Here is a 120,446-nt window from a genome sequence, read left to right as displayed (position 1 = left end):
ATAACTCACTTTAAAATTATATTATCAATAAAAGCATAGGACATTTTCTAGATAATATTCTTACCTTTAAATTTGATGATAGGTAAATTTAGTCTAATATAAAGCTAACATCATAATATGTGTTCTGCTGAACGCAAATTTGCTATGATCTACATTTGTAAGACAGAGGCAACATATGCGGGTATAACGTCCTCTTATGATGATGTACTTACGATATGCGGTTCGTCCGCAATAGTCTCTATATTATGTTCAGATTCACATATTATATTATTATTATTATTATTCACATATGTATTGTCAAATACATCAAAAAATAATTAATTAAAAACAATTTGTCAATAACAGTTTTTGTCAAAGTACATTTCATAAAATAATACAACATAATGTTATGTACTTAATTTCACAGTTTTTTTTAATTTTTTATTTATTGAAGTAAAATTTTAGTTATATTATTTATTACATTGTAATAAATATTTTTTATTAATTTAAATTTAATTGTTGGTTTTAGACGTTTAATTGTGGATTTGACAAATAGATATTTTTACGAATTGTCTTTTTTAACGATTATAATTCGTGTGTTTGTCATTTTCTAAACACTGTCCGGATATCTGCTGCATACAATATTAACTGAGTATCACAAAGCGGGTATTTTTTGTAGTTGAATATATCTAAGCATCCGTTCTTTAATAAGTGGACGGGTTTCACGGGATTTTATGTAGGAAACTATTCAGAAAAACTAAAATTTTAATCTCAAATAGGTATATATATTTAAATAATAATATAGTATAATGCATAAATGGTTTCGTGCCAAATATATTTTAGACGACATTATGTATAATAAAAAATAGTTTCGCGTGAAAAATAACCATCTAGGTTACACTCATAGTGTATAGTTTGTAAACCAAATTTATACATATATTATAAAATTATACTCTGTACTGCAGCATTCAAAATGTTTTCTCGGACAGAATTATAATTTTTTTTTTTGATTAAAGTGTCATCTTTATAAGAAAAGTTATTGAACTTTGAAAAAAATAAAACTAAAGGATTTTAAAACGGATAATAACTTCATTTTTGTATTTACAATATCAGAAAAATAATATCGTCACCACATAGAAGATATTGTGTTTTTGTATCTTGGATAAATTTCGAGCAGGGTTCTATTTCACACAAAACGGGTTTTTACGAACAATTTTAACGAGTGTGTGGCGTACTCTTACACACATCACGTCTCCAACCTTTTCCCGGTCCACACGACGGGCACCATCTCTGGACAGTGCACGCACATCGTCGTTCGCCGGCGCGCGTTTACAATGTTCGCGGACACATTATTATATCAACGCAGTCGTATTTTTATAACAACAAAAATATAATAAATCTCTTCTTCCGTCTCACGCGTTACCGTTATTCTCCTATTAACTTATATTATTATTATTATTCTACTCGCGCGTGATTCCCGTAACAACGCGGCGGCGACGAATTCGTGTTCGCAAGCCGCCGACAGCTCCTACAGCTAGTGCAATCTCGGCGACGGCGGCGGCGTAGTTATTTTCGTTGGCCGCCGTCCCTGTTATCGCCGTCCCCGCAGTCGCCTCCACTGCCACGTCTGGCGCGCGCGCGCGATCGCGTCTTGTCCCTTTCTCGTGCTCGTGTATGTGTGTGTATGTGTGTGTGCAAGTGACGGTGGCGGCCACGACAACGTGTCCCCGGCGCCGGCCGTTTAAATCGCTGTCGCGGACCTAACGCCACTGCACCAGACACAGCCACCGGCGTAGCGCGTTCGTTGCTCCCTCTCTCTCTCTCTCGATTTCTGGCTCGCGATCGGCACGGACCCTGTGCGCGCGATGCTCCCGATTTAGATGTACGGAAATCACGAAAACAACAATAATTATTATTAATAAATAATCATCGCGCACGACTCGACAGCAATTAGATTTAGGCTTACCGCACTCGACAATACGATATATATATATAGTATTATAAAGTCGTAGGTAGGTAGGTATATATCTCGTCGGACTCGCGCGCCCGCGCCGCGCACTCACCTATAAACAGTGGCAGCGGACGAGGTATTGATATTGTACGTCACGCGCGTTTATTTTGCCGGCCCCGTCGGGGCTGACCGACACGGTGGTGCAGGTCCCGCAGAGCGTGCCGCGATGCTGGTGACGCCGACGGACGCGGTGGATCGACCCGACGACGAGCAGCGGAAAATCGACGATGGCGGTGGAGGCTGTGAAGGCGGAGATGGCGGCGGCGGCGGTGTCGGCGGTGGTGGTGGCGGTAAGAAGCACCGCAAGCGGCGGAACCGTCGGAACCGTCAACGACAACAGGCCGAAGACGATCGCGCGGCACTGTCTCATACGTCTCCCGCAGGGTGAGTACCCAATACTCTGCTAATTTTATAATGTACGGTGTAGAAACTCGTGTGTATAGCATTGCCGTCGGGTATAGGTAACGCATTGATTATAACTGTACCTATACCTTCAGGCCGTTATGGATGCGACGGAATCGCAGATCTGTAGTCCATTTGCGTTGAAACTTATACGTAATTATAGGGTGTTTCATAAAGTACGCGGTTTTTGAAAATGCGATAAATCGGTTACTGAATCACTCAATGACAATTAAGTTCAATAAAAACCAATCACCTTCCAACCGGAGTGATAATAATAGACGAAAAAAATAATTAAAATATAGTTGACAAACTTCAAACGAAAAAATCCCACGCATTTTAAAAATTGCACACTTTATGTAACACCTTATATATATATATATATATATATATATATTACACATATGTTATATAACTACCTGCGTCATTTTTAACTATAAGTGCTAACTGTTTAACGTACAACTGTACAACCGGTGCTTGAATTGGAAAAATAAAAGTAGAGGGACACTTTAATGTTTAAAAAAATCGACCTTATCACTTATATTTACATAATTACATCTTAAACTATTTAACAGTTGTACCACGAAGACTACGCCCCCAGGCTACAGTCCCCTAAAAACACGTTTTAATTGTATAAACATACGTTTACAATTTTATGATACAAAACTTTATCGCTTAATCCAAACAGCTGATTAAGGCTGTTTTCGTGTTAATTTTATTCTAAAATACAAGTTATAACAAGTACCTCAAATTTTTTACATGTTATCGCGATTAGATACCATTTAAAAATTGTCATTCATATTTGCCTTTGTACACCTAATACTGTATGTATGTATTTTGTACCACCTTATAAACTATAACACATATTTTTAAATCTATTTATTTCGTTTAATTCGGACTTTTCATTAAAACGGACAGCCTAGAGTCCCAATTAGTCCGAATTAATGAGGTTCTACTGTACTTACAAACTCTTAGGTAATAATTAATTGTATTGTTTATTTAATTTTATTGAAATAAGTAACTGTCAAAAGACTTGAACTTAATTTTATTTGTTTTTTAAAATTATTATTATAAGATTTTTTATGGCAAACACCGTATAGACATCAACTTTAAGTAAAAAATAACTAATAAACCAACAAACAAACAACTATACATAAATTAAAAAATCAACCTTCACAGAAAAATGGTATAAGTGACATGTAAAACAAAAATAAAAACAACGATCAATAATTGGTAAAAGATGAGTTATTGATAAAACATACACAATATAATATTAATATTATTATATTTTTGTCTTAATAGTTGATTCATCGGTTAAATATATTATTATAAATAGAATACCCATCTATCGTAATTGTTTTTTCGGTGCAATACTAAAATATAGATAACTTACAGAAATACTATATAACCACAGTTGTAAGTATTATTACCAAGGATTAATAATCAGCTGTCTGTTGTCATATTTTTTGTATAAATCACAATAATTATATATTCATGATAAAATAACTAATAATATACGATGAATCATGATATCTGGTATCTTAAAATATGATAAAATAACACTTGAACAAAGTAGTTTAGAGGTACGAACAAAATTATTGAAAAATAAGTCAAGGTACTCAGTATTTTTCCTACTTCAATTCAAGCCCTGGGTAAAATACTAAAATGTAATCGCTAATAACTAAATATTACTCAATGCTTGCATTTTTTAGTTAGTAATAAATATTAGTATTCTCAGACATATTATTTTAATAATATACATTTTTGAATCTAAAACAAATAAAACTATAAACGAGAATTATACATTATAAACATAATGTGTATTGTTAAAATTATTATTAATTATTTCTTTATCAATTGCCTATTTTAAAAATTTATGTGATAACTTCTACATCGACTCATTACTGGGTATTAGAGTGGATAATAACCCTCATTTCTGCACAAAACAATCTATAAACCTATATCTATGGATCTCATTATTATATTGATATTAATTTAACGTTAACCGAATTGGTTGGAAATGACCTAATCTAATAATAAGAAATTATTGACGATAAGTATGATTCGGAAATCAAAAGTATTTATTTTTATTGTTGTCGCGTATACAGGATATTATAGATGATATAACAATCTAGAGATACCTAACAAGATAACTACAATATGACAAAAAGGCCAAGTGATGCTGTTTTTTCGCCAAGTTGTTGTGGGTTATAGTATTTTATCAATTTTCATCGTCAATATGAATTGAGATAGTAAAATATATCATTTATCAGTACCTATATGTAAATAAACTAATTGATAAGTTTAGATATTATATTAATCATGTGTACTGATATGATGGCATGTACGTAATAATGTAATATACTGAGCTAAAACCAACTTGGTGATTACTTGGCGTCGGCTGTTATTACCTGCAATTAACAATATAGTTTAAAGTTGTCAAGAAAATTATAAGAAAATAATACAAACACCGTCGATAACCCATATAATAACTGCTTTCAGAGATATTTAGAATTTTTGTACCCGGTGTTTAATTTTTTTAAATCCATCTCACAATTTAACAAATTTCAATATTGTTGAAAATAAAACTTAATTTTCTATTATTTAACAAGGAAAAAATTTCAACAAAGAATAATAATCACTTTTCTGTAAGACCAGTCTTTAAAAAAAATTTCATAAAGCATCCATTATCGACTTCTAACGTTCCGAAACGTGTATTTGATCCAAGCACGTATTCAGGATTAATTTTCGAGGGAGGGGTTAAAATATTAATAATACATGAATTAAAAATAAATTATAAAGTTTATAGTTAGTTTGTTTTTATTTTAAACATTTCTGGAGAGTTTGAACCCTTAAAATCCCTGCGGCCCCGCTGTATACGGGCTTGATTTGGTATCTATACATCAGGCATGTCAAACACGCGGCCCTCGGCTTATTTTTTTGTAGCCAACGGCTACCAATAATAATGGACAAAAAAAAAATTACAGTAAAATATTAATGTCGTGTCACAACTATCTTAGAACTTTTGAGCATTTTTAAATGTTAATGTTAATTTTTTTTTAACCTTTTTAATTTAGCTGTACCCGCTGTGTTTGTAAACGTAAAGAATAAAATTAAAAATTTTGTTTTTGTTCAATTTTTATGTGCTGCCCGCGTAGAAAACTATTCAATATGTTTGGCCCACTTGATGGGTACTTTGAGTTTGACATGTCTACTGTACATGATACTCACACGAGTTATTTATAATATTATGCTCCATTATACATTTATTATAATTCTGATTTTGAACTTTAAAGTTACAAGTTTTCTTAGCTCAAATTGACTGTGATATTAAGTTTGCCACCTCTACTGTGATCTGTGTTACACATCGTATGTATAACACGGTACACGCTTGCTAAGCTGTAATAACTCTGATAGGTATTTCCTATTTTTATCAATATAAAAAAAATACCATCCCGTATATTATATGTATATAAAAAAATAAAGTTGTTGGAACATTGATAATCTTGATGTTTAAAAAATAAAAATTACATACGCCCGCAGTAACCACTGTAACATACTAACATCTATCGTTACTAATAAAAATCTATTGATAATTATCAATCTTGATAACTAATATGGCAATATACTATATATTTATCATTTAAATCAATGCAATAAATAGGTGTTCGCACGCTTACAGCTGCGCGTATTTAAAATACCTACTTCATACTTAATATAAATAAGGCAGAAAAAATTATCTCGAGTTAGTTATGCTAAGTCTACGGTAACTACATTTGGTTATATTATGTTGATAGTTCAATAATATTATATTTTACTCTAAACTTTAAAATTTAATAAGAAAACAATTATAATATGCAAACACATAACGTAATTAAAAATAAGGTACCTGGATTCATTGCTTTTTAATTAGTACTTGGGTCACACTCAGTGATTGTGCAACTTTAAATTTTTTTTAAATTATACCTTACCATTGTTAACAATTCATCCTACTATTCCTGTTTATTGCATAATAGCTGTAGCGGTTTAGTTGAACGTATACTATATTAGCAAATAAAGAAATATTTATCTGTTTATTCTTATTTAAAACCATTGTATACTGAATAATTAACCCTATTATTAAATACCCATTACCATGCCTATTAAATCAATTTTTAGTTTTAATGACATTCATAGACATTAAAATAATATGACGTACAAAATATATGAATATTAAATAAATTTAAATTTTTACTCGATGCATTATTTTCTGAAAATTTACTCGATGGTGAATACTATAATATTTGTACTAAAAGTTAAAATATACCCATACTAGCTATACATAAACTAGCTATATCCCACCACTAGGAGACAGTTATTATAAATTATAATATACTCTTAAACTTTATAAATTTCGCTTTTTAGCAATAACAATTAGTTATATACATAATATATTTATATTATGTAATATAATTAAGTAGGAAAAACAAATTCAAAAATACAAACTAAACAGTTATTTACTAAATGTAGATTAGTAATTAATTTATAACTTAGAAAGTATAGAAATAATTACATATTAATAGCTATATGATATTGAATTATGTAGTAAGTAAGAATCGATTGTTAATAATTACTACTTTATATAATTTATTAATATTTATAGTTATAATAATAATATCATGAACGCAATTATGTGTAATAACTAATAGTGCTACTTCCGGAAATGGCCCCCCTCCTTGCAGCTTGTTACCCCTAAATACAAAACCGACTGTCGTGCGACATATGAGTAATTATTATAATAGGAATTAGGAGGTATACCGTAAGTTAACGGCGTGTACCTATTTCTTTATCCATACTTTCATAAAACTGCAGATTTATTACAATACTAGATAGCCGCCTTGGAGATAGTGCTGAACTTGTTCCTAGGAGCTTACTTTACCGACGTCCAGGCCACCAGCCGAGTACCAAAAAAAAAAAAAAAATAATAATAAAAATGGCACACAAAATGAATCAACATGGAGAAATATTTCGTGTACAGAATAATATTATTTATTTATTTTTTTTTTTTAAGGCTTTGATAGAAATAGACTTGCAAGAATATTATTATGAGGAGGTATATGTATAGCCGGTAAAAGTAATAACTTGGAAATTAATATTATGTTACTGTATATTGTTATAGGTATATAAAATGATAATGTGTATCAGAACCGTATTTTATAAATTTTTAAAAGCAGCTTTAATTAATATATTTTTATAAGGTCCCTTATTTAGTAGCCGCTTTGTGGCCCTGAGACCCTTAAGTTTGACACTGCTTGGAGATATTAGTGAAGCGTGAAGCCCACATAGTCTAGCCGTCTGGTTAGGTTTTTCTCATCTAAGAGGTGCATTTTTACATTTTATTTACACTGATAAAGATTAAAGGACGTTTAAAATTATTTATGATGAAAATAAAAAAAAAAATACTAGAACAGATGACGACGCACTATCTAATTTTATAAACATTAACCTCTTAAGTATGACATGATAAATTGTATAATGGCCACAGGTGATTTTAATCGCCTTCAATATTTTTAAATTATTTATAAATGATATTATGAAATAGTGAATCAGCTATCTAGTATTTTTTTTATACATCTACGTCCTACAACCTACCTGTCGGCTGTCGGCCGTTAGTGTTCCACCAAGACATGTTTATTGCCGCGTAATTTGTTACGATTAGAATATCAATAAATAAAATGCATAAAAAATACAAACTAATAATAATATACGCACAAACCGGTGCGCTGGTACCAATTTTAAGTTTCAATGTAGAATGTACACCGGCTAGATTTGTCGCCGGCAACATTCGAGTCTCCCGCGCACGCGTCTAATAATAGTTGACTGCGGCGACAAGCTACAGCCGCCGGACATCGTCGTTGTCGAAACATGAGATACCGCCGCTGCCGCCAGTTTATAATTAATCGCATTCGCGTCCTTCGTTAATATAGTTATTTTTTTATAATAACATTAATAACATATTATTTGGTAAATTATTTTAAACATCATTATTATATGCGCGTGTGGAGACAGATTTATGTAATCTGAGGACCGAAAAAAACTTAAAAAACTCAAAAAATAGGCTCTGCCTATAATTTTATGATTATTATACGAAAGATCTATTCTTTACTTAGTTTTCTTAATATTTCGTTTTTGTTCTTAATTATAGATTACAATGAATTTTAATGTATTATAGATACAGTAAGTTATTAATTACTACTTGGAATTATAGGCATTAAAAATGTACGAAATATGCATAAACTTATGAAATTATCAGTTATCACTATGAAATACGAGACACCACAAAGGTCTGTAATATAGGCTATGTAAGAACATTATAAAAATCTAGTCACAGTTTTTCTTATAAGTGTTTGGAGTTCAAATGTTGACAGCACTTATTTATTTTGTTGCATTTTTTTTTCTACTCCTAAATGCGATGATAGAATAAAAAAAAAAATTGTACCATTGTAAATTAACCAAAGCGGTTACAAACTCTTTTTTAATCGAATTCTGTTCAGAATAATTTTTCAAATGAAACGATTGAATTGCATTTTAATTTAATTTGAAAACAAGCAACTATAGGTTCAAAAGATATAGCTAAATAGGATGAGATGATAAAATTCGATTATTATAATTTATATCAATTGTATTAGAATCATGTTCTTTAAATACGTATTAAGATAAATAATTTTGGATTTAATGTAATTAAAATAGGTATATGCAATTGACAAAATTTACCCATCTTTATTCACAACAGTTTAAAATATGCTGAAAACATTAGACAACTTTTGAATTATAAAAAAATAACTAAAATAAATATTCTCTATTGAAATATCTATAATTTTGTCGATATTTTAAATTCAAATATCCAAAAAGAAATTGTGCTTATATATCTATATATTCTAGATCTGAGTGGAGTGGAGTGATTAATCATTAATATATTGATATTTTACAATTATTTTTTTTATTTTTTATCCACATCTGCATTTAATGATCAGTAAAAGTGCTTAGATTTTCAACTTTAATATGTTTTTTGGTAAATAGTTGAAAAATTAAACTGATTGATACTTTACTGGGACTGGGAGGGGGTAAAATAATTGTATTAAAATTATTAGTATATTATCTACACGTCATGATATAATTTTTAAAATATTTTAACTCACTATGAGCTATTTATATATTTTGAAATTTTTGATTTTTTTTTCTATAAATTACGATAAAAATGTATTTAATCTGAAAACAGCAAAAAAAAAAAATGTAATACTATACCCTATAGGTTTCTCATTAATTGTTATTTAATTAATGTTAGCATTATAATTAATTGATGGATTTTGACAAAATCACTAACATTTTAAAATTATTTTGCAATTAAAAACTATGTGAATATTAATCTTTAAAAATTCATCGTCATTTAAAATTATAAAACCATGTTAAGTAATTTATCATTTAAACGTTTTTTAATTATGATTATTAATTCGATATTTACGTATAATCATAGCGAGTATTATTATACCACATACAGTTAAATAATGTGCTATGTGCCTTACGCGAATAGGTTCATAGTACTTATATATCACTTAAAATTAGTCTTTGAAAATTACATTGCCTATTAGAAGTTAATAATAATATATGCAATAGTAAAAAGTTTCAAATCTCGTAAATGATATTTTTTAAATTATGAATAATATTGTTATCGTCATTTTGTCAACATTTGAATTTCAAATATTTATAAAAAGAAAACCGTCCATAAGTAATTTTGATATTTTTAGAATGCTGTTTAATAAACTATAAAGAACCTTGAATTAAAAGTAATATTACCTTGGCTAATAAAATTGAACATTTAATACATTTTAGCCTAATTTTTAAATTTTCGTGAATTTGATAAATGTTGTCAACATTTGAACATTAAAATATGAAATTGATAATTTTAAGTACCTAATTAAATATTCTACAATTTATCTAAAATTATAAAGATTAATATTATATTCTACAGAAAATAAATAATTCAGCAATAGTATAAATATAATTTTTTATGGTTAATATTTTTTGAATTATACATGAAGGTCAAAATTAATAATTTTGATGGTTTATCATACATTTTAATATCCAATGCCACCCAAAAGCTTATTTAAAATTATTGTGGTTTTTTTACTAACATTTTTTTTAAACTTCCGTAATATATCTGTCATCTGAGAAGGGATTTTTCATTAATTTAAAAGTTTGGGTACTAAAATTTAAAGTGCAACGATATTAATAATTTATTAGCTACAACAAAATTTAGAAACTCGTTATTTTTACGAATTTGAAATTAAAATTTTGATTTTAAACACTTAAAAAAATTAGGGAAAATGTATTTTTTATAAATCTATCAAATTTGAAAACTTTTTGGCTGATAAAAAAATAGATCAACATTTATCGATAAAAAAAAATGTTCAAATGTCTATAAATAACTCAAGAAATCAAAATAATTTTAAAACCAAACGATATGTAGAAAATTTAAATCTTAATAATTAGTATAATTTTTAAATGTTAGTGATTATTAGTTTTTGGATAACAACAAAATAAAAATAAAAACAATTCTTCTCAAAAATTGGGATATAGGTACCAGATAAATATTTCGTGTTTTTCTTAATTTCAATTTGATAGACGAGAATTATTTACTTTTGTCTATTTACTAATACTAGTTCATATTTTCTACTAGAAGTTATAATTTACGAGCTATCCTCAAAATTGAAGATTGATATAGGTTTTTTTTAATTTCGACCGCGTACAACAATCAAAATACTTATCAATTTTAATATGTAGATTATTTTAATTATTTATTCACAACAAATATTAAACCGAACTAGATTGAATTTTTGTTCACAAATAAAATTTTATTTTTAAATAAGGTTTATTTATATGACGTGTTTATACGTTTATTATTTCACATCAGAACTTTTTAAAACTGAATACGTCTCATTTAAGTATTTAATAATTAATTTTTTATGGGTATTAATAATCTGGAATTAAAAACCATATAATGCCAAATATAAATATACCTTTTTTTCTAACAATAGGCAATTAATAAAGAATGAACTTAAATAGAATAATTCTTAAATAAAACTTTTTATGTTGCCGTATTTTATTATATGCATAATGCATAATATAATAGGTCGGAGTAGTGTAGTCAAACAATAATAAACTTATCTATGTAAGTATAAACGTTAAAAAACATTGATTGTTAATTTTACGAGGTAGGTATTTATTATTAGGTTCTATTTTTAATATATTGATTGTTTATTATTATTAAATAACAGTATTAGTAATTAAAATTAACTGTAGTTTAAAAACTCGTTTTTTCTTGCGCTTTTACTTAAAACATGCCTTGTGAAAATTATGTTGATAATAATAATAAATCGATCACTAATAAATAGTTTTATTTTTATTTCTATAATATACTTGACTTAAATAAAAAAAACCATAAATAGAAGTATTTTCACAGTTATTTTTCAATATGATATAAACTTTCTTTAATTGTCAGTTGATAATTACCGAAGAGCTTTTTCGAGCAAAATTATATAGCTCGAAATGTTATCGTATAGTATAGTAGTAATTGTATTTATAATATAAACGAATTAGGAGTATTGTAATTATTTAAATAATATGATAAAAAATAAAGGATCTAATGATGATTATATTATTTTTATTCAAAATGTTGATTATTTATTTATTATATTTTGAATTGATATTTTTGATACTTTTTACAATATTTATTAAATAAAATAATATCTAGTAGTTTTTATTATAAATATTTTTTTTATGTATTGTTATACAATACCTATTGTGAATATAATTGAATCCTAATGTCTAATTGCAAAGGTGAGTATTCTATAGATTTGGAAAAGTTGCTTGCCTGAAAGTTAAAAGACACTCGGTGTTGTTTTTGTTTTAATCATCGGGGAAAAAACCGTATTAAAATAAAATCTCAAGCCTTAGGCAAAAATATTTCATTGTATATAATACTACGTTGCTGTATTATGATAAACTATCGATTGATTATTTTTATGATAAAAAGTATGTATTATAATAAGAATTGCAATATAATATATATAACGGTTATTAACGGTTTCTGTTATATAATATAATATTATAATTTTAAATAATAAGTAGGTACAATGTAAGATTTATTATTATTTAAATACTGCCAAAACGCCAAGTCATAAAATGTGTTTTGAACGGTTTTGGTGTGCTTAAATTTTTAGCGGGTGATAGACTTAAAATTTGATCACACATCCGTCTAGATTGAATTAAATAGCAATTATTTTCAGAGAATATGTTTGAATAGAGTCGTATTATTTTAGTATTTTGATCCTGAATGAAAATTGTATCAAAGTAAACCGACTAGCATTTAATGTAAGTTTAATGGGATGTTTCATAAACAAAAAGTTTTAATGTACATAATAATATGATGATAAGTATTTATCGTTTACTGAACCATTTGAGTTTATATTATAATTCTATACAGACACATTAGTCGTCATACACAACAAACGACGAGCGTCTCGATACGCAGCGATGATACATTGGTACTATGTAGTTCTGCTTTCGTTCGACATCGTGAATCGTAAGTTCTATACTCATAGATGGCAGCCGCCCAGTTTGTCCAGACAAACATGTTGGCAAGATATTGTAATTTCTCGCGGAGCCGATTAAACGTCATGCCCACGCGGTAAAGACTCCATACAATCGTCTTTTTTTGCTAATAAATTTCGAACTAGAATAGACCCGTTTGAATTACGCGCAGCTATTGTAATACATGCTTTGTATTGTCAGGGTTTTCGTGGACAGAGAATATCTAGCTGTAATCCGCTTGCGCTGTTTACAAATAAATCGTATAACGAAACCTTAATTAGAAAAGTTTCTAGTAACTTCGAGCTTTAATTGATCCAGAAATCCGATTGATTAAAATCAGACTGAGAATCAGCACTGTTAATTCGATACAGCGTTGAGTTATTTAATTTAAACAAAACAATAAAACAAATCATCGTCAAGATTCGACGATCTACGCTATTTTGTTGTACCTAATTAAATTATTTATAGCAGCACTCACTGTATTATGATATGTTCAAAAATAACTATCATATTTCAAAAGCAGAACACACCGTTTGTTTTTTAGCGGCATGTGTAAATATTTATTTTGTTTTTTGAGATTAAAGTCAAATTATTAACTATTGCGTCAACCTTCATACAAGTTGAACTCGAACGGTTTCATAACCCGACTGATCGTTATTATGTATAAGTATACAGGTGTACTATAATGACATGCGGTGTAAAATCAGTGATTATAAACTATACATCCATATGATAGTGTTATTATCATGACGTACATAATATTATATGTCGTGTAACGTGTATATTGTGTACAGTGTACGCATGCAGTATACATACAAATAGCGGCTTAAACACTTTAAATTCGACGACGATCGCCGAGACCGACGGCGGAGGCTTATAATATATGTATATATGTGTATATATACATACGGCTATAACCGCAAGTGTGTATATAATTAGAAAAACACTGCTCGTCCCTTTGCCCCTTCCGCTCTACACTCACCCGATGACCACCGAAACCGTCTTCCTTCTATCCGTTCACTACTGCAACAATACGCACACGCATATAATATAATACGTATATATATATATATATATATACACACACACGATACGAGAGTGTGCATTGTATAGCGATATACACTATGTACGCGTGTATAATACATTGTATATACGTATATTGCACTCGTGTATAAATTAGTTATTATTAGTAAAGTGCGGTGGCGGCGTATTGGCAGCCGGCGGCGGCGCGCCCGTCTTAGAACTTTGGCGCTCACTGCCGTTGACGTCGTCGGCATTGGATATATTATAATATTAGGTACCTACGCGGCGACACGAATTGATGCATCGTTTCGCAATCGGCGCACTGGTGTAATATTATTGTAAGTCCGTCACGTCGGCCGCGTATCGTCCGCCGATTATAATTTAACAGTTATAATAATATACACCTTTCTATACATACACAACACGATATCGTCACGTTATCATGTAGGTACGTATTATTGCTATTATTATTATTATTATTATTATTATATTGTTATTGTCATCAACTCCGGTCGAACGCCAATATTGCACACTGTTGATTCGATACGTTTTTTATTACGTAAAGTTTGACTATATTACTCGGTTGTAATATCGTCGTCTGCTATCAAAATATTGTATTGTTAATGATTGTTAATTAATAAACGTCGCTATACTCGTCCGCGTGCGCGCGTAATCAGGTTAATCGGTTTTAACGGATGACCGCGACGGCGACTTGTCAATTTATCGAGAAAACAAATTAAATTAAAAATGTTACGACACGAGTATCGAAACACAATAATGCTATTATTATATAATATGTACGTAGGTATTATTGATATGTTATTAATCTGTGCGTCACATGATTTACTTAACATAATTGAATATTAAAAAAACGGGTTAATTTTTTTTTTTAAATAAAATTGTAAACAGTATATTTAATTTGACGAATTAAAAAACAAAAGTAAAAAAATAATAATCAACTATTACTTTAACGAGACCAAAAAAAACTTGTTCATTTGCCCAGACTTCCCTTACCTAAGTGTCGCACGCGTTACACATCCACCTAATAAATTGTTTATTTTTATCTATTTTTTCTTCTTCGATATCTTACATATAATGTAGCTAAATTAAACAAAATTATATAATTTTTATAATCGTAATAAGAATTTTATAACGTTTAACACATTATGCAATCGTTTTATAAATACATATATAACATAACTGAACGAGAAAAAAATTATCATAAACATTATTATATGTTATAACTTTAAATGTATAATCGTACTACTTTGATATTCAAATACAATTGTATAGTATATCAATTAAATTATATTTTGTATATATTACTCAGTGGACGACTTTTGATTAAAACAATTATTTAAAATTTAAAATTTCTGATGTTTATAAAAAACTCGGAGTTAAAATTTTTTTTAAATGTAATCGTTTAATGAGAATAGTAATATAAACATTTGCTGAAAATTGCATGTATCCATTATTATTATATTTTAAATTATAATGAAACATCGAAAATTGTTTGAGAACAGATGGTATTATTTTACGGGTGAATATTGAATGTCGTAAACATTTAAACTTGAAATGCTTATAAAAAAATTGATTTGGCTTTCTGGAAATTTTTTTTCATGTATAGGTTAAAAAAATAATAAAAAACGTTGCATTAAATTTTTAAATCTATTAGGTATAAAAATGTTTTTATTTTATTTTTAATAATTTACTAGTTTTTGCGATTTTTATGAATTTTATCAAAATTCTAACTATAACGCTTACAGAAATATATTGTGAATATACATTTTCGATATTTTTTAATCAAGAAATCAACAACTTATTATGGTTATTTGTATTAAATGTTCAACCTTTTGTTTCTACTCAGCATATATTATTAATTGACATTAAAAAATTTTAAAAAAAAATTCTAAATTTTTATATCAATATAAACAGCTCAAAAACAATTAAAATATTTTGAACATTTTTTTGTAAATAAAAAGTATAATAATTGAATTTCAAGTACCTACAATTAATTGTTTTCAAGTTACATAAAAAACAAAATCGATTTTGTTGTAAATTGAATTCGCGTAAAAATTTCCATTTTCCTTAATTTTTTGTTTGTTATTACTAATTATAAAAATAATTACTAGGAATTTTTAAGTTTGACTTCTCAAAGTACAAACTATAGTTCCTATTTAATAACTTAAACTTCCACCATTTTTGAAATTCGAAACATTTTATCGACAAATTATATTTTACTCGTTAGTAAGAACACATCATAAAAAACCATTAAACATCCAACGCTTCACTCAACATATTTGCAGTAGGTATATTACACAATATTGAATTAATGACAATGGATTAGGTTTTTAGATCTTAGTAGTGCACAAAATGAATGATTTGTGTATAATTAAATTAATAATACGGTAAAACAATTCAGTCGTTTCTTTTTAATTTCAGTTAATATAAAATTAAGAAATAACTGAAAAACTCTGAAATGAACCTTTATGTACTATAGGTAAGATAAATGATCTGCTTAATAATTTAATTTATTATCTGAGTTAAATTTGTATAATATTATTAGAAGAGTTTTACGTCTTTAAAAAAATTATAGTTACATAATTTATAACATTTACTTTACCGTTTGAAGTTTAAAAGTTAAAAATAAAGCAATAATTTTATAAATAAAATGTATACACTATACATACATTGTTTAAGTAATAAAGGGTTGGCAGCAGTATTCAAAGAGCCTCGTCATCTCTTAATAAATTCCTGACAATATCGAGCAATAACTAATAAGTTGTATTGACGCTAGAATTTTTTATTTTATTTTAGTCTTACACGTGTAAAATATCAAAAACAAGTACATAGAAAGTAGTGAATAATAAAATTATGTTATGAATGATTGACAAGTGATTTGAGAGCCAAAAAATCCATCGTGACAAATAAAATAAATAGATGAAACAATATTTCCTAGTGAGCACAGCATTTTTGATATATGCCAAAATATTTAGATTTTTATTCCAATAGGGTATCTAGATTCAAAATGCGATAACTTTTTTTATTTATAAAAATATTCACAAAAAAACTTACGTTGCGCTTTGAGCAATTAAGTCAATTAAAAAATTATATAATTATATTCTCTGGTGAAACCGTTTATTATTGTAATTCAATACAAGTATAATTAAGAGAAAATGTTTTCCACATTATATCGACTGTTATTTTAATATAATATTTTGATTTTATACCCGCAGAGGCGACGACTGCGAGCAAACAACCATTACGGCTAAGGTCAACGACGGGCCCGCCGAAGCCACCACAGGTGGTGCTGTCGCGGAGGCGGCAACACCCCTGACGGCAGCGCAGCTGATCAAAAACGGCGGCAGTGTCGACGGCGTAACCGCCACAGAAACCACCGCCGCAGAGGACGTAAACAATATGGAAGTACAAATCGACGACGAGATCGACGAAGAAGACGGCGAACGGTACTCGTCGTATTCGATGTCGTCGGCGGAAGACGAAAACGGCGACGGCAGTGACGGTAGCCGTCAGGCCACTAAAGCCACGAAAGCGACGTGCGATGAAGACGACATAGACTGCAATAACGACATGTTCAAGACTCAGAACAAGGGCCACGGCGGTGCTGGGGCGGACGCGACCACCTCGCCTCCGCCGGATGTCATAATGCATCACAACAACCCCGACGCGATCAAGCGGAAAGGTTCGCGACGGGGCCGCCGAAAACGACGACCGCCCATCGCTGCCGCGGCCGTTACCGACCCGGACGTCCTGATGACGCCCGCGGTCAGCACGGTGGGCGAAGAGGAATCGCCGGCCGAGACGGACGCGACGAGTACCATCATCGACAGCAACACAACCGACGTGACAACCGACGGAGACGACGTGAAACGCGTCGACGACGACCACATCAGCGCCGAAATCGTTAGCAGCACTACTGTCGACGCCGGTACGACGGTCGTCGAAACTACCTCCACCAGAGACGACAGCGACCACCAATCCACGACGACGACTACATTGCAATCACAACAGGTAAAAAAGAGTAAATTATGGTCAGGCGCGGATCCGGACTAAATTTACGGTTGGGGGGGGGGAGGCGGCGAATACTATATGCGTATTGTATTTTATCTGTTGCCAAAAACAGACATCCTAAAATTTGCCCGTGTGGCAGAGTACGGTGGGGGAGGCATGGTCCTTTGCCCCCCCCTCCTTGGATTCGGGGCCTGATTATGATGTACATGACCTGACCGCGATCTAATCGTATCTCGTCGGTTTCCTGTCAATAATATATGATACGTTTCTTTTTTCTGTACACAGCAGCAACAGGAAACATCAACATTGATCCCGGGCACCGTGACGGGGCCAATGGTAAACATTGCGGCCACCGTAGCAGCTGTCCAGGACGTGGAGAGTAGGTTGTTGGAAGATTTCGAATGGAAACTCAGTGAGGTGCACCGGCAATGGAAACGCCGTCTGTCGGAAAACGAGCGCAAGCTGGCCGACGAGATGGCCAAGCGGCAGCGTGAGCTGAACGACGACATGGAACGGCGGGCGATAGAGCTCGCGGAAGAGGTGATGAAACGCGAGCAGAGGATGGCCGAGGAGATGGTGGAACACGAGCGGCACCTCAAGAGCGTGTTGGTGAAACGGGAACGGGATCTCGAGGAGCGGACGGCCGCGGAGGTGGCCGAGCGCAAGCGAGAGTTCGAAGCGTTGGCCAAGAGCCAGCTGGACGAACGGAAGCAAACGTTGATGGCCGAGGTGGAGGCGAAGGTGGCCAGGCGGGAGAAGGAGCTGAAGGCGGAGGCGGATGAGGCGATAGCGGCGGCGAAACGGGAGCGCCGGCTGGCCGCGGTGGAGGCTGCGAAGCGCGAACGGGACGCCGTGGCCGCCGCGTTGGCGGAGGCCGCGAAACGAGAGCAACAGATTTTGGCGGACGCTGACAAGCGGGAGCGGGACCTCGCGGCCGAAGCCGATCGCCGGCAATGGGAGATGGTCGAAATGGAGGCGGCCAAGGCGGCCAAGCGGGAACGGGAGTTGCGGTTGGAATGGGCAGCCCGGGAACGGCAGCTGGCCGCGGAGTCGGAGGAACGCGAACAGCGCGCGGTGGAGGCGGCCGAAAGGCAGGTGCGCCGTCAGTGGCGGCAGTGGGAGCGGGACGCAAAGGCCGAGAGCAGGAAAGCGATGGAGGAGCAACAGGAGCGGGCCGAGCGTGAGCTAGCCGACGCGCGTTTGGCCTGGGAACGCGACAGAACTGACCGGATCGCCGCACTGGAAACAAGAGTATGTACATATTTTGTGTTGTCACTTCGGTGCGTCGTACGATAATAATATTACGTAGTACTATGCAAGCCGCCGACTAATCGTAATAATTATTGTGGTCGGTGTGGCGGTGTTGATATCTCTACCTGTAACGCTAAAAATGCTTTGCACGTGACTATTTTTTTGTTTTTGTTTTATATATAACTTCGTTAACGTCATCACAAGTTGTTAAGAAAGCAAAACAAATGTATAATCGAAAATTTAGGACACACGTCATTCAGTGTTATCGTAAACAAGAATCGAAATTCTTCAATTACGTTATACTTAATATTATTATCGTTGGATTTATCTGAAAGAAATCTCGAAATATTTATTCATTTTACAATTTGTATTTTTTGCAAAAATATTGTTCGACAAAATACTCTTCAACATCGATTTATCATAGAAATATTATTTACGGTGAAGGGAAAATAATGCTAAACATGTCATGGTTAGAATAAAAAGTTGCAATAATTTATTTCGATAGCTAGGTAATGATTATGGAAATATCAAATTATAACAGCTATAAAATATTAAAACAGATATAATTTGATTTAATTGTCACAATATTGTCGTAATATGTTTTGAAAATAATATCGATAGCTTTACGGTTATGAAAACGTCCCGTTTATATAAAACCTGTCTCAAAATTTGGCTTTGTAATATTTTTAGTATGTATGTTTCTAAAATTAATATTATTATTTGTTTTGTCGAAACTAACATAAAAATATTTTACCAAATTCTGTACATAAAAATTAAATAGCACAGATCGGGTACAATATATAAAAATATAATATCATAATATTTTTAAAAAATTTCGTAAAATGTATTGCTTTTGAGTATTATTTATACGTTTTTGTATAATTTTTGATATTAAATTGATTTCGTTTCTTTTCGTAATTCCATTACTGAATATTGGTAAGGTATAAAAAAATGTGTTTTCTTTCGTGTAACTTTATTAAATTTATTTATAACTCATCTTAAGTATAGAGTTATTATAGTGCTTGCGTATATATTTCAATACTATTTGCAATTTGCTTCACCAAGCAATTTTCATATTAAAAATTGAATTGTGACAAATAAATTGAAAAATCAAAAACGTAATTATATTTAAAATAGTAAGTAGTAACGATGTGTTACCTACTTATTGTAGTGTACCTAATATCTATGTTGACTAGTGACTACTTATGTAGAATTACAACAAATTATAATCAAAAATATTGCTTTTTGTTATAATTTGACGTATTTAGTATTTAATAATATAATATGATTTCTAACTAATAAACTCATATATAATTTAGATAAAAAGCCAAAAAGGTTAGGTAGGTATATATATATATATACTTTACGTACATAAAACCTATATATATATATTTATTATTAACTATACAATGCTTTTTTATAATCATGACGTTACTACACCTGAAAAAAATAATGTCAAAACGGATTATAATTTTGTGCCCAACGAGTGTTGAAATAAAATACCCAAATGAGTTGTAGTGCTTTATATATATTGATATAATTTTAAAATTTGAAATCAAAATTATTATTAATTATTTACTAAATGGTAATTAATATCTTCAGAAAATGTACTTTATATTTTTTCATTTTAGTTAGTCTATTATAATTATCTAATTGATAATTGTTTTTATATGACAGTTATAAGTGCAGAAATTCTAAACATTTATATTATATATATTATATATAATAATTTACAAAAATAAAAAAAACTAATGTGATATTCAAATAATTAACAAGTTAAATAGGTATATAGTTATAAGTGTATTAAATTAAATGATTTCAAAAAAATATCAAGCACTATAGCATATATCTCTTAAATTTAAATGTTGTCATACAAAGTCTTAAAATATTATAGTAAGCACATTATATAAATAAATAGATAATACCATACATTTTTTTTTAAACGTTTCATCATTCTCTTGGCATCAATTCAATGCATAATATAATATAATATTATATATGTTATTAACTATTCGAGACAGTCTTAACTTATTCGCTAATAAATAATAATACGTATATTTGACAATTTAAAAATAATTTAGCTTAACTCATAACTCAATATTGTCAAATACTCAATATCATTGTAGCAACTAGCAATGAATACTAATTATGTTTCCCCTTGACATTAATAACTAGGGCCCGGATTTAAATGCACTTACTAAGCCAAACAAATATGCTCTAAAAATAGCCATAAACGCCCTTAAAAATGCATTTTCCACAAAAAAGACCTTAAAAAGTACATATTATATTTTTTTTTATACAATTTGGTATTTTAATTAGAAATGTATAAATAAGGTATAATTATTATTTTATTAAAAAAAAAACAACCGAAAATTTGAAAAAATTACCGACTAATGTTGACACGCATATGTTTTGGTGCAATGAATGTATAGAATGTAATATTCTACTCATTATATTCATTCTAAACATACAAAAATATACATTAAGATTTATATCAAATTCAAATTCAAAGTAAGCCTATTTTACTTACTAAATTTTGTGAATTGCATTGAACAATAATATATTGTTTAATATGTTCAAACATCTTCTATTGTCTGAAAGGTTAGGTTAGAATTTATAGAATAGCATATTGAATAAATATGCATTAAAAACGAACAATATGACCTAATAATGCTAAAAATGCAAGATAAATGTTTAGCTTTGAAACACAAACACTAAACTCTAGTTACATGATAATTAATTATGTACTTGGAAAGCATTGTCTAAAATCAACCAAAAAATATGTACTTTGTAATCGGGCCCTATTAGTAACATTGTACAGTGGAGGAAAAATTAAAATTAACCCCTATCATTATATTCGTTAAAAGTTACATTTGTATTTTCTTTAGAGGCTGGTGAAAACAAGTCGTTTTTTCGTGTGTTTAGACCAATAAGCGAAAGAAAAATTCACCCAGAACCAAAAGTCCGATTTTAATTTTGAATCATATTTGAATTTCTTATTCTCTTTTCTAGGTTATGTAGGAAATGGATTTAACTTTTTTAGTAACACTAAAGTAAGGTGAATTTTGAAAAACAAATTATATATAAATATAATTAATTTGTTACTACAGTAATTAAACAATACAAAAAATACGACACTTTATCGTACCTACAACACTAGAATCACATTTTGCGTTTATCGGATGATGATTACGTTCTGGTCGCGTTCTTATAGGTACCGAAAAACGATAGTCCACTAGTGTCCGACAGCACTCGCATTCATAACAGTCGAGATTTTTATCAAATACATCCGATTTTTAAATTTTGTTGAAAATATATTATAAATATACATATTTATATGTACTTCGGGTAACGAGAAAAAGACACGAAAAAAATGCGTGCAACATTCACAGTCCATCAGCACATTTGTGTGTCGTAGCTATCTGGGTCCCACGCAGACGAGCGCGCGTTAATCGTTCGAGCAACCGTCAATGCATTGTGTAGTTGTAGTATGTAATATATTATTAAGGCTGTTGAAAGCGAACCATTTTTAAGGGGCCGTATTTAGGCAATATTCGTTTTACTTCGTGAGTTATGCGTAACAGTGTGTGTTGTGACTGATCATTAGTGTACGCGAGGTCCCCGAACGCTTTATGTAATTAAAAATAAACTACATCTAAGATCATTGGAAATCAGTAACGTGCATACGCGCGGTCGCACATCACTAAATTTTGCGATAAAAAAAACGTTTTTACATGAAAATCCCAAAAAGCAGAAGAAAAATTTAACCATTACCAAAAGTCCGATTTCAATTTTAAAAACATATTTGAATTTCTTATTTTCTTTTCTAGATTATTATATGTAGGAAATTGATTTTCGATTTTTTTGTATTGTTTAATTACCATAATAACAAATTAATTATATGTATGTATATTTTTTTTTCAAAATTCACCTTACTTTAGTGTAACTAAAAAAAAATATTTTTAAATCCATTTCCTATATAATCTAGAAAAGAGAATAAAAAATTCAAATATGTTTTCAAAATTAATATTGGACTTTTTTAAATGAGTAAATTTTTCTTTCGCTTATTAGTCCAAATGCACGAAAAAACGACCCGCTTTCAACAGCCTTAAATACTAAAATACGCGTGAATATTTATTAAAACTGCATGTGCTTGATCTTCGTGTTGTGTGTTCTAAACACAATAGTAAAATTAAAAATTATAATAATAATTTTATAAGTGATAAAACTTTCGTGCACTATAAATAAACATTATAAACATTAAACAGTAAAATATAGTGATTGAGCATTAAATTCGATTTAATTATATATATTACTTTTAATAAACTTCAACTTTTTATTTTTGCTCTTAATATATATTTTTTGCAATTAAAATAATTTTGCCCTTTGAAAAAAAAAATATTAAATAAATACGATCTTCAAAAAAACAGTTAAGATATTTCGCAGTTTGCTAAATCACACAAAATCACATTGTACCATGCACGCAAATAAATTGCACGATGGACAAATACAGCGTATAATAATACGATTATTATTGCTCAGTGGACCGAGCGCATGCAGGACGCTGTTCAAGCGGAACGGGCTAGGGGAGCGGCCGCAGCGGATGAGTTGCGGCGCACCAGTCAGGACGAACAGAAGCGGGCTGTGGCCACTGCAGCTGCGGAGGCGGCCGCCGAGGCTTGTCGTAAAGCTCGGGCCGAAGCAGACACTGAGCTGGTCAAGTTGCGCCGAGCTGTAGACACGACGGCGCTGTGGTACGAGGACTTACTTGACGCGGCCCGCGCTGAACGAGACCGATGTATAGGTGAGTAGACGACGGTCGAATTATAGTAATAATATCGTAACAGCGGGAGACTGCTATAATCCTACGAACCGATTGTACATGGTGTTTTTGCGTATAGAAAAAGCTGACGAAGCGGAACGGAAACATTCGGATGCGGAACGGAAACATTCTGAAGCGGAACGAAAATTGTCGGAAGCGGAACGGAAATTGACGGATGCCGAAAGCGCCAAAACGAAAGCAGAGAAAGAGCTGGCGGAAGTGTCCCGATGGCTGGCGGAAATGGAGAAAAATCTTGCCACAGCTAAGAGCGATCTCGTCAACCTGGAGAATCTCTTAGTACAGTCAACCAATCGGCAGGTAGAAACTGAGAGCAGATTGTTATTGGCGGAACGTAAAGTGACTGAAATGGAAAAAATGTTGGCCGCCTCCGCGGCGGTGAAATCAGCTAATAACCGCCACAACGACAATGATGACGAGGACGAAGATGAGCAAAATAATAACGAGGATGACGAGGATGGTGACGGAGACGTTGAAAGTGCAGCTACAGGCTGTGGTATGGCTACAGACGAGGATGACATGAATGGCGAGACTGAGCCGAAGAGCTGCTGCGCCCGGGCCGTCAAGTAAGCATACTTGTTTACACAACTCAATACTAAATTCGATACATTCTAGTCATTTTGGCTGGGCTGGTCTCAATGTAACAATTTTTCTTGTTCTTTTTCTTTTACATTCGCTCTTAATTATATGGGGTTAGCCATCTTTTTACTAAGTAAAATTCCATAGTGTTCTGTACTTCGCCTCTTTTTTTTATTCAAACAAGTTTTTTTTTCTACCCATCTCTCGTCTTTGGGTTTTTTTCTCTATTTATTTCTAAATTAATTTCCATAATCATTGTTAGAGAAATAGCCAAGATCAAAATTCAGGACAAGTCCGGTCTATATTATACCTATAGACTACAATATAGGTACACAATTTTTTTTAGCGAAATTGTAATATATTTTTTCATGTTAGTACTTTGTACTACTATAGCTTGTAGTCGATCATAATATATAATTATAATAATGGCTATTTATAAACTATAATATTTAGTTAATAAATTTAATTCTTATATTTTTTATTTTGCTAAATCCGCCAATTATCTTTGTAAGATTTTACAATAGCTCTGAACTGGATTCCTTTTTTTTGTTTACTATTTGCACCACTCATACACTGTCTCTAATGAATTAATTTATTATTTTATCTTTCCTAGTTATTCTATATACCTATATTCATCTTAGCATTTACATCTCTGCTAGACTAACCCTATGTTTTGTTTTATTAATTATTGTCTTACATGTTGATCTATAAAACAAGACTAACGGCACCCTCTTGTCATGCACAACACCTGAGTGTAATGCTTCTCTTTATTTTATTCATCCACACATAATCATATTTTTCTTGTTCATATGAACCTCATGCTCCACACCATCCTTCATGTTGTCGTTTGTACTTCTTATTTCCAACACCAAAGCGCCAAATCATGGTTATAATAATACCAATAAAATGCACAAACAGTATTTACAATTTATCTTTATATTATTATAATACCTTGTTAATTTATTATCCAGATCACAAATAATGAATAAGACAGTATATAATTCGTTGATTTGGATTTTTTCGTTAAGATCCGACATAAAATCGTTACTACTTATTTTTGATTCTAGTTTACTAAATAGTTAACCGCACAACATAGGATATAGTTTGGTAATGATGTGCTCATTATAAAAATTAATTTAACATATAATAAAAAGGTAACCTAAATTAGTTCTGTGATAAAAATAAAAACGTCCTGATAAGTTTCTTATAGATCAGCTGTACATGTAAATGTTTTTATACCATGTATTAAATTTTGATATTGATATAATAATTGCACAGTGTACTAAAACTAAGATTTGATATTTTATTTAACAGGAGACGAGTGGCACAGCTGATTGTGTCACATGGTCAGCGGATGGAAGAGCAGCGTGAACGGCATGCGCGACAGATGCGTCGACAGCTGGAGATGTTAATGGACCAACGCCAACAGCAACAACAAAAGCATGAAAAACATCAGCAGCCCCAAAACAAACAACAGCAGGAGCAGGAGCAGCAACAACAACACCAGCTGCAGCAGAATGGTTTGAACGAGAGTCGTCAGCGAGAAGAACGTCAGCAGCAGCAGCATCAGCAGCAGAAACAGGATGAGCAGAACGAGGAATGGCAACTCCAGCAACGAAGACGTCGACCCCGTGGAGGTGGAGTCGTTGGAACCGAAAGAACGGAAACGGGTACTGACCGCAGACCGCAACAGCGTTCGTCACCGCCTCCTTGCAATGGTGGCAGCGGAAGTAGCAGCAGCAGTCGGAACAGCCGACGCCGGAACAAGCACCGGCAACAGCAACAGCAACAGAACCCGAACCCGAACCCGAATCAACGGGGACCTCCGCCACCACCCAGACCGTCCGGGAGACCAACCGCATGACAAACAACGAACGCCACTGAATTTTTATTATTTTTACTCATATGATAACTGTTTCTATTGCGTGGCATGAGCCCACTTTTGTTTATAATTATTTATTTACGGCTGTATTTATTTATATTTATTTATTTGGGGTTTTTTTTTATGACGCGCGTGTTTCAAAAATACTTATTTACTATTACTACTATTCTCATTATATCATATCAAATTTATTATATTATAATATGTATATCGTGGCCGCTGTCCAACTTGTGTAAACCGGCCACGATTGCGTCCCTCAGAGATGACGAGTTTCTCAACAATCACTTTCCCACCACCTTCCCTTTTCATAATAAAGAACTTTACGCACATCGAATACGATTGAACACTGTTCGTTAGTGATTTGTTTTGATCTATATGCGCCACGCGGCCTTTATTTTATTGAAACAGCGTCTAAACCTACGTACATTATACCTGTGACTCGTACGGGTAGTCATGTAACGGGTTATCACGTTAATATTTCACAAAACTATTATGTATAGGATAGCTATTAGGCTAACCGAAAAATAATTTCGTAAAACGATTGAGAAGAGAGTACGACTGATATAAAACGGTACAATAATATTGCTCCTTTAAAAAATCGGTCTAATATAATATTACACCAAGTACAGAGGATTTTGGCCATCTCAAAAATACGTTTTTGTTATGTTTTAAAACGATAGGTTGTTTAATTTTACAAATATAACTAATCGTTCTCGTGTTTGGTCAATACAAAAATATAGATTGGGTATCATCATTTGATTTTCAAAGCATCCGTTATCACACTTATGTATAACTGGCTGACGAATTGTGAAATTTAAGTTCAAAAACAACCGCTGTCGTCTAAAACAGACTCCGGAGAAGTTTTCATTGAGCAAGTGCTGTATAATATTTAGCCCAGAAAATCAGAAAAATAATTTATTCTCACGATTTTCCGATTAAACATTTAAAAATGTACAATGGTATAGTACGAATATAATACATAATAATTATTAATTATTATTGTTTTACTTTTGAGCACCCAACCTATAACGTAAAACACACGAATACGAGAGTATGAACATTAAGAAAGGCGTTGTGTATAGGCAATATTGCATTGAACCGACGTGTGAATAAAATGTAAATAATTATGATAATATTATACTCTATTTGAAATGTGTGAAATGTTAGCAAATGTGTTTAGGGAACGATTCACGTAAGTAAAACTACGTATGTAGTACGATTGTATTAAGTTATTTAAACATAATTTTGTTAGACGCGCACACATTTACAAGTGATTGGTAAAGTACATTTTTTACTTCACGTAATGGTCGTTGTGCACAACTCGATTTCATTATTACCTCTGTGTTGTTTTATTGTTTACAAACAATGTTTTTTAGGCACATATAAAAATATTTCATTAAATAGTTTTAAGAGTCATAAAAAAAATAATTCATATAGGTACCTACATGAAAACATTTTTTTATATTTTGTTTACACCGACAAAGTAAGACAATAGGTGCATAGTTATACCATCACAACTACACGAAGGTTTTGACTAAACTATTAAACCAATTGGTAATACGTATACAATTCACAATCGACAATTTATTGTGGTTCGCTATTCGGATTGCCAGTGTGACAGTGTTATATTATGTTCGTGTCCAAGTACAAAAAATAATTTAACAAATAGCGCAATTCTAACGTCTCGTACTACACTTTATTGCATAAGAGTACACAGGCTATATTATTAAGAGGATGTCAGCGTACTTTATTTTGTTTTCTTTCTCTGACCCACACGCGCAACGCGGCGATTTGCGTCCGGTAGAAGCAATTTTAAACCTTGTGCCGTGAGATTTAGTGTCGGTTTCGCACTACCAAATCGAAGCTAAGAAGATTATCCGTGGTTGTGCCCTGTTTTTTTTTTTTTCAAGATATTTCAATTTTAAAACGGGCTGAGTATTTTTAAATTTTAATATACCTATTACATACTCATAACCATTGCGTTTAATAAATGTATAAACATATCGTGAAAATAACGTTCAAACACACAAAGTGTTCTCAACTTTAAGTTTGATATCAGGTCGATTATGTTAAATGTAAATTTGTGAGAAAACAAAACTTAGTGCGCTGAAATCTATCTCGAATTGATATCAGCGGACGGCTTGGCAGGCTTAATAGGAAACACTTATCCAGCGAATTTCAAACGATGTGACCGCGCGGGTGCGAAACGTTACTTTTCATTTACAGAGACATCGCATTTATAATAGTTTAAAATAATACTATACGAGTAAAGCGAATAACATACATTATAATATGGATTGTGGAGGTGTGGAATTTAGGTTCCGATCAAAATATTTTTGGTAAAATTACGGGTAAGTTCGGTAAATTGGTAATTTTTTTAAATAATTTTTTTTAAGTCATTTTATCTGCATAATTTATTCCTGAAATTGTCCATGCCGACATTAATATTAATGGTTATAATTTACATAATCAATTACAACAATTCAAAATATAATTAAATAATATCAGTAATATAAATGTATAATAGTGAAATACAAGTATAAAATATAATTTGAATTTTAAACCGTGTAAATCTAGTAACAATATCATTAATAACGAATAATATTATATACAGCGTATAGCATAATATCAAAATGAATAAAATGTACGGCATGACTGTAGATATAATCTTAAAACATATCGTAACAGGACATTAATACGTATCTAATAAGTGCCTAATTATAATTATTACGAATGTAAAAACGTGCGATATCACTATATCGGAGGTCACTCGATTTTAATGTCGGCAAATAGATCATCTGAACAATTTACCGAGCACACATCTCTAACCGTCCAGAGTCCATAACATTTACTCTCACACCATTCAATCATTTTAATCCCACTAATAAATCTTAAATCTTATTATCCATTTATAAATCTAATACATATATTGTAATATCGTCATTGCGGAATGTCAAGTTAAGTTGTTTTGTGCGCGTTCGTCGTGTAATGCAATTAATCACTATTGTGCACGCAATGTTTGCGAATACTTTTTAATTTTTTTACGGACTAAATAATAAATGTATTAACAAGTCACAGAATTGTTCTCAATAACAAAACCTTAGATTTGATTTCAATTTGGCCTATCCACAATAGGTTTGCAGAATTTTAAATTACAGCAAACCACTCATTGACGCGTATACATTCGATTTCTCATTTTGAATACCACCAATTTTGTATTTATTGTACTTGAGAAACCCATTTTTTTTTTTCGGCGAATCGACATGGTTCGGATTTATTCGTGAGTGTGCGCGCTATTATGTCATGCGCAGATATAATATACCTATACCATTTATTATAATGCCCACGTGCGGGTAAGTGTGCCGGTCCGATATTAGGACCACAGACAGTGGTTAGGTGTTATAATATTATATATGTACGACGTATAATATGTTATAACCATATTGATATATTATTATTACTTCACGCCGCCCGAAAAACCGGATGCCACGGCGTCCGTCGATAACATAATATCGTTATATATTAAAATCATATAATGTGCAAACCGTAAAAAAATTAAACGACAGTATTGATGGGGAAAAACACGATGAAAAAAAGCTACCTATACTTGGAAGTTTTTATTCCTATAACATACATAACATTATGCGTGTGTGTGTATTTATATTATATATTACACTGTTTAAATAATAATAAAAAAAAAAAAAAACGAACGTACACGTCGATGACTAGATCGGCTATGGCCATGTCGGCGATATCGACATGACCTACATTTACGGATAAGTCGTCGCTGTCGCAATACACGCGTATGTATAGTATATTATGTGCCTATCTTCGAAGTCGTCTCGGTCGCCGGTGTTGCGTCGCCGGCACGGTCATCGTATTTTTCGTAATTACACAGTCGTCATACGTAAATATACGTAATATTGTACGTTCAACCGGGACGGAGGCAACCTGCCGGTGCGGTGTGTTGCGGCTTTGTGGAAAATATCGTCTTACTTTTTAGACATATGTCGATGTGGCTTGCCGTGGGGCTAGTGCTGATTTTTTCTATAACGTGTACAATATCTTAACGATTATTTAAACGAAATTTCGGGCACCGTGCACAATGTCAAATCGATTTGGATGACGTGAAAATGATAATACGCCCGAGACTCTAATGTTATTTCCTACAAGGTTCGAACTGAGTATACCTATATTCTGCCCAGGCCTCGGAGTCCTGTGGCCAATATGAATTATATCAAATTATTATTATTATAAAAAAAACACACACGTACTTATTTGCTCGCTTGATAGTATTTTATATGTTGTATAATAATACTGCAGTATTACTGTAGTAATTATTCGATTTGGGTATAAGTATGAATGTGATCGTTATAAATGTGAAAACCGAAATGTTATAAAGCACAAAAATAAAATTGCAAAATTTCTTAGCGTCTTTACAACTCTAAGTGCCTTAATAGCTGTCCGTGTAGAAGCAACGAATAAAAATAATAATCAGTTTTTTGTATAATAATAATCTAATATACCTAATTTATTATTTTAAGTTAATTTCCCATTTTAATAATCGTAATAACGTTTGTTATTGTTATAAAAAAAATAATATCACGCGATATCAGCGTATTCTTATAATAATATTTTTAATTTGTTTGTTTATCATGATTAAATACTATACTTATATACTCTGTTAAATACGATTTTAATCTAATTATTTTATTTTCCCGTCATTATTATGGTCACACTCATCACGCGCAATGTCCGAACAATTTAAGATTTTTCTTAAGTTTACCACTATTTTGTGCATAAGGCCCGAAATCATACATTGCCAGTAATATAATGTAAGGATATATACGGACATGTTTTAAGACTTTGCAGATGTGTTATCTGAGCGTTGTAGTAGGGCCTTAGACTTTATACAGTGGCATAATTCTTAGTTTTATTTTTATAAAAATTACATAAATGCAATGAATAACATATAATTACCTAAGTTTTGAGTCACCTTACTATAATATTTAAAAAAAAAATGTAAAGGGATGTACTTACTTGATTTTGACGTCACAAAAATCTGTTTTGAAAGATTTGTAAATACATTATGTCACCAATAAGCATAGGTAATAGGCATTTATGTTATGTGTATCAGTTAGGAATCTCGTGTGTTATGTGTTAACGGCATTAACGCTTATCAAACGTTTTATTGAAAATTAAAATTTCTGTTGTATTATAACGTGGTCTCAAAATATATGTATGTAGATTTCGGAAGGAGAATATTTTCGTGAGAAAATAATTACCCATAAGTAAAAGTAAAATTTAAAATAACCTTGGTATTTATGACACTTAACAACATTGTAAATCGCGCAATTATTAGGTAATATAATAGCTTGCAATATATTTTATTTTATAAATACAATATTCTCATCGAATGAATTTGTTACGTATATTTTTATTAATCATTGTGAATTAACGCCTCGATGGCTCATAGTACAGTATATAGAACTACAATTTGAGTATATTAAATTACACAGAATAATAAAGAAGTAATTAAATTACTATTAAAAGATTACGCTTTATAATAGTATCTGATTAATTTAGGATTATTTAAAATATAATATCTAAAGTACATTTCTGAAATATACGCATTAACAAATAAAAATATGCAATTAGCGCAATTAAATTTTTGAAATTTAACCGCAATTAAGAATCATTTATAATCATAAACATTTAAAATAATATTATATTTCTTATTATCCTGAACGACTGAACAAAAAATTGATTTAAAATTATAACCTTTATACCGATAAATCATATAATAAATATAATTCATATTTTATTATTCAAAAAGTATATTTTATTCGTAATGATTTACCATTGGTGCAACGGCTGCGTATAAGCAACGTATAGTTTAGACGATGAGCGGAATTATTGAACGGTACAAACTCGAGGGGTGGAAAATATTTACCCACCGAAATATTATACTACTATATATAACACACACTCCGACTCCAATAATTCACTGAGTTTTTAGCGTATAGCTAGTAAACTACGAATTGAACAGCAAACATTAATAAATTGAAATTTACTGAAATATGTTCAGCATCATAATTATTTACTAAAAAACTCGGGATTTGTTGTTTTTTTAATTTTAAATGTTTGAGAAACATCGATTTTATATAGAATAATACACATGACAATAATTAAAATAAGATCACTATAGGTATTCTGGAACGACGTTTCGCTTAATAAATCAAAAATCATTTGCCCGATTGGTATGCGTGTTTTGAGTTATCGATCAGTATATGGGACTGACGTTTCATTCGTGTAATATTTGACTTTGCTCAGACACCGCAAAAGCATTCGTGTCATGAATATGCCTAGGTTCTACGAGAGTTTGAAGATTGCGTATAATTAAATTCGAGTTTCAACGGCAGATTCGGAGGGTCGTCTTACCGCCGGCAACCGGCGCCGCTGTCTGATAATGTACGCGTTTTCGATTATATCGCGAAGACCGTACGCTAAGACGAATCGCCTGCGAAGTTTAAGCCGACACCGTGTTTAATCGAAATCGTGTTTATGTCGTATTTGTTTTATAATTAAACTTTGGGACCTGTCAAAAGCACTCGGTTGGAAAACACTGACAGAGTGACGGCCGAGTAAACAATAATTATAAACAATGTCATGGTGGTATTAAGGGTTGATTTGTGGTTTCTGGCTGTACGCAGATAAAGCCGTTCAAACCTTTGACGTCATCGTTGTATATTATATTAAACCCATTTCCAATAATTATATCGTCCTAAATCAACGGTTCTGATCAACTACGGAGTTTGTTTGTCGACACTTAATGCGTTATAATACATCAGCGAGTTCACTAAAGAGAACCGCAAAACTTTCTGCAGAACGTTATATTATTTCAACCCGCAACAGCACACACGTCAAAGTGTTGTCTTCCGCACAATGCACAGCAATAAACGCGAAAAGTCAACTATAAGCAATAGAATAATAATAATTACAGACAATAATAATTGGAGATTGATTCGATTCTCTGTTAGATAATACAAAAAAAACTGTCTACCGCCAGGGACGGATTTGGGGAGGGCTGAGTGGGCCCCCACGATTTTATATTTAAATTAGGATACAGGAAAAATATTATGATAATATTACTTATACTATATAGTTTTACTCGATTTGATTGTTTTTATGATTATTTATTATTAAATAAGTAGTTAATTGTTACTACTACTAAATATGGTAATAAATGTTATTGAATAAGTAAAAATAATATATTTCCTTGTTTATGTATAAGGGGCCCCATAATGCATTCCACCCAGGGCCACCACTTACCTAAATCCGCCCCTGTCTACTGGTATTAAAACGTTAATATGATTGATAAATTAAAAAAAATTCAATATTATTTGGACCATTAATTAAATGGCTCTAAATTTATGTAGGCGCTTACAACGAATTTGAGATAGAAATTTCAAATAAGACATAAAAAATTGTATTTTGTTCTATAGTACATAGCAGCCATAGGAAACAATATTTTTCGTTCAGCGAGGGTCGTTGCCGAGGAAAAAATAATATATTGACTATAATGCTTGACTGAGGGGTTGTATGAGAACAATGTTAGATGAAAGAAAAGTTATTATCTTTTGTATCTAAAATGTTATTATTCGCCACGTATAAGTGTATTACTGTGAACACACGTGCGGTAAGATACATTATGACAGCGAGGGTCGCGTCATGTATACCTATACTCAAATAGATAGGTGTACTATAAGTGCTCGAATTCGAGTGTTCGATCACTCCGGTTGGCACCCAGGTGATTATTGTACATCACTCGGTGTCAAAAACTAAAACTTAATATAATATTGCACAATACTGCGCGTATCTTCGAAAACTCGAAACAAATTTTCGCGAGTGATTATTATCGGAAATTGAATTTGCACCGCCTTAGAGTTCTTCGTCATATTATATTATTTTCGAATATAATACTATGTATATGCACACGAACCCGTGGGTAAATGCGTAGGGGTACACTTTAAATTTCACGTTCACACGTCATACGCGTCACATCAATTGGGTATGTGGAATTGATGTATGACGACGAGAGGAGACTTTACCATTTTGCACTTTGCAATACAAATATTACATTTACCGCGATTGTCGCTATATGGGAAAACAAACACGGGTTTGAGCGCGATTGTGTACGTTATAATATTTCTATACATCATTATTTCATACATATTGTGTCATTTCAAGGAACTTTCGATATTTTTGTTTATTCAGCTAAAAACACAAAACGAACACACACACAAGTTATTATAAACCAAAAATACGCAAAAAATGTATCGCAATAATATTATTATTTTCAAATACATTTTATTGTTGATGGTTCGAGCCAATTGAGGCAATGTAGTTTTAACTCGCTGTGTGCGCAGAATATAAATAAAACACACGGTAAATAATATTTCATAATGGTTTTTTAACCTATAAATTCTATAAAGTTAAATTTGAGTAATTAAAATATCTACTAATAAATTATTTTATACATCTAATAATAATTAATATACGCAATAGTATATTGTACGTATTTTTTAATATGCCACGTAACAGCAATAACTAGTTGTTTCGTATTTTTTAATAGTTTAAAAGCGATGTTAACTATTTTGCCATGCATATTCGTATAATAATTAATGATTATGTATTGGATATGATTAGGTAATTTCACATTTTTTTATGTTAAAAATTAATTATTGATTGTATATATTTGTACTCACACATATTCTAAATATTCCAATTACTGGCATGTCAGCATGTTATCATACAGTTACTTTATACCTAATAATATAAGTATACATCGGGTGTCCCGTGAGGATTTACCCATTGAGATATCTCCTGAAATTATAGAGATATCATGATTTTGGTTTTTTAATAATATTCGCGGGGACAAGAACTACAAATATTTCATTTTTAAATTTATTTTAATGTTTTGGTAAAAAAGTTAAAAAATATATTTTTTTATTTAATTATTTTCAAAAAAATAAAAATAGCCACTTTTTGAAAATATTGACGTTCCATCGTTTTAATTTCATTAATCTCCTGATTTTTAATTTTTTTTTCTAGTTTCGAAAAATAATGTGAATAGTGTATCAAACATGTGGCCCGCGTGCTTGTACAGCCGGCGAACGCTTTCAGTGTAATCCACAGTTTTTCTCGAAACTAGAAAAAATTAGAAGATTAATGAAATTAAAATTTTGAAACGTCAATATTTTCAGAAAAATGAAATCTTTTAATATGACTTTATAATATCTTCAATTTTTTTGAAAATAATTAAATAAAAAAAATACATTTTTTAACTTTATTACCAAAACATTAAGATCAAAATTAAAATACGAAATATTCGTAATTCTTGTCTTATTAAAAATCAAAATTATGATATCTCCATTATTTCAGGAGATATCGCAATGGGTAAATCCTCGCGGGACACTGTATATATTTTAAAATATTTTAATCTAATTTATACATAGAAAAATTGAATATTTTTTTATTTGAGACTATTGTTTTGGTTTATATACCTAATGGCTAATATGATATTTTAATAATATAATTTATATGTATATGCTGAAAATAAAATTTAAACAAGTTTAGAAAATGTGTACATAAATACTTAATGTGTTTTTTTTACGACTATTACAACGTTATAACACTGTCACTATATATTACACCTAGCCTTAAACGTAATTATTATTGAGTAGAGACGTATCGAAACCATTTTTTTTTTTTTTTTTTTACAAGAAGCTATGTGTTTGGAAAAACTTACGTGCGTAGGATTCGTCGGTTAAAAGAAAAAACCGGTAAAAAGCAATTTATCTTAGATGGTATGGTTTCCATTTTTATCGTCTCTAAGGGATTCAAACCCTTGATAATTGTGTTTACATCATGCGTCAGAGGGTACAGACCTCCATATATACGAAACATAAAAAAGCAGTTTTTATATTACATGATTTAATGTTATAAGATTATAGACAAGTAAATGTCGTAATTCTGCGTGTGCACAGTTGACAATTTATACTCGCATCAACACCATTCACCGTCAACAACATATTATTATCATCATGCCGTAACGGCGGTATATTTATTGTCGTTATCCATCATGTTATAAGAAAATGATTTTTATTTTATCAAACATCTCACGCTATTGTTGAATGTATTATACGTTAGTGTTTTATTTTAATATTTCAAATATTTCAACCATACCTATTATGCGAGTGACATACCGACAGTACCATGTACTGTCACCATTCTCTATAATAAAAAATAGGACTTTATTATATATTTATAACCTTATTGGCCTATTACATATCAAAAATTATATTATTAACTATCAATTTTAAAATAATAATCTACAATTTTAATGTAAAAATTATTTTTTATAACTTACTAACAAGTTTAAGCACGGTGGTCGCGGAGGCAATGCGAAAGCAGTTCTTGCGGCGTCGTCGCGAAATGACTTAAAGTTTTTGGTACATGCGTCTAATATTAGAAATTTAGAACAAAAGTTTGTAAATTTTAATACTTATCGGAATAACGATTTAACCATTGCTCTCACAACTCATTAGTTATCTGTTAAATTCGTTTGTTGATTTTCATTGTTCACTGTTCAACAGATAAGTTATAAGTTATAACTTTTATGGTAATAAAAAGTAGATAAAAATGTCATTTTTTGAGAAATTATTTTTATTGTATGAATAAAAGTGTTAGGATATATGTATTATACATTTTAGTAAAATCTAAAAGTTAAAACGAAAATTCACAGTACATTAAGGTATTATATTAAAACATTATTTTTTAATCTGAGACGTATGGCTAAATGTGTCAATTTCTGTTAGTCTATACGTTTTGTCAATTAATATATTCTATTTATCCGTGCACCCATCAAATTATGATTTATAATTAATAAATTTAATAATAAAAAATAGTATAGAATTATAGATACAAACAAAGTGAACAATTTTACGTATTTGCCTTTCACAGTTTAAATTATTCATATAATTTTTAACCAAAAATAAAATCAACGAATATAACCAATTTATATCATAAATAAAAACAAAGATAACTAGTTTATTATAATTTATTACGTCATAATTAATTGTTCACAGTAAATAGATTAATATTTTATATACTTATCAGTATACTTCAAAAATACACGAAATCTTCGATTGCAGCGATTGCAGTTAAATAATACTACAAATATACCTACTATATTATACAGTAATATAACAAAAACCACTTGACATAATGACACGTAGAATGTTAATTTTTTAAATCGTACGATTTCGAATAAAACGAATAAAACTAAAGTGATTTGTACAAATTACACTTTAAAATTGCGGTGTCTTGTTTGTACTGGGCACTGGGCATAGTTACGAAAAACGATAAGATGTATTATTCATTTTTAACAGTGCGATGGTTATCGATCTGCCGATCTTACAGTCTTACACATTAACATAACTGCGTCCGAAACGGGAATAACGATTAAAATAATATCTACTCGGCCTATGGGCTATGGTCGATGGCGGGCTCGTGTAAACTCAGATTTCACATTTTATTCATAACACAAATACATTATAATTTCATTCGACATTTATAAGAGCACGATTTTACCAACTGGCGAAATTTATTATTTTACAGCATCAATAACTAATAAATACGAATGGTTTCGTTGAATGAATATAATAATATATTTTCTAACAACAACAATAATACGCTGATTAATTCAACAACAATAGTTTGTTCCCAAAACTTTATTATTGAGCGTTTCACGGTGGTTATACAATTTGAATAATTTTATTTACTTAGCAAATGCATATTATATATTTATATGTACCTATCCGTGTGACGATGTTACATAATATTTAAAGGAACCGGTTGTTAATTCTATTATAAAAAATAGTTTCATAATTTTGTAATAAGTAATACAATCTTCTTTGACGTTTTGAAAATAAAAAAATAAAATTTTTTAGGAAAAAAACTGGGAAGTTTAACTGGGATATTTAATGGCCTGCGATGCACAAAAATTAATTAGGTAATTTATATTATGTAAGTAATTACTTGTTCGAAGTTATGTATGTAGTATGTTATTTTTTTAATTTCCTAACCAAGTATTCACCGATCCTCGACTATGGGAAAATATCATTATTTCTCTCATTTTTTTATAGTATAATTTATATTATATGTATATATATTAAAATAAAATTTATTATAATAGTCTATTAAAATGTTTTTTTGTTATTAACTTTTGAGTTTATACCTACTTACCGTAGATCGATGTGAATAGGTTAGGTTATAGTGATATATTTTAAAATTGATTATTAAAATTTTATATTTTTGAGAGGCCTGCTGTGTATTCTAAGATGGGTTTTATTTAATATATTTTCTTTTATCGGAGATAGAATTTTCGATGTTTACAAATTTAAATAATATATTCGGTGATAAATCATAAACGGTTTTGTTTAAATAGTTGGTCTGCGCGATATGGGGACAAAGCACACAGGCCACCTTGAGACAAATAATAATTGAAATATTTTCAATAACTCCCAAGACTGAAAATAATAAAAAAATTAAGTACAGGAAAAAGTAGTTTGGAATTGAAAATAGATATTTAAAAACACGAACTTCGTGTGTTATGAGAACATACTACACGTTAATCATAACGATAATCGTGTTTTATTTTTAAATTATTTTTTTTTTTTGTACGATATTAGTTTATTACAAATGAAACGCCGGTGTCTCGGACACGTTTACAGAAATATTGTTTTAAACATATTTTACGTTTATAACGATCAATCGGTATAACCATATGCACTCGGGAGTGATAGTGACGCGCTATAGCTAGCTGATAATATGCAATATTATGCCATACCGCGATATTACGTGACGGCGTTGACCGTTCATCAACGTGAATGTGTAATGTGCACGCGCTACTATATAATTTTTACTATCGCACTATTCAAAAATAGTAATAAAAATATGTAGGCGATTGGTTGCACAATAAATTGCACAGCGCATAGATACAACACGGCGCGCACACACGCATTCTACATGATGTTCGGTACCTAACGAATTATTAAGACGGGTTATTTTATTATTATTATTATCATTTTAATATCATCACCTATCGTAGACAATACCGTCGTCGACCGGCGGATGAATGACCACTGCGACGAGTCAGTAATGACAGCGGTGTCCTACTTACTACTTAAACAATATTATAGACTGGCTAGTGCCTACCTATATACCTATATGACGTACATACTTACGACATGTTATATTATATAGTATTTGCACTCATAAGGCGACGTGTAGAAAAGATGTTTTTGTACAGTTAAACAGATATATAAATCGTACTCGATCCCGAGACGCCAAACTTTGAACATTTATTTTCAATTAATAAACTTTTCGTTGAACAAAAATGCATAATTAGCCCACATTTGTATTTTTAAGTAATTATCTTTTGAAGAAAATAAATCAACGAGTGTATCTACGATCCGTGAAAACTATATTAAAAAATAATTATTTTTATAATTGAATTATAATAATTAGGTATATATTTTTAGTTCATATCTATAGTGTATTCCGTATTAGTCATAGATCAAAGAAAACACATTTGACTTTGAATTTTCGTCATAATATATTTGTTAGTAGCTTTTAATAATAAAATACTCCTGGTTTTTTTTATGTAGTTTTAAATTAATTTAAATAAGGTTAACACTTTTTAAATTTAAATTATAAAATAATATTTTAATAAATTATAATTTTAAACAAATTCAATACATTTTCTTAATATGTTTTACATATTAAAAACCGTACAACAATGTATACTTTATTATTTGAAGTACCTAGCAATAATTTAACCTTTTCGAACATTTAATATCTACCAAACTCTTTAACCAACCTGCGAGCTGCGTGGACTTTTAAATCAGTTTCCATTTAAATAGACAAATTATCTACTTTTAAATCTTTAACTCGAAAACAAACCCCGGTAAAATACCTTTTAATCAAATTTCGTATAAATCATGAATACATTTAATTTTTCTTGACATTGCAAATTTAAGACTGAACATAAATGCAAACAAATTTTTTATTCAGTTTAGTTTTGTAAGATAGTGTGGCTATAAAATTCATAATTATAATCTTATAAATTTGAAATAATATAATCTAAAAAAATTTCATTACGTATATTAAAATAATAAAATGCATAATAAACGTATATGATAGTGTTAAACTCTCACGAATAATATTTTTTGATTTACAATAAAATAGTTAAAATCATTATTTTTCGTTTAAGTATCTAATTTTGTCCAAATTTAAATTTCAAATAGCTATAAAAAATTTGCTTATATTTTTCGTACATTTTTTGAGTCTACTGCGAATTATTTAATATTTATGAAGAACTATTTATCAAATTTTGAACTTAAAAAAAAATCACATATCTATAAAATGTGCTGATTAATGTATGAATTAAAAGTGTGTGATAAACATTCTTTAATCTTTTTAAGCTTTTTAACCGAACAAAAATATTTTAATATATAAGAAAAAAATTCAAAAACTTCAATTGTTTTTAAATAGCTTAAAAAGAGTTAAGATATTTCTGAAAATTAAACCATGTACAGAAAATGATAATAGAAAATTGGTGAAAATTTCAAACAATTATGATTATTCCTTTTTGAATTATAACAGAATAAAGAAATCATTTTGTCAAAAACCTATTTAACGTAAAAAATATTGTTTTTCCTGATTATTAAGAAAAGCATTAAGAATTTTTTACTTTTATCCACCAAAGTACTAACTAAATCTAATTTTTTTTTAACAAAAACCATCCAATAAGTTGAAAATAGAAACATATTTACTGCTCCAAAAAATAATGACAGACCCAAAACAAAATAATACACATCACTGTAAGTGTGTAAAATAAATACATTCATAATCAAAATTAACAAAAATGTGTTAAATTAATAGTAATGTGATTGTTTTAACTCAGTTATGTAGAAGCCGACAATTGTAACTAGTTTGGCTATATTAATTTCATTATTTACTAATATTATTGAAAACAACAATACATTTTATAACAGATATAAAAATAAATGTCGTATAAATGTATTTTATGAGTATTATTAATTATACAGAATACAATCACTTATGATATTATAATTTATATTAATAGATATAATAATATTATACAATATTATAATAAATATGTATATAACATTAAACATATAACAAATAAATAAATAAATATTCATAAAAATAAATCACAACTTGGAAAAGTATATAAAACTAATATAATCACTTTTAAGAACGTAATAAACAATACGTTTTAGGAAACTAAAATTATAAGAGAAAGGAGGAAATTCAATATTTTATATAGATATAATATTTATAAAATGTTGTTAGCGAATCATTCAATATTTTCATCAGGTATAAAATCCTCTTCGTTTATTAATACGTTGACCTCATTGCACTAAATAAACATACCATGTAACATTATACCGAATAAAATCATTTTTTTTTAAATTATTAATGGTAAATTGGCTAATGGATTGGTATACAAAAATAATAATTAATAATAAAAACGTTATTATTTTCACCATTGGTTTCATAATAATTATTTAATTAAAAAGTCATCAACATTACTATTTACTAGAACAACTTTACTTTGCGTCTATTACCTATGCAGTTATAAAAGCAATTATTAAACAACAACTGTAGTGATGGCAGGATTTTTCTGTTTTTTTGAGAATGATCAAAATATACATTTAATTCATCATGATTCTTAGAATTTGTTCAAATTTAAATGAATTTTTAAATTTGAGTTTATAATATTTTCATATAGGTACATATTTATACATGTTACCTAAATCAATGATAATATAACAATTATTTCAGTATGATTACATTTTTTGTTTAGTTTTTCTATGAAAACTATACATATTTCTAGAAATCAATACAAGTAAAATTAAATTTTTACATTTTTGTGAACACTTATGATTATTTTAAATTTATAATGATAAGCTTTTATTATTTATTATAATCTTTAAAGCTCAGATAAAATATAAAAATATTCACGGATAAAAAAATCTTCTAGACTTTACCTTACACAGTTGTTCAAATTTTAAATAAGTAATAAAATATATTTAGGTTTAGTATTAATAATTTATTATATCTATTTGACAAATAGAAAATTAAAATATAAATATGAAATGTTTGTATTAGAATAGGAAAACGTGTTATAAATACAATTATCTGAATATATTTTTTTATGAATAGTTCACAGTTTAATCAAAACTACATAGTGTAACAATGAGATATCATGGATGATTAGTTATTTATAAATAAACTAATATAAAAATTGAAAGCGAATTGAGTATTACTCGAATATCTGAATATTTTTTAGATAAATAATTATTTTAATCACGGTTATCTACTAGATAACCGTGGTTTTAATTAATATAGTTTTATAACGAAAATATTTATCATTCGTTATTCTAGGAAACTGTTAAATATGTTTATATTTACTTTTACAAAATACGCATAGTTATACGCAATAGTTTATTCGTTTTTTTTTTTTAAACAAAATTCCATATTTAGCCATCTGTTACAATACAGAACAATAAGCTTAAGTGTCAACATAAAAAACAAAAATAAAATAAAATAGACAGAAGAGACAGTTTATTAGTTAATGTAAGTTAGTTTATGATAATAACAAGTTTATGTCCAGTTTCATGATATTTTTTCCCTCGATGTTTGTACTGACTATATTCAATCGGTCATCGTATAAGTATAGCATAGCTGTATGTTATGTCCGGGGGCGTATATAAGGGCGGGGCGATAGGAACGATCGCCCCTGGGTATTTACTTGTGCGTGTACCTATATCTACAGACAACTAAAATTAGTCGAACTAAAACTAAAATGTGATAAAACATTTATTTTTTTATTTGAATCATTATTAATTCATTATTCTGTGGAATATTATTATCTCTGCCTCGATTACGAACATACAATGGTAGCAGACTTTAATAATATAATTTAATAAATTGTTGTGTGATATTATTATGCCTATTATGGTAAATGTGTGACAAACCACGTTAATAACGGTTATAATATAGACATAATATATTAAATATGATAATAATACACTTTATGTGACAATGAAGCAAAGCTGTCCCGAATGTATTGGTGGTGTAGGGGAGGGGGTGTTCCCCACTATTGAACAGCCAGCAAATAATTCGGTAACTCGGTAGAGAAGAACTTTTTTTTTTTTATCACTAATATTTATTTGAAACGGTCCTGTAATGTCAAGACTTTTTTCTATTCCCCTCCCCCACTAGAAGATAAATTAAACATGCCCCGGGTTATGCCACTATTATTCGTTGCCCGTAACAACGCGGAGTATATTGGCAAAATCACATATACCATATAATATTTGAAAATAAAAACTAAACATATATCCATCTACCCTAAGACTCAGATCAATACATTTCGTACAACCTCTATTGACGGCAAATACTTCTGTTTTCATTATTATTTTCTTTTAAATAATATATTAATTCATATATTACAGAGGTAATACGCGTGAGCGATAAAACGCGCCGCGATAAGAACGAATTACAACAATCAACAACTGGTAACTCTACGCTAATAAAATATTATGGTTTGTCATTGTAGCCTGTTCTACGCTATTGATACCAAAAAACAGCAAAACGGTTTATGTAGAATCCACAGACCAAGTGGTTACGAAACAATTTCCGTGCAAAAAGAAATCAACAGCGAAAACGCGAGAGATCTGTTTTTAGATTTCTTAGCTGGAGCGAGAAATGTAATGTCGTCTTACATTTCTTACAAGGACTGATGGTTTTTTTTTCAAATTTTGTTTGTAACTGTTTATTTTAGTAGAACGTACTCGAAAGATCATAAAAAATTCCTTTCTATTTAGATATCTATTATCTATTTCCACAATTGACGTGTTTTATAAAGCATTATTGTTTATTTATTTACATATTATTTTATTATTTTTATTAATTACAGGAATGATTTATTATTATTCTTAAACTATTTATAAATTGGATTTTCTGTGTTTTTTAAACTGCACATTTCATATTGGAAATAAAAACAATTTTATTAAAGGTAGGTATGTTTAATAACAACCTGATAAAAGCGTAATTTTAGCTGTTACTGAAATACGTTATATTTTATATATATATATACTTGATTATTAATAATTATTATTAACTGCTTTTTTTATAAGAAGCAATACCTCGAATTAAAGTAAAAGAAAAGTAATTAATATTATGTATTTATGTATAATAATATACATTAATAGAAAAAAATCTGAAATATTTAACAGCAATATAATCACGTATACTTAGCTAATTATTTCAAAAGATAATTTAAACTTTAAAAAAATTATTTAAAATCAATTATCGACATTTTGGAGGGAATAGTATGTATCACATATTTTTTTATTAATCATTTTTATTTTTTAATGGTTTACTACCATACTATTATTTTTTGTATTTTTATCCTGATTTTTTTTATTTATACTTACTAACATAAGGATTACTTTTACACATTTATTCCACAACACTTTATAAGTAATATTTATGATAATGATAAAGAGAACAAAACTATTTAAAACAAAAATATAATATAAGCGTATTTCTTTAGATAAATGTAAGCTTATTTATTTATATCTAAAAAATGTAAATTATCTTCTCCTTGAAATTCGATTAAATCGTTATGTATGACGTTGTGTAAAAATATTAATTAATACAAAAGCCTCCCACATCAGGCTTTCCGCTATTTATAACAACCCACTTACAATACATAAGTCTCAAAAATCATATTGAAGTTGTATACTCGTATTAAACGTCGACACGCAATAGGGTTTATCGTATTATATGTACTAATCTCCTCATAAAATTGTCAGATGTTTATTGCTTGTATTCGTACGAACAATTTTATTTAATGACGGATTTAAGTAAGCCACCCGTACCCGCTACAACCCATGGATCAAGAACCGGGTCATCGGTTGGCTACACGTGCAGAGATGGCAGCAGAGCGCTGTGGCTGGGTCGCGTGCGTCATTGTCAACCCGCCACGTCATCCCTGACTAAGGCGGGAGGGTTGTTTGCCAAAATCCCGTGCGTAGACGTTAACATCGACGAAAATAATTTTGGCCGGGCTGCAGAAAACCAACCCACGGCCCACTCCCGGGACGACTTTTTTCGTATCACCACCTTGTCTGTCGTATAGATTTTCTCGTTGTGAGTGGTTAGAGTAGTATACCATCACAAGGGTGCGTTAGGGAAAATTAATAGTTTTATATCATTTTAAACATTTTATTTGTTTAGTTATTTATTATCAGTTATAAATTGGTAATAACTTATAATATTATTATATTTAATTGAAAAAAATTACGAGTTATTTAGAAATAAATATAATTTATAATTTGGTTTTTGGCTTTTAATGGCTGTTGTAAATGTGCAATGTGCATAATAACTAACAATTCATGAACTATGACGCATAATTTAATGTTTTATTCATCTTTTGAGTCAACATATAGTCAAGGCAATAATTTATATAGTAATATATTATAAAGCAAATATATAACTTACTGTAGGTACTGCATAGCTTTGATTAGTAATTTAAAATACCAGCCTTGGAAATTATTATTATAATATACAGAATATTCTGAAAATTTTGAAATACAAATTTTTTTTAATATTCTTATTACAATCTGGTACCTATTGAATTCAAAACCTGTATCAATTATCTATATAGTAGATAAATGGTACTCCAACGGTATACATTTTTTTAGCCATTAATAATAAATGTTTTATAACATATTATAATATTATTGAAGGAAGTAGGTGATTTTCAGTGATGACTGTTGAGACTTATATAGATAAAAATTAGATGAAAACTTCATCATCTAATTTAATTTACTGTACACTCTTATAAGTGTAGTTAATTTATAAATATAAATATATATGAATATTATTTATTTTTAAACGAGCTGTGAAAAACTTTTAAGAATAATTGAGTTGTATAGATAACCATGATTAGGACTTATAACTTAAAATTAAGTTATAACCACTAAAAACATAAACAATAGTTTTTATTAATATTTTGACTTTCTATAAATCTGAAATTGATTAGGTTAACTGTAACATAACTAATAAAGGTATAGTTACTATAGTACTATATTTCATTTAATCATATTTTCGTCCGATTTTTATCAAACTTCAGACCGTACCTATCAATTAAATTGGTTTTTATTGTCTACTTTTGTTTTTTTGACGATTGAACCGAAAAATAACTACTGTGTTAATCATAGTATAATTTAAGCTAGGTATAGTTATTAAAATAATAAAATTACGTTTCTGAGAGCTCAACACTGTGATTGTGTCAGCAACACCCAGTGGCCAGTGCCTATCCAATCGACACCAGATTATTCTCAAAACGTAATAGCGTTTTAGTAACTAATTGTAACCAAAATGAAATATTTTATAACCAAGCAATTTCCAAAAAAAAAATATCAAAGTTAGGTACTTTTTATTGTAAATACATATTTAGTTGCATGTAAAAAAACGCTATCAGTTTTAAGTACATAACAACTTTAGATAACACTTAATTTTTTGTTTAAATTTAATATGAAAATTGGATATTCTCGGAAACTATTTAGTTAAAAATTGTTTGATGCCGGTGTTACGTCCCGACTCGTAGACTCGTGCATCAACGCAGGAATGAAAATGTGAAGTATAAAGTACTTATAATATTGTTTTTATTTAACATTTACTTGAAATACAAAATTTCAATGGTATAAGCTGGGTCTCCAACCTACAGCCTGTGGGCCAAATTCGGCCTGTCAACATTTTTGAAACGGTCCGCTAATTTATGTTATTAAAATAATATCATAGGCACAACTAGGGGGGGACTTGGGTTGGCTTTGTCCACCCAGTTTTTGATGTTAGCATTAATAATCAATAATAGTGGTGTAGGGGCAAAGCTCTCTTGGGTCGTTGATATCAATTTAGACTACCCAAAAAATAGAAATAGAGCTCTTGTTACGCATATGAATAATATATTAGTTTCCATAGTTTTTATTATTTTTTATTTGTTTAATTAGTTAATTACTTTTTTACATTTTATGTTATTCATAAGAATTTATTATAGTGATACTTATACACTAATACTAGAAAAACCCATCGATCGCAATTATTTGACTTACGGCATACTTGCGCAGTTGTGCGTTGGTTACATAATACTTAATGATCAACTCCAAAATAATAATAATGTTATCGAACTCGTGATCGTCGGGTTTTTATAACTGCGCAAGTACACTGTAATATAGTAGGTATATAATGTTGAATCTATTCTTCAATTTCATTACCTCCTTATTCCTCAAAAAAATGTTAGCCCAACATTAAAAAACATATCTCAGATTTAGCCCGCCGTAAAAAAAAGGTTGGAGACCCCTGGTATAAGTTATGAGGTGGTGAGTGGTATAACGACATGACTCTAAACGTCTCATATATCCCTAACCGTTTGCCAAATTCTTGTCTCCCTTTATCATTAAGAGGGGTAATTGTGGTAGTGGTGACTTTACTGGGGTAGAATACGATTGCGCGCGTACCCTTTTGGTTTACGATTGCGCGTGTTAAATACAATTACACGATTGTGCAATGTTGCCAAATTTAATAACACGATGGTTAAAATTCAAGATAACTAATGTCGTATTTATCTGATTATCTCATCTTTTATCGTAATTTTGAATTCCCACTATATACTCATTTGTATTTAGTTGAGTTACCTATTAATGTCTGCTATAATAATATTATTAATCATCATGGAAGCAGTTAACGAAGTTCGTGTTATTTTATCCGAAAGAAAAAAAACTTAACTCGTGATAAAAGAATTTAAATATCGTTTAATTAATAAACGAAAAGAAAATTTGATGAAATGGAGATGTACCAGAAAAATGTGTTCAGCTACTATACTAACAAAATCGAATTACACAGTTCTATCAACAAATGGTGATCACAAACATGAAAAGGAAGACAAAACTGAGCTACAAGTATTTAAAAATTGTTATAATTATTTTTCATCCACACATAAACCTTAACTATTATTTAGGTTTTAAGAGAAAAATGCAAGCAGAAAGCTTCTGAATTCATATCTACAAGACCCTTAAAACTCATACGAACTGAATTATTAAAGTGCCCTGCAGAAACTGAATATAAAAATATTAAGGCCATAAAAAAAGCAATGTACATTGAACGTAGAAAATCGTTTCCCGAATTTCCAAAATTTATAGATAATTTATTTTTACAATTAAAGGAAATGAAAAATAATTCATCGTATATGTATAAAAATCAAAATTTTGTTTATACCCGGACACTGATGATTTTATCTGTTTAACGATTTAGGAGAATTCTAGTTTTATGGTAAGTAATTGCAATGAGTATTTCGCTGATGGGACTTTTGACTATGCTCCAATTTTTTTTTTACAAATGTACACCATTCATAGTATAAAAAATGGTTTTTATTTACCTTTGGTGTATTTTTTTTTAAAAAACAAAACTAAAAATACTTATTAGGCAATTTGGAGGTTTTTAAATAATTTATTTAATTAATTTAATCTACAATAAAAATAATAAACGTGTGGATTCCCAAGCCTGTCAAAGAGATAATTACAGTTATATGTACCTAAAAGTTTGATAATAGGAGTTTGATAATTTAGATAAGTGGACATTCGCAATTAAGATTACCATACTTGAAAAATGATGATTTGAGGAAATGGATCAAAATGTTCTCTGGATTAATTTTTTTACCACCAAATGAAGTTGAGGACACGTTCGTGGAATTAATAAGTATTTGTCCTGATCAGGAAAATGGAATAATATTTTCTGTTTTGCAATCATTTGTTTCACCCGATAGTATATTTCCACCAAACGTGTGGACTAATGAACCATCACTAAATCCTAGGTAAGATAATAATATACTATCTGAATGAAGAAATTTTTTTTTCTAACTAAAATTTACATTTTCACTTTTAATTTAAGAACTAAAAATGGTCCGGAAAGTTTTCACCGTACTTTTAACGGACAGTTTTATACGTGTCATCCTGCAGTTCCAGTAGTCATTTCTGTTTTAATTCAATCGCATTTTGGCACAATTTGGCAACGTTGTATGAAGTTTTACGAACAATCGTACATGTATCTTACCCAAAATGTATGTTCTATTGTCCCATTAAAACGTGCGCAATAGTACTATGAAAAAGGTAAAATGCGGTAAAATCGTATTTTACCGCTTTACTGTACCAGCGAATCCGAGTTGGGTCCCGAGTACTGGGACCTATTCACGGGTAGTGTACTAGTTGGGTCCCGGATTATTTAAGGTATTACTAAATATTTTTTGGTAAGTAACCTAAGTTTTATTTATTAGTGACTGTTTCTTGACTTAAATATGTCTAAACCATAGACTAGTTATATAACAGTTATTGCCAGAATAATATCTTATTAATTTTTCTAAATACTTATTCAATTTAAATTCATAGTATACTAGTATACATATTATATAATAGTAAAAAATACTGGCTTGAAATTATGGTATTTAACCTACTGAACTTAACCTAGTGTATTTTTAATAAACCTATACAAAATAGTCAAGTAATCGAAAGTTATCGTATAACAAATAAGTATACGTTGGTTAATAAAACAAGAAATCAGAATTAGTAAACTTCTATATAATTTCCTTACTTTTAAGCAGGAATGTGGAAAATACGCTTTACGCTTGTTACGTTCGTGGTGGGACCACTAGGACTAATAACATTTACATCGAAAATCCATTAGGATAGGAAGGATGCGCAAAGAAGAAAGACAGTTCTAATTTTATAAGTGCATTGAAAGAGCTGTGCCGTGGGGAGGGGGACTTAGAGGGCATGCGCCCCGAGCGCATAGTTTAAAGAGGCGGCAAAATTTTTTTTATAATATATAATATTTATGATAAACAAAATAGGGAGCGAATATTTTTGATTTTACCTTGGGTGCCAAATCTTAACGGCAGTGCTCTGTGCATTGAATTATTACCCAATATTAAAAAACTAACGATACAGATGTGGACGCATAAAAGTGAAAAATCACACCCGTGCGATATATCTGGAAAGCCATTCATTAAACAAAGTTATATACTGAGACACAGGAGGACGCACATGGATCAGAAACCATATGAATGCGATGCATGTGGTATATCGTCCATCAGAAAAGATAATATGATGAGACACAGTTGGACGAATACGGGTGAAAAATCGTGTGAGTGCGATGTATGCGATAAGAGATTCTCTCGGAGGGATCATCGGCAAGTACATCAATAGAAGCACACAGGAAAGAAATCGTATTTAAATGATGCTTATATATTTATTTTAATTATCTATTTACATAATTATTTACGGGCATTGTGACTATTTACAGCGTATAATTATCTATATCCTTATGGAATATCGTTCATCAATAAAAGAAATATAATAAATAAATATATTAATATTTAAAATAATATTATGTAAGAACTTCACACATAAGAAACCTTTTACACTTATACACGTTATAATATATCTATATAGATTATAGATACACGGGAAAATCATTATTGTGAAGGGTTTAACCTCACAACAATTTTTGTTATATTATTACCATAGGTATAAGAAAAATGATTCATATTTATCATTAAGAACATTGTAATAGGGTCGAGAAACCTAATTACGATATAAGGGACGAATTTCCACTCCTTTGAATACATTTATTATAACTGGGCATTTGAGATTTTTTGTAAGAGATTTTTTAATAAGATAACTCGTTTGATTAACAATCATAAAATCATTATTTTATTTTATTAATACTTAACTGTATATTTGAAAATAGCTGTTAATAATAATTCGCTCGGATTTATGGTGAATGTCAAACTGACTGCTGTGTGCCATAATAATAAAATACTGGGCCTTTTTTACTTTTGAACCCTACCCAAAGTACCAACTAGATGAATTTTCCTTTTCAAAGAAGGGCTGAAGTCTAAAATCAAAGCATTATTTCTACTCCAAAACGCGATGACAGATGCAAAAAAAAAATATAAATAAATAAAAAAAACATACATCATTGTAAAATCAATAAATTCCTCACTTCGTCCAGAATCTAAAATAATATTTTTGACGGAGTCTAAAAATTGTTGAGTGTGTGTGTTTTGTAATGATCAACTTTAAAGAGCATTTAGTGTCTAATTTAAAATTAGAAGTTAATGATCATTATAATATATTAACCATTTTGTATTACCATAATACAAATAGTTTATTAGATAAATAACAATTTAAATTATCATAATATAAAATCGTATGTTAAGAGCTGATGACACGGAAAAAAAAACATCATTATCATTGCTTGGCCAATGCTATGATATAAATTTCCATAAAGAGTGAATTTATTTATTTTTGTGTGAAGTAAACAATATGCTTTAAATATTATGCTGATATAACAAACAATATTTAAAATTTAAATTGATGCTTAATTCTTAACTGGTGAGTGACGTAATTTTTTTGTAACTGTTTAATAGGAGTTTACTAGACCCAATTAAAAAGAAAAATTAAATATATATATTAAATCAATTTTTGTTCATAATATCATTGAATGATCTCTAAATTACATTTTTACTTCATTTTTAAAAACGTCACTTAATTCGTAACTGGTGATGTGGGGTCTCTTGGATCCATTCACATTTTATTTTTAGATTATCGACGTAATTTCGCATTTTATTGTATAATCTATCAGCTTACCTTTTAAATAGTGGCTGTAGATAAGATATGAAACATAACAATTATTAAAAAAAAAAAAAATACTTTTAAAAATAAACATAATTAGTTGCGTGGTGTGTATGAAACCCGTGACGAATAATTTTTCGACTGACAACAGTGACAACAACTTAATTATTTTGTTATTCCCATGTTTGATATCTTATCTAATCACTAATTTAAAGGTGCGCTGATAGAGGTCCGTGAATATAGAAGACATTATGTCGATAATCTAAAAATAAAATGTGAATCGGTCCAAGACACCCTGTTTTACCAGTTACGGGTTAAAAACAAAGAACAAAATAAGTTGCTTATTATAGAAATCTAACGTTAAAAATCAGATCAAAGAAAAACATACAAGCAACTTTGAATATTTACCACTGTGATAAATAAGATAATATGGCCATCGGCCTCATACCGAATAAGCTATAATTAGTAATAATTATAATATTAAATATGTATTAATACATTAATACATTTATACATCATAATAATATAATGTTTCATGTTCGTAGCATCGGTAATAACTAATGAGTATAATAATTATACAATATCGTAAAAAATTATATGGATGTGTCCACAGACACAATATTGTATCCATATAGATAACCAATCGATATAAAATTTAATATAATAACGTATATATATTATATGTGCCAAATAGTAAATTATATTAATTACAATATTGTGTTTTTACATATTAAATAAATGGTTGATGTCCTAGTTTCCCTCTTATATTCTAGGGCCTTGAAAATAGTTTTTTTTATATATTATATTCAATATTCATGTATAATTTTCATGAAGCTGTGACTATAATGACATCACTATCAAATTATAGAATTACGTATAAACATGTTTATGATTGCATAAATATTTCTTCTATGCTACAGTAATATATATATAGGTTATATATTATAAATGTATTTTATTTTATTTTTTTATGTTTGTTAATTTTATTTTAGAATAAATTAGAGTATTTTTGTAAAGACATATAACTGTAATACTACTCAAACCATACTCCAAACAAATCAATAATTTAAGTACCTAAATGTTTAATCTAACGTCGTTTTGTATATACAACTATGAATCATGATGCTTTTTCAAATATATTTATCGTAAAATAAAATTGCTCGGAACTCTAAAACACTCTATTTGAGCCAAACTGCAAATGCACTCTTATACATTACCGATTCTTATGTACTAGCGTATATTAATATACACGTTTCAAAGTATTTTTATAATATCGTATTTTTTCGTTTGCTATATTATTAAGTACTCGATATTGAACTGATGGGATATTTTTTTTGAATTTCTAGTCAGCGCCGAAGGGTTTTCCACTTAAGTTCCTAATTCAACACATTATATGAAATAGTCTCGAATAGTCTTAACCAGCTAATCTTATATAACGCGTTTTAAAACCTCATAACGGCAATCACAACGATGAATACGACTTTGGTGACCTATAATAATAATCGAATCACATGGCTGTGTGATGGACTGATGAGTAATTATATGAAGGAGAAGTGGTCGGCCATACGACATACATTTGACGACTCACTTTTGCGGTATCGATTTTTTTAAGTATAGTTAAATATGGGCAATATTCTAAGTGAGTGCTAAACTAAAGATTAGTAATGTGTGTAATGTGTATGTGACAGCAGTGAAATAGAAAAGCTCAATTAAAAAAAAAAAAAAAAACAGAAAATTCATTTTTCCGTTAATTTCATGACAAATTCAAATACGTTTTCAGAAGGTTTATATCCGGATAGTCAGTACAACTGACCAATGATGGTATAGACCGGGATCGAATCCCCTCAACGGTTATACGCCGACATAATAATATTTTTTATGATAAATAGGTACGATGTCATTATTATAGATTTTGAAGTATCCGATACGATGTAGGTACATCGAATGTCGTGCATCAGCTGCAGATCACTGGCCGTCTGCCGGACACGCGGGAGAGTGTAATGTTGTTACATACCTATAGGCCAACAACTCTCGTGACCGGTCGGCGGCGGCGGCTGCGATGATGTAACGATACGATATATCATATACTTATACCCATATATATATATATATATGTATGTATATATATATATGAGCGTATACATTATACGTACACGGCGGGTTACATGTATATTTTTATAAACTGCAGTGGGCATAGGAACTGTAATATTATTATATTATGATAAGAATTACCTCATTCGCAACGCAACGACCACAGCCGCCTGGTTCCCACCACCACTGACTTCCGTCCCACTACCACCGGTGCGCTGGCGACACCGGGCCCGCGACCATACGCCGCAGAGGTTCTTTTCTTCCTTTCCTCCGCTTACTCCTTACCGTAATAATATTATATTATCCGGTACGGGCGTTATATATTATATTATTTTTATTTACTGTCACTGCGCCGCCGAAAACGACCTTCCAAACACACACCACCTGCAGCAGCAAGCCACCGCCTCTCACCACTCCACTGCGCGTTCCGTGCGATAGAATAATAATATGTCGCACACACGCACACACCACACCATATACCCATCTCTTCGAATATTATATACGTTTACACCCACTCCGCCGCGCGTGCCCGCGGTGGTGGTGCGGCGTGCACGCGTCGTTCGAAGAACCGGAGGAGGCGGTGGTAGCGGCTGTGCCCGTCGATCGAGGCTCACCGCGTAGCGACTGCCCGGCAGTCTAGCAACCGCTATCGAAATCCGACGACGAGCCGCTACAGCAGCCGACCGACACTCGCGCGGTGCCCACGCGCGTCGACATTACCGGCAGCACGTACCTGTACTACAATTTCGACTGTCGTAATTAGCCGCGATCGTTTTCGTCGTACATCGTTTCCGATATCGCCGTCGCTGTATTCGTATATTCCATAGGGCCGCCGTCCAGCCGTTTTCCATCGGATATCCGTTAGGAAACGTACCGCAGGAGTTGACCGCGTGCGCGCACGGTCATGTCCGCGGTCTGTCGTCTGCTGCACGTAAACGGCTGCGGCGGCGGCGGCGGCGACGTCGGAACGATCGTCCGAGATCATCTCCGTCATCATAGTCATCACCACCACTGCACCAGCCGCAGTCGACAGAACGTCGGCGGAGGCTCGTAGACATCAACGAGACCCACGTCGAAGATGGTGACGGCCCGTTGTACCCGCGGTCTCACCGCCGGAACTAGCGCCGCTACCGACTGCAGGTACACACCTGTACAACTTGTATTTTTTATAATATTAACGTATTTAATGCGTACTTGTCACGCATAATATAAGTAGACGATTTCGCGAGTTGTAGTGCGGCGTGTTTGGATTTTAAACATTTTTTTATTTTTTTGAAAAATATCAGCCCGAATTACCGCCCGCCAACCGTCGAGACGTTCCTATATAACCACCGAACCGATTTACAACTTTGTATGTATTACCTATTCAATGACTTGTCTAATTAGTAGTCATTACACATGTGATTTGTGTCACACGTAACGCTGACTTTCGACCGCTCTGCGTCGGATTGCGAATACCAGCAACCCTCTCGCGCGTTTCGCTTGCATGCTACTTCTGCCGCAGAGTGCCTCTTCGCGTTTGTCTATGTATTCTAAACCCGTTCACTATCTACACTTCAAAAATTTTATGGCTATTTGGATTTTTACAAATCATGTATTATAATTATACATACATTGCTATTTTAGAACAAATTTTGAGAAACACAAAAATAATTATTTATTTTTTGAATTTGAATAAACCAATAATTGTCACAATAATAATCAGAAAATATAGTGTTCTTGTTACACACTTCCGGTAAGGCGGACTGCAGTTCAGTATCCGCGCTACGCAAAGGTCGTACCTACAGTATAATGTTATATATCATCTAGTATTTAACACAACACGGCCGTTTTATTTTTTCAAGGTATCCAGTCACTTTTCTACTTTTTCTTCTTGAAAATCCTGTAAATCCATTTTTTATTTATTTAGACAGTTTAATGTCCTTTACAGTATAATAGTTTGCTCTCATTTATGTATATATCAACGTTAGCGATTTATATGATTATATAATTCAACCGCAATATAGTTCGGGTTGCGTAGTATTTTAAAGAAGTTTACTTATTTTGTGCTATCAAATATCGTTGACCCACTCACGTCAGTCTTTACTATAAAAATAAATAAAAAAAGATAGGAATAGTTCTATAGAAATGTTTAGAAATGAAATAACGTCACAAAAACGCACCTATAATAAAAGTCGAAAAACTATTAATTAAACATATTTCGTAGTTATAAAAAAATATAAAATATTGTAGATAGGTATTGATAGTTAAAGTCTAATAACTATTATATGTTATTGGAGAATGTGGATAGAGGTCTTTACAACACGACTTAAAGCGGGCCTTTGCCTCCGTTACCACCCGCGTAACCGTCACCTTGAAAAAAAAATTACGCATTCTAAGTCCACATTATATTTTTATTATAGTCTTAGTCAGGGCCGCCGTCGAAAATATCGTAACAATTTATTAATTATTATTATAATGACAGACAAGTATTGTATACAGACAATAAGTACGATATATCATCGAAATTAGCTAGTAACGATAATCTGTATACATAAGTACAATACTCACTAATCGAACATCGTTATAAAACCAATTACGACAGTATGGGAACAGGCAGTTATTGCAAAGAACGCTGTATCATCATAACACTAAATACAGTATAAAAAATATGGACATTACGTCACGCGGTATAGTCGTCCTTACAGCATCGCCGGTAACGAAAACCTAAAAACCACTGCAAAACGCGCCCGACCGCATAGTTCTCGCACGGCGGACGCGATACCACACGATGATAATAAAACAAAAAATGTATTACCATTACATATTATTACATGTACGCGGGATTACGCGGATAAGCGCACGCGAGTGTGTCTTAATATTATTATTTTTTCGTGTGTTTTTATTTTTAATGAGCCGGTGAAGGACCCACCGCATGTCGTCCGTAGGCCGGCAACGGAATTACATCACGGCCCGGTGGCAAGACGGCTACATAATAATTTACGCACACGCGCGCGTACACATATACCTGGAAGTAGGATAAGGCTAAAACACTCGGATCGCCGAGCGGACAGCAGCAGTGCCGTGCGCGGTGGTGGCAATAATAACATTATGTATTATATTAATATGTAGGCGAGCAAAACGAGGAGAGAGAAATCGAGAACGAACCGTACGAAAGAGAACATACGATATCGTTATATTATTATTATTATTATTATTATTATTACTACTGCTACGATAGTGAAAGTCACGGCGACGGTGCCGAGGCCGACGACCGGCGCTCTATATTATTATTATTATTATTATTATTATAGACGATGACGCGCCGAGAACCATATACCGCGGTGTACTGCAATAATACTTTAATAATAAGCACTGTCGATGTGTCTGCAGTGAGCCCTTGAAAAAATAATTGTACCCAAAACAATAATGTTTTTTATGTAGGCCATACCTTATAGTGACCATGATCTCCGGTAAATCATCTTCTAAAAAAAGGTATTAACAAAAACATGTATATTAATCGAGAGTAAAATAAATATAATTTTTAATTATGAAATAATATGCATAACAATTTGTGAATAAAGATTATTCCAATGGTATTTACAATATTTAAATCCGTTGGGGAAGGGGGGGGGCTAGAAAAATTGATAGTTAAGTTTACTGCATTGTCACTATCTTTAGGTAATATCCCTCTCCTCATCAATTAATGCCGTCACGATAACAATAGAATGCACGTTAAAATAATTAAAAACCTCGCAAAAAAAATAAATATTAATTTATATAAATTTATAAGTTATAAGTTTATAAGTTTATAAGAATTTTGAAACAGAACAAGAAATTATTTGGGATCGATCGGATCCGTAATCAATTTTTCATGAATGGCTAACTATATTAACCCATTGAGATGGAACTAAAAAATGACGTTAAATATTTTTGAATGGCAACAAAAATAATTCACATTACTCGCATTAGTAAAATTTGTCCAGCCTGGAGAGAACTTGCTTATATTTACGGCTTAATACTCAATAAGGGCTCTGGATAAATAACACTGTATAATAAGGCTATGGGTGAAATACAGACTGTATTACAGTGTAGTTGTATTATAGACTTGCTGAATAAAATATTTTTACTTCCTAATTGTTTTGTCAACAGAACAACACACCACCGTAAAACCGATTGTTCAAATCAAAGAAATCTTACTCTTCACGTTTTGCAACGACCCTAATTGGTAACCAAACCGCGAGTGAAACAATCGAAAACGTGTATTGTTACGTCGTCGTCTCGACGTTTTACACGCTGTATGACGTGCTTTCCGTGTACAGTATATGCATACCAATTATAAAGTGCTGACAAGTATGGGCACGATCTAGTTAAAGAAAAGTTAGAAAGAGCTGGTTATGTCGTGTGTTAGAATTTCGGTAACCTAAAATGCATTATTGAATTAAGTAGGTAGTAATTGTATTCTCTCGATAAGTGAAAACTAGTTAGTTTAAATTATTATTATTTCTAAATTGTGTAGTATACTAAAGTTTAGGTTTCGTGCAATAAATAAAATGTTTTTTTTTTTTTTTCTAATGAATATTGAAGTTAAATCGATAAAATCACAAACCCTTATACCTGCCTAGGTATAAGTATTAATTATGTTAAAAATACATTAACCGAGATAACGTACAGTAATCTGATATCGACGTATTTTGCTAAGAGGCCACGTGACCGTTTAATAAGGTGTTTGAAATAGGTAATTTTAATAAAATAATAGCGGAAACTAAAACTTTTGTTTTTAATTTGATTTAAAGTGTAAAAACGGATTCAAAGTCACTTACAACAATAAGTGGTATCGTGTCAGTACCGTTGTTGGATATTGCACGGTTACGAGATAGGTAGTATGAAAGAAAAAACCCATAGCCGTGGTTGCCATCGGGTTCGTTTCGTTTTTGCAAAACTTGAAAGAGAAACAACGGGGAAAAAAAATCGGTTACGACATCAATGTATTTTTTTTTTTTTTTTTTTTTTTTGATGTAACGACCGGCGTCAGGAAGTGCGACCTATTAATCGGAAACGAGTATTTTCGGCCGTGCGATTGTCAGAAATAATAACGGCCCGCTGCCGACTACGGTATAAACAGTGTAGTGCGGCATAAGCGGTAAGTGCATAACGGGCAATGCCTTCGGGCTCGCGGCCGTACAAACGCGAGTCGGTTTTCGCGCGCAAAATGAAGCGTGGGCGCGGGCGCGGTCGCGAAGGCTGAACAGGTAACGGTGGTGGTGTTATCATTATGTTATATGTCGTGTGCATTACGCGGTCGACGTGCGCGAGCATAATATCGTGACGGTTACGCGGATGCCGTACGCACCTGTACAATATTATAACGCACGTGTAATCAAAACAACATATCGTTTATCGATTGAAGTGCTTCTGGACGATCGCGCGGGAACGGACCGTATACACACTACCCGTTATAGCGTCCGCGCGCTATAACATATTATGTATTATCAATGTGTATATCATTGCGATACGACAGTAATACGCGTACGTAACGTCGCGGGTATGGGCCGCAGCGCTTATTATTTTCCGGTCAATTATCACCGTAATAACGTGAACACATAGGCGGCGTCTCGTAGGCATATAACATTATACTCTGTGTGTATGCGACGTGTACTTGCACGCGCGCAGGATACGCATGGTTGTCGCCTCCCCGTGCGACCACTACATGCGCTCGTCTCGGTCACGTAACAGGTGGTATCCGACAATAATAATTATATTATTATTATTATTACTATTATTATTGTCAACATTCGCCGTCTCGCCCAAAGAATTATTAATACGACGACGGAGTCTTCCGCGGTTAGATCGACGTCGCGTGATAGGTCGTACCGATATTATATACGTATACGCTACAATACCGCTGTCACGCTGCCGCGCCAACGCACGCGGCACACACACCACATAAGACGTCATAATATTACTCTTTCCACCATTCGAGTCACACACATACCACGAAACCGACTACGAACAGACAGTACGTTATTCATACTATTGTTCGCTCAGTGACGGATTTCTGTCGAGACTCGCAAGGAACGGACTGTATTTTTGGTCTAACTATAAATCGTTAATCGCGCTTTGATTTCAAACGATATCGATTGATTATTGCGCACACTCATTCGCGAATACCTGTCAGATTATTGGATTTACCGCAGGCACGCGCAAGTCGTATTACAGTTAAAAATGATTTTAGTTTTTTCAGTTATACGTCAACACGTGTTGTGTAACTTCGCGCACATACCTATTCAATCAGAATAATAACAAGTACACTATATCGTTTCGGCTCCCCGAAAAACTCACAAAGTTTTGGTTCCCGAAATCCGACATGGTCGCGCGTTCCGAAGTATCATTATCATTAATATTTATTTATTTTTTCTCGTTTCATTTACACAGCGACGGATTTGGCCACTCCGCGGACGACAAGCGGATATCGCGGACGACCGCGACCACCGACGTCGCCTGTCACTGCTTGGCTTGTTGCTACGTGACCGCGGCCGTTACGGTGGCCCCGCAACCGGCGGTGGCAGTGGCCACCAGAAGAAACAGCGGCAAGGCGCCCGCGGACGAATCGCCTGGTTGCGAACCGCCGTCCGAGGCCGCTGCGTTTGTCGCCTCCGCTTCCGCGGCCGCGTTCGTCTTGTTGGCCGCTCTGTTGGCCGTAGTGCTGTCGTCGGCCGCACTCTTGACCGTCGCGTCCATGGTGCCGATGGCCGACGCGGCCGCGCGCGAACTCCGCGGTCCGCAAGCCGCCGACTACATCCACCTGTGGCACCAGCAACAGCAGCACAAGCAGCAGCCGGCCGGACAGAGGCTGTACGACGACGACGCGTCGAGACAGAAGAGGCAGCTGTTCAACAAGAACGCGAACCGCGAACCCGGAGTTGTGGCGCTGACGTTTTCGCTCATCGGCGGCGTGAGTATACCAATATCATTATAAAACGCGCGTTAATATGTAGGCGTATATTTCGCGAGAGGAAAATCCGATAGGACTTCCGACGGTTTTATATATATATATATATAGGGTCCATATGCCTTGACCGGTGTCCGACTCGAGATTATGGTCGGTAATATTATTTATCTGCACGAATGTTGTGATTGAAATACCACACCATACCATCGATTCGATTTACAATATAATAAACATATCGTAAAGTCGAGAAAAAAGTTCACGCGATCTTTAAAGCCGTCGGGCGGTGTATATCATCCATAGGTTATGACTTTTGAGTTTGTGCGTAATGCAGTCAACCGTTATTCGCGTTTGTCGAATTTTCGATGATCGCAAACGGATGAACGTGAATCTCACCCGTCTCGTTCGGTTTCGGGATTTTTGAGATCCAATCGTGTGTGTCAAAAATATTTTTTTGGTATAAAAAATTATCGGTGAAACAGAACTAATATTTTCAATACGGAGATGCGAAATTAGTTTTTAAAAATCTTACGTTTTAATTTTACATATTTTAATAAAAAAAAAAATATTTGATGTTTTATTTATTCGTCAATTTAACGCACGTGTTTACTATCTATAGATTTGAATTTATCCAATACAAACGATTTAAAAAAATGCCGTTTACTCAATCCCAAACCCATACAACTGTAAAATATGTCGATTAACACGACGTCACTTCATTTGTATATTAAGATATAAACGATTTCTGCATCATTATTCATAAAATAAGAACTATTGAAATTGTAAAAGTGTCGATAATAATTATCAGGCGTGAATCAAGGAAGGAGGCTAAAGACCGCCCACCGATTAGGATTAATGTTATATGTATATACATATTATAGTATATAGTTTATGCGCCTCAAAATTCACTAATTTAAAAACATGAATACAATTGTTGACACTGTTATCAAATCTATAATCTATCATGTACTTAAATTATAGCTAAATTTCTTTTTGAAAAGACATTTTCCTATTTTGGATTTGCGTCTGATGATTATTAGTTATTACGTAGTGCGTTAGTATAATAATATCGTAAATGAATACTTGACGTTAATCTAGAAATTCATCATTGACTTCAATAATGTCGATAAATGTAATAATATTTTTTCATTATTTATATTATTATCAAATAATTTAGCTTTGAATAATATCTTTTTTAAAACTTAACCGATCCATTATTGGTTTAATGTAGATAATATTAAAACACAGATTTTACGGTTTTTTTTTAATAGATTTTTAATACTTTGAAAAAAATAATAATAATCCGAATCTATATAATTGTATAAGTCGTATACCATGTAGTGTTTGAAAATTTCATGAAATATTTCATTATTTTAATAAAATTTGTTTTACGAACGTTTGACTCATTTCATTTATAAATGTATAAGTTACCAAAAGCTTATAAGGAACTGTGTGTGATTAAAGCTACGACACATGGACAATATTATTATTAATTAATAAATAATTATCATAAATATTTGTATGAAAAAAATTAACGTTTCGCATGATGTATTTTAGACTTTAAACGCAAATAATTATAAGTCGCTACCGTACACACCTCGCAAACACCACGAGCTTTTTTTAATCTTATATTCATTTTCTCTGTATGCCGCAGACCATTTCGGACGCCCGAGAAGCATTCCGGAACGTGTCGAGCATCGTCCGCGACACGATCAACGAGGCGGCCAGAGATCCCGCGGCCAGCAGCACCGCGGCCGGCGACCAGATGATGATGGCAGCGGCCAATACCGCGGACAACGAGATCGGCGGCGGGGCGGCGTCCACCACGGTGGCCACGGACCCGAGGATGGCCGGCCAAACGATAGGCAAACTGCTCGGCCGCAACTACCGCGGTCTGCGCCGGCTGTTCAACTCCGAACTCCGGTCCGCCGTCAAGGTCGGTGTCCGAATATCGAACAGATCGCTTTACGCAATCGCACACGCCACAATATCACTATAACGTTGTAGTCGATATGGCAATAACACTGTGTAGTACGCCGGTGGCTTTTTTTCCGCCGCAGCAACGCGCGTTTACGACACGACGCCTGCGCGTACGACCGTCATGCAGGCCAGAAACCCGACGGCGGCGTTCAAATCATAACGCTGTCGTTGAAAGGTGTCGCAAATCGCAATAATCGGATTTTTCAGGTCCGGAATATCGAATAAAACGCACGCGTCTTGCGGCTCATTATCGTATTATGGATAGCAGGTATGCGCGTAGTCGAAATATATAGGTCGACCATGCTAAAACCGTAGTAAACGCGCGTCGGTATTGTTGAAATCATTTTTTCGCGCCCATTCGACAAAACGGAAAAGAACGCCGACGAGATAAAGTCCGCCACTTTCGAGGATCTATGACACGCCAAATATTGCACTATATTTTCCTACCGTGCGTTTTACCTCGATTTGTCCGGATGACTAGGGGGGGGGGAGGGGTTATCGCGAAACGAAATTCACGTGATTTAGCGCAGAAGTGTTTAATTCTACGCGTTAGCCCGAAGCTGCGGAGAATTAGCTCGCCGTAGAAATGCGATTACCAATTGTCTTTCGATTACCGCGTTAAATGACGGTAAAATTCATACGCGCGACTACATACGAACGCGCCGCCCAAATCCGTAATAATTTGTTTGTTACAAATTGTTTCACGCTAGGAGAACCGATCGGGCTATCTAGTCCAAGTCCGAAAAGAGAAATTTATGTTTTGAAATTTATATTTTTCCGGCCCGAAACCTTGTTTCTGTATGATTTCGTGAGTAAAGAGTGAGCAACAACCACCAATAGCACCGTTTTAGTGTTACTTGCAATCAATTTTTCCAAAAAGTCATTAAATTTGTTTATATAAAACTTTTTTGATGACGTGACGTGCATGGTACACTCTCCAGGAGTTTAGTGTAGGCAATTTCAATGACATTTTGAGATGAATATTAAAAATAACATGTTTAATCATAGATAATATGTTATTTAAACACGATTTCAGAGAATAATATTAAAAGTGGTCCCATGTCAGTACTAGTAATTGTGGTTGCGTAATAATGACTACATTATACGGAAAAACGGTTTCGCGCGGGACAATATTACGAGTTCATTATCCACATTGGATTTACCAAATGTCACGCTATATAAAAGAAAAAACAACTTATTTGTGTCATAGCATGATTATTTTTTTTTTTTATAAATACTCAATATATCTTAACAGACGAATGAAAGAAAAAAAAGAGACAGTATGAATGAATAATATGGAATATCTTTTTAAGTTATCAAAAAAAAACATACATATTAAGTGCCTTTTATACGAATTACGAATGATAAAAAATGTTTAAAGTTATTAAGCCTTCGTGAGTTTGTCTCGCGCAAAATTATTTTCATGAATAATTAATACACTGGTAGTTTTGAATCCACTTACATGCTGACTGTTTTTAAGGAGTTAAATGTAGGCAATTTTCTACGAGTTCCGTACACGTCGTGTAAATGTGTTATCCCTGTCTTACTAACGCAGGTACATCATATTATCATAGCAAATTTGCATTCAGCAGAACACATTTTATGTTGTTATTTTTGTTAGCTTTAATATTGAAGTCAATTTATCTATTATCAAACTTAAAGGTAACAATATTATCTAGGGCATATCTCGTAGGCTTTTATTGATATTTTAATTTTAAAGTGAGTTTTTATTATAATAATTTTAATTATGATAATCAATAACATTGATTATAGGAAGAATAACAGTGATGTAAAGATTGATTGCAATGTATTTAATGTAATGAGTTATTGGTTTTAAACCATTTTGTTAAGGGGCCGCTACACCAGCATTTGTTTTGATACTCCGTATTTCCACGATTACGACTTTCTGGTTCCGTTTAGGGCAAAAGCACCTATTATAATATATTTTATAAAGAAGAGCATTTCCTGTGCATTGACCCGATAGATTCTTAATATGAACATTTTTTTTTTATAAGTATAAGCATGTTTTAATTTAAAATAATTTCGATTATTTTTTAACCATTAATAATTTATTCAAAATTGTAAATTTTAAAAGTCTATCCGGTCAATGCACAGGAAATACCGGATAAGAAATATATGATAGTTGCTTTTGTCCTAAACTGAAGCAGAGAGTCGTAATCGTGGAAATACGGTGTACCTTTGTTCCTATATTATGTGGGAGATAGACAGAGAAAACAAATGCTGGTGTAACGGTCCATTGATAAATCAAGTACTAATTTTCATTAATTCAATATCATAATAATTATTCATAAAAATGAAGATATTTTCTATCGTTTCTAAGTCAGTTGAACATAAAATAAAAATAATTTTTTATTTATTTGATAAAAAACTGAATAAAGTCAATGGATTTGCTAAAATTTGATTGAATATTTTTATTCTTACACTAATGAAAATATTTTTAAATTGATTACCTATGTTATCGTTGAAATGATGAAATTTGTCATACATTTCAAGAAAGCAATAAAATAGTAAACCAATGGAATGAAATCATGGAAATTAAAACTATATTTTCTCTGAGTGTACGGCGAGTATTTTAATAAGTTTTATCTCACTTAAAAATTGAAATATCCATGAAAGCATGTGACATGTGCTAGATAATATTCTTACCTATAAATTTGATGGTAGGTAAATTGACTCCAATATTAAAGCTAACGACATAAAATTTGTTCTTCTGCCGAACGCCAATCGCCAATTTGTTATGATGTCCTCTTAACAACTACTAGTCTGACGACACCTTACGACTATGACTGCTGTATGATTTAATATCATTAATTAATTACCAATTGCATTTCTGTTTATACGTCATTGGACTAGACCATTATTGTTAGACGTTTACGTTGTTATTATTATTTTTTAATTATATTTATTTTTTTTTTTTGTTCCAACGCAGAACTCGCCGGGCAATATTCGCGATTTTGCCGTCGAGTTGATGGGCTCCATCGGCCAGAGCCTCAGACCGTCCAATCTGTTTTCTCGGGGCCAGATAAACGACACCACTACTGCAGCCGGCCGGCGATAACGACGCATAGCGAAAATGTGTAGTCGGAAAACAGGAAAAGCCTATGTCAAAGTCGGAACCAGTCAGAATCGTCGGCGACAACCGTAGCGCAGTCTCGACGGTCCACGGCGCGTCGCAGTGACATAATAATAATTATAAATCATAATATTATGTGGCCATGTATTATTTCGTCTATAAATCTTAAGCCATATCATTATCGTGTGACCGATTGAATATCATACATATTATATTTATCGCTGCAATACGCATATGCGGATCGATGTTTATCGCATCAGTAATATAGTCATCGTTAGTAAATAATATTATATAGTAATTTGTAGCTTTTGTATAATGTATTATAATACTGTTAGAGTACAACTAGAGCGTATATAGGTAGGTACGTTCATTCTTTTTCTGTAAACGCACTGGTCATAGGAGTCGGAGTGATTACATCGTATGCATTTAATAAGTGTATCGCTCTAATCCGCCATAATAGTCTTAGGGTGTATGCTGTGCGTACGTAATCTATACATGTATAAATCATTTTTTTTTTTAGTATTATTTTTACCATTATTATTATTATTATTATTATTATTATATTGTATTGTTTCACGTAAGACTTAACATGTTTTACTTATAATAATATGTAAACAATTATATGAGCGTTTTAGAATAATTTTTTTTCGCGATGTAGTCATGTTACACGTGATATTACTGTACAACGCTTTTTGATTGATTATTTATTTGAAATATATTATAATTGCATACAATTATATGAGTACATCACGCTACACGTCATACATGATGATTGAATGCTGGAAGGTTAATTTAAACAATGGCGATATAGTCATTTTATACACCACAATTCGACTATATTTAAACACATATTAATTCGATTTGTTCGTGAGCTAATGAATAGAAAATGTATTGCATTCAAACACCTACATGTTACTCATCGCCCTAATAAAATATATCTACCAAATAATAATACACAATAACTTCTGTTTAAATCTAAGTTTAGTCGATTGTTCGGAATAAGGAAATATAGTGTTTTGTTGGAGAGATCAAAAACTATACTGTGGAAAAAGAAACAATGTATAATTTACGTTGTCAATGTTGTCATGTTTCTTGTAACATTTAAATAATTTTATTATCATACCTGATTTTATGCAACGCGATTGTTTAATCCCGGTACGTACATTAGAAACTCCGTGAAATCTGAAGACTGAGACTAAGTGTTGATTTAGAAACTAAACTTGATTTTTAAGGGGATTTTCATAGGCAATATTAGCGCAATTTTGTGAGAAATTTTCAATTCTAAATATATTTAAATACTAATAACTAAAAGTAAGTAACTGTAGTCCCGCGATTGTTGTTGCGTGATATTATTACGGGAACATATTATTATAATAGAACAACGGTTTTTCGTGGGAAAAAAACAGACAAGGCTACAGCAGCTATAGTTAGCTAATGTGAAGTCGTTTAGTTTATGATGACCGCGGAAGCAAGGTATGGTATTCAGTCTCCACCACAAATTCAATGATATGCTAATTCACACATGACGTGATCGTGGCCGGATGAGACATATAATTACATAATGTGCTAGAATGAAATATGTACACATTACATATCAATACTTTTGATACATGTGATTTGTGTGAGTAAAAACTAAAAGTATGAACAGATTCTCACCCGCAGATGTATTACGCGTTAATCTAACCAAATTTAGTTTTATTTAAGCCCTTTCCACATTTTGCAATTGAGGCTGCTTTGAATTTTTTTTTTTTCTTTAAGTAACAAATATTATGTATGTATATTATATATTATAATAAACATATTACACGTACATAGTACGTACACAAGCAAGTCGTGTTCTCGTGTCGATTATTTTTATTATTTTTATCATCGTTATTTTTTAAGACTTGATTGAAATAAGTAACTATTAAAGAGAGTTTTTATAAACAGTCGAATATTATTTTTTATCAAAATAAGTTAATAAAAAAAAATAATTTTATGGTACCTCCTATTTGCAATAGACATATTCTTTAGATATTTCGAACAAAAATATTTCATTGTCATATATTTTAATGTCTTACTTTATACTACTTTGAAAAAATAGAAATATAATGTAAAAATTAAATTTAAAAAAAAATATATTTTACAATAAAGAATTGGATTTTTAATTGTAAAAAGAATACCACGAATACATACTTGGTAGCAATATATATTTTTATACATTTTTAAATAATTAAATTATAACATTATATTCACAATATGTAATGTCCTACTATGCTTTCTCGTCATAATACATTTAACGTATAACGGTTAAATATTAATTTAGAATGAATAAATCAATCAACAGATTTAAATCGAAATTAGTAAAGTTCTATAGTTAAAAAAAATATATTAAAAACATGTATTTTTTTGTATATCAAAAATAATTTGGTATCTTTAGCTGAGTTCTCCTATAATAAAAACTCGTATTTTTATATTTTTTTAATATTGGTTATTAGTTTATTATATTTTACGGTATTTACAATAGTAAGATATTATTAACTATAATGTTAATAACAATAAAATAATATTATAGTATAAATATATATTTCTATAATAATATAAATGCCATGTTTTAGGATAAAAATAAATCAACCTAACGTAATAGGTACTAAAAATAAAATAAATTATTTTAATAGCTTATCATGAAATATACTTAGTGATATACGTAAACTGTCAGACTATCTCCGCTCTGAATAATTTTTTTGTATTCAAATTTAACACACTCGTTATAGTGACCCACGAAACCTAATGTAAAGCAAAGAGGTACTCACTTAGTCACTTGTCTACCGATTTTATTTTTTTTTTTTGTTATTCAAATATAAATCGCCAGAGAAAACATAATAAATTGTAGTCAAAAAAATATTAATCGTAGGCAATAGCAATTTAAAACAAATTATTATTACTATCAATAATGTTATTATTTGGGCTGAGAATCTTTAAATCACAAAGCAATATACAGGCTAGCCTTATACTTTGATATATTTTTTTTATCATATATTGTTTCTAGTTATTCATTATAATTCATTATGTACATTATTAAACCTAAAACCGTATTAAAATCGGTGAAAATAAAATCCCGTTTTGATATTTAATTAGCAAAACACAAAACAATGATTAGTTTAAAAATATCTTGCGTAATAGTTAATATAAATGAAAAAAATTGAATGTTAGTGTTTAAATTATAGTGTAGAATATTTAAAATAATTGCATACATTATAAAATACGCTGTATAATCGAAAGTGATTTAAAAATATTTAAATATCTACCTACACGTTAAGATTTAAATATCGCAAACAAGTACAATAACAATTGGCATTTGAAAAAAAAAATAATCAAATATTTCACGCGCTCTGTAGTCACATTGAACTTTGTACCGTAGTTATACGATTTTGTTTACATAAATCAGGGACTTTGTTACATTTTCAACCCACCAATCACCCCAAATCTTTAATCAAAATATGATGATGATGATGTACCATGTACAACATAGCGAGCCGTAACTTTTGCCATGCTGCCTACACTGTAACGCGATGAGCTACATTACCATAAAGTATCGAAAATGTTGCCCGAATATTGTATGGAAACGAAAACAGATAATCGACAATAGTTTTCGGGGGGGTCGCAACAGGGGGAGGAGTGGACGTTGCGTCGCGCCGTCGCTGTGTCGATAACTCAGCTTCCGACCTGGGGGCGGATACGACGACCACAGCGACACTGTCCGCGTAAATCAGAGTACTACTGCGTCTCGCTTAGATCCTGGTGACTGTACGGAGCGAAAAGTACCTTGCTGTTTTCAACCGTCGTCTAAATATAACATTATTAAATATAATATCTGCATTAATATTCACAGTCTCGCAAGACCGTCCGATAGCTCGCAGACGTGAAGACGATCGTGTTGGACGTTTGTCTAGGAGTCCGAGGTAAAAGCGAAACGAACGGATTAAAGTTCGACGATATAAATCGTCGCAATGTCATACTATTGACGGGCAGCGACGCCCAGCGAGTGTTTTCTGCACGACACGTACGACACACATATTCTCACGATGGCTATCCTTCTTGCGATAGTGTTTTTGTTTATTCTTATACGGTTTTTTACATTGTGTTATTTGGATTGATTACAACATAAATTTATTGTTTTCATTTTATTGCTAGGAACAACTACGTTTGTAGGAACGCCATAAAAGCAACAGCTGTTGATCGACTAATACGAGGACGTTAATATTGTACGGCCGACTAAAAAGGGGTGCGATATCGGACACAATAGGTAAGTCTAATATAGATAGATATTCAAATAGTACTTAATCCACAAGTGATCGAATATTCCATTAATATATCACTAAATCTGTGATTACGAAATTATAAATACAGTATCATATGTTTCACTCGAACCAAAACCGTTCGGTACATATTTTTTACGTAATCGTTCATCACAAACACTAGAGAAATTTATCTATGATGTAAGCATAATTTTTTTTCAGTGATAGTGTAAACATTTTTTAAGAATTAAACGGTAGACATAAGATGGTTTTTACACAGAATTATTGAGTCACACAATAGATAAAATAGAAACGTCACATCACAGATAAATTTTTCTTCTATTTGTGATAAATGTTTGGTCGTTCATAACGAATACAATTATAAGTATACTAACTATAGTACATAAAATATATAGTAAATACAGTAACAAAATATAGAAAATACACGATACACGGTTTACCCGTGTGCGTCGTCCTTCTAAAGACACAATAAAACCATACAGTGCATTATTTTCTGTTTAAGGTACCTCTATATAGGTAAAAACTGTATATGAATGTTTGTATTGTTTCAAGACAAATCACGGTTTAATAGTCACTTCGATATAAATTATTTTTAGTTTACATATGCATATTAAATGTTATAACTTGAAACGCCATTGTGGTTTTAGTAATCGTATTCTCGTGTTTTCGGAATAATTTTCAGATGTATACTATATAGTGACGGTATATTTGTATCCTTAACGTAATCATAAGAACAGCTTGAATTGCGTAAAATAGGTACTTACATTTTTAGGTGAATAGTAAAGGTACGCATCTCACTTTCTTTACTATATAACATTAAGTGGCTGCACCTGGTTTTTATAGGTAGGTATTAGTTAGCGCAACTGTATTCAGATGTGCGAATCATAAATGTATTTACCACGCAGCACGTTATGCAATTTCAATCATTATACGTATAATAATGTAGCAGACGCCAAAATGAATATTTAACTTATAGATTAAATATTGTTTTTACCTGTTGTTACTTTTATATTTGCTAACTATAAATATTAAACCGGCAAATAAAATAATATTTATTAAAAACTAAACATCTAAAACGATCATATAAAAACAGTTTATTTTAAACGCTAAGATATAATAAATAATTCCCATAACATATCATTGTAATGCTGACAGTTATGATAGTACTGACTGTAAACATTGATTAGGATTGATACAAGTCATAGCACTTAAATCTATTAAATTAATAAAAATGACCATGTCATACAATTATCATCTTAATTACTAGCTTCTAATAAAGCTACATCTATGCATAAACCGGGATTTAAAGTATAGCTGGAGCTGTATTCTAAGGATGTACAAAATTTAAACACTGCTGGCTCTATAATTAATAAAAGATATCATGTTAAATATTTATATAAGTTTTACAGTGATATTTATTTTTTTCAATATTTTTCAGGTATAAATTTTTAAAATTATTGTATATGACTGTATTTATTACTATTTAAAACGATATTAATCTTATTAACATTATTGACGAATTTCGATTGGTTATACAGTGGCGCAACTTAATAATAATGGGCCTATGTGAAAATGTCCAGATCGCGGGATCCTTACCTAATAATAAAAATGAAAAATAGTCATACCTTAGTATAACTTAAAAAAATATTGTTTCTCACATGTCATAGTATTAATTAATTTGAATTAGTTAATTTTTTTTTTTTATAAAAACAAACATAAGAATAAACTTATTTTTACGGCAACAAAACCATTAATGATTTTGTTTGTATCCAATTCATTATTATAAGATAGTAGTACGAAAATTCTATAGATACATAGTTTTTTTGTCTTATTATCGTCAGACATATAGGTAATATAGTCATGAGTCATGACTTATTCACTACACAGTACACACACACCAACATAATTATGTATAATAATAAAATAAGTTTCAAATTTTCAATTATAATGTATACTCTAACTCTATACCCGAATTTTGGACCTATACTGTATTACGATACACGTAATTGCTTTCTCGCATAGGTACTCGTAATTTGAATTATTCTCTAATTCAAAACAGTAAAGACATAATTATTTATTACATTAAAACAAATATTATGATCACAAAACCGCGGGCCCCTGTGAAATGCACACCCGATACTCTTGATAATTGCGCCACCGTCGTTAAGTACTGCTGAATCGTGAAATTATTAATGTTAAAGTATATAATATAAATTAATTAAATTGCTTTAAATAAGATTGAAATAAATCATAACTTAGTATTCATAACAAATAACAATAATAATGCCAGTGTATGGAGTATATTATTAATAAATAGAGAAAGTAGTGTATTATAGTAATTAATAATACGTAAAGTATATTTAATGGTTATTAAAAGTTAATGTGTCATAATAATATAATACAGTATACACCATACGCGTATAAAGTATAATATGGTATATTTAGCATGTCTCACATTATCACCAGCTAATTTTCTAATAAATATTCTTAAAATATGCATTTGGTAGAATATTTCTTAACTCAGTCATGATAATGATTATAATTTAAAATAATTTTGATTTACTTAAATGTAAAATAAACATTTTAAGTTTGTACTTATGGTTCTTAAAGTTGATAACGTGGTAATTTATTAAAATATTATAATAATAGTCTAATAAATAATTATTGCCACTTTAAAGTTCAATAATAATTACGTTTCTACGTGTATTATATTTTATTGTAATGATATTACGTTGTTTTTTTTTTTTTATACAGAATCGCATCATCGAGTTTTGGATTACACGTGCTGCTGGATTACTGCAGGATACGGGAGTTCTCCGGATTACAGTCCAAACAAAACGGCCTGGGAATTTCGTTGCATCACAATTAATATAATATTACGGCGGATATTATCGTGCGAGTAAACGAAGAAAAAAAAACACTATAAAATGGAGATTTACGGTTCGTTCGTGTTTGACAAAAACGAACTGGAATGCAACGGGATCTTAACTCATCAGATGATTAAATTCACGAGATCCATTGACCCCACGTTAATAACGTATGTAAAGATAGAGAAGGTGACCATGCGCAAGCTCGTCAGGACCATAAAAAGACGGTTGCGCGACAACTTCAGAATATACAGGCTTATAAAATTCGATATGGGCGCGAGTGTGGTGCTGTACGCCGTTCCCACGGTGAAGTTCGACGGCACAGATCAGAGCCAGTTAAGGTTGGTGTCCAGCCAAGAGGGGTTGAAGATGGTTTTGCTAGAGGCGTTGGCGGACTTGGAGTGCGCGTACACCCAAATCTCGTCGGACTTTGTCATGGCCGACGAAGACCCGCTGAACAACTGGTCGTTGACCGCGACCACGTACGCCGATATCCAAGAGCTGATAATGGTTCCGGGACTGCGGCGCATCAACTATTGTTTTGCGACTCCGAACACGGCGGCAGTGTACATCAAAAACGTCCGGCTGTCCAAATTACTGTACGTGATCATGCACACGAATACAGTGGGACCGAACCTGGTGCGCGACAACACGGGGCCCTTTATCTTGAACAACAAACGGCAGTTCGAGACATTCAGAATGCCCAGGACGAATAAGACGTCTCGGAAAATCTTGCGGGACGTTCAGTTGACGATAACCGGCCCGAAAATAACTCTGAGCGAGCTGTGGAACTTAGCCATGGATTACTTGGATGGATTCTTATAGCGTTTATCGGTGTACCAAACCGAGCATACTCGGTTTGTGTGTGTATGTATGTGTGTGTTGGTGTTTGTGTGTATGTGTATGCGTGTTTTCGTATACCCTCATTTACCGCGTACCAAGCCCACGTCATCGAATTATAAACCGCAAATAAAATACCAATATACCTACCAATGATTGAAATTAATTTTTATTAACCTATTATAATCGATAAGCGCCAATAGTAGATTTACCAACAAAAAACAAGCATGTAGAGTTCGAATGTTGTAACAAAAAGAAAGAGAAACCCAATAAAAGTGAATTCATACTTTTGCGAGAGTATTACACTCACAGTTATTTGCTCCTGGTTTTTGAATAAATTGAAATAATAATAAATAATTTAAATAAAAATAAAAATATACAATTTTAAATATAGATTTGATAAAATGTGTTTTAAAGAGTTGTAACACGTAAATACTTTTAAATTATTAACCGTGAAATTATTAAAACTATTATTATCTATATAGTAAAACAATTATTTAAGACAACTTAATGGAATTAAAAGTGAACCGAGCTACTGGCCATCGGACGATTGTAAACTCTCCCGAGTAAACCTTCATTTGTACATTATAATTATATCAATATAATTTAATGTACATAATAATATGAAAATATAAATTTAAAAAAATTCTAAGTACAAAAATTATTGAAAATAACAATGTAAATAAATATCTAATTATAGCTAAAAACTATATTGCAATCGAAATAGAAATAAAATAAAAATCAGTATTTAAATAGTCTTACAATCTATTCGAGAGAACTTACCGTCGCCTCGGCCATTATGCATACAATAGTACAAAATTAAATGTTAACTATAAAAATATTAAGTTATTTCAAATAAATAGATAGGTACAGAAAAAAAAATACAACCTGTAATACATAGAAATTCGAATTAAATAAAATAAAAAAATTAAAAGCTCAAAATACCTCAAAAAATATGTACAAAATATAGATATAATTAAAAAATGAAATTTTTTGTATTTATCAAACATAATACAGTACAAGTTTAATTTTCATCTCATAACTATTAATATATAAAATTAAAAGAAAATATAACTAATGCCTATATGTACAACATTTGAACAATACAATGTACACTAGTACTTTTTTTTTTAAATATCTTTTTGCTTATATACAAGTAATATTATGGTGTTCTTTCATTTTTTAAAAATCTGAATAAAATTTGTTTAGGACATCCATTATTCTAATTATAAGCATATTATAATTTATTTATAAGTTGTACAATTTATACGAGTACATTTACTTATCTATTAAATTTGTGTTATTATGGACTTTGATGTGAATTGAAAAAATAAATGATTCACCTTTCATAATAAGCGTCTTAACTATAACTTTTTAATATATTTAGGCACATTGCACGTTTAATGTCAATTTTATATTATACAACATTTTAAATATTTTTTTTTTTTTCATAATATTATTTAACATTTTTTCATGCATACTTAGCTTTTTTTAGGTACTATAACTTCCGAGCACTAGTTATTAATCAGTTATTGATTATGATAAGCGTCCTACAGCCATAATATAATATTGCTTATTTTCTACATCATATTTAATTAATATATATACTTAGTACTAGCATATAGAATACGATTTAGTATACATTTAGTGTAATGAAAACTTATATGTATTTAAGATTAGTTAGAACTATAATCTACAATTTATTAGAATTTTAGTATAGAATTTGATGTTTAGCTATATTTACTATAATATATATTTAACTGTATTTGAATTTGTGTAGTTGGCGTTAATAAAGTCTTAGTTATTCAAAATGCTGGTATTTTATTGTATGGAATCGACCATAGGTTTTATATTTAAAATTATGTTTAAACCGCTACGGTCGCAAATTATGTTTAAACCATTACGGTCTTTGTTAAGGGACAACATTTAAGCAGTTCATAATGTCCTCTTAGCCGCTCGAGATCTATGTATTAGTTGTAAATTGTTATAAGTGTCAGTGAAATTCAATGCGAGTTCAAACGGCTGGAGCCGCAGACGGATGCCACTCTCGTACGCTCATGCACATGTCACTAAATCGGTAATAATAAAAATTCACTACTCGAATTTTACGACAACTTACTTATTGATTTGACAAAATTAAAGTTAGTTAACGTTGTTTGATCTTAATACTGAAAAAATATTTAAATTCAACAGAAAAATGTCTGTAAATCGTACTAAACATTTTCCTGTTTTAATTTTTAATTATGATTTGAAAATATGAATATTTAAAAAATTTTATTAACACTTTATTAGGATATAAGATTTAATTTTCACAAAATATTCCATACGATCTATAGACAATTTTCTGCCGAGTTTATTTTTTTTTCAGAATCAAAATCGGACATCTTTAACTGACTTTAATTTTGTCAAAACTTAAGGTCTTTCGACCTCAAACCAACGGCAGTAACGAGGGCCCTTTTAATAATTTAAACTCCTCTTTATTTTTTGTTTTCAATGTCGCATATGGGTATAATTTATATAGTATATTCCAACATCATTTCTTCAAACTTGTCGGCGTTACTCGTTACTTTCTTATTCTTTTCAAAATCGTTATTATTATTACCTATACATCTATGTTTAAATTGGACAGTTGTCCGTAAAATAAAATAATATAATAAATTCAAGATTTTTGAGAAAATGTATACAGTTAGAGCGGTTCAGATATTTTTTTTTTTTTTTTTGATTAACCAAATTATTGAATGATAAAAAAAATTGTTACAATATTAATACAGTCGTATTAATTTTACGACACTAAATATAACAAAAAAATGCTAAAAATGTACGTATTTAATATTTTTCAGTATTGATTTGTGATTACTCGTAGATTTTATGGTATACCCAAGCGGAGTGATTAAGGGTTCAAACCCGTCTTTGATCTTTTTATGGTTTATGGATGATGAATTTATTTTTATGGTCTTATAAAATACTTTCGTATATATACTCTACTTTAATATACAAGATATAGTAAAGTTTAGTGAGACCTCTTTCTCTTGACCATATATATATATATATCATATATGACATACACAACATTACACAGTTATAATAGTTTATATATTTTATTCAATAAACTAAGTGTATTGATAAATAAAGCGAATCTATTTCTACAGTACTACCTTACCTTCTGTAGTTGGTCATAATATATATTATGTCGTAGGCCATATGGGAAATTATTCTTTTTGTAAAATGATTTTAGGTTCTTTACTATAAAAAGAGTCAGAATATTAAAAAATATATATATAGTATGTATAGAAAATAATCATTTAACTATTTGATGAAATATTAAGTTTTTACGATTATTCGTTTTCAAAATACACAAAAAAACCAAAAATGTTGTGTTTAGTTATTATTTTTTTAGTAGTAATATTTTTTTGTACAAGTGATTAGTTACAATATTACAATACAGTAATTAAAACATAATAATTGTAGTTTTGTAGTTTTTAAAAGGCATAACTGCTGTTAGCTTATCTGCAATATAAGCCTGAAAACTAGTTGGAAAAAAAATAATAATAATGAGTGGTTTGCAAACAGGCTACTCCATCGCAAAGAGCCTAGTCGTTTTGCAAAAAGACTAATTTCCCGTATGGCCTACGAATTACGACAAAATATATGTACGTCATATAATCATAGTATATGAATGAGACTTATACTGCAAAAGTTTAATGTAAATCATCTTTTTTTGTGGTGCGCGTTTCGATACACGACTTAATGACCCATTAGATTGTTATTTCACAACATAATATAGCACTGCGTATTTCGTTCCGAATAAACATCAAGTATGCGTAAGTCGTAACGTCGTAATAAGCGCCTCCATCGTCATGGTAACGACGGGAGTTGCTGTATTGATCGGGTCGACGACAACGCAGGGATGTGTAAAACACAAACATTTTGCTGTATAATATTATTTCATCATAATAAATAAACGAAATTTGGTCGTTTAGTTGTTTGTGAAAATCACAAAAAACGAGATGTTTTACCAATAGGTTTTTTTGCTCACATGAATCGTGACGTGTTAGTTTTTAATTAAAAATCGCTAATTTCTTAAAAAACTTATAAATAATAAATTCATTACGCCTACAATAAATTAATATATTTATTATTTACAAATACCTTATTTTCATGGGATACTCATTAAACGTTAAAAAGAAATTTCACCGGGTTTTATTTTTCCTGTATAAAACTTTTCTGGTCCGATAATAATTCTGTCAAATATCATTCTACAAAATGTATTTTATTTTCTCCCGGGAAAGCTCACCAACTGCGTCGTAATATAATAATATTACGGGGTCGATGTTTTCGAATTCCTCGCCCTCGCCGTTGTCGCGTACCCATCGGCCCACCCAGCAATCAACACCGAGCTTGATCGATCGCGCGGTCGGCATCCCCTTCCGTCCGAGGTCTCCGCCGCCAAAGACGCCAAACTCTCACTCTCGCATACACCCTTTTCTCTTTCGTTCGCCTCACCGCACCACGCCAACCCACGCGTATTCGTCGTCACTCACCGCCTCAATCCTACTTGCACCCCACTCCGCGGCCGGTTTTTGTTCACCCGACGGGTGAAAGTGCCGTGTACATTTACGGCTTCGTATGTATTTATTAATTAATTATAAATACTCCATTTTCATAAAATACTCGTTAAACGTCAAAAAGGCATTTGACCGGGTTTTATTATTTCTGTATACGACTTTTTCTGATTTTATAATTCTTTCAAATATCAAATATCTAGTTTTGTAAAAAATACTTTTGAAAAGTGTTATGATACTAATACTAGTAAAATAAATTTAAAATAATATTATAAAAATGTATTTTACAAACACAAGTATTATATAATATATATGCCAGTACCTATTATGTTACTACTTAATACTGTAGATTTTCACAAATATTATAACATTTATAATTATAACACGTCTGACTATTTAGAGGTAAATTCTTGTTCACGTATATCATTTACATAAATTTCAACTAATATTGATAAAATTATAAAATTTTTATTTTTCTTGATAAATTATTCCAATATAGAACCCTTATAAAATAAGATGTAGCATTTCTTTTTAATTTTAAAAATTTTTGTCAATTTTGTGAAATATAATAACTAAAACAAACTTTATGGTATTTACAAAACTGTAAAATCGTTCTACGAAATATAACCTACTTTTTCCCGGGAAAGCTCACCAACCCACTGCGTCGTAATATAATATTATGCGGTCGGTGTTCTCGAACTTTTTGGCTATCCGTTGACGTGTACCCGCCGACCCACCTAGAAATCAACCTCAAGCTTGATCGATCGCGGGGTTGGGTCTTCACTATCAAAGCCGCCAAACTCTTACTCTCGCGCACACCCTTTTCTAAGAAGTTCCCCTCGACCCCACGTCACACTACTCTGTAGGTGTTTTTGAACAACCCGCCGGACGAAAGTGTCGTGTACTTTTACGACCTCACGAATCACCACCTGCGCAGATCTGTTGCGCGTTTCACTCGTATCGAACGGCTGCAGGACCCGCGCACGCGCCATGAGCTGGAAAACCCTGGGCGCGGCCCGGGAATCACACCTCGGCCGGGCGATACGATATTCGACAGACAGTCCTCCTGCCACTCGACGTCCGTTCAGTCGCACTTGAGTAGTATAGCGTTCAGTAGTTTCATAGTATTTGCCAGCACAGTAGAAAGTGTTTGAAGCTTCCGCAAAAAACAGTAATTTACACAGATCCACCTGTTTGTGCTGCTCGAACGTGCCAAAAATCCAGTTCATTACGCCGCCACGCCCACCCGACAGGACGGGCAGTTAGCCACCACCTACGCGAGATCACATCATCATCACACCGCACACGTAAGTAACCATCATTACGCATCCGTTTGCATAACCGTAAAACCGTATAATCGCGGTATCGGTGTTTCGAATACAGAGAGATATTATTTATTGTTATTATTATTATTACGTAGATCGAAGCGTTGGCGCGTGGTCAATAACCTGAGCCGTTTTTCCCACGCGATTCACCGGACGGGAGACGAGTAGAGACCTACATCGACTACGACAACAACAAAAACAACGACGACGACGGCATAACAATAATTGCTGTGGCGCAATCGCCGCGATATCCGATACAGATAGGTACACACCGTCACCGCAGTCACGCGAATTTTCCGGAAAATTCTCTGCGCTATACCGAGCTTGATCTGCGCGCTGTCCGGCGATCAGCTATCGCGTGCTGACTTATTGCTGAACGGGATCGGCTAGCCATTGATACACCGCCGTTTCGACCAGGCACTTAGACCCCGGGAATTCGTGGACCGCTTGATATAGGTAGTGCCTGTCGCCGGGGCATAAGCCGAACGTCGCCGCTTCTAATCGATACAGCGTGGGATTCCGCGACGCGGTCGCCGTTTTCTCTTCCGCCCGCGCCGAATCGGGTAACTGCGGCACCACCCCGCGATCGACCGGTTGAGCAACAATCGTCCCGCCCACACCGCCCGGGATTACGCAACGCCGCGACGTTGACCCCCCCCTCACTATCACCGCTGTATCCCACTGCGTTTCCTACTAAGCTCTGATCCGAACATGTGCATACCCATCAACAACGGCGGCGCGGCAGCCGTTCCGCCCGCAGAATACTTCAGAGCGACGCAAGCCGCACAACGTCAACCGCCGCACCGACGTCGCCGCGACGAACGCAGACAACCGCGGCGCTTAGAGGATCCGTCACTGACGTCGACATCGACATCGACATCGGAAGCCGACAACGACAACGACGACTACGACGACGAAGACAACGCCAAGTTCGAAGACGCGACCGAACGTGCGCTGCAGACCACCGCGTATTGCACTTGCCAAGAGTTTCATAAGGCCCGGGCGTTGGAGAGGGAGCGCGAGGCCGCCAACTCCGAAGATATGATGATAATCGTCCGCATGTTGATCGTGGTGTCCATCGCCATCCTGGCCACCAAGCTCATCACGGACGCCGTGTACTCGTCCGGCGCGTCCGCTTTCGAGGTGGAAGGTCACGACCACTCGCAGTTCAAGTGCAACGTCAAAAGACAGTTGCCGCCGATCGAGCAGGGCGACACCGTGATCGACAGCATATTTCAGGTGAGCTCCGCGCGTGACGGACGATTATTTCAAAATATATTGATATGTGGTCGCCCGGCCGACTACGAGAATCGAATACTCGCGGTACATTAATGACGTGTCATTCGTCGCTTTGCGCCCAGGCTTTTCGTTTCGGTTGAATACCCGCGATATCATACGATTTGATACTTCTCGGAAACCGATTTTGGTTGTGCATTTACTGATAATATCGAATGTTTTTATTTTGTTTTATTTCATTCGAGTTTTCAGCACTTTTTTCGACTTTGTGAGTTGTTATAGGCGCTGACGCGTTCTCGTAGTCGAACGGTTAATTATATCATAATTCGTAGTCATGAAATAGCGGAAATATAAATCCTATAAATCCATAATAATGTCGATAGAGCTCTCTGGAAGTTAGTTTAATAGCTGCTCTCTGCAAGAACACTTTCGATTATAGTTTTGATACGGAACATAGTTTGTCGGATAACCGTTTATCATATTATCTTAAATCGTGTGCACGTTCACGTTTTCATATAATATTGTTATCATCACATAATTTTATCGATCCGTAAACAGTTGAGATGGACAGTCCACCCGCGGCGTACAGTAATAAACTAATAAGTGACTTATTTTCCTCGCGCAAAGCAATTGTAGAAAAAAAACAAATACCGTATGGTTATGATTTTAATATTATTGTTGTTGTCGTTGTTGTTGTTATTATTATTATTATTTCTAGTATTATTAAAGCAGGTAAACCACCATGTGACAATTGGTCCAATCTATTATATAAAATTAATCTCAAAATAATATGTGTGGAAAATTATTGGTTCCAATTGGTCGAAAACTGTAGATTTGCATGATATACGTCATTTAGATACAATAACAGACTAATAATAATATTAAATAACTATCTATATGTATATGTATATATATTTAATCCTCAACCACACTATTTACCACTATTAAATGTATACAGAAAAAGAAAACAAATAAAGAGACAAATTATTTAATAATAGATATAAAAATTCCTTTTAAATATTATATTAGTTATACAGACAGTCACAAAAATATTTACGTTCGTAGGTGCAGGATGCGACTCTCGTGGTCCGAGCAAAACAATTTTATTTTTCTACCGAACACATTGACATATTATGCAAAACTGCTATACTATTAGTTTTGTATACACTTTATACACTTTTTAAACTATATATAAATATATAATTCGGAATTATAGTTTATTGTTTTATATTAAAATACATTTAGCAACCGGAAATTTAGTGAACTTTCTTACGTTTCTTTTTCATTTCAGTTTTTAAACAGTTATTAACGATATGTACAATATTCGATTCAAGAATTCTTATATCTCATTTAAAAATAAAATAATATCGTGAAAAAATCTATGTATGCAAACACAAGTTTGTAACACATCAACTCACTCCAATATCAAAGCTAAGCACATAACATTTATTCCGCAGAACACATTACAAATTTGCTTAATTGTACGTTTTAAAAACAGCGACAACACGTGTGGGTGTGTCCTCATTTAAGCTGCAGATGGCAACAGATTCATTAACCATAATTTTTCATAAAATGCGTCCAGTACTTTCTATTTTAAATCGAATGCTATGTTGTTCAGTGTTCGCCATAATAAATATTTACTAAAAACTGTCGTGGACCAAATAGAGTGGGTGGAACTTCGACAAAGATGTATTTAAGTATTGCATTGATCAAAAGATGTATTGGATATAGTCAAAAAACGTAAAGCCGCCGCCCCCCCTCCACACATACGGCACAATAATGTTATTATGTTCAGACGTTTCAACTGCGCGAATAGTGTAATATTAATTATTATTATAGTGTATAAATCCTAAAACATTCCTACATCAGTTGGTTATACATCTATCGTTCAGGTAGCGGACAAATCATTAAGTAAATTAAAAAAAAATAAAAATAACGTGTTAGATTTGTTTGAAAAGTACATCCCATAACAACAACATAACGTCTATTGTTCTACAACATTTATAAACGTTACGACCACCTGAAGCCCAATAAATTATGTAACGATGATTTAGTCCTTTAAGTTACTGTAAACGTCTGTTACAATATACTTCATGTTATATACGCACAGCCGGAATATAAAATCGCAACCAATAATTTTTCATAGCTATAGGGATAGCTATAGAAAGTACACGAAAGCATAATATTTTCTATTTGGTAATAAAATATTCGATGTTAGACAACTTAGGCGTACCTACTGAGAGGTTTAATTTGGTCGAAAAACTGACCACTTATATCTAAAATAAATATATTCGTTTTGTACTATTTTAAGTGATCACTATGAGTACGCTTTTTTTTTTTTTAATTTTCCCGATAAAAACATATAATACCTTTAACCAATTTATAACATAGTGAAAAACTAACGGCATGAAATCTTCGACTATTAAATAACAATATGCTAAAATCGTCATTGTGCTACACGATGGGTTAGTGAATTTTTTTCTATATAATTTAGTAATCACGTAATAACTGACAAAAGCTTAAACTTGAGAGTCTCTGAGTTTAATTTATTGAATATTTAAACTAAAATCTATTTTTTTCTTAAATGTCATTAAAGTTGCCTATACTAAACTCCTATAAAACGCTGGTGGGTTATGATACATCCTCATAATATTATACTGTTTGAACATCAATACGCAGTGCTCGATATTCACACCGATTTTGATGATATATATTTTTGTAGATTCCCATCAACACGCTTAGCGCCGTCGGGACGTTAATTAAGAACGTCCGGCCTCTGGTGCGCAGGACCCGCGAACGCTTCCAGCAGTATTACGGCACGGCCCCGCGGCAACATAGGAGCGTTCAGCAGAACAACTACAGCGACGGTCCAGAGTACTACCCCATTGGACGGTATTCACCCCAAGTACAACAAAATCCGGGAAAATATCGTACAGTATATATGGTAACGCCAACAAAGCCGACCATTAAGGACACGGAGTTCGGAAAAGGATCGTTTAAATTCGAATAAAAAATTTACTTTTTCTAATATTTCCTACGATTTGAATACTACGAAGAATCTTGTTGCGAATCGATGTTTGGAAATGATGGTCTTCGATATTTTTCGGCACAAATTTTTGACTTAATTATATTGCAGATATTTACGCACACTTTGGTTTCCTCCTTCTGAAAAATTCAAATGCGACGTTTTATGGTAGCTAGCACCTTAACTTAATTGCATGTTGTAATGTGTCACGATAAGCATATATGCAATATTATATCGTTTACGTATAATCACATTAAGTACTTATTTAATAAGTTTGTTTTTGTTTTTTTTTTTTTTTTAACAATCTTCTAAGACGATATTGATAAGTTAATTTTACTTTAGACAGGTTACGAATTCTTACTCCGTTTCTAAATGTTCTACTGACTTACTAGTCAATACTACTTTCGTATACACACAAAAAAAAAAAAAAAATTGATCGTTTATAAAAACAATATAAATTTTATTTTCTCCTCCCTGTGAAATTTACAAAATTATCATAATTCGTAAACTTAATACCCCAAGTTATATATAATTAAACACGTTTATATTTATTGATAATTAGTCAGGTATTACTCACATATTTGAAGTTAATAATATAATACAATAATTAATAAAACGAACACAAGTGTATTATTATGTATTAGTATTTCTACATAGTCGAGTTTAATATATTTGCAGTATAATTTCACTGATAAAATATCAACAAAATAAAATGATTAATTTTAACTAAACTAATATTATTTTAACGGAACGTTAATGTAAGTTTAACTTTAATGTTAGCTATAACTAATGATAATATCAGTATTTCGATTATATCTAGGTATATTATAATAATACTGTGTGTTAAAATTAGTATTAAATATTACTAAGTAAGTAAACCAAAGTATCTAAATTAGACTCTTAACTTATCCAAATACAAATAAAAAAAAACAAACAGTCACACTATTCAATTATTAGAATCTTAAAATGATACAATTTTAATCAGTGGTTAAATTTTCTCAAAAATAAATACCTATTACCTATTCAAAAAAAAATAAATAAATTTTGTTTTCTCTTGCCATTGAAATTTATAAAAATTAGCTATGTTCATCAATTTAACAGTTCTGAGTGTAGTTCGTATAATTTTTAATATAAGCTATTCATAAATCATAAGTAGGCCTGAGGACTAAAGTAAAAATAATAAAAATAATATTAATTTTGGGAATTAAAGTTAAATTTAAAAAAAAATGATTTATACTTAAATAATTAAATATTTAAAAATATGCAAAATAAAAAAACCAACTACGTCTTTGCACATTACAAAGCATCAGCAATTTCTAATTAAAATTATTCTCAGTGAATTTTAGAAGAATATGAATTCGCATAAAAATCTGGACTCTAAGTTATAAATTATAACTCTATGATTATTTATATCTAGTACTCCTATTTTAAAACACATTAAATAACAAAAAATAAAATATAAATACCATATTTAATAATAATAAAAACATGACTAAAAATTAACTTAAATTATAAAATGAAATGAGCCCTATTTATATCTATTATCAAAATTTTCTAAATATATACCTATATGCTCTTAATTTATCTAACATACTCAAATATGCATTTATATGTAAGAAAATATGCAAAATAAAATGTTAAGCACACGTATTATGAAACAAATACATCACTCAAGTATGAAAAATTATGAAAAATCTACGGAAGTCCTCAGCTCTACTCATAAGTCATAAGTTCATAATATAATACAATTAATTGATTAATTTAAGCACTTTATAACTAAATCTAGTCGTACGTTTACAATAGCATAATCTATAATTATTAATTAATAGGTAAGAATACTTAGGAAATAAATTAATATTAACATTATAATTTAAAACCAATATCGATGTATATTGTATATTAGTGATGATGTAATGCTGAGAACTAAGATGTAGTTCGAAAAAATAGGCGTGCGTGGACTTTTAGTTCAAGGGGTGCCTATTGTAAAAGTTCAAACTATTTTTGTTTTATACAATATTGTAATAATGCTACAAATGCAAACGATATCCAATAGAAATAAAACTTCTGAATTCATAAATTATTACATTAAAATTTAAATAACATTCTAATTCTTATTCTGAAAATATTAGTGGTAAAGATCTAACCTATCTTGGCTACTAGTACGTATTTGGTTTTCTTATTTTATTATGTTCGATTTGGAAAATACCTTTTCAACCTAACTTGTGACTGGTACTACGCGAAACATTTTCATTGTTACATATGTTATGATATGTACTTACGTACTAATACGTAATTATTGTTAAACATGTCTAACCTTCTATATTCTCTTAGTCTAACAACTCATACACAGATTCGCTTAATGTACGACTTGATACATTAAGAATATTTATTTCGGCCTTTCAGCCTTGATTTCGCTATTTAATATGATAAATAATTTAGAAAAAATATTTTAAGAACAATAATTTAATTTCCATATCAATAAACTTTTTACATCATTGATTAACTATAAACTATCTTGCTTGGGCACGATTGGGACTTTTAAAAATTTTAACATAGTATAAATTATCATGATAAATATTAAATACAATAATTTTGGCTTTTGATGAATGGTCAATGATACTCGGGCACCCTAGGCATCCCTATGCACACGCCTATTATAGTATAAGGTTTTATAATAATTAAGTATTAAAAAATAAAAATAAATCTTAAATGATTGGTCGCAAATGCAAACATAATAATATAAGGTATATAAGGTGTTAATTGTGGCTTTGGATGAATGATCGAGGGTGTTTAGGCACCCTCGACACCTCTATGCCCACACCTATTATAAATTATATAATAATATAAGATGTTATAGTAATTAAGTGTTAGTCAATAAAAAATACTACTTAAGCGATTGGTTGCAAACTCAAATCTTCAGATAAAACATAAATAAACACTATTTACCTAGTTGGGAAAATATACATTTTTATCATATAAACCTATGCTTTCATCAATTTCTAATTATTAATATTACAAATATTAAGTAACTATTAAACTCAGAAGCTTAAAAAATTACAATGAAGTTATTACATATTTATAAATAAAAAAAAAAAAAAAAAAAAAAATACAATTTAAAATTTATAAATATAACTATAGTTAAACATAATATTATATAATAATATATTTAAAAATTATAAAGTTCAATACAAATTATAAAATTAAATATGGATGTTACTTCTTAAATATTATATTTACCATTTGATATTAATCGTTACATCTAAAAAATGTAATTTAATTAAAAACTGTTATTTGCTTAGATAATGCCAATTGTCCAACAGTACAATTGTTTAGTTTTTAACAATATAAACTATAAGATACATTTTTTTCAGTTTTCTCCATTTAATATTATATCAATATTTATAAATTGTTAAAATATTATCTATTCTAAACATTTTATTCGATGTTTTACATTTACTTAAATATATTTAAATATTATGACATTATATTGTTCATATATAAGAAAATATTAAGCATATAATAGCAACAAAACCATGATCTACACAATAATTATGGTGTTTATCATTTCATCCGAAAAAGTTAGGTTTTCGTTTCAGCCATGATTATCAAGATAATTTTAATTTAATCGAAATACCAAAAGAACTATACATTTATCGCAACGACCAAGAAAATACATTTTAAAATTTATCGTTTTGGCCAAGAAAACAATTTAACGAATATTATAATTCATTGAGTATTACACCAATATAACAATACGAAATCCATATCACATTAATACATTGTCTATATAAGCCTAGGTATACAATTATCAATTTCATATTTAATTTATATCATTATATCACAATCATACAATTGTATAAATGACCCGTATACACTAAACAAATAAAAATATATCGATAATTAAATATTAAGATTACCATCATAAAGAATAAAAATGTAATAATTAGCGAATTATCTATGTAACTTAATAAATAAAGAAGTACACAAATGAATATGTTCCATTTACAATTTTACAGTAAATTTAATATAATATAAATAGATATTACCTAGACCAAGGGTGTCGAACCTTATTTGAGTCAAGTGCCAAATTTTTCTAATCAATATTTAAAAAAAAAATTTATCAATCAATACATTAAAAAAAAAAAATAATTGAACAAGTAATATCAGGCAGCTCCAAACATAAAGGTCGTAAGCGTCAATTGTAAATATGTTCAGAAAATAACAAATTTTGTAAAAAAGTTTTTACTATCAAATTTTCATTTTATGAACTCACGTTCAGTAAATAAAATATTTAATGGAATATAATATTAATAATATTGACTTATCAAAATATCAAATATCAATTACTACAAAGATAAAAATTAATGAGAAATATATCAATTAAAATAAATATTGGTCACTCACTCTGTAAAACAAAACTTAACTGTGAATTTCTTTTTAATTCTAATTGTCATTATTAAAATTACAATAAAATAAAAGTAAATGAAGTTATTAAAATAAAATAAAAACATGAAAACATTGACTTAAATGATAATGGAAAATAATACATTTTATTAAACTAAAAAATGTTTTAAACAGCATTACAGTACTAGCATTTGCAGCATAAATTAAAAATATATATACGACGCTCAGTACCATATAAAAGCACACCCGCTAATCACTTTCTTAAATAAAATTTCAAAAAAAGTTTAAAATATATAATATAAAATCGTACAGTTGACAATAAAATAAACAAACTAATAACATTCAATTAAAAATTAAAAAAAAAAAAACACAAGTCAATAAGAAAATAATTTCAAGATAAAAATAAACAAAACAAATAATATATTATATATTTTTTATTTTTGGCTGAAATTAAAAATATGCTTATTTATTTTAAATAATAATTTAGCTTACTAAAAATAAAACATTATTGAGTGTTTTTATTATGTGTGTGTGTGTGTAACTGTAGTCTTAATTCTATAGAGATTAGAATAAAAATAAAAAACTAATAATCATAGCTATTAAACGAATAACAATTTAAAAAAAAATATACATGCTTAAATAAAATATACCTAAGTAATTGGTAAAATGGCAGAGACATCCGAAATGATGATGGAGGGATAGGTACAAGATATAGCCACTACACATATCTAACAGTTCTCAAACTTATCGGGCTTAGTCCTTTGAAAATTCACTTATATACATCGTCATACCTAAATTTAAATTAAATAATTTTCAAATAAACTTAATACCTATATTATAATATATATTAAAAAAATCACGCATAATTAATAAAAACGTTTTTTTCATCATTGATCAACTAAACAACTCTTTTCCGTCAATAACAATAATAATTATGTATTTGAGGTACCTATACATAACCGGCATTTTATATAATATAATAAAAATAAATATTTATATCAGCCCCTCCATCGCAAAATATATGCAGATGTCAATGCTCAAGATATGCGGCAATAGGACTATATTATAGGTACTACCTAGTAATTTTAGTAAGCCGAACAACATATTACAAAAAATATTTAAAAAAAATAATTATAATTCAACAGCTAGATAATTAAATAAATATATTAATTAGACAACATTTGGTGTAATTGTACTTGTAACTAATGAATATATACATTGTAAACCATCTCTCGAATCTTAAACTTTCACGTGACAATACTAAAAAAACAAAAATAGTACCGAAATACTGCCAGTAAGGCAATTTAAAAATCTGTACGATTGAAGGTATTTAGAAAAATATTTGCATTCAACTCAAATACCGTTACAACTTAATTACTTAAATTGTAGAAGACTACCGCGGCCATTATAAAAAAATATGTATTTTTTTTTTTTTAACAACGAAACAAACTATTGAATTTAAAACCAATAATATAATATTTTTTTTTACCTTATTATTTTTAGATGCGTGCCGTGTTTAGGTACACGTTCTAAATAAATTTTAAAATTTTCTTACGAATTTCGAGTTGACACGGTAAATCGTAATAACACGTGTCTCGAATTGCATATTATAGTCTATTGTTACATGTTCACGGAACACTGTACCATACGGCTGAGCACCCTATTTCTCTTCAAAAAAAAAATCGTTGGAAATTTTAAGAACTGGGTAGTTTAAAAAAAACACTCACATCAATTATCCCGGCGAGTGCCCGAAACAGACCGTAGATTTTATATAGTTGTATACCACATCATCGGACACGAGTCTTCCACTGGCATGTAGTTAGAGACGCGTGCTAAATCTATATTTTCAAAATAGAATATTATAATATTAAATTTAACTACGTAATCTCATATTATCAAATTTCGAATTAAAATTCGTCTGTATTCTGTAAAACATTATACAAACGTTACCTGTGAACCAATATTTACGTTCAAAGTACCTTCCTATAACTTTGAACAAGCTCATTAATTATGCAACAATGCTCTGATTTTAATTTAATTTTGTTTTTATATATATTGTATTTAAGTGATCTACAGTGATTTTTTTTATCGAGGTTTACGCAACAATTTATTATTTTATATCTAATTATTATTGAATATTAACATGGTTACCATTTACCTAAATATTATATAAATTACAATATTATGTGGCCGTGGCGTTCGTTAAAATAATAACTATTATTATAATCAATGTTAATGTCACAATTATTATCAATGTGCTTACAAATTATATTTACTGGTGAAGTGTAATGATCTTCAACTATAATTATTAATATATATGTTTATGTGTTTGTTTGAAAACATGAAGTGCATTTTGTTTTTTTCTAAACACTAATCCTAACTTAAGACATCCTATTTTTCATGGTTTGAATATTCCATATTCCGTGTATGATATATATTATGATTTATGTTGTGAATAATACATCTGCAAGTGGAGATATTCTAATTCATATTCCTTTTACAAATTTAAACATAATAATTACATCTGAAAACCAATCGTTTAAAAACAGTCATAAACAGTTTTGAGTTGAATTCACGGTAGTTCATCGCATAAAATACGCGGTAAGCGCAATATCTTATAGGTACTGTTTGTGTGAAATATATTTATATAATTGATAGCGCAAATGCGTTAAGATACGTATAATATTTAAAACTTTTGGTTTTTGTTATTGATGGAAAATATTTTTTACTATATTTTAAATGAGATAAGCGTTAAAAGAATATACCACCTAAACAAAAAAAAAAAAAATTAAAGTTGAATTAGCGATATAAAAAGTACGAAATCTCTGTTGTTAAAATATACGAATGTTTAAATCACTTGTGTAAAAATCTGCTATAAACGTACGAAGAATTTAAATCTGTTTTCAAAACTTTAAAAAAAATAGCGGTCTACAGGTATTTTGATTGTTCGATCATTTACACACTACAATCAATTTAAATTGTTTTTTTTTTTGAAAACCATTCATCGTTGTATTTTTGTATAAAAATTTGTAATTTAACGGCGAACGATGCAACACATCGTGTTTCATTGTAATATATTATGCCATAGCTTCGAAAAGATCTACGACGAGTATGTTCACAATATTAACTCGTTAAAAACGACTGCCGATACTATCGCGAGCTAAATATTTTAAATCATTTAAATCTAAGAAAACATTGTTTAACGTACAATAACTATAAATTATTAGATATCATTTAGATTAAAATGAAATAGTATACAATCTTGTCATTCGCTATTTTTGTTTACCTACGCCTTTATTTAAGGAACATATCCCCCAAAATTGTACTTAGATGATACATTTAAAAGTTAAAGCAATTAATCATCAAGAGTGTTAACTTAACTAAAAACTTATATTTTAATACAAATTTATCGTATTTATTTATACGTGCGTTTGTTTTGTTTTCGTTTTTTTTCATTAGGCATTTTTTTGTCAAATACTAATTTTTAAAGTTATTTCTAAGCAGTAAATTGTAAACATTTAAGTGTCCCTTCTGCAGACCACTGCTAAAGACCTATATTTACGTTATGGCCCAAATAAACTCCAGAAACATAACTAATAATTTACAAATTCTTAAGACTATTTTGAACTGACAAATATAGAACAGGTTTCCATCAAAGTTATGGTTGGGCGTGTATATACAGTACGTGAATATTAGAGCGAACTAAAATAATCACGACTATACATTTGACAGTGGTTAAAATTATAAAACATAAGAGAATGTAAAGATTAAAGACTAAATTATAAAGTATTTCAAAATTTACTCAAAAAATTAAAACACTTTATGCTCTGAGACTTACTCTCGTGCATTTTCCGTGGGAAATGATTGCACGAAACGGATGCGAACGCGATGGGAAGACTTGGACAAGTCGCGTGAACTCTAAAATCAGGAATAATACTATACAGCACTGACAGCACTAAAGAAGTACGGATAACAAATTTTGCGTTGGGAGTGTAAGTCAATTTTTTTTTTTTCGGAATCGTATATAACGGTATAGTGTGGTTATGTGGGTCGATATCAGCCAACATCGGATGTGGGGTAACGGTTCAGTAGGTATAGGTTACCTAATGGGTTCGTTGGCCTACTCGTGGTGGACCACGCAAATATATCGCCGACTCGCGGGGAAACCGGTAAACGCCGTTATAATAAACCGCGAATGGACGACCGAGGTGACGGCCGTGGCGGAGGACTACTGCAACGGTCATTTGTATAAAATCACACACGATATTCAAAAGAGAGGACCATTTGCGGAAACACCATGCCGCACGCAATCGTGACCGTCACCGCGCGTACCTGCTGCGATGTTATCGATGCGTTAATACGGCGAATGTATAACAAAGTATAGTGTCGAGAAAGACGAGTTTAAAAACGGATTTACAAAAATTCAACAGCTAGACAAGCGGAAAATCTTGATCAAAAGTAAAAATGTAGAGAAAATCACGTTCGCAAGGTATTATAGACTATATATATATGAGTGCGCTAAGTTCTTGTAGCTCCAGTTTATGAGCCTGTATACAACGGTATACACTATAAACAACAACATTGTATAACGACGCCGATAAAACGGAACACATCGCACACAATAGTAAAAGACACATCGAAAGAATGTTGGCTAAATTTATATAAATTGATAAATATCGAATTGTGCATTGGGAACAGTCGTGGGACTATTATGTGTACGTTCACGTGGTAAAAAAATTCACGAAAAACGGACGCAATGTTAGCGTAGTAGTATGACCAGGGACGTACACAGGGGGGTGTTTTGGGTGTTGAAACACCACCCGAAATACTTGGGTTTTTGCATGGTTATTTACTTATTCAATTTTAATGTTAATTTTTTTTTATTAATGTTTGTATTTAAAAAAAGTGTTTTAAGTATACCTAATTTTCATAAATTTTTTGTGTATATTTATTAAAAAAAGTTCTACTTTTCAATAACTGATTTTCAAAAACACCCCCCAAAATATTTTTATGTGTACCTCCCTGAGTATGACTAATAATTGTAAATATTATTTGTATTCATCAAAACAGGACAAAATTAGATATTCATTGAAACGACTCGTGTACACTGAAATACCTCCCGCCCGTTATTACCACCTCCTATATGCATCAGTGTGGCATTACATTTTTTCATAGCGATTTTATGTAATAATTATAGTCGAATGCGAATAGATTAATCGGTGAATCGGTCTATTACACTCGACGGCGAAATCACGTCATTATTACATAAATACGCATAAATACTTACCTCTGATTTTGTCTATGTTAAATGTTAATATAATATAATTGTTCGACGGTAAGAACGGCGGTCGTCGATCATAATTATTCGTTTCGCATTCCACGACTATATGACGTATATACTATATTGTCTATTACTTAGGCATTATTGCTATTTATTGTATTCTAATATGAGTTATGACTGATACAGCACTAGACAATGGCTTCGAGATTTGTATTGTTTCTTTCTATAGCAGTCATCGTCCTCGGCGCCGGCGAGTTGTCACTCGTAATTATTGTAAGTCGTTTATGATATAATTATCGGCAGCGGGCGAGCGGAAAATCCTTGGCACCGTCGTACCCTGCCGAGCGGTCGCAGTCGGCGAAAGTCATAGTGGAACTGCCACCGCATGACTATAACCTCGCCGCCGCCGGTTTTCCGATATTCTGGAACACTCTAATTTACAAACCTACATTCACATCCGTATTTATACACGCGCATGCGTGATATAGATATAGGCATTCGGTGAATCAAGACGATTCGAATATTGTAACAATTTAAAATTAAAATCATTTTCGAATATTATGTAAAAATATGTTCGTGATACGCTAGGGCGATACGCATCCGTACACGTCTGATACTCGAATCCGAGAAAAGAATATATTCTCGAGTAAACATTTTGGAAAACTTTAGGAAAAAAAAAACATTAAAGACGAAGTGCAAATCATAAAATAAATATAAAATGCTAATGAGCGCAGACATTATACGTCGAAAAACAATGTACGATAAACATATTGCTCTTTTTCAATACGACAAATGGGTAGGTAAGTAATTACAAAAAATAATTAAACATGGTATTATTATGACGAGCACTGACTGTTTTGTAATTTTTTATTGTTATTTTTGGCCATATTCAAAACAACTTTTACGATAAATCATATCGTATACCTTTTCTACAAACACTGCAAGGTCACGAATACGACGAGGTGGTGAGAAGTTGTTTCGTTTATTTCAACTCAGCTTCGTAGTTTTTCCATTTACCTACTTCGAAATCAGTTTAGTACATTATTATTGTGTAGCTCCTGCATCTTTGATTGCACACAATATTTTATCAAATCTTATAAGCCCATTATAATTAAAAGTCAATTCACTTTTACTAGTAAATTATTCTTTATCATTTTATCAATAATTTCCTTCACTAGTACAATCCACATAACGACATAACAAACAAATTAATTATTTTACCACGTGTTATAAATTTATAATAAACGTCCGGTGTTTTATTGGTAAACAATATTGAATACAAGTAATAATAATGGTGTTAAAATTAATCAAACGGATAAAAATAACGAATTGATGATCCCACTTTTTTTTCTTCGGTTTAATATTACACACAATTTAAAAGTGTACTGTGTATCATAAACGTTTCTAAGAAAACAGGAAAATAAATATTTTTCATAATATGATTAATATTTTAAATATTCAACAGTGATTTCTATACTATTGAAAAGGTATTTCAATTATTAATTCAACCACCAAACTAGTTAATTGAAATTGATTTTTGATTTTTCTATACCTAGTGTGTGTGTATTTTGTGCAATACGTCGTCGTTAGGAGCAGTAGGGTTAAAAACATTCAAATTTGAGGGTAGATAGACTGATAGAAAATTGGATCTAGTTGACATTTAATATTTTACTAAATTCAAATTTTATTTTAAAATAATAATTAAAGGAAAAACATAGGCAAATAAGTATGTATAGTAGGTGCCGAGTGTACTCGATTTTGAGTAAGTCAATGAAATGGGTGTATTAAAATTGTATCCAATAAAACGAAAAACGATTATGAACAAAGACCATCTATCAGCCTATATTTCTACAAATATTTACTGAACATTTATATTATATTGCCATTGGTTTAGTACCTACCCTAATTTATATTTCTATAAGTAAGTTAGATTGAAATAAACCTAAATTTTACAAACCAAATTTATTATAATAAAAAACAGTTATACAGTAAAATACCACACTTACTGTTAAATTAAGTTTGTGTAAGTCAATAAAGATGTACCGTAGAATGAATCATAAGATTCAAAAATAAATAGGCAACTGTATATTATAGAGACTTGAGATTCTCAATACATACTTATAACTGCATTTTCTAAGTAAAGTATAATTTTAAAAGTATTTTGTGCTATTTATAGATATTTTTAATTAATTATAATTAAAAAGATTGAAAATTTAATATAAAGTTCCCTATTAATTATTCTTACAAAAAATTAAGAATTTAGAAAATGTTCTCAGTTTTTTATGAGTAAATTAGAAATACAGTCACATTTTTTTTTTATAATATTTTAAAGTTTAAGTTTTACAAGTTCTTTAGAACCACAAAAATGTTAAATTCTTTCGTGGTTAAGCATCTCAACATTTTTATTTAAGTAAAAATTAAGCTTAAAATTTTAATAAAAGATTTAGGTACGTACATACTTTGTAAAAAAAAACAGGAATTTAAATATTCATTTTTTATATGCATTTAAATTTAATATTTATAAATTTTTTTCTAACGTTATATAAGACTTCTGGTAAGTTGTACTTATGCAAATTATAAAATCATGTTGAGAATTTTTTTTATAATTGTTGGAATTCAAAATGTTAACAAATAACAATGCAAATTAATTATATTTTTAGTTAAAAATGCATACAGTATTTGATTTCAAGGTTTTGATACCAATAGTTTATCTCTATTTGTTGGTCTTATTACAGCACAATAAAAATACATTAGTACAATTATTTATTTATATTAAATATTTATCAATATTTATTTATATAAAAAAATTATGAATTATTCTTAGAAATAGAAACTCACCCACATTTTCCACTTATTGATCATTTTAATGACATTTTGTCATTATTATTCAATGATTAAATTAAAATTTAACTTAATATCCATTGCCCATACCGGTTTATCGGCCATATTAAATTTACCTTAAATTTAAACAGATTTTTATGGTATTATTTTTATCATATCATATTGCTGTTATTAACTATTTGTGTCAATAAATGTAGACAAAAGATATTTGTTGCGAATATAACTATAAATACCTAAATACTTGGTCTAAGTGACTACTAAAATATAGGATTATAATATTATATAATTATACAAATTTAAAACTAGAAAATAATATTGAATAGGTACATATTATTTAAATTAGTTAAATATAGTTACTAAGTTAAAGAAATAATTTGAAATGAAATAAAATAATAATTTTTAAATTTTATATTGAGAAGGTATTAAATAAATACCTTTTGATAAATCTTATGATAAAGTAAATATGTTTTTATTATTATTTGAGTTTTCTGCAAGTCACAACCATAAAAATATTTTCGGGAGTGTATATTTTGTTGATATTATACGATGTCACGTGACAGCTGTGAGGAATTACCTATTATGATATCTCCTGAAATAATGGAGAAATATATTATTATTATAAAAAAAATAATAATAATTATAATTTTGGTTTTTAATAAAATTCACAGGGCTAAGAGCTATAAATATTTTATTTTAATGTTTTGGTAAAAAAGTTAAAAAAATATATTTTTTTATTTAATTATTTTCAAAAAAATTAAATATTAACCATTTTTTAGTATTAATTTTTCTGAATCTATTTTATTGACGTTTCAACATTTTACTTTCATTAATCTTCTGATTTTTAATATTTTTTCTAGTTTCTAGAAAAACTGGTAATTATTTAATACGATGTGGTATCATTGTATCAAACATGTGGCCCGCGTGTTCGTGTGGCCGGAGACTAGAAAAAATATTAAAAATCAGGAAATTAATTAGATTAAAATGTCAAGTCAATATTTTCAGAAAAATTAACTCTACAAAATGACTTATTTTCAATTGTTTTGAAAATAATTAAATAAAAAAATATATTTTTTAAACTTTTTTACCAAAACATTAAAATAAATTATAAAATGAAATATTCGTAGTTCTCGTCTTGTGTTGATTTCTTAGAGGTATTTATATATTACATTCATCCATACATATATATTATCTATATATGTCTGTTCGTTTTAATTTAGAAGTTAATTTAATTTAGACTCATGAAATATACTGAAATCGTTTCTAGTCTTCCATCTTCGCCCAACTTAGGTCTAATTTTCCCTTGAGAAAATTACATCTGAACTTTGCACTTAAATCAAAATAATTCGTACTTCACATCGATATAGTGTCTGATAACTAAACATTCAAACACGACTTTCTATATTTTTGATAATATGTAACAGACTTACATCAACTGTGACATCATAGGTTCCGTTTTACCAACTAAAAAAAAAATTTCTCATTAAACGAGCAAGAAGATTAGAAAAATAAAATTGGTACCTGAGTGTAATCTTAACCAGTTACACTCCAGATGACATTCAAATATTCGATGATAATGGTGATGAAACGAACCAAGGACTAGCAATGGTTCAGAATTACCGTCACTAATTAATAATAACTATGAATAAAATAAACCTTATTTTTATTTTGTTAAAATTAATTTATAAATATTTATTGAGCTAATAGGATTTTTACTTTTCTGTTTTTGTGTTGCGTAATTTGGGTCATATTTTGTGCTTATTAGCTTAAAAATAACATCGTCCGATAAATTTTTGAAACAAAAAACGGATGAAACGGATGGCATTTATATTTATCAAACTATATCGATATAATACATTTTAATTCAATAACAATAGTTTCCATCAAATATCATTCTTGTACACAATTTTCGCGTACTATTATTTCCTATATAATAATTTAATAGGTTTCAAATATTTTTCTTATTTTTTCATTCCAGTTAAAATGATACTCGACTCCTATGTAATTTAGTTCCACAAATAAATATATTCCTGACAAATATTGTTTTTGAGCAATATTTTCCGGTGTTATATACACAACCAAATACTTACATTAAAGTAGAAACACTGTATTATAATTTATAATATGAATTATTTTTTTAACAATTGTTTGAAATGTTTGAATAGCAGTATTTTGGATTTTATATTTTACAATCTGAAATTTGCATCCGTTTTCTTTTTATACCACGTTTATGGTAAACTTTATAAATGAATAAATGATTTATTCACTTAAAAATAAATTTACTGAGTTAGTACTTATTAATTAAGCGTAAGCCATATCCGCATGTGTTGTCTCTGTCTTACTAACGTACATTATAGCAAATTTTCGTTCAGCAGAATACATTTTGTGACGTTAGCTTTAATATTAGAGTAAATTTACCTATTATCAAATTTAAAGGTAAGAATATTATCTAGACAATGTCATATGCTTTTAATGATATTATCATTTTAAAGTGAGTTACAGATATGGAGAATATAACAACTTTAAAATGTTCATAACTCACTTAAAACTGATAATATCATTAAAAGCATATGACATTGTCTAGATAATATTCTTACCTTTAAATTTGATAATAGGTAAATTTACTCTAATATTAAAGCTAACGTCACAAAATGTATTCTGCTGAACGAAAATTTGTTATGATGTACGTTAGTAAGACAGAGACAACACATGCGGGTATGGCGACCTCTTAACTTAACATACACTATTTACAATATCCGCATTATTACCATAAACATTAGTATAATGAAATGTTTATTAATACACATATTTATTTATTTATTTTAATAGTGAAAGACCAGATTTTATTTTATGACAACTCTGATAAAACTGCATGTATGAAATCATTCGGGAAATTAGCAACAAGTTTAATTATAAAAGTAATAAATTACTTTTATCTGCGGATGATTTAATTTCATTGACGTAGGTACTATTAAAAAAATAATAAGGATACATAATAACAAACAAGAATAATGAATAAATATATCAACAAATTTAAACAGATCTTAATTATTATTTAAAATAATAATAATACTAATAATACTACCTATCTAAATGTACTGAACTTGGAAATTGAATTGAATTCAAAAGAATTTTTTTTTAAATAATCGGCTGTAGTTTAAGTTATTAACTAAATATACAAGTAGTATTGATTTATGAAAAAATGTACAAAAATATAATAATGCAATATAAAATCGGATTATCTTAAAATGTGTATACCAAATTAATACCAATATATTGGTTAGGTTATACAATATACATACTGGTTTTTATAATCGATTTTAAAAGCTGCCTTTTTTATTTTGTTTCCGATAAAAATATTTTGGGTTCTAAATGAAGCGATAAATGTATTGATTTTACAATGTGGTTGTTTTGTATCCATCATCAATCATCATGTTTTGTAACAGTAAAAATGCTTCATTTTTCAACTTTTTTTTTGGGGGGGGGGAGTATGATAGCTAATTCGATCTAGTTTTTATTTTGGGTGGTTACAAGTTAAAAATACTCGGAACTTATTTTAATTATCGTTATAAAAACAAGACAGATAAGTAAGGAAAAACGAGAATTTTTACGTTAAACCGGTTTGGTTTACAATTGGTTTTATATAAGTTTTATGAATAGAAATAAAATAAAGTTGAGCATTTAATTTATGAAAATTCAACTATAAAATATGTTATAGTAAACCGATCATAAATATTATTAATATTTATTATATTGTGTCCTCCGCTGGTAAGCGTTTTTTTTTATCTTATGTATTCAAGGAATCGAATGTTGGCAATTTATTTTCAATTAGGACTACTTACACGTCACGCCAATAAATTTTCACATGCACAAGCACAATGTGTCAATGATACAGATTTTATCAAATATATGCTATGCTTCTCAAATGACAAAAATTCCAAAAAGGCAATAATGTGGACAAAATTGAGAAACTTGTATTCGACGGACTTTAATTTAGAAAATGGATATTAATTAGTCATTAAGTTACTTAGGGAATGGCCATGGGAATTTTATTTATTCAAATTCTTCAATAAATATTAACAATTTAAAAATTAGGAATTTGAGTAATTTATATATTCAAGCAAACAACTATTTTATTAATAATAATTAAATATTTTCATTACCATTTTTGTAATAATTTTCACGGAAATGATTTAGTAAAGTTGTTCAATTTAGTTAAGTTAATTTTTCCAAAACAAAATTCCGTCAAGTCCTACAGTTTTGTTTTTATCTTTTGCTGTTTTACGTGTACTTTTAGTTTTACATAACTTTTTTAGTCGAGAGAACAAAATAACCCACATCCCAAGTCACAAACTATCATTTAGTGTTAAGCAAATATTTATTTTTAAACATTAAAAAATATAAATATTATTTAAACATTTTTAATTGATTAAACGTACATTTTTTATTATTTACCAATACTTAGTACATGTATTTAACAAATATTTAGTCAATATTAACTTATACGATAAATAATAATAATAATTTAAATTTAGTTCAAGAATTTCAGATTTTAGTAAATGGATTCTATTATGAAGTGATTATTGTAAGTGAAACACACTGCATCATAGAGTCGTGTAGTAAATTTAAGTCACGGATACCTCTTAAATCCAAATGCGTTATAGTAACGCGGAACCGATTTAAACAAAACAAACACGTTTTTCCTTTAAAAAAAGTTGTTTTGAATATAAATACAATACTAGATTATTTAAAATTACGTAACATACTTACATAGTTACATATATAATTATGGAACATTGTGTATTAGAATATTTTATTTTCATTATAAAACATTGACTTTCTCTTATTGAAAACATATATATATATATATATATATATTTTTTTTAATTACCGATAAATATATAATATATTTTTCAGAAGTTAACTTATTATGGTTGTTTTTAAACTTTTATACCATATTGCATTATTATTTATTATAATTATTATTACTGTAAATTTGTAAAACAATTTCCTAATAATTAACTTTGATCCTTAACTTTTATGAGTCAATCCAAATTATCAGCGAAGCAAGTTTCTAAACTATTGTTTTATTATTATTGTTAGGTAGATACTATTTATTATGCGCGTGTATACACAAGACAAAAACGAATGAAAAATGATTTCATGGTAAAACGTACGTACCTATATTATAATATTATAAACGCATAAGGCATAAAATACGATGTATAATAAGCTCGGTTAAATCTACATTACAACTCTTATTTTAAAATATGAGTACCGCACTAATAGTAGTAATTGCTATGTCACTGGTAGTTTATTATTTATTAACGATAATGACAATTTATTTACACCGCAGCACATTACTTTAGTGTAGGTATGTAATTATAATAATATCATAATTATGTATTTATGTGGATAGGTACACCTACTTAACCAATTGTATTACGTAAAATAATCCAAATACTTTAATGAGTTAATTCATAATAGACATAATATATCTTTATTATCGCTTATTAGTAGATATAGGTAGTTGTTATAGTTATAGTTATAAACCTGAACAAGAACAAGACGGTAGAATTGATTACCTACAGGAAAAATTACGCTCATACTGCCGACGTTGTTATTGTTATTTGCTATTTTATTTATGTGCGTAAATAATACATTTTTTTCTACTCATATAAACCCCTTTTGATCCATCCTATTTAGGGACTTTTCCAAAACTTATAGATCAAACTTTAAATATACAAAAAATGTTGTCATTTACTTCTAATCATATAGGAATACGTATGATAACGGACTTCTGTGATTTTAAAACTAAAAAAAGTAAGATAAGATGAGATTATTAGATTGTTAAATATTAATTAATACGTCATATTATGACGTGTGTGTATGTGTTATTTGACTTGGTAACATTTTTTTTTTTTTTTATAATATGCAACACGCCTAATATTACATTATGAATGTTTAACTTTGACATTTAATTGTTAAATATTATGGTGCCTATTAGTGTTTTGGAATTATAATATTACAATACTAAGTTTATGATATATTTATAGTTTTAGATAGTTACCTTTATTATCTCCTCGATCTAGCTTTATACATTTCCTTATATTTTATGATTGAGGCGTGATTGTATATTTCAACCGCAATAATACCATATACATAATTGATAAATATACTCAATATAATTATTTTTAAATTATAACTTAATAATAGTTTCATCAAATTAGTAACTACTGAAGTGAACTAATAGGTTTAGAATACATATAAATGCACTCATTCCTAGAATTCTTAATCCTTGTGTTTTTATTTCATGTCGTATTATCGTGTAATATTCATTTCGTTAGTTGCTCACGTTTATGTCTATGGCTATGCCCTATGGGCTTATGGAAATCAACTTATGTAAAATGTTAAATTTAATATAATATGATAACGTTGAAAAAACAAATTTCATATTGAAATAAAATATTAATTTGGTTTTACATACTTTTAGAATAACATTTATTTTATTTTAACTATTATGGACGAAACTTTAAGCTTCCACACTCAAATTTACACGTTTAAACATTATTAATAAATAAAATCAGTGGCGGTTTTGAAAATATCGAGGAGGAGGGCTATTTTCAATTTTTTGCTTCCCCCACCACCATAATTACATATATTAAATAAAGAATACAATTTGTATAATAATTCTATAATAAATTACATACAACTTTCATTTTTTTTTATAGAGTACCGTAGCTTCTAAATTATACTTACCTTTAACCGTATATATAATTTTATATAAAATATAATAAAAAGAATTTTCTTTTTTTAAAAAAAGTTTGAATAATTATCCTGAAAATAATATGACAGAACATATAACAGTTGACACAAAAAAATTTCAAGGGGGAGAGTGTCTGCTTTGCCACCCCTACAAACTGCCACTGAATAAAATAGTAATAATTATTGAAAATATAAATGTAAATAATATAAGTTATAATTTATAATATTATATATTTATATAATATATTGTATGTATAAGGAGACGAAGACGAAATAACGTCGTAGGACGTTGAAACGACGTATCAAATTATAATGTTTTCGTCAATAGATAATTGAATTGCGAAGCCTATATTATATTATAATCTCCGTCTTAGAAATAATATTCTTAAAATAATTATGCCTCAATTACTGCATACAAACTATGATAATTTATTTTTATAACTAACCACCAATTTGAAAAACCAATGACGTAAATAATTAGATAATAATATATAAGATATGAGAATAAGAATGCTGCCGCTATATATTGTTTTTCGTATTTAAAATCAAATTATTTTCAACATAAGTATAATTTAATTTTAAATTAATTTTAAACAGTTTAAACTTAAAATCATCATGTACAATCAAGACTATGGAACGGATTTAAATGCTCTAAAAAACAAAAAAAATACGATTTCATGCATTCATAAGACAAATTTTTTTTAATAATGTAATAAAAAAATGCTCTTAAAATTATTTTTTACATTGAAAAAATTTGTATTTTTAGTTATTAATTATTCGTATCTTTTTCATCATCTTCTAGATAGGAGACTATCTTCTTTTAACTCTGAAAAATAAATATACAATTTAGATACCTAGATACATTCGTTATACTTTTACCTTGTGTTTCATAATACCACTATATAATCAGGTGCTGCTTAATTTTTATCGAATTTTATCAATTCCTATACAAAAATGATTTAAAAAAATAAAAATTAAAAGTTACATTTTTAATTCCTTAATGTATGAAATTAACTTTGTGCTTGGAAAGCAATGTTTTTGGACATTCAGAAAAAAAATGCAATTTACATTTAAATCCGTTCCCTAACGACCTGCATACCTATATCTATCACGATATTGTGATGTACATAACAAAATTATATTTTTAAGCTTTTTTTAAAGACCGTGACCACTTCTTATTTAAAAATGTTTGATTTTGAGTTCTGAATTCTGATCACAAATACTCAAGAATAAAATAAAAACCCTGAAAGGGATCTAACTCTAACACCCCGTCTTGTATGTAACCCAATTATGATATATACAATATTGAAATACTACTTTGTAACTTTCATTAAATATCTATCATTGTTATTATTATAAGCGTATCCTGGTCACTATATCTCGTTTTTTCTTCAGTCAATAAATCAATATTATAATTTATAACAAAATATATAGTGCGTTAAGTATTACGATTTACGATGCAAAAATTCGCTAAATTTTGTTTGAATTTGCACAATACCAAAAACCAAATTAAAAATGTTCTATACTAATAACGAAAAAGCAATTAAATTTCAGAGATCTTTTTTCGAGGGTTTCCTCGGGAACGTCTGGACGAAACTACACAAGGACAAGCGCACGTACATAAAATCGTCTGGTTTATGTGAAAACCACTATTTGTGGAAATACGTTGCCATCGGCGAGTAGTGATGTGGTGAAATGTGGCCGTCCGTCACTAGCTTAATTTTTTTTCCAGGAAATATTATTTCCACGGTGATGGCTAGTATTTGTAGTAAATCGATTCTCTGAAAATATCGTTAGTGGTTTCCCAGGCCAATCAAGCTTGTAAATTGTACGAGACATAGATGCAAGCTATAAAAGTATTGTAGTAACTGCAAAGTAATAAACTAATAACCATCGTTATACTATCGTCATACTATTATACTAGATGATTTTAGGCTTATAGTATGTTTTCAGTCTTTAGGAATCAGGTCACTGGTACTGTGGTATATAAAAATACCAATAAGTTTTTGTACAAAAATCAGTTTTGAAATAATATTATCGATTACGTATTATTCGTATTAATATAATTATACGTCTCTGACATTCACTGCACCTCTGCCATTGGTTTAATAAAATAAAAATTACTCGTTTTGTAAAATTCACAAACATATAATAATGATTAATATAACTGGTGACGCACGAAATATATTGAAAACTAACCATAATTAATAATTATTATTATTTATTAACATAATATATGATATGATGGGCGATAACTTAGGTTTTTTATCGATTTATTTAATTTAAAAATCATCAGTTTACAGTAAGTATATTATATATATATTCGATATTATGTAAAATAATTATAATATTGTAAACTGTTCTTATTTTTCAACTGTTGAATATTATATGTTGATTTAAAACTGTAAATGTAGTGCATTTTGTGCCTACAATAAGTAACAATTTATTACTTAAAAAGTACGTCACAAATAAAAAATTTTCGGTTAAATTATGATGTATTCTAATATTTGTATGTATTTTTTTATAGAAAAAATATACACAAGTATGATTACTTTATTATATAGTATAATATTATACAGCGTAGTCTGCAGTGCCGTAGCGTAAAGTTTGGTGGCCCTTGAGCTTCCAAGAGTTGGAAGCCCACTTAAATATACTTAATTAAAAATAATTTTTTTGAGCCTTCATTCGATTGAAAAAAAATAATTATTTCTCAGAGGTGTTTTATTTATGTCACGAAAGTACTGCAATCTCCCAGCCTGGACTTACCTTGGCGGCACCGAGGCCAGAGCCTCTGGAGACACTGGCCTAATACGCCACTGGTAAATAATTAAAAAAATAACCACGGCCCATAGTGCATACTAGCTGCTTCTACATTAATATATTTCATAAAAATTTACATCTCTATTTATTTATTCAAATAGTTTTTTAGTCAAATGTAGTATATATCTGTTTTGTTTACTACACTACCACACAAATATATAAATTAGTAACATGTGCTATTCTCGTGTCTAGACGTGAACCGTAATTCATATAAGTACTCCTGACTCCGCGATAAGAATTTCGAAAATTGTTTAGAATATAGATTATAAATAAATCATCTACCAGAGCATATTTTGATTTACTTTTCATTGAATCAAGTATTTGAAAAAATAAAATGAAAAATTGTAAAAATATAATAAAAATTATGAAACAACACAGAAATGTAAGAAGTGCCTCGATTGTTCTATATATTTTTACTGAAAATAAAACTGCTGTCAATATGTTTATTATTAGTAGAACATTAAAACAAATAACTATACAATTAAACATTCACTCAAAGACTCTACCGCCTATTTAACATTTTATCAGTATATTCCCCAAAATTGCATATCAAGAAGGACATTCAATTGCCTTTTACCATATAATATTATTATATTATATTTTAATTTACCGTGCCTTTTGCTCATTGCATACGTCGATAGTGTTACCTACTATTGATGGAATAGTAATTACCGTAAACACCTACAATAATAGATAGAATTGAACTGTTCAATTTCTTTTCATTAAGTAATATATAAAAATAAACATATTTCACACCTAATATATTATTATGTATGTATATAATTGGTTAGGCCTTATTACGATCTTTATTTACGATACAAATAAGTCCGCCTGTAGTAGGCCTCTGGATTCTGGCCTAGGATATTCGGTTTTGTGTTCATATAAACAAACGATATAGTTTAACATATTAAATTGTATCTTATATACATATATAGTTATTATATGTATTAAACTATTTTCTTTTCGGTATTCTGAAAATATTTATATTTTCAGTACACTCCTTTAAGTTGCTAGCAATAGGTATTTAGTGCAAAACTGTTCAAATGTGATGCGGTCATATTATGCAATGCCCATTGAGCTTAAAATCAATCAATGGTTGTGTTCAAATTGAAATAATAATCCGCAGTTCCATTGCTAGTACATTGGAACTTTATGCATTTAATAAAAAAAATAAAGACGAACATATTGTATATTATTACTACTATAGTACAGAACAGAATGCTACATCATGATTCATGATGTACGGCGACGGACATGACGTAGGAGTTCACTGTTTTTCGTTGTTACCACGGTTTTCCCTGGTGCAGTTCCCTCCGGCAGTGCTCGGAGCGTGTTGTATGTCGTGATGGCCTCCATGACGCCGTACCAGATAAACCGGATTTTGCACAAACTACCACAAAAACGTATGAGCAAGCATGTGTACGTACTTAGAATCTGCACATAGCATACACACACACAGCACATACATATATGAGTGATAATGATAGACGATAATGTACCACTTATACTTATAAGCTACAAGACATGGTTATAAATGGTTCGACTGCAGATACTAAAGCAAATTATATACGCTTTTTATTACATACCTTAAGAAGTATAAAATTATTTTCTACCCAAATTTGGCTGTACAATAAAAATTGCATTATATACTCATTAGTTATCTATTTATAACATTATGTATGTAATAGTCATAATATTATAAATGTATAAAGGGATATTGAGTAACCGAACAACTATAAGGAGTTAGGATCTTATATATCTACGTGCTATCGATAGGACCAAAAATATCACACGACAACCCAGTATATTATGATAAATTATTGTCCTTGTCGGGTTAATTTGTAAAGCCAAGTTGCAACCCGGATGGTTGCAACTTGGTCACAACTAGATATATTATAAAATATAATATAGTATATCGTTAAAACTATGAAAATAAATAAAAGTTCCGCATGAAACTTATATTAAGCCAATATTAACACCTGCATTTTTCCATTGCGAATTTCACAAATATTTCGTCACAGTAGATGACCACATTAAGTTGTTAATGTATTATAAATTCTTCAATAGCGTTATAGCATTGAAAGTGCTTTATTAAATATATATGGAAACGCCGAAAGCTAAACATTATTGGGTAAAGTGAAATTTTCCCATGACACAAGTATTTTCACCAGTGGAAATACTTAGACACCTTGAGCATTATCACATAAACCGTCACAAAATATAATAATTTAATATGTTTTAAAATATTAACAAGTATGAGCCATTTATTATTGACGTTATTTTGAAGTTATAAAAATACAGAGGGGCGATAATTTCACCGATTTTTGTATAGCGTCGTCGAATGGTTTCATTATTAGGTATTTTGTAAACCAAAAAAGGTTAACAACAAACTTGAAAAAAGGTTCACCGAATATTTATCTATATTAGCATTTTCTAGACATAATACATAATGTAATTTTCAAAATAATTTGACTCTTTTTGTACTACTCATAGATATTTTAAGTTTTCAATTTTTTTATATTACGTATGATACTATTTTATTTGTGAGAAAAAGCTTAAAAATGTTATATTAGATCAACCTCATAAGTTTTTCTTACAGCAATTAAAAATTAAAATATATTATAGATACATATAGGTGATATAGTCACACATTTTTTTTTTAACATTTAAAGTTAAAATGTTCACGAAATTACTAATTAATAGTTTTAACGATGAATAAAGTTTAGTATTTTTTTTTTTTTTTTATTTATATTACATCGATTATTATTTATCTTTATTTTTATTATTTTTATAAAACATATAAGTAACAAAATAATATGTAAATTATTTCAAAATTCTTAAAATTCATAAAATATATAATATATAAGACTTTAATATTTAATACAATATTAAGCTTTAAAATGTTAACTAAATTGGATACATTATACAAACATAATATAACAACTGTTTTTATCCTTTATTTTGTTGTTGTTTCATAATTATTAAAAAATATTGATCATAGAGATCTTTAATCATTCTAAAATTATATTTATCATATCATTAAAAAAAAATAATTTTCAATAGTAAGATACTTGATATTAATTACTTATAAAATCTCCTGGAAATTAATATAGAGGATGTCCCCTCATCTCCATTCAGAGCTGTTTTTCGGTATATAATTTAAAACAGCTATTGTCTATTCAATAACGAGATACAGTCAAAACATAATACAGCAGACCGACTTTTCGGTTATAATTTTTGTTTTTAAATTCACAATCTATTGTCCACATCATCGCACGTTTGGCATAATAATTTTCGATTTATATATTATTAAAGTGATGGTCATTTTATCGTTATTCTTATTATAATTGTTAAATTGTACATATATCTATGAGTACACCGATCGTCAGTACTTACCACTGTGTGCGCGAGATGCATAACGAGTAAAACATAATATAATTATGTAATAACGATTTCCTCGTTTGGACTTTTCAAATACATTAAAAGGCATTTGCATTCGTGTGCTCGCGTTTCCTCAATATTATTAATCATCATCCTCGTCCGCGCATGTCTCTCTCTCGCAAATAATGTTATTATTATCGCGAACCACCGACACCAAAACGATTATTTTACCTACACACGTCATGTGTATGCATATACTCGTATACACCCAATATAACCACGCGCATAACACGTTCCTATATACACGCACACACACACACACACACACACACACTTGATATGTAATTTTGCAAACCGTCCGCCTCGGGGCTTACACCGGTTTTTCACTTCCCCGTCCGTCGTGGTGGTCGCGCCGCGCCGCGCTGCAGCCGCCGTAATATACAATGAAGTCGATTTTTATGTACATTACGAATATAATGCGATCGGCGAGGTTGTTGCTGTTGTTGTTATTGTTGCTTAGATATTTATCGTCCGATGCGTAGAAAATTAAATCATATATACACGCGTTATTATGCGCCGTGTACACGTAAAAATATGTAATAAATAATAGCGACGAGGTTGAGGATTTGAGATTAATCCACTGGCTTTGTGCCAATGTCGACCTTGGCCGCGGCGGAAAAACACGGCGGTTTTGCCTACCCATTCCACCCGACTGCAGCCGAGTCTGCCCCCCCCTCCCCTCCCACCAACACTGCCGGTGGCTGGTCCCTATCGCCTCCGCCGCCGTCGTCCCGTCCACCGAATGTATTAAATACACCTGACCGCACATCCGAACCGTCGACGGCGTTCAGTAGCGGTAGTGCAGCGACAGCGATCGAAACGATTTTCCCGGAGAGAAGTTTCCTGAACACGACGACAATATTCCGTCGTACAAGCATATAGTCTCTCCGCGCCAAGTCGACTACGTAGATTTCCTTGTACAACTATACACACAATGTAAGTTTTCCCGGCCGCCATTACGGCCCGTCGACCGGTCATTTCGATTCGACCCGGCGCGACTATTCTAGGCATTTTATTACATTGTATTATATTGCAGAATTTAATAATTGCGTGTAAACGTTTCATTTCTGTCCTTTGATTTGAAAGCGATTTTAAAAGCTTGGACATTTGCAAAAATCACACGCGCGCATAAATCATATATTAAAATGCCTGTTATAATATTATATTCTGTTAAACAGTTTAAATTGTATTACGATACAAAACATTTGGCCACGCGTTAGTTAGATGAATTATTTGGATGTAGCTTTATGTATTGAAATTTGTTTTTCGGGTGTGATTTGAAAATATTGTTTAGTATTTTTTCTTTCACATCATTTCGAAATACAATAATGTTATAATATCATACTTTTTTATTGAAAATAAGTACATTTTAATAGTACCTAATTTCGACTACTTATTATTTTTAAATTAAGTAACAACGTATAGTCTATGGATATTTAAATATTTATTACAATATACATAAATATAGTTTTTTTTTTTTTTTAAATAGATACCAACAACATTTTTAAATGATAAAAGTTAAATTATATAAATTCAATATTTTGACGTGCTTTTTTTTATCAATATTTTATAGAAACTTACTACTTTTACAAAGATGTCTCATATCAATAATTTCAAGACAATGTTGACCATTGCCATGGTTGTGGGTGTAGCGCTTGCTGCTCCTAGTGCAGACAAATCTGAACAGAGTAACGTGAGTAATATTTTAATCATATTCGTTTAATATAATATATTAATGATTGTGTTGTGAACTTTTTCGACACGTAAGTTTATTTAATGGTTGACTTAAACCGTTAATACCAGATAATTACAAATTAAATAGAAATTAGGATTAAACTTGGTGGCGAATTGTTCGAATTACTGGCTTATTTCGCCCCACAAATAGCTCGACAAGTCGAATACGATGCCTTTTAGAGTCTTTTAAACATTTCAGTAGCAAGTGGATATCACGGTTAGACCCTGTAATAATCTCTTGGTACACTAACCACTATCAATTGTACTCTGCACAGTGCAGCTATAAAAAAACATCTAGCCATGATGCGGATTACAGAATATTAATATAATACGCACGCGGCGTATCAATATTGTGACAGGTACGGTGAAAACCATTAATGTACGAATACACCTACAGACCTGGGCACGTAACTTGAACGTAATGACTATCGGTCGAGATTGAAATTATAAATCATAAAAAATGAAAACTGCTATATTGATACCACTGCGCTGACACATATCTCGCGATATACACGTATTTTATAATAAAAGTATATAATATTATATACATCTATGCACGTATATACGCGGTGACGTGTGTCGTGTATTGTTATCTATATGTATGAATATTGAACCGTATTTAAGTGTTATTTTTAGCAATTTTTAAGTATAAATTATTTAACGATTTAACCGACAAATAACCACAAATCTCACCACTATAATAAATAGTATGCAACTAAAAAATGTCCTGAATTTTCAAATTATATACTCTATTTTATACCTGCATATAATTTTTAAAAAAATTTCATTTTTCACTTTTTATACCTAAATATTGAAATGTGGCAAAATGGTATGGAGAGGTGGTCCAGAACTCCATTCACAAGAACTCCTCCTGTCGGTTGCATAATTGATATAATGGCCTTGCGGACGACACGTAGACTCATAGATTACCCCGCTGACTTGCGCACAAGGACATGATAGGCTGATGGACATTATAGATAATATATATATATATATATATACCCATTAACGAACGCTCATCGTTCCGGTTGTTGGTTCGTGCTAATTATGCTTATTAGTCCACGAAAATATTATTTTTACACACATATATTATATTATTAAATCATTCGTACGCGTATCACGAAATTTATATGAATTTTAAGCGAGTACATTATATTTATAGCGATTTCTTCATCAAGGCTCGCACATTATAGTTATTATAATATTATAATCACGCCGCCGTGGTGGTCTTCGTTATTAGTGTTATTACGCTCGATTTCCCATATTACACGTCGTTGTACTCAAGTAAATCCACTTAGTACTTAAAGTATAATTATGTTTATATTCACGTGTATGCACATTCAACAACACTCGATGTTACTAAATCGCATTGTATGGTTTTTCTCATGTAATTCTCACACATTTGATCGATTGACAGTGTTGAGAAATTCACATCCGTCCGTGTATACCAATCACTAATTGTATCTAGACGCTGCACAATGACGACAATAATATTATAATAAATAGCAGGTATATAGAAATAAGTTAGTAGGGTGTAACATTGAGGCCGTTGACGCGAACCTCATTTCTATATAATTAATAATAATTATACACTATTATGCAGTGCATGTTACAAAATTCTCAACGGCCGTTAAAGTCTCTTGTGCTCCTTATTCACGGTCGCATCCATTCACTTTATTCCGTCAACATTACCACACTCTTTTTTTTTTTTTGAGGGGACATTTTAAGCAGGTAACGTAGTAATGCGTCTTCAACGAGTATACCTATTGATTTTAAACAACCATAATTTATACTCGTACATACAAAAGAGCCGGTCTTATATTATATGCAAGTAGTTCCTATAGGTTAGGTTAGGTCCATTAAGAAAGTAGGTAAATGACTAATTCAATTTCAACTAAACATTGATCTACGTAGATAAATCTTCGTAAAAATAAAACGATAATTTAAATACGCACTGAGAGTAGAGAATGTATATAACTTACGAATCTATAAATGTTGTTGTTATTTATTTAATGCCGTATAGTTTAACATAATACATGTGTCATTAGAAACATTTTCGTTTACAGGAAATCATTCAATCCGGATCGTTCATCAGCAAGAACGGTGACTCCGTGTCCGCATCTTGGGGAGGTTTCCACGCGGCTGCTTCCCTGGCTGACGACGGTAGTGCTGTTGCTTCCGCCGGCGGAAACGGTCTTGGTGCCAGTGCCGGATACGGTACAGGAGGTGCCGGAGCCGGAGCCGGTGTCGGATTCGTCGGTGCTAGCGACTTTGCGTCGACCGGAGGGCCAATGAAACCGGCTATTGGAGGATACGGTAACAGCGGAAAACCCGATTCGCATTACTCGGGAGTTGGAGCTGCAGCCGGAACCGGAGTCGGCGGCAACGCTGGCGGTTTATTCGACAGAATTTTCGCCGTAAGTCGTCATGTATTATAATATTATCGAGTACGCCATATAAGGTATAAAGTATAAGGTATACGATACCACAATAGGTACAAAGTGTCATTAAAAATTATTTAAAATTATCTGCACGAACCTGTACGATATGACTGCGTAACGCAGTAAACGCGCTCATTAAATACTGTTTATGTGTGCAAGAAAACGGAAACAGTTTGTGCGTACATAATCGCACAATGTTTGTGTGCATAGCATTAAACAGCATACGTGCGCGTGTATACACATATACAATATCTAATACCTATACCTAATACATAATTATTACCTTATAGAAATCGCTTGATTCGGTTATGTGTTTTTTGATGTTTAGATTCCCATCAATGTATTACAGTCTGTCAATACGTACTTAAACCAGAAACAAATGCATCAAGGACAAACAGGTATACATTCGCAATAATAGAAATAATAAATGAATAGGTTTTTGTACACGCACAAATAAATATCATAATATACAATATTATGTATGTGTGTGTGTGTGTGTGTGTGTGCATATACCAGTTTTCGCTCGCGTGTGCATTATCGTTGTTGGTCGACATGATACATTATATCATTATAATGTATTAGTTATACATCGTATACAATTATTGTTATTCGTTTCTTTTTCGATGTTCTACAGGAGCCGTTCACGGTCACCACCAGAACAGCGGCGTCGCCTCCTCCGCTTCCGCATCCGCCGTGTCTGGCAGTGCCACGTACGGTGGCGATGATAAAGTTCCGGTAGCGACTTTCGTCGGTGCCGATTACGGACACGAGTCTGCTGGAGCCTCCGTAAACGGAAAAGCAGGAGCTCCCATGATGGTACACACAAAAACAAATTACAATGAAATATTCAACGTACGTGTTGTGTGTGACGGTGGTGATGTAGTAGCATACACACACACGCCTAACTTGGTTCTAACCATCTAATAACAATAATAATAATAACTAAACTCGACTTGTTATACAATAAGTTTTAAAATCGTTTTCATACAAATACTGTAAACGTATAATACATTAATACGGATACGGTGATGGTGATGGCATCAATTAGTCACTAAAATAATTGTAATATCATCATCATCCTCATGTTTATTATAATATCATCATAATATTACATAAAAATAATAATATAATATCCACATTGTCGTGTTAACGTTATTATTATGTCTAGGCAATATTTACCGCTGAGAATGAAATTACACTTGGACTGTTTTCGTTAATATTTTTAGATCCCGATCACCGCATTGAGATCCGTCCAGAACCTGTTGAACGGTTAACTCGTCGCAGTGACCAAATCATGATGGTGGTGGTTGGAAGGATGTTGAAGGACTTGACGTGGTCGAAGGACTATGTCATGTACAACGGCGGTGTCCACTGAAGTCGGCGCTCGACGACGCAACCACACACACACACACACTCTATTTCTTTCTCGCTCACACACACTCACATACAAGCACACAACACACACCCACACACAGTCTTCATCGTTATAGAGCATTGTAATCTGTAATTTTATTTATTACAATAGTGTGTAACGTGTAGTCTATATGTAGCTTTGTGCTGTGTGTACAAACTATTTTTATATTTATTATTATTATTATTATTATTATTATTTTTTTTTTTAGTATACAATATAATATTATATTTGTATATATACCTATATGTAGTGATTTTTTTTAAACGTAAGACACCTATGTAATATACATTAGCAGACGTGTCTTGTGTTGAATAAATCACACCATATATTATATACATATATTTCTATATTATATAACATATTATTGTAATAGTATATATATATTACATTATTACTATATATATAGTAATGTTTTTCTTTTATTCATACTACAACACTGATTATCCATTATGTATGCATGTGAAGTACTATAAAATGTTATTAAAAGCATTAAGTAATATAGTAATACTATGCATGTATATTACGTATGTACCTACCGCTGGCTAATTTTTGTATTCAAAGTATTTTTTCTATTATCATTATTATTATTATTTATACGTGATTTTTAAATATTCATTGAATAAAACTATGTTTTTAATTTATATTCTTGTTATAATACCATACTACGATCATAATTATTGTGGTGATAATTGATGTTATGGACTATTAATACTAATAATACATAGTATAAACAAAAACGTAGTAAAACGAAACATAATACAATACAAAAACCAATAGAAACTAGAAAGTCACTTTGCACTTTTGCTATATTAGGTGTTGATAGTGTACCTCGTCAGTCATCATAGAGTCGGTCACATTGTAGTTATTGTAGTTGATGTGTTGAATTTAAATAAAATGATTTATCATCGTATAATGTATATATATTTTATACTATATACTATATACAGTGTATACGATGAACAACGTAATCGAGCACAGACGGTCTGTCTCCCAACAAATATTTAACTATATTGTATGTACCCGACTTCGCTGAGAAAAATATGAACAAACATAAAACATGGCGTTATATCAATGTATTTCGGTTTTAGTGTACCTCAGTTCACGAGCGAATCGGCATTGGTGTACAACGCTTTGAAAACTAATTCGACAGTAATAAAAAATCTAAATATGGCATATTGGATTTACATTTGATATACCTAATTTCCATCAAAACTTTTAAAATACTTCTAAGAACATTCTCTGAAACTATCGTAAAAATCGGTCTAGAGATTTTTGAGTCTATAAGCTACATACATATAAGCTACATTACATTTTTGTCGTAAATTTGGATAACAATTCTTTGAGATTTGCGGGTACAAACAATTTAAATCATTTTTGACTCACGTAGAAAAATTCAGAAAAAAAATTTAGATTTTTTTCGGTAAAATACTCTTAAGTCGTATTGATAACGGTTATCTCCTAAATATTGTGTGGTGTTATAATAGTATTTTCGGATATAGTTGAATTATCGTTTGGTACACTTTGTGTGTACTTAAAGTAACACTGTTTTTAAATTTAAACGTTTGGACAAGTAAAATACCTCAAGTCAAGTTAAGATTTTAAAACCACTTTACAAAATAAATATTTTAAGTGGTACAATATACACAAGTTGACATAAAAATTAAAAATATGAAATGACTATCAATATACAATTTTTTATTTATACCTACTACTAAAGTATTATTGTTTTTAGTCTAGTTAAACCTTTAATAGCACATTAATTAAATTATTAAATACAGAGAACAATTGTGGCAACCGGTTAATTGGTTGTAATATATAAAAAAAGAGATTTGCGCGTTCAATTGTAAAAAATGTTCACCTTTATAATATTTGAATACATTTAAAATTCTAAAATGTAATTAATTTTTCTATCAATAATATTATGATGTGAAGGTTAAAAAAAATTAATTAAATATAATAATAAATTATTAATATATTTAAAATTTAATATGACACTATTATCTATCATTAGTTATTACCTTATAAGTCAACATTTACATACTATACTAGGTTAGAATAATGTTAAGTTCGTGGGATCATAATTTAAAATTTTACACAGCTTCAAATTTATATAAATGTCTTGAAAATTTTGTTGATACACCTGCAATAAATACACGGTAAACGGTAAATAATAATACACTTAGTAATGGCCATTTCAAACGAATAATATTTTTTTTAATTAGATTTAGATACAACAAAATAATAGGTAACTCTGACCATTATTTTTTATTATATATCAAATTTCTTAAAAACTTGACATGGCTATAAAGTAATAATAAAGCCTATTAATTTTGATATTTTAAAATTGGTATATAACAAGAAAACTGTAAAAATTTATTTTTGATATCTATTTATTAATTTCTGAAATTACAATACTGTTAGGATTTTTTAATTTTTAAACTTTTTGACCAAGTATACAGTTTTTATAATCAGTAATTATAGACAAAAATAAACAAATTCAAAAATTTTAATGGGCTATAGAAAATATAGGTTAAAAGTGTAAGTATATTCGAAAATCACGTTGTGTCTTTGTGTATAATATTATTATTGATAATTTATGTAAAAGTGATAGTAATAGTTTTTGCAATAAAAAATAAATTATGTAATAAATACGATAAAGAAACTGTAGCAACTAGCAGGTACACGATAGATATAACTGTTAAACATCGACCACTTCAACAAAAACATATTTAGAATAGGACACTTTTTTTTAGATAATTTAAATCAAATTATACGAATAGTAAAAATAAAAAAAATACAAGAATACTTGCTCTGTTGTATATTTAATTTTGATTGCACCTTTTAAATGAATATGTTAGGTATTAAAGTCTACAATTAATATCTTTTGAAATACAACAATTACTAACTATAATCATTAGAAGCAATTAACTATATTGTTCATTTGATTTAATTTTATCATTATTTAACCTATGAAAAATTGTGATAATAATATATTTTTAATCTAAAATTAAGTCAAAAAGAACTAAAATATTTTGAACATTTTAAATCTTAATATTTTATCCTAATTCCTATTCATTTACGAACAATTTGCATAAAAAAAAAACAAACAATTTTGTCAGAAACTAACTTAGATATTTCTGTTTAGCCACAGTTTTTTTCAAAAACTATACACTCAATTTTTAAGATTGGAGAATTATTTCTACACTCAAACGTTATGGCAAATGTGATAATCAACACGTCATCATTGTAAAACCAATATGAATATATTATTTTTATGCATTGTATTATGCATAATATAATGATATAATTATAATGCATTGTATAATATAATATATTATACATGAATGTATTGCTGTAAAACCTCGATAAGACGGAATCACTTGAACCCATGCAATTTTTCCGTGTTAACAGGGTTTCCGTTTTGACAGGGAACAAAAAAATGAAATTTGAAAAAAAGTACCAAAGAAATTTTCCGTATTACCTGCAGTGTTTCCGTTTTACCAAAGTTCCGTTTTATCGAGGTCTTACTGTAATTTGTAAACATTTAAAGTTGAACTCATCAAGGCCCATTTTAACATATTGCATTATAATTCATAGCTAGTGTTCTTACTTTTTTATGGTGAAAATTTGATTTATTTACTATGCAACTATATAAGGTATGTTTGCCTTTATGAAATTATTTTTAACTAATAATTTACGGGCACATAACATCCTCTTAATGTATGATACGATTATGTATTTAATATATTATGATTATTATGTTTGTATCTTACTTATAATGATGACAAATAAAAATGTATTCTAAGTAGAGATTGATCTATTAAGACGTATATTTTGAATTGTTTTGTATTCAGTCAAATATAATTTATAAGAATATTTATTTTTTAGATTCACGTATGAGTATATGACTATAGGAATATCTCTATTAAAATTAATTTTAAATTTATATTATACATATGTACCGTATTATAAGTTAGATATAATAATGTGACAGTGTCATATTTTTATTACATAACAAACTACTAGCAAACCATACAAACAACAAACACATAATTTTTTGTAAATATTTTGAATATTATTTTTTATCGATTAATAAAAATTTCTTTAAAAATTAAGAGATACTGTAGCACTCGTGTTTCGTTTATATTATTCATTTATCACTGATTTATTGCAAATACCTACGCCAAAAGTGGCATACAGTATAATCTGAGCGATTTCACTGTGTTATAGTGTTAATTTAATATTTTATTTTGATTTATAATTTATTAATATTTTATTTTATTTTTTTTGCTTAATATATGTATAATAAACGAATGAAGTCCTATAAAATAATACTACGCCAAAATGGCCACTCATCAATAGTACTTAAAAGCTGTGGTGGGTTTTAAGGTGTAATATTATAACATTGGGATTATAAATATTTATTGTATTGAAGATACTACATTGTATACACGTGTATTTGTTGTGTAGTATGCTTGAAGTCTTAGGCAGAGGTAATCGCATACCATGCACAAGCGTTTTCATTTAAATGTTATTTGTTCTCAGAGAATACAAAGAAGCAAGTAAAACCACTTACTTAGC

At 30.6% G+C, this 120,446-nt stretch overlaps 5 protein-coding genes across 8 annotated transcripts; all 5 read left to right on the top strand.

Moving 5' to 3' along the window:
* The first annotated feature begins 1,702 nt into the window (after window positions 1-1,702).
* On the top strand, window positions 1,703-26,969 carry LOC113559939 (trichohyalin-like). Of its 3 annotated transcripts, none has more exons than XM_026965725.2 (6): window positions 1,703-2,374; window positions 17,278-18,073; window positions 18,359-19,324; window positions 23,867-24,128; window positions 24,226-24,730; window positions 26,058-26,969. In XM_026965725.2, exons 1-6 carry the CDS (start codon window positions 2,157-2,159, stop codon window positions 26,605-26,607), a joined length of 3,297 nt encoding a protein of 1,098 aa, XP_026821526.1. In that variant the 5' UTR covers window positions 1,703-2,156; the 3' UTR covers window positions 26,608-26,969. The 3 variants fall into 3 exon arrangements, with proteins under 3 accessions (XP_026821526.1, XP_026821528.1, XP_026821527.1); XM_026965727.1 differs by lacking the exon at window positions 1,703-2,374 and adding an exon at window positions 14,329-14,485; XM_026965726.1 differs by lacking the exon at window positions 1,703-2,374 and adding an exon at window positions 14,329-14,489.
* A 28,209-nt stretch (window positions 26,970-55,178) lies between these two features.
* LOC113559844 lies at window positions 55,179-68,041 on the top strand. Its single transcript, XM_026965621.2, has 4 exons — window positions 55,179-55,712; window positions 60,987-61,506; window positions 63,155-63,436; window positions 66,431-68,041. Exons 1-4 carry the CDS (start codon window positions 55,651-55,653, stop codon window positions 66,557-66,559), a joined length of 993 nt encoding a protein of 330 aa, XP_026821422.1. The 5' UTR covers window positions 55,179-55,650; the 3' UTR covers window positions 66,560-68,041.
* Window positions 68,042-73,799: 5,758 nt separating this feature from the next.
* Window positions 73,800-74,818, top strand: LOC113559666. The gene has a single exon (XM_026965419.1). It carries the CDS (start codon window positions 73,800-73,802, stop codon window positions 74,562-74,564), a length of 765 nt encoding a protein of 254 aa, XP_026821220.1. The 3' UTR covers window positions 74,565-74,818.
* Window positions 74,819-81,101: 6,283 nt separating this feature from the next.
* On the top strand, window positions 81,102-85,240 carry LOC113559887. Its single transcript, XM_026965669.1, has 2 exons — window positions 81,102-81,705; window positions 84,425-85,240. The coding sequence occupies exons 1-2, from the start codon at window positions 81,178-81,180 to the stop codon at window positions 84,710-84,712; spliced, it is 816 nt and encodes a 271-aa protein (XP_026821470.1). The 5' UTR covers window positions 81,102-81,177; the 3' UTR covers window positions 84,713-85,240.
* A 25,803-nt stretch (window positions 85,241-111,043) lies between these two features.
* LOC113559661 (glycine-rich cell wall structural protein 1.0-like) lies at window positions 111,044-116,506 on the top strand. 2 transcript variants are annotated; one of them, XM_026965412.1, is made up of 6 exons: window positions 111,044-111,212; window positions 111,850-111,969; window positions 114,077-114,427; window positions 114,780-114,849; window positions 115,086-115,267; window positions 115,678-116,506. In XM_026965412.1, exons 2-6 carry the CDS (start codon window positions 111,871-111,873, stop codon window positions 115,723-115,725), a joined length of 750 nt encoding a protein of 249 aa, XP_026821213.1. In that variant the 5' UTR covers window positions 111,044-111,212; window positions 111,850-111,870; the 3' UTR covers window positions 115,726-116,506. The 2 variants fall into 2 exon arrangements, with proteins under 2 accessions (XP_026821213.1, XP_026821212.1); XM_026965411.1 differs by having other exon boundaries at window positions 115,086-115,303.
* The last annotated feature ends 3,940 nt before the right edge of the window (window positions 116,507-120,446 follow it).

This window comes from Rhopalosiphum maidis, chromosome 3 (genome assembly GCF_003676215.2).
Source record: "Rhopalosiphum maidis isolate BTI-1 chromosome 3, ASM367621v3, whole genome shotgun sequence".
NCBI lineage: Eukaryota > Metazoa > Arthropoda > Insecta > Hemiptera > Aphididae > Rhopalosiphum > Rhopalosiphum maidis.
This window is presented reverse-complemented; position numbering and strand designations above follow the sequence as displayed.

Coding starts and splice junctions, on each gene's coding strand:
- LOC113559939 (XM_026965725.2), top strand. CDS start 2,157: ATGCTGGTGACGCCGACGGACGCGGTGGATCGACCCGACGACGAGCAG. Junction 18,074..18,358: donor CTACATTGCAATCACAACAG/GTAAAAAAGAGT, acceptor TTCTGTACACAG/CAGCAACAGGAAACATCAAC. Junction 24,129..24,225: donor TGAACGAGACCGATGTATAG/GTGAGTAGACGA, acceptor TTTTGCGTATAG/AAAAAGCTGACGAAGCGGAA.
- LOC113559844 (XM_026965621.2), top strand. CDS start 55,651: ATGGTGACGGCCCGTTGTACCCGCGGTCTCACCGCCGGAACTAGCGCC. Junction 61,507..63,154: donor CGTTTTCGCTCATCGGCGGC/GTGAGTATACCA, acceptor TGTATGCCGCAG/ACCATTTCGGACGCCCGAGA. Junction 63,437..66,430: donor AACTCCGGTCCGCCGTCAAG/GTCGGTGTCCGA, acceptor GTTCCAACGCAG/AACTCGCCGGGCAATATTCG.
- LOC113559666 (XM_026965419.1), top strand. CDS start 73,800: ATGGAGATTTACGGTTCGTTCGTGTTTGACAAAAACGAACTGGAATGC.
- LOC113559887 (XM_026965669.1), top strand. CDS start 81,178: ATGTGCATACCCATCAACAACGGCGGCGCGGCAGCCGTTCCGCCCGCA. Junction 81,706..84,424: donor TGATCGACAGCATATTTCAG/GTGAGCTCCGCG, acceptor ATATTTTTGTAG/ATTCCCATCAACACGCTTAG.
- LOC113559661 (XM_026965411.1), top strand. CDS start 111,871: ATGTCTCATATCAATAATTTCAAGACAATGTTGACCATTGCCATGGTT. Junction 114,850..115,085: donor AATGCATCAAGGACAAACAG/GTATACATTCGC, acceptor GATGTTCTACAG/GAGCCGTTCACGGTCACCAC. Junction 115,304..115,677: donor ATTACAATGAAATATTCAAC/GTACGTGTTGTG, acceptor TAATATTTTTAG/ATCCCGATCACCGCATTGAG.